At 39.1% G+C, this 144,179-nt stretch overlaps 1 protein-coding gene across 4 annotated transcripts; it reads right to left on the reverse strand.

Annotated features, from left to right (window-relative positions):
- Window positions 1–311: 311 nt before the first annotated feature.
- Window positions 312–81,045, reverse strand: CTDP1 (CTD phosphatase subunit 1). 4 transcript variants are annotated; one of them, XM_041427503.1, is made up of 12 exons: window positions 80,967–81,045; window positions 78,292–78,385; window positions 76,715–76,843; window positions 75,241–75,391; window positions 69,921–70,011; window positions 68,624–68,790; window positions 65,984–67,069; window positions 58,541–58,682; window positions 56,010–56,240; window positions 50,056–50,221; window positions 30,779–30,957; window positions 312–1,348 (listed from the first exon to the last, which is right to left on the reverse strand). In XM_041427503.1, exons 1-12 carry the CDS (start codon window positions 81,005–81,007, stop codon window positions 1,207–1,209), a joined length of 2,619 nt encoding a protein of 872 aa, XP_041283437.1. In that variant the 5' UTR covers window positions 81,008–81,045; the 3' UTR covers window positions 312–1,206. The 4 variants fall into 4 exon arrangements, with proteins under 4 accessions (XP_041283437.1, XP_041283439.1, XP_041283438.1 ...); XM_041427505.1 differs by lacking the exon at window positions 312–1,348 and adding an exon at window positions 43,993–44,068 and having other exon boundaries at window positions 30,852–30,957; XM_041427504.1 differs by lacking the exons at window positions 312–1,348; window positions 30,779–30,957 and adding exons at window positions 38,612–38,674; window positions 43,993–44,068.
- Window positions 81,046–144,179: the final 63,134 nt, after the last annotated feature.

A 144,179-nucleotide genomic window follows, 5' to 3' on the forward strand; every position in this document is an offset into this window, starting at 1 on the left:
ATTCAATCTCCAGCTGCTAACAATTGAGACTAAACCATGGTCCTAGCCACAGAAATTCAATACCAGAGTGACAACTCTTATGGTAATTTCAGAGGCCAGTCAAAGACACCTGAGAAAAGTCAGATGTTAAGAGTCCATGAATCTTCTGAGCCAGTGTTTCTCTTCTGTCCTTCAGCTACCTGCCTGAATCTACAAATTTGCATCCGCTTTCAACATTTTTCATTATTTTCATGCAGAGTAAGGAAAAAGATAATACAGAAAAGCACCTTATGTTTGATTGAAGGAAATGAACAGGAAAGAGAAACAAAGCATACAAAATGAACCTTTATTAAATGAAAGAAAATCTGTTTTGTGGGTCAAATATGAAATAGAATATACAAAAACTTTACATCAGATCTCTTGTCAAAGCAATTAAATTCTATCTAGAATGAAGTAGCACTTGTTCTTTCCAAGACAACACGAATGGGTGAATATGCATCTTGTGGCAGTACAGGACCACATAGACTGCTGTGCTAAATTTCTGGTTACAAAGAAGAAAAGTTAAAAATCTAAACGATGTCTCTAAAGAACTCAACTATTCAACAAAGTAACCTAAACATGTCCAATGCTGACCACTATGTATTCTCTTACAAGCAAATGACAGGTGGGTCAAGTGCAGAGTTCACAAAGCTTGCATATCATGCTCTCTGTTTCTATACAAATATAAATAGTTCCTTTTTATTTCAAAAGTCCTTTTATTTTTGATAGCTTTATTTGTGGAAAAGGATGACCAGTTCGTCAGGTTCCTGCTGTACTACCCAGACAATTCCATCTCCTTTATCTCCTCCTTTTTTTTAAGTTTGTAACCCATAAACCACAGCCTGCAATATTTTTAGAAACTTGATGTATGTTTAATCACAAGTCTTTGTACCACTGTCCTGTACATGAAGGTTCTGCAGAGCTCCTAACATCTTTGGCATAGCACACCATGTCCCATTTAATACTTTTTTTTTTTTTTTGCTTACAAAAGTAATTTTTGTTTAGTAAAACAACTTAAAAACATCTATTTCTGATTTTGTAAAATAACGTATCACCTCTTGAGATGCTTTGCAAAATATACACACACATTTTGGAAAAACACTGAGTACTGACATGAGGGACTCATCTGAAGTCCGATCTGTTTATGAGAAGTAAATATAATTAAAAATTCTGTCTTCTGCATGAATCTCACATGAAGTCGTTCAGTTCAGCTTCAAGTGCTGCTGCCATTTCATCCGCTTCAGAACTGCTTCCTTCCTCATCTTCATTGCTGGATTCTTTACTGGATTCACTGGCAGCACCATCTTCATCCAGTTTGCGCTTGTGACCCCTGGAAAGACAGACAGAGACAAGGCCCGTGAATGGAGGTGTCTCAGTGCTTACTGAGAGACTCCTATTCAACATCAGGAAATGTGAGGCTAAAGGACTCCTCTTTTTTCAGGCCTAGACAAAAAGTACAGCACTTGCTTTTACATGAACTAACAGTAGCCAGTTCACACAATTAAATTTTTAATTGCTGTTATGTTCTGTCAGCGGTAGGTGCAAAGAACAAAGTAGTGTTAATTTGTTTCTTCCATTCTTCTGAAGAAAGTATGAGACTGTTTGAAAATAATGAGCAGATTTACATTCCTCTTGCATCCCAAAAGAAAGAAGAAAGCCATTGTGTACAAGAGATATTACCAAAATACAAATGTTGTATGATTTTGAAATATTCAAGTTTCTGCTTTTTTTATGAAAATAAAACCATAACTGACAAACCAAATCTCGCTGCACCAGCATGTACACTTTCATGCTTCCAAACTTTGGGGTCCCATCCTTCCCTTTTGTGTCTCTTTGGATTAGTCCTGCCAGGTTGAACAACACATTTCTTTGCATCTCTGGAGAACGAACCAGTTTAAACAGGAAACTGATGTGCACCATACCCTGCTGAAAGAATCATGTTTTTGGTTCTGAAAGATCTCCAAGGAAAATCTAACGCTTCAACTGGGACATAGCCATAAGCAAAAGAATTTGGATTTGTGGAATCTTAAAATCTCTTTTCCTTGCCAAAGGGAATTATATATCAGACGTGTACTTCTAAGACAAAAATAAAGTTGAGATTTTTGCATTGCACAGAATTCATAATGAGATGTAGAAGCACCTTCAAAATCCTTCTGGATAATTTGTTCAAATTTCAAGCAGAAAAATACATGCAGAGGGGCAGGCATCTCTCAAATAACTTTCCTTGCTGGGTGGGGTTTCATTAAGAGAATGCACCCACTTGCAGTCATGAAAAACTCATAAAATGATCTATTTTAGCTAAAAGCGGTAATTTAACACTAATCCTGTTACTTCTGAGAGCGCAGAGAAATAGCATATAGCAAGAAAGAAAGACATTTGATAAATACTAACATGACTTATACATATCCAAAAGAAATAAAGGCAAAGATTAAGAGTCAAACTTGTGAGCTTGTAAACAATGCTGAAATCCAAAGCAAATTTTATTTACACAGACACTTTGATTGCTGTTTTCCAAGAAAGAGGGAAGCTCATTAGTCCAAACTGCTTGGTTTGTGGGCTGGTTGACTGACACCTGACCTGCCCTTTCACTTTTCAGAGAGATGGACAAGGTGTCATCAGGTGGGAAGTCAGAAGGGAAGTCCAAATCAAAATGGGAAGTGAGCAGTACTGTGTTCTACCTTCCCTTTTTGCTGCAGCTGTGGGCAAAAAGAGTCACTGCTGGCTGCTTTACAGAGCACTTCCTCCCACTGATGTCATGTGGGTTTTGCTACTGAGCATAGGGTGGTAGAAGTAATATTCCTGGGAGGCAAGGCATGAAACCCTGGGGTACACTCTGGGCTCTAAATCCCTAACAAGGAAAAATGGGATGAAGTACAACTGTTACCTGAATACTTTGCTACTGAAACTCAAATGTGGTGTGCTGAAGCAGTTTCAGGGTACTAAATGTAGCCTAATTCACAATAAAAAGAAGTTTCTCAGGCATAAGAGCGATTATTTCCACACAGCTTCTGTTAACATGCAGTTTGGACAAGGAAGCTCCCATGCTTAAAATGCCCAATTGAAGGAAATCTCAGTACATTTTCATTAAAAGCTACACAAATGTATGGAGCCTGAGCAACACCTGCTTAGTGATGATTTCAGCCTTGAGAGCTACAGCGCTATTTCAGGCACTAATGATACTATTAGCAAAGAAAAGCTAATTAGGAATTAAATAAACCTGAGTCTTACACAGCAAAAGAAGAAATGAGTAGTGCATCTTTAACAGGTAGAGGACAAGAAGTACACAAGCAGTGCTAACTGAGAAATAAATATAAAGTCATGAAGGGAATCTATACCACAATACTCACAGCTGAAAACATTTGTATTCATCTGTTTGTAAGACTGCATCCATGGAATCTGATGGTATTTACCCACAGAAAAATGACATTAGCAATCTGACAGCTGTCATTTACGCATATGAAAGGTACACACTACTGCAGATAAAAGGTTGTGTCAGGACAAGCAGGTTTTTAGAGACCAAATACTGTAATTTACTGGAACATAAATCAATAGCACAAATCTCATAGAAAAGAAAAAAAAGGGTCTATGAAGAAATACAAGAAAAAACAGCCCACTGAAATAATACCTCACTGCCAGTTCATTATTTCTTGAAAGTGCAGAACAGTTAATTTACTAAATAATTACAGCAAAGACTAGCAAAATTATTAATTTATTCAAGAAAATAACTTTTAAAATGTCAATGTACTTCACAGCAACTAGATTTTGGTGAGAACAATCAACTAAATACAGAGCTCTGAAATACTCAGTGTGACTAATTAATTAAAGAATGGAGCTCCAGCCCACAAAAAGACTTTCCAGAAACCTTAATGGATGCCTTTCCTATATTTCATCCCTCACTCAGTTGTATTAAACAGTATCTTTGGAAATCCAAAATCCTGACCATTACCTGTTTTGTCAGTTCTTGTTATTTCAGCAAGGCTAGAATGACAGCTCTGTTCAATCTCAATATGAAACATTAGTCACTTATGAGGATGAAAAAAACATGAAAAAAACAAAAAAGAAAACACCGCTAAGTATCTATAGAAAAACAAAAAAAATTCTCTCCTGAACGTTACCATTTCTTTATTTTATTTTCTTTATGATATAAAAATTTGTGTACTGTGATCTGCAGCTTCACAGGTATTCAAGAAACATTTAAATGAGTATTATGATATCAAATAAAAAGCTAACCCTGAGAGAAGTATAGAGGAAGGACACCAGGAACACAGAGCTGCATTTTTAATTTGCAAATTCAGAAAAGAGAGATATTATGCTGTTCATAATTTTTATCTTCAGAGAAAAAGCAGTATGTCCCCATGGTGGCTTATCTATTAGCATAACAAACAATTTAAAATGTATATTTTCCTCACTGTTCTGTGCCCATTCTTTGTCATTTTCAGTTTCAGAGCTGTAGTGTGTAGCACTTTTGAGTGGAAAAGTTAAGCTCATACAGAATTCCTTACTACTATTTAGAGAAAATGATTCAGCAGTGTTGCAGGCTTCCATGCCTAACTTGCATTTTTATAACAAATTTTGCTCGACTGCTATTAAAAGCCAAACACGTTGATAATAACTGAGTATCTTTAACCTCACATACGAACAACTGCCAAAACACTGAATGCAGAACTTTAAATATCTGACAACTCCGTGAAAGAACAATCCAGATTTCCTTTTCCTTTGCACTAAGTATTTTTCCTTTGTAATACCCAGTACTGGGAGGCCCACCAGTTCACGTGCTGGAAAAATCCTTTCAAAAGAGAACTACATTTCATAAAATCTCATATATTTAAATGAATTGTCAAGATATTTAAATAAACTACAAGTGCAATACACAATGACATTAAAAATAAAAAGAAAAAACTATTTGTAATTATATACATATATATATAATATATATATATACATTATATATATATTATATATATTATATACATATTATATACATATAAAAGTAGTTTTTAGGAAAATTTCATCCACAGAATACTAATAAGAAATAGAGATATTCCAAATGAAGAGACTGGTTTACAGAGTTGCAATAGCACAAGGTGCATACCTATAAAAATACCACAGAAAAAATTACTGAAAATGAAAATTTATTTAGATCTTGATCTGTTAAAATGACCACTAAAATCTGATTACAATGTACAGAGGTTGAATGAAAACTCCATTTTCATGAATTCACTTTAAACGTAGTTCACTACGAGAGCCAGAGGGAACAAAGTGAAAGAAGTCCAGTATTTCTTGCTTCTATTATCTTAATGTCTTAATTTATAATTGGCTGAAAATAGTGTTGGAAAAACATTCTTCTTTTCTTAACTGAAAAGCAGACTGTCTCTCTTTCTTTTGCATCCCAATAGCAGCCCTTTAAGAAATACAGTACTACATTAAAATATAAACATCTAATTAGCAAAGGAACTCAAAGGGCAATATAACCCTTGCTTTAAACAAAGCGAACTTAAATCTTAAATTCCAAACCTTACTTTAGACTTGTAAATGAAAACTACAGAAAGTATTTAAACACATGTTCACCTAGCCTTTAAACTCCAAATACCCACAATCCCCATCACTATTCTGATAATGAGTAAAACCTTTATTTTTTGCAAGTTGACCTGACTTTTTTCTACCTCCTAAAATCACTACAATAACAAAGCAGAGTCTGCAGACTAAATATGTTTAGTCTTTTACAAGCAATCAGCTTACAGCATTGACATTATAAATTAGGACTTCAAGTTGCTACCAAATACTTAACCAAGTTTCTCTCTAATGAGAACACACACACAGTAGCCACAAGTAGTTTGGAAAGGGCATTTTGGAACTGCGTGCTGCCTTCCAACATCATCACAGCCCTGCAACACAACCTACACTGCCACTGGCATGCCTCCAAAGCTCTGTGTGGAAGGTCTGTCCTGGATTCCATACACACCTAGACCACAGCATTCTGTAAACTCCTTCCACAATGGAAAGAGGGTGATGTGCCATTTGGTAATGCAAGTAGAATTTGACTGCCTTCCACAGGAATTTGACTGTGGGAACAATGTATTCAGACAAACTAGTTCTCTGGCAATATTCTTTAGTTATGATGAATTAGGGCTGGTTATCCAGTAAAACTCTTCTTCAACTCATTTTGAAGATGCCAGCCCAGTACCTGGCTAACAAGCTTCAATGCCTTGAGCTTAGAGAACACACAAACTGAAAATTAATGTTGTGAGCATTAGTATGTTACATGGGACAGACAGACAAGATGGTTACATTTTCAGAGAGGTTATGTTTTTTCAACATGGGATACACTGTCTTTAAGGTCCCTTCCAAGCCGAACCACTCTGATTCTATGCCCTTTTATGTACACTTGATACAAGGGTAAGCAATTGTCCACAGCCTGCCTGTAACTCAGGTGTCTACCCTCTGGCAATTTCCCTGGAACATCTGTGCAGGGACACTGGATTTTCTGTACCGGTGCTCCTCCCTGGCACTAGCACAGCACATTGCCAGGCACACAGCCGTGGGAGCCACGAACAGCACCACCCCAGCACTACTGGGAAGCTGCACTGTGTGTTTTCACTTTTTGCTCCTGCTGGGACAAACAGGATACTGTTTAGCGCCGCAGGAACAAATGCCAGACACCTCATATATTTCCTCAAGAACTCATCCAGTGCTGTCTGCAGGATTACAGGGTGATCCAGAAATCTAATATGCAGAAAAATTATGCACTGAGAATGTTCCTTGCACAGCCTCGGGGTGCAGAGAGAGCCCCTGCAGTTGGAGGAGCAGTGTGCTTTCAACACTCCTCATAAAAACCTCCTCCAGGCTCCCACCAATTCCAACTGACATCTCCGAAGAGTATTTTAACTAACACAACAGTAAAGTGAGAGCTAATTAAATTCTGTACAGCCCCAGTGCCTTTCTGCCTTAAAATTTAGCGCACCTGTGCACAATTCCAATGGTGAGAAACTATTCTGGAAACTGAAAACATCCTACAGCAGCTTCATAGGTAGTTCTCTGAACTAAACGCTCAATGCGTATCTAAATTTAGAGTATTTTAAGTCAGGAAGTCACAGAAAATTTAAAATAACATACGGTAGTAATTTCTGGATTTAACAAGGATAGTTGGTAAATTTTACTAAAACTGTCCCATTTATGAGCCTGTGTTTTCTTACTATTCAGATCAAGGGGAAAGTTTAATAACAAAAAAATCACCCCAACAGTGGTTTCTTAACAATATTAATGTTTTCTTTAAGAAAATGGTGATTTCTAGCTAAACACTGGGATATTCCAAAACCAGTGTAGGAATAAAACTTTAAAATTAAATGCTGTGTGATTTTATCTGTGCTGACCTAATTTAGATACAGATAACAATTAAATTGGATAATGGAAAACTGAACCTGCAATTTTGCTTCTGTAATTAAATCACAGAAACAGAAAATGTGTCCCTAAAATATTACTTGTTATTAACTTCAAGTTGATTAAAAATAATCCATGTAGTTATAAGACAAATACAACACACAATATTATTATTTCTTCAAAAGGTGAAGGTGATGGTGGCAGTTTTCTATCAGACAACAAATAATCTTGTCATTGACATATAGAAGACAGCAGAAAATTAAATATACTTTTCACTGTGTGGATAGCCAGACTGTTACCTGACACTTTCATAAGGGAAAACGCACAGATGCACTCTAGCATACCACTTCTTAATCCTATTTGAAAGCTAAACCAGGCCTTTGTTGTTTGCATCAATTCTCTTTCCAGCTTCTTCTAGATTACAAGTATTACCTATTCTGACAATAAAAGTTAGACAGTAGTTCCGTAGCTCTGTAGAGATTCTGGGTAACTCTGGGAGGCTGTAATACCAAGGGTCAGAAGTGAGCAAAGAAAGTTTCAAGCCTTTCTTCCCAGCACCTGGGTGGGCATTGTAAAGCAACTCTATTGGGATTTGGTTTGAAAAATGTCTTTTGAAAATGGACTAATTCCTCAAACTAATTTCTGTATAGGATAGCAATAGTCTCAAATAGTGATGAAGAATAATGCCCTCCTCAGAGATCCAAATATGAGTCATTGTTTTAAAGAATGGTTGTATGCAATAAAAAATTAAGAAGAAAAGTGGGCAAAAAACCTAGGATGTATGGGCAATTTAGAAAATTCAAAGCCATACATCAAGACAAGAAGTTGGGAAAGAATCTAATTTATCTGAGAAAAGTAAAACTGCCTTCATTTTTCTCACAGAAGCACAATGTGTATGTGGAGGTACCCCCATGCCAATATAAGGGAGAACCAACTCCAGTTTCAAGACCCCCAACACTGCAAAGTAAGGCTTGAAATCCTGACTGGCTTTGCCAGCATCACTTACAAGCACTGAGAATACTCTCCAAAATGCATTATTTGGCTTCCTAAATTGTAAGATGGAATTTAGCTGATAACACACTGACTGTGCAAATCAAGGAGGTTGGAAGTAGGATTTGGTATATGGTGGCTTTTTAAGTAAGATATCCATAGATTATCTTAATCTGTAGGTTATAGACAACACCAAGTTATATTGAAAGATGATTTTGTCAAAGCCTTCAACTCTGATTTTTCTTAACTCTTCTCTTATTTCCTCCTTGTTTTCAATAAATAATTGAGATTAAATTGCAAATAACTAAACCAAACATGCTTCTAGGATGTTCATTCACTGCTTTGCTCACAAGAATATTAACTAAGAATATCTCTGCTTCATTGCAAAATATTGAAAATAAGACAAAACACATCACTGACTCTATATGGATACTGGTAGTACTGTCATTGCCACTGAGGCATAAAAAACAGATCTTCAAATTCCTTTAAAATGTTGTGTTCTACGGACCAAAATACACACCCCCTTTCCACACAGGTATATTCTTTCATGAAATTCACTAGGTCACTCCTGCCAAAAACAGTCCAACCTTTATCCTCTTCACACTGCCGTGTGATTTAACTGGATAACCCGCAGTTTACTGACTCTGCTGCCTGCCTCACAGTCTGGTAAGTCAGTAGTCCATCACCTCTGTAATCAGCTTTCAATGAGTATTTACTGCACAGCAGTCGGGGAATTGGAGCTGTTGTGAGGCTGTGGGTTACACCATAGTACCTGGGACTGAGATTGCTCCATCTAGCAACAGGCTGCAAGATTTCTTCTCTGTATCATACAGATTCTTCCTGCAATATTACATTTCTCTACTACTTATTTCTTTATCCCAATGGCAAGACATGTTATCTTGGCAATCCTCACTTCTTCCTTCCCCAAATTCCTACCCCTGACAACTTAGATTTTTCTTTATTTATTTGCTGAAACAATGCACAATAAATAAATATTTTTTCAATACCTTTTCAGTACAATTTTTTCAAAACAATAAATATTTTTCATGCATTAAAACAGGTTTTGGAAGACTGTTTTGGAGACACAACTGCATCATAATAAAAAGCTACAGAGAACCTAGAAAATAATTTATCAGCATTAAAAGGTCAACACTTGACTTCAGACAGTCCATTTTTCTACAGGGTGTTTTAAAAAAGCTACTAAGTTACAAAATGAAATGACATCAAGACAGGAAGTCACTTCTCAGTAAAAGAAATTTTCAAAAATTTGTTAGACATTCGCTAGGCTTCAGTTAGAGCAAAGTAGTGACAAGGCTTGATTTACAAATAAGAAAAATCTGAATTGATGTTTTAAGAGTATCTGCTAGAACCACGCAACTTTTACATCAGTTTTATAAGGTTAGCATAAATGATATATACAGCATAAATACATGCAATACATTTGAAACAGAATGCCAGCCATCTTTTTTCATTGTGCAATTCCAACAAACTCCCTAAAAAGTGGGTCTGCATTCATTAAATTTGGATCTCTACAATACCAGGTCAGTGAGCATCACCAATTTAATCTGGATCAAAAGGCATGTGCCAACCCCCAGCCTATGTGCCAAATGGAATCACAGCGCTGAGAATTCCCCATACCTGTCGTTTTCACACCAGATATGATGTGACAAACGACCCAGTGCAGGAGATCACAGCTCTCCTGGCTCACAGTCTTGGTCTCCTCTACAGTCTGCTCTACAATTTCTTCTGTTGGTATTTCTGGAATAAATTTGAACTAGCAAAAGCAGTTTATACTTGATCTGTACCTTCTGATGCAAAACTGCAATTTTTTATGATAGTGCTGTCCAGGTATTGTTCAGCTGTAGTCTCTCCCATACCACTAATGAAGAAGTCATCTGAAGGAGAAGCAACTCATTATCTTTTATCAGTCCAGAGTAAAAGGCAGCTACTGAGCTCTGTCATGGAGAACTGCTTTTCTTTCCACTAGCCAGCACAGTGTGATGTTTTGAATTCAGTGTGAGACTGATGTTGATAACACACCGATGGCTCAGCTGTGCTCAGCAGTGCTTACCCTGAGCCAGGGGATTTTCAGGTTCCTGTGCTCTGCCAGTGAGGAGCTGCTCAAGGACCTGGGAGGGAGCATGGCCAGGACAGCTGACCTGAACTGGCCAAATGGATATTCCAGATCACAGAACGTCATGCCCAGCACATAAACTGGGGGGTCATTAGACAGGAGCAGCTGATTGCTACTGAGAGAGAAGTAGCAAGGTGGTGAGCAGTTGTATCATGCATCACCTGTTTCCCTTAGAGAAATTAAACATACCTCCTCATTAAAATTACTATGATGCTATTATAATATTTTAGTTTGTTTCTATTATTAAACTGTTCTTATTTCAATCCACAGGTTTACTTTTTTCCTGGTTCTCTGCCACACAGAGCAGGGGGAAGTGAGCGAGTGGCTGTGTGGTTCTTAGTATCTGGAGTTAAGCCACGACAGCCTGGTCTTATCCATGTAATGGTACTGGCCACAGGCTCTGATAAAGTACAATTATCAATTTGCGTGGATATATGGATGTGCACAAGAGGGAAACGTGGAAAGCTGTTTCTCCGGGTGCCAAATGACCAGACAGACACAGCACTTCAAACATGTAACAAAAACTGAGACTGCAACAAGTTGTTCTCCTTCTAATAGCTATCTGAGAAAGACATAGCCACATGGATGCAGGGGCAGGAGCAAGGTCTGAAATGCCAGGCAGAGGATGAGACACTTCTCTGTTTGACTTTAGCAATAAAAGCACTCTACAGGCTCTCTCACAGACTGCCAGAACACATCTCACAGCTGACCTCACTCAGATATCCCTGTCTCTTTCTCAGCCTGCACAGGTGACTCTCAGGGATGAGGAGCAGGGCCTATGTGCAGCTCTGGCACAGAGGAGAAGGCCTGCCACATACCAAGATCTTGCAGGCAGTTCTGGCCCACTGCTCAGAGGCTGTTTATCCACCCTTGCTAACACCTAAAATGACACTAAAAACTTTCTGGTATTACCACTCAATGGTCTGAAGCAAACAGCAACATCAGCTGAGTCACACCTTTTTTTGTGTTAATCTGCAAGCTTTACAGATTCTCTACCTAACAGGAACATACTTTGCAAGAACATTTAACATGATGTGGTTTGTCTGATGGGTTATTTCACTGCAACTGACAAAATATACTGTCATGTATTCAATTGTGTTTTCCAGTAAATATACACTGGGATAGCTAAAGGCACACTCCAGCCACAGTGACAGTCTGAGAAACAGCAAAAGGAGGCTCTGAACAGGAGACTTCCCTCAGCAAACAGGGACCTCTTCTGTGCAATGCAGTGGCAATATGCTTGGGTCACACAGTAAAGGACACGTTTGCTGCTTTGACATCTACAGTGGTGTGGGGAATCAAAACATCCCTATTCTGCTTTTCACGTGCATGGCTGACAACAACACAGGGACAGATCTCCATGACTGCCTTGATACAGATACAACAGTCTTCTGAAGAAACTCCAAGGTTTCCAAAATATCTTTGTTCTTCCAATGTAAGAACCTATTAGGAGTGATTAATAAACTACTTGGAAATGGGAATATCTACCCATTTTGATTCCTAGATTTCCCCCCCTTCCATTAAGAAGCAGTACTGCTTTTCTTCTACCGAGCTTTTTAAGCACATGCTTCAAGCTGGCATTTTAACTGAAGAAACACACTGCAGTTCAGTAGCCATTAAAGACTTGCAGTGATCAAGACTAATGCACATTAGTTATTATGTAGAATTTAAAGTACTTTTAGAATTCATTAGGGAAACTAGAGCTATTTTTCTTGATTGGAACAATGTTACCTTACAGTTTCCCACTAATGTCCTAGGTCTCAACACAATGAAGGATCAAAAACCTTCACTGACACATCTTAATGTACTTCGTAGTTTCCTTTTTCTCAAGAGATATTTAGATATCCACATATATTACTAAAGAAAAATATAAATTGTTTAATAGTTCATAAATTGCAGTGAAGAATTTGGCCTGACTAAAGGAAAAAATGCTGCCTAAATTACCTGAGGGGCAACCCCCTGCTATTCTACAGTTCCCAGTGCAGCTCTTTCACCAACACACAAAGCAAAGCAAAGCAAGCATGAGGCTTGCCTCACCCTGAACTTCTGCTTTACCTCTTTCTTATCCCACACCATTAGCCACAGATGCAGAACAACATTCATAACTACAGACTGCTGAAATGCGCGAGTGGTGCTGGGGGAACTGTTATGTCAGTGGAAGCACGATACTAGAACCTGGTGTAGTTAATTACTCCTGTGCAAGAACAGAAATACATCCAAAACAATCTGATGCTCCAGTTTCTTACTGGATCTCAGATTTCATCAGAGAAAGGAACTATCCCCTTTGTGTGTCACAGGTGCTCTGAAGTTGAAGACAGAATGAAATGGTTTTCCTACTCCTCCCTTTGTGAGTGAACACTAGGAGCTCAGGTTTTTAAATTCACTCAGGGTTCTAGTTCTCACCCTTTCGCCCTGGCAATCACATGAACCAAGCTGGGGCTGCTCATTCTTCAAGGTGGCAGACCATTAAGCAGATCAAGTCAGTAACTTCCAAATTCTTTTCCCATTATCCTAGTTTCTTGCAGCCTTCATTTATTCAAGGAAAATTTTGGCACGTTTTGGATCTAGGAATGCCAACATTAAATGTTTCACACAACAGCATCTCTCCCAACTGGGCTAGATGAACCTGGCAACTAATGAAATCTGTGTGTTGTTCTGAAAACTCTTCACTCCCACAACCTAGAAGCTCAAGGGGTAGCATTATATTATCAAGAGTTCTCCTTGTCTGGAAGCTTCTCATACAGGGTCAGACAGCTCCTAGTACCCTGGGTTAGGGTTAGACTGGAATCTCATCAATACAAGCTCTCTTCTTTCTTCACCACAAGCACCCAACTCTGCTGTAAGCTCTCAGGACTTGCTCAGGGTTATTCTGACTCCCAGGTAGTTAATCCATGCACTTTTTTTCAACTTTGATCTCAGAAATGTGGATTTTACAGAATTGTGATATACTAATTAATGCTACACTCATTCTTGATCCTGAGACAAACTCATCGCTAGCACAGAGCTAGATGAAAAGACAAACATGTTGGCCTATTTTCTTCTCACTAGTCTTGATCACTGCTTAAGCCTAAGTTTAGGGCCCTTGAAGGGTGCCAGGGTTGTTCCTGCCACATATGGCCTCTTCTCCAAGTTGAAGTGTTGTTTTTCATTGCTTTGTACTTTCTTCTTCTGCTGGCCTCACAGTTAAACAAGAATTCTCAGCTAGAAAGCACATCTCTTTTCTTTCTTTCTTTCTTTCCGATTATGTGAATGCCTCTCATCATTTTTCAGCCCTCACTCTTCCCAAAATGATTGTAACAAATGATTTCTGAAGTCTGCTTCTACAAAAATCTAGCTCTTGTAGACTGGTGCTTCTTGCAGATATATTACAGAAAATTATTTTCCCTGAGGCTCTAGTCACTCCATTGTCCCAGGATGGAAGCTATTAGTTAATGGCTCTGCAGTGATAAAAGGCAATGACTGCAGAAAGACTTCTACTTCAAATACATTGAGGCATTACTGAGAAATCAATCTCATTATTCACTCAGAACTCTTAAGTTACAGACAGAGTCATTGAATCATTATAGACAGCAAAAGTTAGAACAGGGACATGTAAGAATAACAGCAATTCCTGTAGGTACTTTAGCATTTATTAACACATTTAAGGAGACAAGGAGAACAAGAACAAATACTCTCCTGCTTGATCACCTTTATTATGATTCCAAATTTTTGCCCCTAGAAAAAATGGCAACTTAGATTCCCCAGTTCATTTTACAGATACCAGCACATGTCTATTGAAAAGCACAAGTGAAACCTATTTAGTCCTAAAGTGAATTGAGAAAAATAAGGATATATTTTAACAGCACTTTCCTAAGTCTTGTAACATATCAGTAACACAGGGACTTTTAATTGCTTGTGTATCCTCCCCGTGAAGTACCAGAACTGTTAGAACTTAATGTCATGGAGACTTGCACAGTTAATCTACATAGTATTGAAACAGGAAAACCCATGACCAAAAGTGGTATTGATGACTCAATCTATAGAGAATTTGATAAAAAACCTATTAATACAAACTAGCTTTCAAATCCAATACTGAAAGCAGTATAAGAGAGCTTTATGCTATTTTTCACTTTTCCAAAGACACTTCTTTTCCTGATCTCAACTGCATAATTGCTGTATTAACTAACAGGTATAACCATGGTATCAGTAGTAACAACTGCACACACAGACACAGATGGACTGAATAATATTGTATTATTGCACCTGAACAACTTCTAGGTATTTTCACAGTTATACAGTAAAACAGGCTAAAGGCAGATGTTCACTTAACCATGCTGTATTTCAAAGCATTTTCAAACTTCCCATCTGATGTGGTCCAACACAAGCACAAGTATTATAACCCATCACTTTGTGAGAAAAGTAGTCTTGTGCAGTTTGTATGCCTTTTGGCAATTTACAAATTGTGGAGGGAAACACGAAGACACCACAGAATTATGTTAAACTATCTTGCACAAAGTTCAAATCACCACTGTTCAGATTTTTGGTGAACAATGAAAAAATATCTTTTTAGAATGGTTGTAACAACTTACATTATTCTTAACATAAAGCTTAATAGATTTAGGTGACAGTTTAAGTGGTGAACTCCTCACTCACACAACAAAATGCTAAAGAAACCTGCCAAAAGCAGCAACATATATCCATAGAGAAAGGCTTTGGATAAAACCTCTTACGAAAAGGGAAGAAAGTTAAAAAATTCAACTGCTGCTAATATTTGAAAGGCTTGATGTGAAAAAAAATCTTATATTTTGTGGATATAAATGTTACTGAGAAACAATTTATTCAAGTTGTTTAGGAACACTGTACAAGAAAAATAGCTCAGATATTTTTTCCAAAAAAGACTCATCCTAGGAGAAACCAGCAGAAGTCATTCAGTCCTACTTAACTTCAGCTATGGCACCTGCTTTGTAAGACTTATGAAAAACCCCCTGGTATTTGTGATAATATTGTGATAATTATCAAGGACAAGATCAGCACCACTGACCAGGCAAAAAGCCAGCAGCACACTGGATGTGTTCCATTCTGCTGCTGCAGCAGTGAGAAGAGCCAGCTCTCTTAGGACAGCTGACATAGACATAATAGGCATACCTACAATAATGGTCATTTTAGGACTGTGGGAAAGGCCCAGCTACACCTTAAAGAGACACCTTGGGATCAACGCAGGCTCTCCCAGTGCACATTGATTCTGTGCCAAGATTTGCTTGGTTGGAGACTTGAGAACTTTTAGACTGTGCAGTTCACTTTCTAAAAGCCTTTAGGAGAATAAGAATCTCCATTTTAAAAAAGGAAAAAAAGCCTTGCAATGGAAATGTAGCAGCTTGACACTTTAAGCAAACATGCACAAGCTGTGCATTTGCTCCTTGTAGGAAATACTGAAAAATACAAGACCAAGATTGAAGTCTCATGATCGAAATGTGAACCAGCACTTTGGTTAATTTTAGCTGCAGTTAATAGTCTAGATGTGTGAAAGTTCACACTCTCAGTTCTCTCCTGTGATTTTTTTTCCCTTATCTAGTTAATGATCTGAGGCTTTCAAACTGCCTGTTCCTCTTTAACAGATATTATATTAGACCTTCACAGTAACTCCAAGTATTTCTGAACATGTCAGAAGCAGCAATGAAGTGAACAATGTCCTCCTGTGATTTTTCCTAAAGCAATTTCTTATAGCTTTAATTTCCCTCAGAGAATCATAAAGTTTCTAAAGAAACCTAAGGCTACAGGCTTTCAACATTGTTGTTTAATCTCATAAATGTCACCATCAAGAATGAAAATAAAGAAAACTAAAGCAGTGCAAGCTTCCCAAATGGAGCTGCAAGCATAAAACTTGCTTAATCACACAGCATACTTTCTTACATCTCCTGATTTTAATAATATTCATAATATTTTTCTAAAGCATTAGATAGGCGCACAAAAAATATACAACACTATTCCAGAGAAGCAAATGAAATATATTTTAACAAGAATACACAGTCATTTTCCTACAATGACTTTCATTGATGAGTCTTCAGGGCAAAACTGCCTAGGTTGAACTGCAGAGATCTTTGCATTGCACACAGGCTTATCCCTCAGAACTGATCCCTAGGTTTTGGGGAGAGTTGTCCATTTCCATCCCCTTTTAAATTTTTATAAGTAACTGTGTAAGATAAAAAGAAGCTATGAATATTTATATCATTAAAAGCTAATCTCTTTAGATCAATATATGTAACTTCCAATATGAAAACTATTGCTTTTAAAATGCTTTATTCAAAACATGAGACAGCAATCACAATTTCTTCTTACAGAGATTGTAATTTGATTTTTTTTGCTAGCTGAACACAGCTTTTTGTCCCTGCTGCCCAAGAAATGATGAGTTTCAGTATCTGTCTTATGGTATTTTATGATCCCCAGATAAGAAGGACAGCCAATATATAGGTAAACATACACATATGCCGTAAGAACTTTGATTTCTAAAAGGAAACCATCTGAAGGGCATAATAGACTTGACAGTCTCCTTTTAAAATCAAGACAGGGTTTTATCAATTGTCCTTTCAGAAATCTTAAGATTATTTAAAAGCTCTTATGTAATGGAAACCGATGACAACCTTCTGAAGCCTAAGGAAAAAAAGAAGACAGATGATGTTGAAGAGAGTGATGAGAGAAGGGAGATGATGTTGAATAAGCATTCAAGGGACTATAAAAGCCTCAGCCAGCCCGTGGGAATTATTCATTCACATTTTTATTTATAGAAAGATACTATGGCATATTCATTTAGAAGAACAGCTTCAGATAATGGGAAGACTAACCAATTATAGAGTTGTAAAACACTACCAGCAGGAGCAACTGACAGAATATCTATGACTGGCACTCCTGTACCCAAACTCTTAAGACATTCAAACAGTGTGATTCAGAAACTTCTCTTCCTCCAGACTGGAAGACACTGGAAGACATTGCAATCATTCCATTATCCCTGAAAGGGTTGTACCGTTGGCAGAAAGGGTGCACCACAGCAGCAAGAAACTCCAGCAATGACTTTGCCATGCAAGGTATGTGGTGCTTTACACCTAAAGCACCTAATTTTGATTTACAAAAACATATTTTCCTCTCTACTGTCTTCAGGATTTGATTTAGCTGGGTTGTCTTTCCTCTGATCCCCCAGAATTATCCAGTTCCTTATGTCAAGGTATCATCCCGGACATTTAACACCTTTTCTATTAGTTTCCCTAGAATTTCAACTTTCCTTAATTCAAATTCTCCCTCATCCTCACAAGAAAAACCTGCCTTCTTCCTAAGACACTCAGCCATGTAAAAATTGAAAAGTGGTGAAATGGAGAAGGGTTCCTCAACTCAAAAGAACTGCGAAGTGTTTTGCTGGAAAAAAAGACATTCCCTGGATAAGCAATAGAAATGTCATAGCTATTACACTTTAATTTCATCTTATACTTGTGTTCTAAGCTTCTGCTGTAAAGCATCACCTTCAAGCTCATATATTTTCCTTAATGAACAGTGAAGGAGGTTCAATCCATGAAGAGCTGAAAGGAGAACTTCACAAACACAGGCAATAGGAACAGTTTGAGGGGTTATTTTTTAAAGTAAAAAGATTTAGCAATGCTAAAACTCAGCAGGAGGTGACAGCAATTATCAAAACTGTTTTAATTGGTAAAGAAAAATTTTTAAGACTTGTTGGAGGTTATGTCACTGTTGTTGAGATCTTTTGGAAGATAAACCTTTCTTCTGAGAACATGGTATTTCTCCTTCTTTCTTCCATACTTTGATGCAATGCATCAATAGTATCTAGAGAAAGCTATTTTTAGTGAGAACAGCTTTTGATAGCTAGCTTTGTATCAGATATTGTTACAGAAAATTATCCTTACAAAAATGCTCCTTACTTTTCACACCTGCACAAAACTGGCAACAAGACTTTGTGGGGAGGATCAGTTCCCTCCCTTTCTTCCCAGCAAGATGTACAGATCAGGTCAGTATCACAGGATAAGCTGGGTTATTCTTGACAACAGAAAACTCACGTTATTTGAGTATTATCAGGTGCAAAATGAGCACATTGCAGGAGACTGCAAGCAAAATTTAGACCCACTGACAGAAGCTAGGGCACTGCAAGACCCAGATTTATGTACTGCAACTCCACATAATATTCCCAGATGGGTGCAAAAGCAGTGGAATAATGGAAAATACACTCAAAAGAAGCCCGTTAGAGATAGCACACTGGAAGCACCCCATCCTTAATTCTGGAGGGATTACAAGCTATTCAACAGAAGCTCCCAGTCTGGAAGTTGTGCTGCTCGGAGGTGCTGGACCTGAATTTGTACAAGCTCAACTCCAGCATTTCAGTGTCCAATTAGTATGTATCCAGCTCTTAATTACACTACTCAGATATCGCCTTGCCTCCAGTGCACAGTATGGCCTCAGCCTGTCACACCACTGCACAGGGCTGATCCCAATCAACAGAGAGGCCAGGGAGGACAGCTGCTCTGCTGGATCTCAGGCATAAATGAGGCAGAGGCCTGGGGGTGGGAAGGCTGAAGGCAGCCTTAGCTGCAATGACCATGAGATGCTGATCTTGTCAAAGACAACAGGAAGGTCTTGTACCGCAAGTATGAAATGGAAAAATGTGGAAATGGGAAAATATGAGCCTGCTGCTGAATGGGGCAGGGGAGCCAGTGACACAGACATGGAAAAGACTGAGGTAATAGTGCCTCCTTTGCCTCAGTCTTTCTTTACTAGCAAGATAAACCTTCAGGGGTCAGAGAAGATGGTGAAAGACTCCAGCAAGGAAGAGGTACCCTTGGTGGAAGAGGAACAGCACAGGTAAGGACTCTTAAGCAAATGGGTTATACCTGACTCCATGGTCTCTAATGGGATGCACCCACCAGTGCGAAGGGAGGAGGGTGATGTCATTGTGAGGCCACTCCCAGTCTTTATGAGATTAGGGTGGCTGAGAAATGCGCCTGATGACTGGAGGAATGCAAATATGACTCCTACCTTGAACAGGAGCTGGACTGAGTGAAGGACAGCTTCACCTCAGTCCCTGGGAAGCTGAAAGAGCAACTGATCCAAGAAAACATTTCTAGTCACATGAGGGACAAAGTGATTAGCAGTGCTGAACATAGGTTCATCAAGGGGAAACTGACTGACCAACCTGACACACTTCTGCAATGAAATGACTGGTTTGGTAAATAAGGGAAAAGCAGAGGGTACTTCACTAAGACCTTTGGTTATGTGTCTCAAGATCCTCAGAGACTCTTGACGGAGGAGTGGAGTGTGGATCTAATGAACATGTAAAAAATCCTGAATGGATAATGTAAAGAAAATGGAGCCAGGTTCTTCTCAGTGGTGTCCAGTGACAGGACAAGAGGCAACAGGCACAAACTGAAATACCTAAGTTCCCTCTAAACATCAGGGAATAGCTTCTCACTGTGATGGTGATTAAGCACCGGCACAGCTTATCCTGAGAAGTTGTTGAGGCTTCATGTTTGGAGATACTAAAACCTGCAGCACGATAGCTTTGCCTCTATAGCTCTTTTGAGAACTCCTGTCTTACACAAGTAGCACATGCTTCTCCAACACCAGAGAAGTCATCAAACATCAGAAACTTTGATCATGTGAAGAACCTGATGGAGAACAAATGATAGATTAGGCTTACAGTGATATGAAATTATTCATCTTCTCTGTTATGGCAGCGGCTTCCAGTGCTGAACACCTGAGCATCCATCTGAGGGCCAGAAGAACTTGAGGACATACATCTGGCACTCCATTACTCTTGCCTGTTCTCCCCATCTTTCACCTAAATATAATCCAAAACTTTTAGAAAAAACCCAGCAGCACGCTGGTCCTGCCTCCACCACCACAGCACCAGAACGCAGAGATGGGCAGACTTGCTATAATGAGACCTACTTTCCACTGTTTTCCTTCTCCATTGCCTCAAGCCCAATCCATTGCTTCCCAGGTGTTTTACTCCAGTGTTTTACATACTGATACATTAGCTCACAGGGAAAAAAGGGCCATAGCCAAACAAACCCAGGCTATACATGATAAAGACAAGACATTAAGTGACCTGTCTCTGCAAATCTGCTGAAAATTTGAATTCCTTCTCCCTGGACAACTCATGATACCAGAAAACAGTGGAAAAAACCAGAAAATAGGAACAGATTCCTGTGGATGGAAGACCTTCTAGAGTCATCTGTCTCATTATGAATTTGGGAAGGGGGTTTCTTGCAAAATTCTGCAAAAGGAATAACTTCTCAGGGGCTATACAAGGTATCTGGAAAAAAACGATAGAATCCCAGACGTTTGCTTTCTACAACTTCCTTCAATCCATCGGAATGTATCTGGTTTTGTGCCTACCTTTCTGTATGTGGATAAAACAATTTCAAGCAAGAACACACCACATGATCACTGAAAACACTGAGATTATGGAAATTCATGACTAAGACTCTACTAATAACAGAGTGAATACATGAATCACATACATTTTTCTGATTTTCTCAATGCAGCAGAAGCTCATGTGTCTAAAGCTGAAGGTGGTACCAAGTGTCTATTAGGCTTTTTCCTGAGTGTGTAAGAAAATGTTTGTACACATTACAGATAATTAAGCTGTTGGACTGTTTTCCTAGGTAAAGTCTTCCTAAGCAGAAGAAAGGATTTGTCACTTCTAAGTCTTGCAGGTTGCAAAGGCAATTTATATACATAGCCAAGAAGAGACTTTCCAATATAAATTGTATTTTTTCAGTGTAACTGGATGACAGTAGAGTGTTAACAGACAACATTACAGGAGTAAAGCTAACTGAAAGACTTCTCTGAAAAAAACAGGAGGCAAACTTTCCCCTACACGCTGAATATTCAGATTCCTTATCTCAAGTATTTTTCTTAGTCTTCTTGACAACTAGATGCACTCTGTTTACCAACAAGACTAATCAGCAGCTGGAAACACAACTGTAATTTAGTCTCCAACTTAACTGAAGCTGTAATAGTTATATTTTCAGTAACAGTTTGAAACTTCAGGCCATTAAAATCATTAACAAGCTTGAAGATATGAATGACTCATGTACTTAAGTGCTTTCATAAAGAAACTGAGCCATGCATTCATTTGCTTATACAGCTGTTTTTACCATTTATCAGTGTCATGCTTATAATTTAAGTAATTTAACCACTTGAAATTTTAAAATAGCAAATTGTAAAGTCCCAACCTTTAAATGATCAAGAAATAACTGCAAAATTGTGTTCACTGTCTAGATATATGACTATCAAGAGAGATAAAAAAAGGAATGGAACTCTGTAAGCATATAAAAGTTTAAACTGGAGTAATTCCAGTGACTTTTTAACTTTTGTCCTATTGACACGGTATGCACTGAGACAACACATTTGGCATTCATGCACGGGCCTTACAGCTGATTAAGGCACAAATACAGTCTTATTCTGGACAACCTCTCAGCTCATTCTCTGGATTGAAAGTGCATTAGCAGCTGGCTTACAGCAAGCTCTTGGAATGAAACCCCAGATTACACTGACCTAAAGGAAATGGTGAACCCTGAGATCCCTTTGGGAGCCACACCAAAACATTGCTTCAAAGGCACACTCCTCAGCTGGGCTGAAACACTGCAGGAGATACAACCTCAAAGTACCAAAGGCACCCTCACTGCTACCATTTGCTTCTTGGCTGAGTACTACTTATTTGTACACAGAAACTCCATTTCTCACAACTGCTTTCAAATATTTGCCACTAAATATCCTATAGTTTCCTCTCTGATTAACCTCTGAGGAAATCTGAAATAAATAATATATCTATTTACTTTATGCTTTTGCTGATTGTTTCTTGAACAGTTAGAACAGTTCTAACTATACTTTATGATTTATAAGCTTTTAGACTTGCCCACATGAATTTTTCTACATGAGATCATAAAGCTTAATTCATTTAAATAAAGAGTAAAATAAAAAGCTCCTCTACCACAGCAACAGAAGAAAACTAAATACAAAATCTAAAAGTAAAGGATACACAACCAGATGTGGAAGTTTAAGATATAAAGGGAGAGATAATTTCTCATCAAAAACCTAACAAATTCACATAGATTTTATCTCAAAAACCCCTCATGGAAACAGTCCACTCTATCAGACAGCACAGACTATCAAATGAAGAAGAAAAACATTTTTCACCAACTCTGAGGGTTTTTTTACTTGTATTTGAGAATTCCATTACATTTTTTAAGAAGTAGTGCCAACCTCCCTTTCTAACAGCGTTCCCTCTTGCAAGAGATCTCCCAGATACCCTTTTATTTGTAGAAATCAATTATTTTTTCTTTGTTTTAAAACAGAAATGTAATATTCTCCTAAACTATCAATTTAGTTAAGCATGTCAGATATTTTTGTCCTCTCTACTATCACTATAAAATAGTCTATTGAAAATAGCACCACACTTTTATTTTCCTTAGAGCATACCTACCTGCCAGTAACTTCCAGCATCTTTATACCCTACTGTGCATTTAGGCGTAGAACATCCCTCTGCATCTTCATCTTCTCCTGACACCAATGCCACAAAACCATGAAATAACTCTCATACATGCATTTTTCAACCCATATGATTTAAAGTTAGTCCTCCAGGCTTAACATGCCATAGATAAACCTCATGGCTTTGGAGAAGGAGGAAAAAACACAAGCCCTAATTTTACGGGGCATTCATTATAGCAGAATGCAGACTTAACTAAATTTAATATTGAGATAAAAGCTTGAAAATCACATTTTTGGCATAGAAAAACCTACAGAGACTCTTCCATTAGTAAAGACTTCCTAGGAAGCAGAGCAAATTCTGTATCATCCTTTCATAGCAATGGAATTTTGAATCCTTTGTGAAAAGCTATTTAAGAAGCATCCAACAACATGCATCTGAGCAAACTCCTGCAATGCATCCAACAAAGACATATCATCCAGTTCAGACACAGTAAATGAGTAGAATATTACTGCCATTTTCAAAATGCCATTATTTCAAATATTGTGTATAAAAGAGTAGAATATTTCAATCCTAAATTCAAAAATATTCTTTGAAATGTTAAGGAAAGACAATCAGTGCAGTAGCTTTGAAACAGAATGCAACATATTTAAAACCTTAGATAACCTGAAATGTAGACCTAAACAGAGAATCCCTTGTGACTTTGACGAAATCTGTGTGTTCCTTGTACTCTTTTCTGCTCACAGAAGAACAAACCTCCAGAACAAAAGCAGACTTTAAACAGAAGTGAACAACCCTCTAAATAGCTGAAGGCTGAATACTGTCTGACCACCTGGAAGGCACCTAAGGCGTTAGGGATCCTTCATACTGTTAACCCTGTTCAGTGAGCCTGGCAAACACCACTGGAGGGCAAATGTTAAGATAAACTGTTTCATAGCTGGTTTAGAAGGTAGGTATCTCCCCAGTGGAGAACACTGGCATACTAAGCTGAAAAAGAAAAGAATTCTGCCTTCCCCCTCCAAAGGACACACTCCTTTCCCCTCACTTGACAGTGACTTGCCCACAACAATTCTGCTCTTGAATACAAGATGACTGGTAACTTCTTATATGAGGAGACACTGAAGACCAGCAAGTGGCCAGCATAGTAAGTTGCTTTTTGAGCCACGAGTAAAAACAGGCCTCACAGTTCTTCTGGTTGCTGCAGACATAAAAAGTACTTTTCCTCTTAAAAAATTATTTCATGTGGTGGAAAAAAACCTGACTCTTTGCCCTGCCCTTTGGTCTGAGAAAACACACAGACAAGCACTGCCTGCAGCTGACAGCTTCCTCAGGGCAGAAGTCATGCTGGATCCCCCATCCTGCTCTAACAAGAAGAAAAGAAAAAAAGGAAGCAGTTTCTCTTATCAGAGAGCTTAAAAACAATACTCTGTAATAGTTTTAAATTAATTACTGAGTAACTCAGCATTTTATAAGAAAACCCAATGATGCTTAACTTCATTAGTGAGAAGAAAAATCTGTCTTCTAGTGGCACTGTTACAGGACTTGCACTGTCATAGCCATCTGAATGTTTGTGTTCTCTATTGTAAAAGCCTTCAAATACTCCTTCAAAAGAAAGACTGTCCTAGCAATCTACATTACTTCACTTGCAAATGAAGCACTATTCATTATATATAATATTTGAGAGGCCATAGTGTAAGAATGACGATTTTTAGAAGTGTTTACAGCCAAGTGATATGATTGGCATCTTTAAAAAAAAAGGGATCTAAAGATAATAACTGGGGTGATAAACAAAAACATGTTGGCATGCAGTTTGAATAGTAACATTTCCAGTTCCCAATTCCTCCTATTGCATTTTTAAATTTTCCACTGGTAATTATAAGTTGTATCCAATATGATATTGGAACAGACTAGTTTGTCAGTGACTTCTCTAGATATCTGCAATTACATTCTAATACTGTTGTACTTTTCTGATTTAAAAGCCCCTTAATTTTCAGGTTTTAGCTAAAGTTCCACATATCAATGGGTAAAGACACACTCAGAATAACTCCCCGGTATTTACTGAAGGTTTATGAAAAAGATTGCTATAGGGAAGGAATCACTTAAGAGCTTGGACACTATTTCACTTAAGTCTACTTTTCATTAAGAAAAGCTACTCAAATGAAACAAAGCATGGTCTGTAACTACACTTTTCAAGCACAAACATCCTTGGCACAGCTTGCTCTTAAAACCATCTTTTGTGCTTTGTAACGAAGACAAGAACCAAAGGGTGGGATTTAACTTAACAGATGCAGAAAGTTCAAGTCAGCAAAACAACCTATCTCCAAACTAATTTTTCTCCAAGGAGAGGAGGGGATGGAATGATTGGTTCAGAAATACAAATTAGGCAAGAGACAAGGACAAAAAAAAGCTGAGAATCAACCTAAACAGAACACAGAAAACAAAAGTACCAACTGTCAAAAAACCAATGTCCTAATAACCGAAAGAATGTGGTTAAAACTGGATGGGAAGCACCTCAGTTGCCTAAAGCAATCCTAATGAAGCTTTGGAGGTAGTCACTAATCAGATCTTAACCCTATCAGACAAAGAATACAGCTGAAGGACTCCTGGTTTTCAGGACATTTGGACAACTTTCAAGAGGGCCTGAAAAAGGCACACCCTTGATACAGAAACTATCAACTGAGATTCAGCAGTTGTTTCCATTTATTCAATCCTCTAGAACCAGGACCTACAATTTTCTAGCTGGCAAACTGAAAGTAAGTTGATTCAATGTAGCAGAGGGTAGAGTACTTGGGACTACACACACTTGAAAAAAAAAACCCCTACCTTTGGAGGAAAAAAAAAAGTTAATTAAAATAGCTTCAAATAGCTGTTATTACCTCAGTATTGATTTTCTCATGTGGAAATTTTGGGTAACAAGAGATCTTCCAAATAAAAACATTTCTATATGAAAACTTATATTTAATATATAAGTACAGATGCAAATTATGCTTTGCCTGCCCAGAATCCTCTTCCACTTTAGAGTCTTCATCAAAATCACTTCCAAACAGGAATGACATCTGAATTTTGTAGAACAGCTGGCTCATGTGAAAACAGCAAGATGTGCACAGAAGCACTTCTCTTTAGAAGCTGATCCTGGATTTCAGTCTGGAGTGTTTCACCATGGCTTCTGGGAAAAAAAGTCTCACTGAAACTGCAGTAATTTTTTATTTGCTTATGTGGACTACATCAAAGAGTCTGTTTACTTCCAAACTGTTAGAAATATAAGGGAATTCAGTCATTTAAACATACTCTCAACTTGCAGTAACTATAAGAACAATTGTTATGCCAAGGAAAAAAATGTATCAAAAGGAATCAAGTAAAATTTCTACTTTGGAGGTTGAATGCAATCAATAGTTTTGGGGAAAATGAAGGTGGTGAAAGTTTCAGCTCTTAACATAACATCCCTCTGAATAGCCATTTAATCACAAGAGTACTGTACAGACTTGGAACATGCTGGCCAATACAGGTGGTGTATTAACCATATAAGTTAAGCTTTAAACCCAAGAAAAAAGTACTTGTAACAACCTTGCAAAAAATCAGTCAGAATTTGGTTATGTATAAAAATATTAATTGCACTGTCTTATTACCTGAAGGATGCTTTCTTCTCCCAGATGTTTAATTTAGAATGCTGAACTTACAGGAAATTAATCAAGCGAGACAAATTCTGGTGGTTTTCTGTGAAACAGACTCAAACAAAATTTGCAACGTGTAATAATCTTTATTTTTGTACGTGTAATAATCTATAAAATTGGAGCCATCACATCATCTATGTTCAACTTAACTTGCTTCACCTTAGGAGAAGTATTTCCAGGGAAGCACCTATCACAGCAAATTCTTAAAGCGAATCAGTCTTTCTCACAACTGGGAGAGGATGTGGTTGCCTGTCAGGGATCTCTCATTTTGCAGAGTTTAGGGCTGTTTTTTTTTCCCTACTCAATGATTATACATTCTCTTTAATGGCTGAGTGGTTTCCTGCTTTGCTAAGGAGACATATTGGATCTCTCCAAAACAGAGTGAGATGCTCATTAAAACGCATTAAATACACTCAAGTAGGAAAACTGCATTTATTTACCAAATTACATTAAGGAACAACGAGCTGCTGCTCCTATCAAACATACTTCCACTGATTTGGGATTCATTATCTCATTGCCAAAACCAATAAATGGGCCGTATTTGCTTTCTGTAGTTTTCCAGCAATCTCAATTCTATGCAGAGATCTTAAACCCCCTGAACAAGCTGCAAGATGCAACCTCATTCATCAGCGCTTAACTGAAGTGCTGCCTCTGCAACACGAAGATAGATGGAATAAGCTTTGAGTGAACAGTCTTTAAAATGAGACATGTTCCTCTGCAATCCCACGGCCACTGACATGGCAGGCCCAGTGCAGTTTTAGAAATGAACTGATCCTCTAGTTCTGGCCAATTCCAATAATGAACTCTGGTTCTTACTGAGGGAGTCTGAACAAGAGATTTTCAAAAGGACCTCACTATTATTCATGGAAAAACTCTAATGGCTCCAGAAACATAAGTAGTTTAGAATAATGACACACTACAGAATTCAGATTAAAAGTTTGAAGCAATTATGTGGGAGAAGCCCTACCAATAAGGGCAAATGAATTTGAATTTTCTTCAGACAAACAACACTTTCCAATTACCCGCAAATGCAAGCAATTGTTCACTTTAGGATTTGCCCACTCTGGACTTAAGGCTAAATGTTTTCTTGAACATCCAAGCAGTGATTCACATACAGAAATTTTGATCCGCTTTCCTTTTGCAGTTAGATATCACTGAGTGTCCCCTTAAATAAAATCTATTCGAAGGAAAAGGAGATAATGAAAGATTTAGTTCTTAGAATTAATTTCAAAGCATATATTTTTTTCTAGGGTGACCCTACACAGAAGCTCTTTACCAGACAGATTGCTTGATTCATGCAACAAATGATCCAGGAGGCAGGAAATGATGACTTCAAATCACCAATATTTCTAAATTTAGACCTTCAGCTTTTCTATACTGTGAAAATCAAAACAGCATACTCACATCATCTAGAAAGGAATTTTGGAAGACTGTTCAGTGTAATAACATTATAACTTTTCTAGTGAAACAATGCAATTAATTGCCTGGGTAAGAAAACAGAGAAACCATCATTCTTTGGCAAAATGGTTGAATTTTCAATCTTATTTTGTCAGCCATGTTTGAAATGTGCTGCTGGCTATTAAGGGTACTTTCAAGAAGACTTTGACCACATACCAGATAGTTCCTTAATATGTTTTGAACGGTTTGTTACTGAAATTGTTTATAAAAAATATCTCAGACTATAACAAATCTGAGTCTGACAGCTTGGGAAGCACTGATCTGTAAAAAAACTTAGGTCCCAAGATTCTCAAAGTAGAGTGTCTCAAGACTGGGAACTGGAACAAAGTTACAGTGACATTGAAAATACTCATTCAACTGGGATAAAAGATGTCACCAACAACATTTTGCACCAGAGTTTGCAGCAGTCTTTTCTGTCAGTAAGAAAGGAAAACTGTAATTTCTGTCTTCTAGAAGAGGGGCTGTTGTAAGGAAGTACCATTATATTTGAAAGAAAACAGTTAGGAATCAAAATATCACTGTTCCTTTTAAAATTCTAGTAAATGGGCATAGAAAAGATAGTTGTGGGATTTCTGAGGCTCTGAGCTCAATTTTCCTTGATTATGAATTAGCAATGGATGTAAGAGAAAGCTCCTACAGGAGGGGAAATGCAGCCTATCAGTTTTCTCAAAGATTATTTTTTTTGTCCATGCTTGAGAATTTCAGAAGTGGCACCAATCAGAGAAATTATCATGGTATTCTGTAAGTTTCAAGACTGAAGACTAACATTAAATGTAAGCGCTAGATTTTTCTGTATGCGCTATGGCTCCAGTGTCAGTAACTACTGGAAAAGTGTAGAGGAGCAGCAGAAACCTGCAGTAGGCCTCATCTCCAATAGGAATGAGCTGAGCCAGATCATAGGAGTATTGGACTGTTTATTGTTCATCTGCTGTTTTTCAGAGACTGTTCTTGCATTTCCCCTCTTATACAGTACTTTTTTAGCACATAAAACACTTACTGAACATGAAAATGTCAATTTAAAGCTTCAAACTTAAAATGTAATTGGAATGATAGGCTCTTTTCTTATCAAGCAGAATTTCCTGCCTAGTAGACACTGGGTCAGCATCTGAACCAGCACTTTGTGAGTATGTTTTCCAGCACGCCTATCAAGCTCAATAGTGAATACAATTTCGCAAACTGACAAGAAAACTCCTAAGAGGTGAAAAGTTACTTAAGAAGCTGCTCAAAGACTTGATCCCAGAAAGAACAGTACTATGTCTATATAGTTCCTGAGTGAAGAAGTACTGCCAAGCTTATTTAAAAACCTTTCTGTACATGGAATAAAAATTAATTACAAATGCACTTGCTCTATCTTTTTACACCATACTTGGAGAATAGTTATTTAGCAATATTCCTTAATGTGACTCTTTCTTCCTTTTGGTTTCCAAAAACTGGTATGTCTTCCACGCAATGAAACATCACAGTATTAGGATGACTTAACAGTGACATGCCTTGCTGCTTCAAACTGTGTTCTAAAACATTCATTATTTGCTTGTCTTTCCTCTTTCAAACTTCATTTGGGAGAAAATTTTTCTTCTATCCATTTGAGACAAATCAAATTCTCATAACTTGGAGACTTTTTTCAGAAGAAGTTCAATGATCAGAAATACTCATATAAACTAAAAAGCCACGCAAGCTTCTCCTCTAGCTCTTTCTACAATAAAGCCAACACACAGCAACATTACTATCCCAATAAAAATCTCTCCATAAACATTTATATATCACATCCTGTGGCTGTTTTTGCAGTTTCTCTCATACCTTTTTTGTGTGCTAGAACAAAGCTCAGAAAAGTTAAAAAAATGTAAGTCACTTGCTTAAGACCTACTACTTATCCTCATTAAGGAAATAGTGTTAGAGCTTAAAGTCTTACAGTTGGGAATTGAGTTTGATTAGAAAGGAACTACAATACACACCTCAGTAATCTGAGTCATGTTTTCATTTTCAGCACCCTGTAGTACAGGATGATGACCCCTGTAATTCTAAATTAAAATCTTACATTGCTTGCTCTAAATTGTTAAGCTTAAAAAGGTATTAACAGGCTGCAAATTGAGAACCATTAATTAACATATTTAACATAAGCACTTAGTTTATTAAGTTCTAGTTTATTAAGTTCTAATACTAGAACTTGGTTGACAGTCATTATCCAGCAGTCAGTGGTGGGACACTAAAATAAATTCTGAAGAAGAGACTAGCAAATTAAAATTTCTAAGTAGAAAAGCATCTAACAACCTCATTGTTATGAATGAACAACATAAAACTATCTCAAAAATTCAGGACAAAAAAAGCGTAACTTTACAGACCATGCTTTATTTTACTTACAGTAACACTGCAGAGGACATGGGTATGTATCTGACACAGGATTGAGACAACTTTAAAAGAAGTGCAGTTCAGTTGCCTTCAGTTCTTTCTGAACAGGTAATACCCTGGTTCTCAATACGACATTTACTACGACCACTTCCTTAAATAAATCCCAAAACATTGCAGAGATAAGCACGACAACTTCACAGACTTACAAGAAAACATTGCATACATAGAGTTTAACATCAGATGGCAAATACCAGATTGTAAGAAAGCACAAATGCAGTGAAACATCATGAACACTTCTTACATTTGAAAAATTCATACCTGGGTACACTGCCTGTTAAACTTCTTTCACTTGATGACGATGATGATGATCCAGGTCTCTGATCTGCCTTCCTCCCTAGAGTCTCTGTTGCACTAGTCTGAGGTTTTTTACCTTCCTCTTCTGGCTTTTTTTTTTCAGTATCACTTTCGTCACTGCCTTCTCCTAAGATGTCATCCACCTGCCAAAGAGTGGAGGAGCCAGTTTATCTTCCAGCAGACTGCTCTGTATTAATCTTTCATAATCATTGAATCACTCTTAAATCATCATTAAGAATATGCTTCAAGTTTCCTTGCCTTCTCTGTCAAAATCTAAATTAAACACCAGTGTCTTCAACACAGCTTCTGTAACAATTCTAGCAATATTTTATTCCAATAAAGCATATTTATTCTATGATTAGCTTAAGGCAGATAGACATATACTCACATACAAGATAGTCACACAAGAAACTACTATAAAAAGCGTGCTGTCTTCTGAAATTAAAGGGATAGATGATTTATACTATTGTAACATACTGATGCATACTTTCTACTGGATACATTTTATATTATTATAACATATAGAATCCCTTGGGCAAGGCATATGAAAATCTCTAGTAAGAACTCTTATATTTACAGGTATTCCTTGATACATATATAATGGTGAAGAAGTCAACTTCTAAATAATACAGTATGAATGAAACAGCGTACAAACCGCATTTTAACCCAACTACCTGATTGTGCTGATTAATAAGGACAAATCTATCAAAAGGCTTACATATTTTGTTAAATAATGGTTTGTCTTTTACTTTTGAGCAAGGAAAGGTTCATCAAGAGAGGGACAGAGGAACTGATATTTGTGCAATTAACTTGGAAAATTTAACTGCTCGACACAAAAGAAGCACAATTTGGCAAGGAAGAGTAAAAGGCCACGACAGGACTGACAGAGCCCCTGCATGAGCAGGAGGCAGAAAGCGAAGTGCTGGTTCACTTAACTTTTATGGACAGTCTCTTAATTTCAAATCCCACTGGGCTCTGTGCTAAACAGCACAATACAGATGTTACCCATAGGTCAAACTTAAGCAAGATCAGGTGTTAATTATGCAACTTTACAGGTCAGAGTAAAGTTTCTGTGAGAGCTGCCTATTTTAATGCTATCTTCTACTGAACACCGCATTAATCTAGTTTTTACGAGTGTGTTCCATTGTACCCTTGATAAAAACAATAAAAGCAATATATCTATAAAATAGCCTTAATTTTTAGTGAAGCCGAAGAGCAAAAAAGCAAAACCAAAGTGTAAAGAAATATAGTAGTACTTAAAGACAGAGTTCAATTGAAATTCCAAAACAGAACAATCCTTTCCTAGAATAAGAAAAAATACCTGAAGTAAATTTGTATTAATGATCATAGATCAGCAGCTATTTACTCTGTGAATAAATTCAACAAAGAATCTGATTTTAATGGTGTAAAATGGTTTTATGACAAGCTTTCAGAATATCCAAATAGTTTCAAAGTAAGGGAATGGGGAATGTGTTTTTCTTCATAATTTTTTATCACTTAGTGTATTTATATTCATAATAATTTCTGTGGCTACCTTTCAACAAAAAGACACCCCAATGATATTTACCAGTAGCTTCTTCATTTGCAATTTAAGAAACACTGCAACATTTTACTGTCTTTTTGCAATAGAAAAGTAAGACATTACTGCCTTTTTTCCTCAGCAATTGAAGTGCCAGAATAAGCGATCTTCATGCTCAAAAAGTATAATTTAAAATATTTTGCTTTTCTAAATACTTTATGGTATATTTTTGAGTGGGAGGTGATTGCCTTTTTCCTCTATGAATGGGTACTAACCACGAGTAGCTTTTTTTATTTTAGGCAGTAAACAGATTTCTCAGTTATATTCAAAGTCAGGCCTTAAAAATGAGAGCAAAACCAAACCCGTAACTTGTGCTTCCTAGCACTTGTGGTCTGGAATTATTTTCACCTACTGTTATCAAACTGCACATAGAAATATTAGCAGCTGCTGGTAATAACCTTCCAGTTTCAGGATGAAAGGCAATTATGTGAGAAGAAAAAGCTTTGGCTTGATGCTGAGCACAGTTGCTATGCTCAAACTTGAAAACCAGCAATTTAAAAACACCATGTGCAATTTACTTACAAGGAGTCCCATGGCAATCCCTGGAGGCTGCTCAGGGACCCTGATGGGAAATTAAGTGGCAGTGCAGCCCCAATAGCTGGAGTTCCCAATGCTGCTGACAGCAATGGTTACAATGCCATCACAAGTTTTAATTGCAGCCCTGGGCAATAGACTGTGCTCCTAAAAGGCAGATCTGAAGGGACAAAACCAAAACCCACTGCCTCTGATAATTTGACCACTTAACCTCTGCGAATGAAAAGGCAAGGTAACTGCAACCACAGCTGCACAATTCACTATATTTGGGCTTTACTACTGCAATTAATACTTTGACTAGAATGAAATAAAATGTCACTTAGAGATTGCATACCAATATTGTAATTAAAAAGCACTAATAACAATCCTGTATCCTTGCTTATGATTGAATGGGATTAATTCTTCAAAGAATGCCATTTAAAACTCTGAATTTCCTACCTGGAGAGCAATGTCTAGATTTGAATGGAAACCTCGTAAACATTCTTAAGATGCCTAGAACAAATACGTGAAACTGCTAAAAGAAGCACAAGGTGCAATCCTTCCTTGATAATTAGGGTGCTTTGAGTGCTGACTTAAGGATTCCAAAGTTTTTCTAAAACATAAACTTTACTATGGAACAAGGGGAATGGCTTTCAGCTGAAAGAGGACAGATTTATATTAGATATCAGGAGGAATTCTTCCCTGTGAGGATGGTGAATCACTGAGCAGCCCAGAGAAGCAGTGGATGCCATATCCCTGGAAGTGTTCAAGGCCAGGTTGGATGGGGCTCAGCACAACCTGATCTAGAGGAAGGTGCTCCTGGCCATGGCAGGGAAATTGGAACAAGATGATGTAAATCCCTTCTAATCCAAACCTTTATATGATTCTCTGATTAATAGTATAATGAAAATTGCTTTCTTTCATTAAATTGGTAACACTTCACTGGTGCTGGAAAGAGGAAAATGCCCATTCCTAACTCCTAATTTGTGAAATTTAAATTAAACTCACATGAACTAGAAGTTACTGATTTTAATATTAACAATTTTTTAATTCAAAGACTCTAAAGAGAAAATGTCTCAAGGGAGATAATACAATCATTTATCTAAAACCTGAGCCAGGGACATCACTGGAGCCTGGAAGCTATGGCTTTTTCTGATTATAAAGCCATCCATAACTCTAATCTTCCTTTCCTTTATTCTGTTTTCAAAAGAAATCCTCTGCCAGAAGACTGTTAAATAGCAATAGGCCTGCAAATCTTCATTGTAATTTTTTTCAAAGGGTGAAGTCTAATATACAAAAAAATTAGTAATACCTGTGTGGACAGAATACAGTTATTCACCTATCCAGGAGGACAGACTCAATGGGAACCACTTGAAAACAAGAACAGCATTTCAACTCCACCTTCCCTGCCCATCAGCTGATGGCTGGGATGGACAGGAGACAGCCTGAGCCCACTGGAGGCAGCAAGTGTGGAACCCTCTGTGCCTTTGGTTGCAGCATTTCTAAAACAATGACACCCTAGCATACATAAGAGCTCCACGGCTGCTAAATGCAATGATTCTTCAATTTAGACTGCTGAAAATATCCATGCCAAAATTCCAGAAAAGGCTCCAACAACGTCAGCTAAGGGCCAGTGAGTAAGAGCATGATCTACAGCTACGCTTCAGAGAAAGAATGTGTTTTTAGTCTGTTACTGACCATTATTTATGAAAAGTTCTGGCCTTAGGTAAGGCAAAAAAGCAAGTAGTTGGAAGAGGTTTGTCCTGGGGTTCTTTGCAGGGAAGCAATCCTCTGCTGACGTGGGGAACAGAACACTGCCTCCTCAGCAGCAAATGACTTTTCAGGTCACTCTCTTAGCTATAAGCAACTGCGGATTGCACCATGACTTTATTGCACAGAAGAGAATCCACTTAATTTTTAAGTGGTTTTTAATTTTTTCCAAATTTGGAAAAATCTAATAATTTTTAACTTGGTGACTTAACTTTTTGATCTTAATTTTTTCTTCTGTATATGAAAACCTTTCATTTCACTTTTTCCCTCAACGAACTGAAAAGCAAGATATTATCATCCATGTCTTCAAAAAGCTAGCAAGTATTTCAGTATGCTTTTGAGAGGTGATATTAGGGCAAAATACATGTGAACAATTAAACTTTCCTACAATAGACACAGTCTGTATTAAGAGATTTGGGCTGAATTTAAGTCACTTCGAAACAAAAAATTTTCTTATTACAAAGATGTCACTGGAAGGACAAGCTGCCTGAATTAGGTTAAGTTGTCCCTCAGTACATAAAATTTAAGGGAGAATCTGTGATGTAACTCAGTCCCATTTCTCCTGTGTAACCTCAGAAGAACTTGTCTTTCACATTCTGTCTCATCCACTTTTTTTTTTCTTTAGCATTAGAGCACTTTTTTCTCATTTCAAATTTCTGACTCAGTTTTTAGTAACACAATGCATTTATTCAAATGTCCAATACCCCTTTGTCTCAACACTTCCAAGGCAGATTTCACTGTTCTCTACCACAATTACCACTGGCTCACTGAAGCAGGTGATGGATCAGAAATAACTAGTCTTGTTCATGATTAAACAGAAGCAGCACTCTTCCTCTATTTAAATCTCCATACACTGAGAACTACCTTTGTCCTATCTTGATCTTGATAAAGGCATACTTCAGGTTACAATATCAAAGCTGGCAGTATTATTATATTTACTTTGGTAGGCTGAGAGACAGTTGCTCTAAACAGTTTAAGGCATATTAGAAAAAAGCTTTTATGAGATTTCTTTCCCATATAATTAATTTAGAGATTGACTTGTATGTCCTGGATGACTACATGTAAATTAAAATGCATCCTGCTGAAACCAAAGCTGGTCAGAAAAACCTATACATTTATCTCCTTGCTCATTGTGTGACATCTCAGAGACAGCAGCAGCTTAGTGACCTTCAACTGCTTTTTTAAGCTGGGTTGCTGCTTAGCTACACCACTTCCCTGTCCCGCCTCATTTCATTTCTACACTAACACACAAGCAGTAACAGTACATCAAAGCAGGAAAAAGCAGCTGCAAAGAGACACTGGAGAAGGATCTCTATTAAATGTGTAGCCACATCCCGAGTAGCAGAAGACTGCAACAGACCAGTGGCCTGGAGAAGTTATGTTAAAGTATTACCATATGCTCTTTTGTGACCAATACAGAATTTCATAACCTGATGAACTGAACCATGCACTGCTACTGCAGCCTATTGGTACTATCAGCAAATTCTCTTCTGAAGAGTAAAATTTGTGTCACTGGGCCATCTTTCAAGTTTACCTCTACCTACAGTCTTAAAAAAAAAAAAAAAAACACCCATGCAACAGAACAGAAACTCAAGCTGCATGCTCAAGTTCAAGGGCCACATATTACTAAGTATCCTGATTTCACTTTAGACAAAACTTCACCTTAAAGAAATGAGGCAGTGAGTGAGTCCCCAGGTGATAGTCTGTCGCACTCAAATTCTGTTTGAGTCTTTTTGTAGAAATAAGCACTATCTAAATATCCAGAGACTGGAATACCTAGAGAGTCTGTTGATACTATACAAACGGAATACTAATGGTACAGAAACTCCTAGAGGGAAGAGAAAGGAACAAGGAGAAAATTCTTATAAAAATACATCATTGGTATACTTTAATTCACAGAAACTATCAAGTGTGCATGATGAACAAAGACTAACATCACTGTAGTATTTTCCCAACCGACAAAGGCCTGGTAAAGACTAGAAGCATCCATACCTGTTCCCTTTTTATTTAACACAGGTGGACATTTCAGGGATTTCAGATTGCTGCATGCATGCGTCCCTACAGCTCTTATCTTCCAAAACTTTAGAGCAACAGGTTAAAAAGCTGTAGCAGCCTACACCTGTACTGCTCACCTGTCTTAAAACTAGACAGTATCACACTTTTTGTTCTCAAAGCCACCCTTTCTTTTAAGTAGAAAGTATGCTTTGCTGACACACAGCAAAGAACAGCTTTGCCTTATAATTTTGCAAGACTTCAAGAACTGTCAGTCTGGCTATTAACTGAAGAACAGTTTTGCCAGAAGTTGTCATAAATTTTTTCTTGTTCCTAGAGATTTAGTAAGAGATATGCACAATCTAGGTTTCTTTAAAAAGAAATTAATCTAATTTGCTAATGAAAGAACACTTGCACAAGTTGTTTAAACACAGTCACAAAATACCACTGACATATTAGGTTAGAAATCCTAACATTCTATTAAAAATGGCACATGGCAATTTAAGAGGGCACAGAGCCTAGACTCTGAGTGATCTTTTCTGACACTTCAGTGCCAACGGGAAGCATCAGTAGGAAGCTGCTAATGAAGTGCTGAGGGCAGCAGTATGTTACTATCAAGGAATTATACAATTTCCAAGCTCCTAACCTGGTTTTATACTATGTAGGTTATATAAAGACACAAATTTGAGTAAATACTATTTAGCACAAAAATACTTAGTCCACTTGTACTGCTTCTAATCAGTCCCTCAGAGCAAGCTTTTTTGGACATAAACTTCATTTTACAACTATTTTTTGAACACCAAAATACCACCAAGGGACCTCTTGACAGTACCAGCTCTCACGTAGTTTCACTTAAAAGCACAAAAGAATCTATGGATGCTAAACACATCTACTGCAGTGATCCCTCCATGAGCATTTTGTAGATGACAGCATACTGATGGCCCAAACGCAGTAAGCAATGGGACTCCTAGGTACCTAGCTAGGATGAAGTGTCATCTACTGCTAAAACTCACCTGCACTCTGGCCCAGCTGATAAGTTTCTGACACAGAGAGGCAGCTCTGAATAGGTATGGACAAGTTTCCTCCATCAATGCAACTTGATGACTGCCCAAATGGTTTTTGAAAGAGAATGGGAGAGTTCTTATCATATATTCCCCATTTTATCTGGAAATACCTGCTGAACTGGTGGATGGAGTTTAAAATGGTATTTTTTTTCCTACTATGAGCTGTGATCCGGGTTTTTGCAGCCTGAATTTCTAAACAGAAAATCTCAGCTTTTATGAAAGAAGTACTAGGACACTAATCTACATATTCTCTTTCAAGTCATCCTCAAAGGCATTACTTAATAGTGTAGCCAACCTGCAAATACACTTGGTACATTATCCTTGAAAACTGCTGAGAAGCATTTAAGGCTTAACCCATTTGGTTATTCCATTATAATGAGAAAACAAAGAGTGGAGGAAACTTGATTCGAACAAATTTCCAAACACTTCAACCTGAATTACAGATTATTTAAACTACCTTTGAGGCGCAAATGTGCTTTAGCTCAGAGGCAAATGCTAAACTTGTGAAATGCTGCAACCAGAAATGCACTCTTATTGCACAGTCATGATCAGAAAATGTTGAAGAACAACAGCCATAAATATGGACTTTATTTCAGAAATGAAAAGAACCCAAGCAATCCTCACTCCAAAAAGAAGATACATAAAAGCATAAAGAGATCCTGATATAAAGTGCACGCCACCTTCCCATTTTTTGCATCTCAATTTTCAAAGCTTTTTCCCAATGAATCCTTGTTATCACATGTTTTAACAATATTCTGTCTTAGCACAGTGTCGGGTTTCACCATCCCAAGGTTAACCGAAAGCATACCTTTTGCTTAGAGTGACTGAATATTCATCACTACATACATATTTCAGAGAAAAATCAGGGGTTTTTTCCTTTTCAGAGGTTGAACTCCTTTACTTATTTTTCAGCAGGAGATAAAGCTGTTCAGAAGTCACAGTCTAAGTGAAATTGAAAACATTATGGTGAGAACAAAAGACAGACAAAAAACTGCTTTCATTTACCTGCATGCACAAGCTTTCTGCAGTTATCACAGCTACAAAGGAACTCAAACTATTGATTTGTAGAGCAACTGGGATGCAGTAGGGTTTACTAGCTCAAAACCATTGCTATAAAAACACTAATATGCTGTGTTCAGTACAGATTTAGTCACACAGACTATGAACAAACCCACCCCTAAGATGGGTAAGCCAGCTTGGATCTGCCTTGACTTGCTAATTTTAACTTAGCATTGGCAGACATCAGCTGGCTGCATGAAGTATTATTTATCAGTGAACTTCCCTCTTCAATAAGTCTGATTAGCTTGGTTTATTATAAGAACCAAGAGATAGTTATCAATGTGCTCAAGGTAACAAAACCACCTCAAATAATAAGCACTGGAGAAAATTATTTCTGGTTTTATAAGAAATTTAAGGATTACAGTGAAGACAGAGCAGTTTTGAAACAGTTTCTACTGAACTGGGCAACTGGATTGCTTGACTCTGTACAGACAAGCATGTAGCTTTTAACTGAAGCGGCGCTGAAATATGAGCACTGTGTATGCGGAAGCATCCTCCATAGCAAGCCTACTCAGTAGCAAGAATTAGGCATGGAGTAAGTTAAGGAAAAAAACCCAGAAGCAATCCATAATACAGTGAAAGATAAGCCCAGCAGCTGAAGAGTAGTCTGTTTCTACAACAAGCTCAATATTAAGGTGATTGAATACCATACAGGTTCTGATATGATCTCTGTATCATGGTATGATAGCTATACCCAATCCTCAATACCTCCAGGATGAAGCAAGTTTGACGTTGGAGCATTGAAGTATCTGGGATAGGCAGCTGTCTGCGTTCATCTCAGAGAAAGCAGTATCATCATATTTACTACAAGGAGTGACAGGGAATATTGTCCAGAGCTGACTGTGACCCATGGCAATTAGAAAGTGCAAGCTCATATACAAACCCTACAAGAATACAGAGTAACAATGGTGTTCTCTCAAGATCTCAAATTAATGCCACTGCTGTAGCCATGAAAAAATTACTGCAGCACAGCCATTCGGGTAATTATTTGTTTCGCAACTCATTGCTGCAGAGAGTTTTGTACATCAACAGGGGCTCTAGTTTTGCAGCTTTTCCTAACCTCTGTTAAAGTTGCACATGGCATGGAAATAGTGGTGCTGACACAGGAGCTAGAACACTCAGAGCTGAAGGACTACCACGCAGAGTAGCTGTATTCAGTGTGCCTGAAGATGGTACCTAAAAGAAAAAAGACTACCAAAGCAGAGATGTTTTCCCTTGAAAATGTCTCTGAAGCAAGCAAATGAAATTATGCATAAGTTAAATTTAACAGTAAGTCACCTTATGATAACTGATCAAGATCAGCTGATCAAAAAGTAACGGTACAAACAGGACTGTCCTTCAATCCTATATATAGAAATAACCCTGCCTTTGTGCTACCAAAACGGACTTGTATTTCTATCACCCCAGAATTTCAACAACAAATTAAGTTTGCTAGCAGACTAGCATTATACAAATGTTTGCAAAGATTCTTCACAGCATTTAACATACATTATTCTATACTGCATACCTCTATTTCTTTGTACATTGAAATACAAGTATCAGAAGATCTTGATAAAACAAAAAAAAAAACAGCTATGAAAAAAACAGTTCAGACTTAGACTTGAGCAGACGCCTTTAAATATCCTTCATGGAGAGTAACAGCTCAAATTTAAATGTAAAATCATGTCAGACTTGTGATGAGGCTCAATCAGGCCCTCTATGCAGCTGCTCAGAATTATGAGGGATCAGCTTGCAAATTGTTTAACATGGCTCACACAACTCGTTTTTATCTGTGGCCAATTAGTGTTGACAGCCTAGCTGCATTTCATTTAGCATATGCAGGTAGATGTATATGTCAAAATAAGGTTATTGAACTCTATTTAAAGAGGTTTTGCGCCATTTTATTGAGTAAACAAACAGCTGAAAAAAGGCTTTCAGCTTCTCCTTACTAAGGCCGGGCAGAGACATTATGTACTACCAGAGTCGGTTGAAAAACCTTCACAGAATGTATGAAAACGCATTCTTCCCTGCAGAATAAACCAACACCTTGTATATACATTCTAGAGGTGGAAGTTTTATAGAACTACTTTCCATTTCATATGGAGTAACATTAGAATAACATTTGCAATAAAATCTGGCATAGTTTAAAAGCCAGAAGCTGTTCATATCTTTCATATCTGCAGACTCACAGAGCTCAGGATTTATCCTTATTTGCACAATAATTTTTATTTTATGCTTAACAGAATGATAGCAACATGGAAAAAGAAGCAACTCTCCTGAAAACCCAAGCTTACAATGAAACAATGCTGTGAACACCTTTGGGAGAATGGCCGAGGATCTGAATCAACTGTTGACTGAATCAGGAAAGTATGAAGACTATGTAAGATGGCAGAGGCATCAGACCAATCTTGGACTAAGTTTCCCCTGTTTTTATACTGACAATCCATCAATCTGATTGAGTTTTATCATATTCTTCAAAAAGAAGTTAGTGCTGAAGCAAGCATGGCTACTTCTTTAGTTGATGTCCACTTGGTGCAGCCCGTTACTAATATCTATTGTAGCACAAATATTTGTACTTAGCTTATGAATAAAGTAGGCATAATAGAAGTGAAGTCTCAATAAAAAGGAGGTAATGGCCTGAAGTCATGCCAGGGGAGGTTTGGGTTGGATATCAGAAAAGGGTTCTTCACCCAAAAGGGAGGCTGGGCACTGGAACAGTTTCTCCAGGGAAGTGGTCAGAGCACCAAGCTTGATAGAGCTCAAGGAGTGCTTGGACAACATTCTTGAGTACATGGTGTGACTCATGGGGATGGTGCCGTGCAGGGCCAGGAGCTGGACTTGATTATCCTTGTGGGTCCTTTTCCACTCAGCTTATTCTGTGATATGTTTTCTGTTATTTTTCCCCTAACAGCCTCACCAGCCAAGAACTTGACTGATCATGTTCATTTTGCTCTGAAGTCTTATATTTTAATTAACAACTTGTCATGACTGCCATTAAGCTAATTCTTACATATACAGGTAGTATCCATTTTTATCTACAAAATGCAGCTATTTATACCGTGTGTCATCTGAATGCCAAAAGGTTACAGTATGTTTTCCATATTTTCTCATGACACACAAATTCAAAAAAATAACTCTAAAATGAAAATAAGACATCCAAGTACATAAAAAAATTGTGTTTAAATAGTATTTTCTAAGCAACCTGTGCAGAAAAACAGAAGTGATCCACAATTGATTGCCTACTCGAGATAATATCAACTTCGATAAAAATCCTTTTCCTATTTAGGTAATGACTTGTCTCCATGTAAAACATGGTATTACATAAAAAGCCTCTTTCCAAACACTTCTAGAAAGTGCTAAGCAAGCTTGAACCATGATGCCCTCTTAAAACTAGCATCCCATCAGCTCTGTGCAATTAGTCCATAAACTAATGGTTGGTAGAGAAATATCAGATCGAAAAAAATAGGCAAATATATGTTTCACATTTTGATAATCCATTTTAATCTCACTAGCCTTATCTACACTACATATATTTTAGTGTTCTTTCTATTAGGTGAATAACAATCAGAGCGTCAATGTTTCTGGTCAGGATGATTTACAATTTAAGCATGACCAATACCACTTTCCTAAAAAAAAAAAAAAAAAAAAAAAAAAAAAAAAAAAAAAAAAGGTGTTGACATCTTCTGCATAGCTGCTTTTCAGAGTAGTTCACATTTTCTGGTAGAAAATGAATTCTTCAAAGCAAAAAATAGGCAGAAACAAACTACTGATGGCCAGCTTCTTTTAGGTGCTCATCTTCTTTCTCTCCAATGCACTGTACCTGTATCTTGACTCTATCCTGCTGATTCTCACTGTCAAACTATTAAAAATAGTATTGGAAAACTACTCAGTTTTCTCTACTAATCCGAGATATGGGTGAAATAATTGCTTTAACATTAATGCTCAATTACTTCCGTATTATTTAACCATATTAGAGAACAGTGAATGTCAAAATTGTAAAACAGGGGAGCAGCAGTAAATATACTTTCCTTCTTATGCAACTGCTTTAAGCTATGTTCTTTAAAAAACCACATCACATTTCTTGATCCATCAGCCAGCCATCACTTGTTCATGAAGACAAACCAGCAACCTGATTCCCAGCATTGCACCCTCACCATTTCCCTCCAGAAAATTAATCTGCCAGTGAAAGAATGTAAGCAGCACATGTAGTCTTGCTGGGTTAAGCCATTTGGTAATAAGCACTCCACAGAGAAAACAAAAATCTGTTGAACATGGGGGCTAGCAGGGATGTGAGAGTCAGCATGTGCAGGAAGGTGACAATAGGGCTGTCATTAAGGAAACAACATGAGGAAGCACCAATGGACTGAGACCAGTCAATCTGAGTCTCCTCAGGTCTGCAGATATCAGAAGATGCTTTAGCAAATCCTTTTCACAACAGTCTCTTACTGTCTCAATGAAGAGCAGCACTAATACTTTCACTAATAGTTTTTAATTGTTTTTACAAGTCCAGTTAGAGTGAAAGCTGTCTGACAACTGCAAAGCAAGACCTCATCACTTCCAAGGGTCAAGGGACTTGGATGATAATCACTAACAATAGCAAGCATACACACAGGCTTTTTTTTTCCCCTTCAAAAAAGGGTACAATTTATAAGAAGCTAACCAAATTTAGCATCTGTACAATTTATGACACAGTACATGCTAAGGTGTCAAACAAGAAAATCTGCATGAGAAACGTAGTTGTGGAAATTCAAAGAACCATTAATGTGGAAGATAATTTTCCAAGGGAGCCTAGGCAGCTATTATTTGCTCTAGAGACCACATCCTCCACATTAAATTAGTACTTTTTAACTAACCAAGAGGCTAACCACTTACTGAGATAATAGTTTTCAACAATCTGAAGAAGAAAAACACTCCTTCCTAATTTACTGCATGGTACAGTTACTAATTTGAAATAAAAACCAGAAATTAAGGGATAAATTTGCTTAGATAAAAGCAAAATGCAAAGTGACAAAATGTAAGAGCATAAGTGGCCTTATGTAAGAGCAGAATGTTGCAATTTCAGTCTTTGTATATGACATATAAATTACAATTCAGTTAAAGGAAAAGAATGCGCAGAATACGTCCCGAATCAACAGAACCATGTTAATGAGAAAGTAGCTCATTAGGCAATTCCCACTCAAGAAAAATCTTTATACTTAAATGCACTTGTGCACAGAACATACCTTTGCAATGTGGTCACTTTGCAGCTGCTGACCACATGTCCCAATCAGATGGTAGAAATCTCTGCAGCTCCACTAACTGAAGTGAGAGATGGGAAAACTAGAGGTCGGACTGGTATCAGATTCACTCCCTCTCTTTCCCCTGTCCCAAGTCCCAAACTGAGAGGAATTTAAACCAGCAAAATATTTTACCTTAGATGGCAGAGACGATGACACTTGACAAGACACAGATGCTATTCTCAAACACCACGACCAAACCACAGCAACAAACACAAAAGCTTAAGCATCGTACAGCTAGTAAACTATGCGTGCACAGCTGTTCCAGGACGTTAGTAATCCTGGGCCATCCTGGATGGGAAGGTACTGCAAAACAGACAGAAATCTTTCTGCCTTACAGAACTTGTTTCATTTTACTGCCTACTGGAAATTCCTTTTCAACTTTCTTCCCACTGGTGAAACCCCTACTGTCATCTGTCGAGGACTGGTCCTGAAAGCACTGACACATACGAAGACTTATGGCTATCTGCCTTCTACTGTTACCATGGTTGTAGCAGCAGCTGAGATAAGAGCAATTGAGAGCAGGATCTTGAGCTCAGCTCAGGGTAATTTCTTTTTTCTTCAACACTGACATTTTACTAATGGAGCATCTTAGATTCTTGCTATGCATTTCTACTATTTACATGGACTGGTGAATTAGAAAGGACCTGAAAAATAACAGAAGGGAACTGTACTGACAGCCATTGCTCTAGAAGGAACAGATGAAAATAATTTGTAGCCAAAAGGAAGAGAGGAATGAAAATTCTTGACCTTGTTTACTTATTTCATGGTCAAGTCATTTATCATACACAAGAACGTCAATGTAACTATGAAAGGGACATTTATTAAAAAAGGGGAAATCTTTAAGACTATATAAAGCTGACTCCATTTTTAAAAGAAGCTAGCATGATGCATGAGGCTAAAAATCACCTTTTGAGTCTGCAACAAATACTCATGAAGAAAGAATGCATTTTCCAAAAAAGCAAAGTCAACGTCCATCAGGAAGCAAGGGTATGTAAAAACAAACAGCTTATTTATAACACATAGGACACAACACTGTTTGGATTAGATCAACTTCACTAAGTAACTGTACATAATGCTATCCCAGTCGTAATGTTCTCTCCAAATATAATTTAGTTATACAAATTTCAAAGAAAATGATCCCTAATGAAAAGGAACTAGCAATCAGCTCTGAAGAAATAAGCTCACAAGATGATCCATGAGTAAGCTCTGGGAATGAGAGCTGCATGGCATCCTGTTATGAATGGAAAGACACGTGTACGCCTTCATGTGGTTTGCATGTCATTCCCTTCCTTTGCGCAACTTGGTTTAGCTAATACATCTTATTTCTGGAAACAAATAAGAGTCATTTGAAGCCTGGATTCCACTTTCTTTTTTTTTTTTTTTTTCTTAGTAAACTACAGCAGATCCACACAACATTGTAGTGACTGGTAGGTCAGGAGCTTCCAACTATCCCTGGCCAAGGATGACAATGACACACAGTCTCCCCACCCCAAGCAAGTCACAAAGGCTCCTGCAGGTGAGTGAATCCATTCCTGCTGAAATGGGGAAAAAGAAGACCTGCAGACAACCCAGTTTCTTCTCCCTACAGGACAGGCTTCTGCTACAGAACTGAAAGCACCTTAGCTATCTACCTTTGCTACTGAAAGCAAAGGTAGACAACTTTACAGGAAAGTGATAGAATTGATCCTGAGAAAACAAAAATCATCCTGGAACAACTATTAGGGACAAGAGGCTTCTAGTTAGTTACTGACTGCATTTAATTGAATGGAAACCATTTCTTTAAAGATTTTTCTTTGGTGAAGATTACAGCATACTAGATACAATTCTATATAAATAGCATTTTTATGGAATGATCTTTTGCAGGTTATATAGAAGATAGCCAGTTATTTAGAAGTAAAAAATTATCCAGTCCTGTATAAGTGACTATAAACAAGCTAATCTGACTGGCAGCTTTTAATTTTGCTGCCTTTACCATCCCATAATGGAGACAAACAGCAGCATTCAGTTGGAAAGCACCTTTGTCAGGCTAGTACAGAAAAAGGGGAAAACATTCTCTCGACTGTGAGGCAGCAGCACCAGGAGGCTGCACATTTCCCAAGTAGGGATACATTCATTATGCATGTACTCTGATTTGGCAATTGACCTTTGAATGGCAATTCTATTACACTGAACACTTTTGTGCTTCCATTTTTCTAAAATTCTAACAGTCCTTCATGTCAGAGGGAAAGGAAGCTACCATTGGACCTGAGCTCCCAGATCTTTGGCACTGAAAAAGATACAAAAGGCTAAGTGACCTTCAACTGCAACCCAACAGCTGAAATGCTATTAATTTCCTTTGATTTACTTGGTATGCACAGCACAACTGCAACTGAAAAAATAGGAGAAGATAAAAAAAATTTATGTAAGACCAAATTTTAAGAGATGCTTATCCACAGTGGTTCTTCCCAATGGAACAGTAGAAGAGCTACAGCTTTTTTACTAGGAAAAGTGACAAACACACTTTCAAATGGTTAAGGAAAGAGAGGGATTTAATTTGGGAATATATAATAATTAAATTCTCTTTATCAGCTTCCATTTTGATACTTTCAACAAAACTCTCCCACATATAAACTACCTGGGGTTGTATGGCCTTTCACAGATTTTTGCAGAGAAAAAGCAAGATTTTCTTCAGATGTTAACTGCAAAGGAGTTATTTATTGCTAGTTATACCCATAGAAACAGTACATATGAATGCCTGCATTTCCTATTTAATAAAAAAAAAAATCCCAGTCCCTAAAGCTAAAAGACTGCTTTTGATCTTATCTGAATTTGTCAGAAAATTCAGTAAAAATACTGAGGATGCAGTTTTAAAGCATCAGCCTTCCCTCTTATTCCCAGCTCTTCCCATCATCTGCCTGCTCCTGGCACTAGCATTCATGCAGCAGCAATAGCGGGTTATTTCTGGAAGCTGGAAATGGTCTTTCTTGTCCCAACCAGCTCCCTGAGCTGGCTTGCCATAGGGTCCCATGTAGCCATAATATTATGGAAAATCCTTTGCTGGGATTTTTCCTCTCCTGAGAAGCTGAGGAGCCTCAGGAGAGAAATGTAAACAATTACTATCTGCTGCTGTGGAATGCAACAGGTGCATCTGTGATTGGTGCATGTGGATTGTTTTCCATTGATGACCAATCACAGCCACCTGTGCCAAGGCTGTGAGCAGTCACAGGATTTTTGTTATTCTAGTCTATTCTGTTCTTGTTGAGCCTTCTGATCTCTCTGTTCTTTTAGTATAGTCTTAATGTAGCATTTTAATATAATATCTAACATAATAAATCAGCCTTCTGAAATGGAGTCAAGCCTCGTGTCTCCACACATGGAGAGGAATCATCAACAGTCCCATGATTACCAACAGTGGCTAAGGGCAGAGACAGCTGAGCCTGGAGTGGCTTACACTGCAACAAAGTCCCACTGCAACTTGCTTTCCCTCTCCTTGGACCACATACTCCTGACCCAAACAGCCTCAGCATGAGCACCCGAGAAGTGGAGCAAGAAATTACTGCTGTGACAGGAACAGACTCCCTTGCTCTGTCCAGGTAGTCTGCAGTCAGCTGCAGCTCTTGTGGCTGCCATAGCCACTTGAATACATACAAACGAAGCAAAAGCATTTCTGTGGCAAAAGCAGAAATTTCACATCTCCTAGTGACAATCTGATTCCAGAAAGGTTCTTACCTTTTAACATGTTTTGATAAAGAATGAGGTGGGGGCAAACACCTTTCTCTGGAAGTTAAAGCAGTCACAGTGTGACCAAAGTGAACTGGGTCCCCATTAGCAAGGCTTATTAAGTTTATTTTCACTTTATTCGATAATGTTCCTGACAGCAGACTCTACTGTGTACACTCCACTAAACTTTTATATTCTATAGACTACATTACCACACTTCATCTGTTTCCTAAGTGTACTCCCACACAACGCCATAAAATCCTGCTTAATTACTTGTGTTACATTTCTTCTATGTGAACACAACACCTTTGCTAAGGTGATGCTAGCAGTCCCAAGTTTTCCTTGCCTTTTATAGTCAGCTTCCAGGAGACAATGATCTGCTGGCACTACCATGTACAGTTCAACTTGCCTGATATATGCTCTATGTGCACCCTTCCTCCATGTCTCAGTGCTAATATTTATTCCCTGATAAAAATCATACTGGGAAGCTAAAATACCAGAAAAATCCCATCCTGCTTCTGCAACAAACAAATCCCAAACGTACCCCCCTACTGGTTCAGCAGCCCAAGGAACAGAGACTTGGCACAAGGGAAAGCTTTTGGCAGCAACTTTTACCTCAAATTGTACTCCTGGAACCAAAGCTAATCCAACAATGAAAAAAAGAGTCACTGGAATTTGGGCTTTATTTTTCCTGAAGTTCATGTAGTCTAGTTTCCAAGCACAATATGTTGCTTAAGCAAAAGCATAATTTAAGAACAAATCATTGTAATTTAAGATGTTTATATTTGTAGGAGAAGCAGAAAAACTTTGATTTCTTTAGTCATAAACGTAGCAGCAGAGAACAATCAACCAAAAAACCAATGGTGCCAAAAGATTCAGACTTTTTAGAAGGTTCCTAAATAGTATCTTTAAAAGCAGAAAAATAAATACTTTATGCATTGATCTGAAAAACATGCACACTTCCTTTTGACTCAGTGCACACACTGCATCAGTACTTCATTAATATTTTTCAAAAGCCACATGATTAGTAAAAAATGTTAGTACATAAAATCATAAAGGTGACCCATAATATCAATTGTCTTTAAGTATTATTGACAATAGAGATGGAAGGCACAGATGGATTCAGAGACTGGGTATCATGACAAGGAGAAATACTGTTTCTGTGAAAGTCTGAGATAAACTGGGCAAAATACTTCAGAACAAAAAGCAACAGAAATCAAAAGTTGTCAACTCCAAGGTAAGTTTCCCAGGTAAAGTTAAAAGCCTGAAGTCATCTGAAATTCAAAGGAGATCATCCCCGCAGTTGAAAGTTATGGGACATTTCCCCAGAATACCAGCTTAAAGTTCTTTCCAAAGTCCATCTCAAATTTACCCTGTACTGTATATATAAAGTCTCTCTCTTTTGTTGGTGAAATATGCAGTTCCCTTCTCATACTTTTATTAAATTTTCTGAAGATAGCTCAAAGCCTTTTACAGCTAGAACCTTGGAATGAACTTACTGCCAAGAACATGGCAAGTTATATGCTCCTATCCCCACCCCAGTGAACTATCTAAGCCTGAAGACGAATTCAAGCTCCAGGCTCACTAGATTTTATACTAAAGTCACATAAAGGATAAATTCATGAAAATATGGTGCACAGTGATAGGTAATTTTTCTTCTATGTATCATTTAATATTATGTACGATGGTGGCTCATTTGAAAAAAGTACATAGAATGTTAAGTGAAAAGGAGATTCACAATGAATTTCAAATAATGTGCTTTTGTATGAAAGACATGCAGCTCACTCTGTAACAGAAAGCTCCCTTCACCTGCAAAACAATTATAGCTCTGACTTAACAACACTGCAATTACATGTCTGTAGATAATGAGGCCCCATGCTCTCATTTGTCTCCCCAATCTTCCATACAGTTTGTGCATTTTCCATCTGCAGACCCCTTCTCTCCCATCCCACCACTGATTTTTGTCCACATTGTTTTTTGAGATTTATTGTAAAAACAAAGCAAAGCAAAACAACTCTAAAGTGACACATGGCAAAGCTACTCACAGAGCAAATTCAATAACATGTTTAACATGAAAAAGCCATTCTTAAATGAAGTTCTACTGTAAAGGTGTACTTACACACCACAGTATTCTGATTTGCTTTGTAGAACATAACTGCATTTTAGCCTGAGCTGCACTTCTGTCTGCTGTGGCTTTTATTTAAATTTACTGTAGTGGCATACAAGGTCAGTTCACATACATGCATAATTTAATGAAAGTCAGAACTTATGTCATGTTAAAAATTTGTCAGAATTAGTTAAGCTTACCTCTTTATCCATACTCTCTAAATCCTCTTTACACAGAGTGTACAGGGGCATTGTTTCAGACATACTTGGCTGGCGTTTCCTCTTAGATGGACCAGGCTGCTCTTCATTTTCACCTGCTGGTAGGTCATCTTCTTCAAACATCTGCTGTTGATGTGGCTGAACAACTCTGAAAAAATTTAGGGGTCTCACATCAGATAGATTTACTTGGTTCACAGCTACAAATAAAATCCTATAAACAATTTATGACTGCCATGTATCTACAACTTCCCTTAATAAAGCTCTGCATTCATCAACAGGTCAGTCAAGTCTCCTGATTAATGCTTTTATTTCCAGTCTGACAGCTAAAGATTTCATTTTACCTTTGACAAGGCACTCACTCTTTTGCCTTCGCATTGTTCTTTTACATAACCACCGAACCTTTCTTGTTGCCAAGAGCTCCAGTAGTTGCAGATGCGTTGTCCTTAAAATACATTAATATTTCTGCACAAGTGGAGTTTTTGCACCACTTGACAAATTTATTATTACAAAGCAATGCTGACATTCTATTTCTCAACCCGACAGACAAGAGTTCTGCATGTAGAAAGCACTTCTGCAGTGCCAGTCTTCAGACATTTCCCACATGCTAAGCCTGGATAAGATGCAAACAACCAATATTTCTTTTTGGCTAGTGTATTGAAATATGGTAGCTTTTTCTTTTAGTCTGTATTCTGTTACATTGTTAATTACTGTACTTAATTAAAACAAAAAGGAATATCAAAATCTTCATTAAATGGATAAAATAATCATAGCTTCATGGAAATTGCTTTATGATAGTAATAAAAAGAGAGACTACATGTACAACAACAGCAGGAGACTTCTACCCTCCTTGGGTAAATTTTTCTGTGACTATTATTTTAAGTACTAAAGACTTCTAGAAGCTAAAATTACTATACAATAAAGATTAACTACAGTACCGGTCTGTTGTATTAGCCTCCTGGAACAAATTACAGCAGCTCAGTACCACCCAGCATCCAATTCAAAGGTCATAAAGCTCATGGGCCACAAAATATTTATGTTAGCCATAAGACTGTGTATTTGGAGAATGACTACGAAAAGCAGGTATAAAAGCAACTGTATTTGAAATCACAGTTTCAAGATGCAACTATCAGGTAAGAGACCATCAATGTGTTTTTGAGAATGACTGTGACTGAAAAAAGGTACAGTGTAGTCTCTGCAGACAAGAGTTTTTATGCAGAATGGCTAATTTTCATCAAGCCAGGATTTACAAGAATCAGCTTTATACCAACAGTCCCCATTAAAAAAGCAACTACTAACTTATGCAAATCCAGTCAGCCATAGGTAATGTCCTACAAAATTGTTTCTCCTTTGGTGAACTTGACAACTTCATAAGAAGGTTATCTAAATATCAAGTGTTTTTTTTTATCTCAGTACTTAAATTCCAGAATGCATGAAATCTGAAAGCCCTACAAAGCTGTCAATTTTCCTCATTTTGACAGCTTGTATTTAGGAAATACACATCTCTCTTCTCAGATCCAAAGGACAGGTGCAGGAAATTTGAAATCTTGTTTTGAATGGGAGGTTGCGAGGGAAAAGAGCCGAGCCACTGCTACGATACCCAGACCTGCACTATCTGCTGCAGAAGACCCCCAGCAGCACAGCACAACTTAGCAGTACAGTTGACATGTGCCCCTTTGTAGTCTTTTATTCTTGTACAGAAGAATTTCTTGTGAAGCTTAAACAATTTGGATGCTGTGAAAATGAACTAAGCAAAGTGGCTTTTTGCTGTTTTCTCACCACTGCTAACAGCTTTTGGGTTGGGTTTTTTCTCCCCTCTACTATGTTTTCTATTTTAAAGATCACTCTATTTTCTTTTGCTAATTAATTGCTCTCAGACAGTAATTTTCATAGGTAAATGACAAAAATAATATGGCATTGCACTATATTTTCCAAAAGGTTATTTTAAAGTTATATAAATATATATATATTGTATATATATATAAAATATATATAACTATATATATATATATATATTTTTTTTTTTTTAAAGGTTAATATATAACCTAGGCAGGAAAGGTGGCGATGCCATTCACAGTCTTAGCAAAACAGAGATTGGTAAAACAAAAGCTATAGACATCTTACACAACTTTAATAAAAACATGACAAGCTTGACCAGTCCAAGAATTGCCGAGAAGTTATATGTAGCATGACAGCCAAGCAGATTTTCTTAGACTAGAAATAAATCCAGCATATTTTTTAAGAACACATTGTCACATGGTTGATGAGAACATCTCCTTTTGTAGAATAGAGTGTGAGATCATACTTGACTACATTACACACAAGTATTAGCTGGAAAATAATTGTATAAATAACTTTTAAAGGTTTCTGTCAGATGTTTTTTCCAGTATTTTCCCACTGCTACTAGATAAGAAACACTGGGCCTTCTCATGAAAGCATTCCAAAAGCAGTGTGAAATAAATTCTTCTTAAAGGTTTGTAAGCCATTCTTATTTTGTCAAAAACATTTTTTAGGCTTTTACATTTTCAGCTGTCTAAGTTGAATAAAAATTAAAGACATGAAAATGCTGGAATTTACATTTATTTCTAATTAAATGTGATTCATAAATACTTTTAAAAAAATAACACCATCTTCAACCTTGCAGAGGTTTGTTGGTGCTTGCCAGTCTTAGATGCCCAAGGATGTATACGCAGGGTAGGTCCAACACTTCTAGAAGCAACATGCACCTTCCTTGATACATCAGGGTAAAAGCTAAAATAACATTATCATCATGGAAGCGTTAAAAATATTTAAATACCAGTCACATGTTCAATTTGGCACTTCATATTTTTGCTGTCATAATAACATTGATAACACTAAGTAGGAAAAATAGTAATTATGAGCACATAAATTGGGACAAAAATGTTGTAAGTGAAATTAATTTATACAGATCTTCAAGTATGGCTTAAGCCAACAACGTCTGCTTGACACACCTCTTCGAACTGAGCATTTGGTGCATCTTAGCATTATTTTAAACCAGGGTGCCACTTTTATCTTCTCACATGTAAATGACACCCATATTTTAAGCCTTGCCTCATCTGTTAGCACATTACTAGTGTACACTAAAATGTAATTTTTCTTTATTCTAGTCCAAGCTGCCATTAGCTTTTACATTACTTTGAACAACACTACGTGCCGCATGATCCATTACAACTTTAGTGTTTACTGCAGTGTTTGTAGAATACTGTTTCTGTATGAAAATGCAAATCCTTGAGATACATAAGGCATGTCAAAGTTCTGACACGTAGGTTATTTTTAGAGAGGAATCCTTCCTGTTCTCAGACAAAGAAGAGCTGCTGGCCACCAGCAGCCCCTGAGCAGAGTTGCATTCCCTTTCCTTCTACTACAGCTGCCAACTTTTTGCACTCTTCTGCAACAGCCATGATAAAAAGCGGGTACTCAAGTCTCAGAGCTGCGCACAATGGCAAGACCCGTTACTTGAAATGTTAACTACATTAACTGAACCATCTGTAACTCACTGGTGACAGTTTCACTGCAAATTGCATGTAAAAATTTAAACTAATTGTATCCAATTTTAAATCATGTTTCAAGCTAAATCCCAGAAAGAAACAAAAAATGTTGAAACCCAAGACACAGATAACTTGAAGCCCTTTGCAATAACCAGTCCTGCAAGGAAGAGGTTCTCTCCTAAGCACAAGGAGGTCTCCTCTTAGACTAAGACACCAACAACCATTGCTATGCCATGTGCAGCTACCACATCCCCAAGGGCTTTCACTCACAGCAGTGCAATTCTGTTTCCCACTATCTGAAATTCAGAATCAGATGAAGATTTGAGAAACTATCAAAGAAAATTATTGGAGGCTTTGACTACACCCACCCACAAGAGGAGCAGTTGTGAGTGTCAACAACTTTAACTCTTTTAAAAATCAGTGGTTTAGTTACAAATATTCCCCTCCTTCTGTAGAATGTGAACAAGGCAGCACATTAAGTCTGTCAGGACAAAAAAAACTATAGTCCTCCACCAATATATTGCTGCACTAATGCATTTTTTTCTTAAGACAGGTATTAAATCAAATTTTAAAGCAGATGTGAAGCTTTTCTACAAAGCTCTCATTGACGTATGCATTAAGATAAAGCTCACAGTATTGTCTCAGCTCTTCCTCAGTGAAGACATAGCAGAGCTGCTTCTATTCAGCTTTTTGTTACTTCTTCACAGCCTTCCTGCTCTGTCTGCACTGTGGTATTTAAACAGCCTTGCTTTTCTCCTACATTTTGCCAAAACGCTCCTCAGGATCTTAAGCTGGAACTGCCCTGAGGAATAGAGATGTGTCCCAATTAAGAGATTAGCATTTACAGGTCACCAACTTCACCACTAGAATAAAATCAACAGGAAACATGAATGAAAATAATTTTTCTCAGCATAGACCTTATGCTCATCTCTTTTCTTACAGCTGCTTAGTTGTGGGGTAAAGTTGCAGCATGGAGTAATTGGATTCACAGTCAGATTAAAACATCTCAATTCTGAGCACTGAGTCAGAAAAAAACCCCACTGAATTGAAATAAAAGATAGGAGTAGAAAGGACACACAGCCTCACTCCACCCTCAAAACCTGTCAGAAGCTCTATGAAACTCAACTAAGGGGACACCTAAAGTATAATTTTTCCTTTTCAATAAGATACTCAAGTGAAGAAGCAGCTCAGTATTATGGAAAAATAGGCTTAGGCGTGAACAAACTCTTAATCAAGTTGTTGACAAAGGTAGGGGAACCCTTCAAACCTCTTCTTTTGAAAGCATTCAATAATGTCTTAATATCAACATAACCCATCACACTGAAGCACCTTACAAGTGTCACAACAATTACATACAGGTAAAGCCTTCCCAGCTTTATTTCTAGAAAAATTCCTTTCCACAATAACTGACCAAAAAACCAAAAACTTTTTCCAGCTCCTTTCTGGATACATGCTGTGTTGATTATTTAAAGATTCTAATGCTCATTTACCATGTCACAGTAAACTAAAACAGACTTTGAAAGACACAGTTAAAAAGGAACTGAAAACAGACCATCTTCACAAACAAGAGAGACTCAAAAAACCTGTGTTGAGAACAAGAGGAAAGCTGAAGTAAGAAAAAGGCTACAAACAGACAGCACTTCACAAAGAAAAGCTTTGCCTTTAACTGGATGCTTCTTTACCAGTGGAATGAACAAGCCTTGCTGAGCTTGTTAGAATTCCAGAAAGTCAGATCTTTTATTTAGATAACTGGGGATTAATTCTAGATATTTCAAACATCCTTAAGAGACAAGGGGTGTTTCTGCAGCTTAACACAAATTCTGACAAAATTCAGATAGATACTAGCCTTTGTACTTCAAAAAGCAGACTGCCTCTTTCTCCTCCACAATTAGTGTCTTGCCTTAGTGGTCTAAGGATCAGTAATGAGCACTCAGCCATATGGCTTTATTTCACAATGCTCAGTTAGCTACACACCTCTTCCATCACTTCTGATATTCCTCAAAAACAAACTCAATGACCCATTTGAAGGAATTAGGTGAAAAGGAAAATTTTATAAACAAGAACTAAATGCTATCAGGTATATTTTATTAACAAAAAAGATCCAGTATTCTAAGACTCATTAAGAAACATCAAGCTGCCTCACTTAACCAATCAGTTACTGTAACATTCTTTAGACTACACAAACTACACACTGAATTTATTTGGTCTGAGGTTTCCAGTTCCACTTCAGTGAGGCACAAAGCAACTGAAGTTGTAGCATCCTGACTTCACTTCAGCTGATTATTCACTTTTGCTTATTTTCTTGACTTTTTATAAAGCAAGCAAAGTAAAGCAAAAATACCAATTTAATAAAATGAAAGGTAATAACAGTAAGTTTACTACAGAATTTAAAAATGTAGACCATGTGACTCTTGGCTATGCTTTAGGTACCTGAAGGATGAGTGTTCACCGTGGACTGGCAAAGTGATGGGAGGAGCTGGAGACTGGATGTACATTGACTGCCCAGATGTTTGCGTGCCTTTCCTGATCAGTTTTCCAGTGTTAGGATCATAAATTCGAACTTCAGGACCAGGTTGAGACTTCGGATGGATGGGTGTTGGGTGAAACAGAGCAGTTTGAAATGTGCTGGGTGTATCAGGAAACGTGGCAGGGCTATTTTCTCTATTAGATGGAGTTCAGAAAAAAAAAAAAAAAAAAAACTGCATTAGAAATTTAAATGAACTATCTAACCAGAACAACATTCCCTTTTCTTCTAAAGCAGAAGAGGGAAATGGTTTGGAAATTCTTGAAAGAAACATTTCTTCTCCTCCACCTCATTAAAGTCCACTGAATTTAAAACAGAAAACTGCAAATACAAGATCATGTCATGTTTAAATTACTAAAATATTAATAAGCGTGCCTTAGAATCTGTCTAAACACAAAGTTACTGAAATTATTTCCAGGTAGTAACAACAGCACAATTAGCAAAGCATGATAATCTGCATATATGCAACAAAGAGAAAAGCAGCCTATTGTACCAATCTTTCTATTTGCTCTGAGAGAAGATAAACACGTAGTATTAACTTGCAAGCCATCCTAACTAATTTTTTAAAATACTAAACTGCCTATGATCACCCTGCTGCATTTTAAAAACATAACTTTAGAAGTGCCAGCAGAAACATTCAAAAATCAGTCTGCAGGAATCACCATTATAGCATACTATATAATTGTGATGAAGTTCCACAAAAAAAAAAGACAACCAAATTGAATAATTAAAAAAAATTGTCAACTAAACCAGCATGTTATGCCCCATGAAAGCAATGCTATGTTAAAAAAAATTCAACTAATTTTTAACAAATACTAGAAGTGACACAAAACTGGAGTTTTTACCAGATGTTTTTAAGGACGTTTCTGAAGTAGTCCTGTAGCAATAACATGGTAAACCAATTCCAAGTTTACCTATTCTCTTCTTGGTATCTTAAGTTCATTTTACATGCAAATGCTTTCTCAGGTTTCTCCCCTCCCCTAGTTTGTATGTGCTTTGGACCTGTAATCACTATTTCAAGCGGCTTCATTAAAGAGAAAATCTCTTCCAAAGTAGCTATACATATTGGGTAAAAGTAAAGGTACTTGCATCAAGATAGAGATCTTACTGACTGAAGCTTGTGAGGGGGGGAAGTATGAAATTAAGAGGTATTGTATTTGAAACACAGAAGAAGGAAAAATTATCATCATGTTTCAGTAAAATGGAACAGTAAATTAAGAGAGGGAGGAAGACTAACACTCATGCAGACCTCAAAAAAAAAATCATTCACAAGCTACTGCCCAGCTTTCTACTGCAAACTTAGCAGTGTCAATTTAATCATCCCACACAAATATTCCAAAGTTTGATTTAAAACGCAAATATTCCTAAGTTTGATTTAAAACCATTTGACAGTACTTTTTAAATACTAAGTATCCTAGTCAAGCCATAAGCAGGCTACATGTCATTTCTCAACTTACAGGATCCTGTGTCTCAACCTAATGTCAGATTTGATAAATGACCTCACTTCCACATGTTTCTTCCTTCTGGTATCTTCAAAGCCTAACACACCCATGTTCTGCTCTCAAAGGGCATCTTGTAAGTAGAAAGTAAATCTCTAAATAGTCAGTCATACCAGTATCACTTTAATACAGAAATCCCATTATGCTATGCTGCTTCCTGTCTAATCATGGAAGGGAAGATCCTCTGTTAGGCTTGCAAGATGTGGGTGTATCCAAACAGATAAGTCAAGAAGCAGAAGCTGGGTTGAGAGTAGCTTGTCATGAGTCACTTTAGCCAGCCCACTATCCTGCAGGGGACTGTTGTCCAACAGTCCAACTTCCTCTTTACTGATAATGTTTTTGGCTGCCTCTTCTATTTACTGTCACCATATAGTGCACTTATTTTTTACCTTTTCTCTTTCAGCACTTTCTTATCATCCCAAAACCACCTCTCACTAGTTCCTTTCTTCCAGTTTTTGCTCCTGTCTCCATGCCTTCCAATTCTTCTTGGAATTTTCTATGGTATTTTTCTGTTTCTCTCTTTCCCATCACTACCAAATTTTACCAAAAACGCCCTACTTTACTAGTTCTTCATGCAGTCAAAGTATGTAATTTTTTTGGCAGCATGATTGATCCTGTGCTTTGGTGGCATTCCCTCCATTTGGAGGCTTATGGATGAACCGAAAAGGGCAACTTCTCCAAAGTAAAAGAGTAACTGCTAAAGAAACAGTAACTGCTAAAAAAAGTAATGTTACCACAAGTTTTCTCCTGACTGTGCTAGTTACTGAACTGCCTCCTGACCCCTTGATAGTCTTCAGTTTAAGCAAAAGAGAAATGGAAAAAAACAAGGAGTTCTTCCATAGAAACTATAAGCATCTGAACTGGTCAGAAACCAATTTATAAACAAATCAGAATAACCTGTTTTCATAGCCCCTATTCTTTCAAGGGATAGCAGTTACCTGTGTGTTTTGATGTAGTCATCCTTTAAGGGAAAGAGCTGTTCCTCAACCTTGTCCCAGCGCTCCAGGCAGCTCCACAGCCAATCAGGGTTTACAACATGGAGATCCTTGCAGTCCTGAGCTTGCCGTACTTTCTCTGTGCCTATTACAAAGCCAAACACAACACAACAGTGTTCCCAGAAACACAGAAGATAAACCAGTGTATAGTTAAAACTAAGAACATTTTATCATCAATTGTACAGAAAAAAAAAGCTCCTCCCCAGCCCAACAAAACAATCACATCTAATAAAAGGGAGTATCTGAATAAGATGCAGTACCTCAGACTCAAGCTGGAAGAAAGTAACTTTCTGAAAAACTGGCACCATGGAAGTAGCCCACTAAGATTTGTACAAAAAAATCTCTGCATCTTCTCTACATGTTAGCCCCACAAACAACACAAGCGCACTTTTGCATAACATCTCCTTCACTGGTATTTGTTAGTAGTCCAAGAAGAAGCCCAAGCATTTTCAATGCTGTTGAAGACTGACTAACTTATCATACTAACTTTTTTACACATGGCCCTCTGTTCTACCTTTTAACAGGTTGTCACCCACCCAGCCTCCATCTACCAAAGATGGAGGCAAAGGGGATAGAATTCCTTTGTGCTGAAACAGGAACAAAGAATGTGAAGTTAAACACGGCAGGCTAGCATGCAGTCCAGATGAAACCAGTAACAGTGCAGCTTGCAACAGCTGATCTCCAGTTCTGTTCTCTGATATCTCTCTCATATCCTAATAATATGAGCCCTTGTCTGTTTTCACAAATGTGAGAACAATGAAGCAATGAAGCCTCCAGAAGAAAAAAAAAAAAAATCAAGCTTCAGAAAAATTCTGACAAGCAAGCAAGAACAGTAAATTAATTTGATGTTTTCATCACAGTTCCCTGGAGTTTCATCTTCATGATTGTCATTTAACAATATGATTTTACTTGTTTCAATTTAGATTAAAATCTTGAAGTACCCATGCTTCTTCCCATAATTTGAAGATGAGACAAAGCAGCTAATCTCAAATATTTAATACCCTTTGTACAACCTGAACTACAATCCACTGGGATAGACAGATGAACTGAAATGCACTTGAGGACTGACCTAACTACTTGGTTAAACAGCTCAGTTTAAGTAATCTGTAAGATTAAATGACTAAATAAACAGAAAGGGCAGGAGATAATTGTCCTTTATGAAACTCTTGAAAGCCTCTGTTTCCCTACCTTTTGTACCCCAAACCAAATAGATACAGGAGTAGGGCTACATTTTTCTCTAGATACACATACGCTTTTCCCTTCGATTTAGATTAGCAGAAAACAATGTTATGCGGACAAATATATCTCTTCTTTTTTCAGGTATAAATGCAACCAGTTGCATAGTTCAGGATGTAAGAGCTGTACATAAAAAGCTTTACTCCACACTAGTAAAATTAAAAAAAAAAAAAAAAGTTAAGAACTCAAGATAAACACAAACAGAAAAAAAAAATACTTCAAGATACAGTCCTGTCCAAACCTCTAATGATTTGAACGTCATATTTTAATTTATGCCACGTAATAAAAATAAAACCACTGTCCAACAAAGATTCAGTGAAAACAATTTTAGAACTGCAACTGTGTTAAACCCAGCACACCTCTGCAGTTCAAGAGGTTTTAACTGGCTAAAACATAAAACCCTAATAAAGGAGGTCAATGTACTTCCGGAAATCATACATGCCCTGATTTAAGTAATCTGTTTTCCAATTAATTATCAGTTACAAAAGCAACTGAGAGGAATTTCATGCAACAGTTGCTGGAAATGAGCCAGTTTACAGTGCCAGAAGGAGCTTTGACTGGAGATATTAATATTTAATTAACCTCAAAAGGAATTGCAGAAATACCTCCAGTTAGAAATAGTAATGTACAATCCTGTATTTAAGTTATACACAGGGTATATTTCAGAAGAAATAAAGCAAAGGTTCTGAAAGAGAATCAGTTTAGGAGATCTGGGAGAAAAAGGATTGAAGAAGTTTAAGGCTTAGCTTGGACATTGCTTTCTTTTGAGAATAAAGGAGAAAAGGAATGAAAACATCAGAAAAACAAATCAGCAAGAAGACAGCTGTTATAAACAGGATGCTAAAATCAGGTTCATAAGCATAAGAGTTTCAGAGCAAAAAAAAAGCAACAAGAACAAGAAGTCTGACAGAAGTTTAGTTATCTGTGCCTGTTATTAAATACTGAATCAGATATCAGACACAGCTGGCAATACTGTGCTGCACATAACAGCTCTGGAGCTGACTGAATGCCACATGCAATAGCAGTGGTTTCACTAGTAAGCACACAAAACACTTAACCAGAGGTAGTGATGCTGTTGGATAGATGGGACTGTGCTTCTCCTTTTGGACTTCATCAGGGGGAAACATGGACAAAACTGTAAAATTGCACCTTCACCTCATGTTAAATCTGTGAAGTTACATGAGGAGATGACTTTCTCCAACTGTTTTTCAAACTCATGTTTCTGCACTGATGTCAGGTGTTTCATCTTGCTGCCACTTCCTCCCCATCCCCACATTCTGCATTCACACATACTTGATTGTTTCATACTGGATGTATGCTGAGGAGCTATATAAATTCTTCTATAGTCGACAGGATTGTGACAGGAAACTTAAACATGAAAGCCAAAATAGCACAATTTTGTATGAAATTGCTACTGGAACTAGATGGTTTTTAAGGTCCCTAACAACCTAAATGTTCTAGGATTCTGTGAAAGCTGGTGACACAGACTTGTGTGTAACCAAACCCACCTCCAAGAGTCAAAAGTCTTACCTTTCTCACCTCCACAACAACAAGGCTTTCTGCCTCCTCCCCATTTCTAAAGTGCAGTGGCCTATGGCACACTCCAGCATACTGAAAACTGCATGAGCAAACACAAGTGTGTCCCTACTGGGGAAATGTTGTATTCCATTTTATGTAAATGGTATGCTCTGTCTCACCCCTCCAAAAGGTATGGTATATTCTAAGCCTGTGGTCCTGCTCTGAACCATCCTGTACCTGTAATCCCATTGGCCCAAGTCTGACTCCACGCCCACTTCAATTCCCCTCTTAAGCTGTGCTAGGGGATCAGTCTGGCTCTTAGCCCGTCCTCTCTCTCAGCCTCTTCCCCCCTCTTGCCCCTTCCCTCCCCGAGGCTCCCCCTCCCTCCCCCTTCCCCCCTTTTCCCTCAGTAGCCATGCTGTACCCGGGGTTGAGACCCCAAATAAACCTTCATCTGATCAGAAGCCATGTGGAGTCTCCTTGCCTGCCTGCTGCTGCCAGCCAACTCACAGCCTAGGGGGCCCTCCGGGGACATCCCCGGGGTGCCCCACCTCAAAACGCACCGCAACAAGGAGAGCTTTCTATTTCTAGCTGACATCTTCACAAATCAAGATTTCACATGTATAATCTACTTAAAGCAACATTTGGTGAAACACAGATTTAACTGGGAGGAGAAATAGCACTGTGATAATATGTTTGCAACCTCCTCCCCCTTTCCCCAGTGTAACTTCTTTTTGAATTACACTTATTAAGACAAAACAGCAAAAAGATTTTAATCCATCCAAGCAATAGTACTTCTGATGCAGCTAAAAACACCTGAATTACCCAGCTGAGCTGAAAATCACTTAGAGAAAAACTGATCTTCCAGACTACTTTTTTGCATTGTTCTCATCTAATCACCTTCCCCTACTTCAAATTCTAAAATTGTTCCAAAAAGTTAAAAAGGCACAGAAGTTTTTCCACATGAAGCAACTGGGGGCCAAATTTATCACATCTGTTCTCTGATGGATACTGTCTGAAGCAAATAATATCAGAAAATGTTATTTCAAAGTTGGGGAAGGTGTTCATCAATTCTACTTCTGAACTTGCTGAAAACAGTGCTCAGCCGACTGTGGCCTCTCATTCAACCTCACCCATGCAGAACTCAGTGTGAGTGCTCAAGGCTGTGTCACGACTAACGAAAGCACACGATGGGAAGAGATCACCAGCAGCACTTGCAGAACTTTCTCCTAATTCCAACACACCAAAATCAACATATCCTTATGGCAGTTTGCAACCAGGCTCCCAGACACTGCTTGGAAAATCTGATCACTAAAAGTTTATTTCTCTTCAGGTAATTTTTATATATAGATCTTGATTTATAATCAAATCCTGTTCTTCAAGAACACTGACCTAAGATAAGTGACAGATGTGTTGTTCTGAAGCTATGCCTGAAGTTCAGGTTTAATTCTGCACAACAGGCTTACCTGGAGAGTGGCCAAGTTTAGAGCAATGCTTAACCCAATTTTTTTTTTAAAGACACAGCCCCTGAACATATTTTTCAGGAAAAATGGCTGTTGACACATCACAGGAGTAGGAAATAGCAAGGACTCAAATATATTTTGAAAAATAAAAGAAAAACTCATCGCCTAAACTGATGTATTTCCATTCCTACCACACTACAATAGTTTTTGAGAGATCTGAACAGCTTTATCTGCTCCACCAGCAAAAACTCAATACAAGAATCAACCACAGTGTCTTTCATCTGTTCAGGAAGGAACATAACAAGGTTTATGAAACAGCATGATAGCCAAGTGTGTACACAGCTATAAAAACTCAATTCTACAGTGGTTTACTGATGCTTAAAGCAAACAGCAGATGTTTCAAAAACTGAAGCAAGATTTATGCAGCCCATAGATAAGTGGAAATTACTATGGGACAGTCTTCTCAGTCTCTCAGATTTATGAAAGCTGATTAGATGATGAAAAGATCCTGTATTTACAGTAATTCAGGCAGTAATTTCTGCCCTATGTAATGAAATAAGCCCTAACTTTGTCCAGAAACAAGGATTTATTTAATTTCAGAAATCAGAGTACCTGTCTCTATAGGGAAACAAATGGCCTATCTGCAGAGAAAGAGACAAGTATATATAAAGAAGAAAAAAATTAAATTAGTTACCCTAATAGGCTGGGAAGAATGCCATAAAAACAAACTAAAACATTTTTCAGTAGCTGTTCATTTCAATGCACCAAGTTATGATGAGGTCACTTCGCAGGGGAAACCCCATCACTTCAAGACCTCAGGGGTAACTGTTTCACACGGACTTCTTCCCTTTTATGTCCTCTGCCAAATTCTTGCATTGCCTTCAAAATGAGAAAGCTAATAGTATTTACCCCTAAACACTGCTGCAGATTAAGTATGTGTCTTTCTTTACATCTCAGCTAGTAAAAAGTAAACATACACATTCAGCTGCTTGTCAGAGCCCCAAGTCTGCCGCTGTTAGCGGCGTCACCCAGAAGACTGAACGAAAGGTATTTTACAATCACTTTTCACAAACATGCTAAAAAAAGAAAAAAAAGATAAAAGTACAGATAACAATGTTACCTGGTCTCACATCATTGAGTTCTGAAAAAAACTCAAGAAGGGACATGCTTTTGTTTCCCCTTTTCACCAGCAATTGTATGTCAAGCAGTGCTTCAGGTGTTTGCCACAGGAGCCAAAGATGCAATATTTGTATGGTTTACTGTCAGCAAGAGGCTTGTAACAATTTGCTCTCTAACCATAAAAGAATCACTATGAAAATCACATTGACAGATGAATTACCACAAATCCAGCTGTGACAGGACAGAATTTATATCCTTAAAATCTCTGATTAAGAAGTTCCCTTCATGAAATTAGAACGATGCAGCCTAAATACTCCCACCTTCCTGGAGAGAATAATAGTCTCCAGTTGAAAAAAAACCCAAAACCCCATCACAAAACCAGAACCAGTCAATCCAGAAGGATCTTGCAAAGGGTTATTGGATAATACTGTTTTATTCACTCTAAATCCCTCTATTTCATTGCCATTGTTACAGAAATAATTATTAAGTGATGATGAAAGATGACAACAGTATTTCCCATTAGGCAGAAATGACTGCCAATTTACCTCAAGTAGAACTAGCGCAATACGCAATTTAATCAAAAAACAAAGTCAAAATAGTTTTTCTTATTCAGATGTACTTTAGTATGATTCACTAGGAATGTACAGGTGGCAAATTATTTATAAAAATAGAATATAAGGATGCATACATGCATCTACAGAAACACACAACCCTCAAACAGTACATTAAAAAAAATCCAAATAAAAAGTCAACTGCTTCTCACTATCACATGATGTCTACCTTAATGTATTTTTCAACACTTCACTCTAGAGAAATGTGTATGTTTGGGAGAGTCTCATTTACATTTATCCTATCAATTTTACCCCATCACAACAGATGCATCTGATGTGTAACTACATTCAGAAGTCATCTAGTTTAAGATAAACAAAGCAACTTTGAAATGAAACATTTTAAGATTTAAAATTGGAAAATCATCCCTTATACTGATGGCTATTATGTCTCCAATGAAGTATGATGAACTTGCATAATTCCTTGCTGAAATAATTATTCCTATTTATGAAGTTTTGAAACAGCTGTTCAGCAACAGTAGTAAAACAATGGAGTCCCAAACTGATGCATTCATTGATTTCAAAACTTCACCTTCACTGCTGCAATTATCACATCTTCACAACCCAGAATCCCAGCTAATCTCAATGCATCTAATTCCATCTCCTGAGTTTTAGGTTGTTTTTATTATTAAAGTCTATCTCAATTTATCATATGCTTTTACTACTTAAATGCCTCTTGACATACAGAATTTTGAGGAAAGAACCCTCTCTTTAAAATACAAGCCAATGAAACCAAGCTGCTACTAAAACCCCAAACGAACAGTAGTTGAAAAAAAAATCCAGCAGGTGGCAGATAATGTGTTTCTTCACTTATGTCATCCAAGTGTGCCCTAAAAGTATCTGTGAGTTTTAGGTAATATAAAACATGCATTTCATGGATTTGACTATCAGATATTTAGATTCCATGTAATTTCAAAAATCCAGCAATAAGGGAACCAAGCCCCAGGCTGCACCCATAAAAAGCTAGAAGCTAGAGCTGCTGACTGGTAGCTCCTCTATGGCAGCTACCAATGGTACATTGTTATCCATTACAGCTACAAAAAAAACCAGGCAGCTTTGTCAAAGACAACCAAAAAGTTATGCTAAACTCTTACATTCTCTTTGACAAAACTAGCAAGATGATAATAAACTTTTCTTTGACACAAATATTAAGGGTTTCTATTCAACAACTCTGAGTCTTTGACCATTAGTATCACCAATTCTTAACAAAAAACTGAGACATGACACATTGCATCAGAGGGTATTTAGTCAGTCTACTTTTAACAATTAAAGGTCACTTTTGAGCAAAGGAAGAGAAAGAATCCTTTTTAAAAGGTTGCTAAATTGTTTTAGGAAGAATCCTTTGATTTTGATTCTAATCTCAGTTACATTAAAGTCTGTAAATTATACAAAAAACTTCAAGGCATGAACTCTAACAGACTAAAAGCTGCTTAAATACCTACCTGTCCTTGCTGCAATGAGATGTGTTGCTTTATCAGGATCATCAGCACTAAGTACGAGATTCTTCACAATTTTAGCTCCAAGTGCTGTGGCGTGATAATGTTCCCGTGTCTTTTCAATAGGGAAGTTTGTTGGGTAAAGTCCACTAAATATTATGGTTACGTCTGCCAAGACTTTACTTTTTAGTTCTGGTACTATTTTTCTGATGTCTGGAATTTCCTCAATCTCTTTTTTCAGATATTTATCATACTTTGTGTAATAATCAGTGTGAACTCGCACAAGGATCTCCTCAAGGTATATTAAATGGTCGTCGTCGTCTGTATCATCTTCCTCCTCTTCCTCCTCCATACTCTGGTCTAAGGACTCACCCATTGTAATTCCAGACTGCTCACTAATCTGAGATTCTGTTTCAGCTTCTTTCTTATCTCCAGACCCATTTCCTAAATCACAAAGGCTTTCCTGTTCACTTTCCTCTTGTGCTTCATGATCAATTTTGTCCTGGATATTTTCACTAGGTAAAGACTGTGTGTCCCCAGAATGGTTCACCAGACCATCTTTTTTCTCACTTACATCAGTGCAACTCTCTTGCTGCAAATTTTCATCCTGCAGAGGTTGTTTGGATTTCTTCCAACTTCTCTTTTCCTCATTCTCACTGTCTGATACAGAAGTGGATGACTTTTTGGTATCCAATCCATCATCGCTTTCACTGTCACTAGACAGTTCAAAGTCCAAGTCATTTGTTACCTTCTCTTGGGTTTGCTGCTTCTCTGTAACTGTTGTATCAACTTGTTCTGAAGAAATCTGATATTCTTTTGCATTTGCCAAATCATCAGTGACCTCACTGTCCATTTTGTGACCAGTGCTATCATTTAAGGAGTCCTGGGCATTAACTTCGTTATGAGAGTTCACATCCCCATCAGATGTTTCACTGCTTACAGAAGTACTCCCATTTGCAGTGCAAGTGTCCTTTGCAGTTTTCTTGAGACCATTACTGTACTCTTCTACACATATAACGTTCTTTATTTCTTCAACATCTTTTGCTGAAATCACTGCTGAATCCAATGCCTCAGGTTTAGAAGAGTGGTTTGCTAAGACATGGGCAAGAAAGAAAACATATTTTCCCTTTTTTCTTCTTTTCAGATTAAGCAAAATTTAATTTTCATTGACCTTAAACACAGTTTACATATGGACTTAGATTTAATTATGCTTGGAAGTGATCACTAGGCTTTTTAAAGTCGTTAAAATTCTCTAGATCTCAATGATTACTAGAAAGGACTCTCAAACATAATAAACATTACTTTTGTAAAGAAGTTACATAAGCAGCTTTTTTTCTTTAAATCACAGGTCATAAGTAATTATTTGTTAATTCTGCAAGCATTAAAGGATTTATCTTGTACTGTAAGTTTTATGATTACAACTTAGAGCAATAAAAATAAACAAATTGGGGGCAGATGGGCAGAATTTGCTTCATGAAGCCCTAATCCAGAACTACAGTACAAGAACTTTATTTATAAACAGCCATGTCTTTCATATTATCTAATTTTCATAACAAAACATCTGAACTTTAGTCCTTGAAAAGATATATTTTAGCAACACAAAGATGCCATTCAAGCTCAATTTAAGACTGATGGAATGCAAATAAAAGGGTAATATAGTCAAAACCAGAAGAATCATTTTAGGATGTGTCCACAGATGTTCACAGGAGTAGAGAGACAATTAAAGAAACTGCAGACTCCCAAACTGTTGCACACAAACACTCACTAGGAACACTGTATGAAATCATACTATTTTATCGTCCTTTTGTATGCATGTTCCTGCCCTGCAAGTACTGACAGTAGTCAAGTGTAGAGGTCCCACATCACAGTGACCCGATTCAGGCTGATCATACTATTTCTATTGTTGTATTGGACACTTTATCAGCAAGGGAAAGCGAGCAATGTCACAAGTCTTAAACTAAAAAAAACCCCAAACCCTTGGGTGAACTGGAAAAAGCCAGACAATTCTTTCTTATGGCATTATGTTGCAAATATATTTTGCCCCCAAATAATTATCAATCCAGTAATAAGTTCGTTCTAAATCCATTATGTGTATTACACTGCTGAGCCTGTTGAACATAGGGTTCTTGTGTCAAATGCTAAAACACCATGTTCACTAGGTGCTAAAAATTCACACTAATTTTATTAGCACGATTTAGACTGGGAGGCAAGCAGATTTCAACATTCACTATCAGCAGTGTGTTGAGGCCAGAGTTTATTACCTATTCCTCCAAGTCCCACGGGCAAGTAAAGGGACGGAAGAGGTAAAACCTACAGAGAAGAAAAAGTCAGCATGTTTTACATGGGGGTGTGAGGGAGAAAGTGTCCCCCTCTACACAGTCTTGAAGAGTTTGGTGTATTTCCACCTCTCAGCCACAACACTTATTACTGCTTCACTTCTGCTCTGGCTGATGCCAGAAGTAATGCTCTCAGTAAGAACAGTCCAGTTTTACCAAGCTAATCACATCTGTACTGTCAACTTCAATAGTCTGGGATTGCCCATCTGAGCACAACTGCAGTATTACTAAGACCATCTCAATGACGTACATCTATCATGTTTGAACAGTGGACAAAGTTATACACATGTTTTAAAAACAACCTAATTACCTTTCTTCTTCATTTGCATTTCTCTTGATCCAGGAGGTGCATTAATATCTCCTATCCCCTGAAAGTATACATATTTCTTCACAGTTATCAAATTAGGTGCAAACTTCCAAACATCCTCTCTGTCATCAATGATGCAAACCATGGAATCTCCACAAGGAAAGAGATCTCTAAGAGACAAATAGTTGATAAATTAAGCCAGTTTTAGAAATTTATATAGAAGTGAAATAATTTCTATTGATGCTCTTGTTTATTATGAGCATATCTGCAGAACATGGAACTTACAAAAGAAACTTACAAAAAGCCAGCAATATTAAAATTATGGAATTCAAAATACAAGCTTTGAACAAATTAACGTTAGTGGATAAAAAGGAAACAGCTTTTTTAAAATCTGTGTTCCAAAGGCTAAAAGCAGAAAACAAGAAACATCCGTAAGAACAAACCATTACATTTTAATCTGGTTTTCTTTGGTTTTTGTCAACCAATAGCCCAAAGTCAACTTTCACAAGGTTAATACACTACCTATATATAGATAGGTAAAAGACACAAGGAGAGTTTTTAAAGAGTAGATTCATTCAAACCAAGATAAAGGAAACAGAATTACTAATATCACCTAGGAGGAAGAAGAGGTAGAGTAATTAAGATGCATATAAAAAAACATCAAGAAAAGAAAAAAAGCTTCTCATTTGCTACAGTCAGGTGTAGACGGGCAATAAATTTTAATATTTCATAAAGCTGCATTAAACAGATCTGTCTTAGAAAAAAATCTTCGCTTTATACTCTGAAAAAAGAAGGAATACTCTGAAAAAGATCAGAATGTGAATTTAGACTAGAATATGAATTCGAGGCTCTAGATGACCTAATTTCAAGAAACACTAGGAACAGAAGGTGCTTTTAGCACATTTGAAAGCCAGAATACTAGGTATTCAATTATGAATTGAACTCTAACTGAGAATTTCAGTTTAATTAAAAACCCCACAACGTAAAAGTCACTATACAAAAATCACAAGACAAAGTGGAAATATGGTTGTTATTACAAGAATAAGAAGTGTAAGTGAAAATATGATGCCATAGCATCACACTCTTACTGTTCTGCTACCACAGAACCCATTAAGTAGAGGAAATGCTGCAATGCCCAACACCTCAGTTTTACTGAGATGGTGTTTAAAATGATATTTAAGAGGCAGACAAAGAAGGATATGAACATGTTAAATGCAGAGGGAGTAATTTTTATTTTATTTAGCCTATTTTCTCTGTTAGTTGTCATGTTTTGTATAATGCCTAAGACCCACATACATACCTAAGGTTCCCAGTTTTAGAAAATGGATCGATACATTCATCCCTTGACAATATCCGATGGGAAAAAAGCTTCTTTTCAGGGTCCAAAAATCCTTTTGGAAAAAGAAATTAAGAAGTTAATGTTCAAGATGTTTGTTCCTTGTTTATATTTTATATACTACTGGTATTTTAATTTGTGCAACAGCAGTTTAACAAACAATTTAAAGGCATGAGATCATATGGGAGAAAGTACTGTGGATGAAGTATTAGTAGCTAATTCAGGGAGACTAATTTTAAAAATTCCACCTAATTTTCTTTCAAGATGGCAACAAAACTGAATTTGTGACAGCCAAATAAATAAGGCTGAAAGAGATACAGCAGGTGATAGACACACGATTTTTGCAACTTACATTTATCTCTATAATTGGTTCTTTAAAGCTAAATGCTCTCCTTAGCTCATTATGCCTAGGGACTGCAGAGAAGTCTCACAAGAGTCGGCAATGTGCTGCAATATTTAAGCACAGTAGGAAGTTAAGAGACAGTTCCAGCCGGAGCTCTTGCATTTGTAGGTTTTAAGTTGTACCTCTAACAACTACTTCAATACATTTACACATAATGAATATATCCTGGGACTTCTAGAAATATCCAGGCCCAGTTTTAGTAACTTTTCTGACTGCACTCTTTAAAAAAAACAAATGAACAAACAAAAAAAAAAAAAAAACCCAAAAACAAAACAGAAGCTGTGCTAGCTAATCTCCAAGCAAGATAAAGTTCTATTATTTAGGCAAATGATGACTTGAGTGTACAAACACACATGCACATGCTTCTGAACCTAGTCTCTAGTAATAAAGTTCACCTTCATGAGCAGATCACAGCCACATAATTGCTTAGAAAGAAAATGGCATATTACATGCTAACCTGTATTTTTTGTTTTACTGAATTCATACTGAAACTAGTATCAACTTCTCATTATTTTTACGAATAATACAAAGCAGTCAATACTTACTTGGGAACCATCTTTTCAAGTTTTTCTGCATTTTACTTTAAATGATGGCCATATTAAAAACAGAAACAGAATCCAAAATGTTGTTCTATGGACCAACTTTAATTTTCTTTCAAGGAGCTCAGATTTGCGCAGAACATATGTTCAACTTCTTTTAACAGTCTAGCTCCCAAGAGTACCTTAAATTAGGACTTCAAAAACAAAGTTTAAAAAAACCCTAAAAATCAGTCATCACTTGTGAAGGTGATCCTATATGTAATTAATATTGATGTGTAATTTGAATAACTTAAAACCCATAAAAGCAAGAAAATTCTGAGTTAAGGACAGAGGTTCAACCTTAACTCACCCGACTATGCTTAAGAATTGCTGCAAACTCGTAGAATCATCCCCTGTAGTGAGACCCTTGCAGTACCTAGGCATAATGAATTGAGAGAATTAGCTACAAAGATTTATTGCTGTACACACATATACTTTGACAAACTACAAAAGCTGTCAAACAAGTTGCTATTCTCCCCAACAAAATTCTCTTCTGCTAATTGTCTGAATACACAGGAACTCTCTACACTGAATTAGACAGAAGTGCACTGATTACATGGCAAAACTTCAGTGAGGCACTCAGCTGCAATGTTGCCGAGCTAAAACTGTAAGAAAAACTGAACTAAATTAAACTTCAATTGAAGTTGAACTAAAAAAGTCCAAATGCAGAAAGCCTGGCTGCCAGAGACTAGAGATACGGTAGCATTCCTCAAGCTTCACAGTAATACTTCACCACTAAACTAAAAATACACTGAGGATAGAGCTCATCAAAGATCCATCTGCAAAGATACAAGCCCACCTTAGGAGAGTCCAAGGGTAAGCTACCTGAGTAACAACACAGAAAACAGCACTGGTCTCTTTTTAAAAAGTTCTTTCCAGGTCAGACTGGTTTCTTTTAGATGTTCCCTAGTCAACTAAATCAACATAAACCATTTGATGTTTTCACATCTCAGGGAAAGGGCAGGTAACATTTCACTAATTTCATCACTTGTTTTCTTCAACACACCAAGCACCCACCACAGCCACTCTCTCACTCTCCTCTGCAGCTGGACAGAGGAGAGAAAATATAATGAAGAGTTTGTGGGTTGAGATAGGGACCAAGAGAGACTGGGACCAACTGAGCTGACAAACTGAGCTTCCATTTAGTCCCATAAATTAGACACTGTGCTAGGTATGCCCCCAAGTTTCTTGAACAAACTGAAGACACTATAATTATCCTTTGCCACATTAGGAAGGACTATCCAGTAGACTCGCGCAGCAGAGACTATTGCCCCAATTGCTTGTTTCCCATCTCAGACTGGCTCTTTGCACACGGACTTACCAAATTGTATTGCCTGCTCTTATATAGACTCTCTTAAAAAATAAAATTCATAAATAAATAAAAACTAAGTTAAAATCATCAGAAGAATGTTGAGAACTAACTCATATTTGGGATGTCTCAAATCTTAGAGAAAGATTGAGTTAAATAGCAGTTCCCAGGAGAAGTTATATAACAGTTGGAAACAACATGAATTTAAATAAGTCCTTTTATAAATAAAACTAAAATTGAATTTCTGAAGAATCAGGTTACCTTCAGTTCCACTTGAGATTCTACTTTGTAACCTGGAAAGAGCTGTTGACCGAATCTTTCAAAAGCTGGGACAATTTCAGACACTGGTGATTATACATACACACTGCATACATTCTGTAATATACTTGCTATAACAAACCATATATATGAATGCTATCAACTCGGTCCTACTTTCTAAATTTCATTGTAAATCTGCAGTGATTTCACATTGCTTTATTGTTGCTTAATAGCTCCTGAACTTAAAATTCTGCAGCATTTTACAACTAGCTTTTAAGCTGACATCTGTTTTAAATATACCAAACTTCTCTTATAGGGAGCAGAAAAAGAAATTAAGTAACAATTGCTCAAAATAATTATTTCGTAGAGAAATACTCCAGGGAGCTCTAGGTAATAAAATCCAAAGCTCATCTTCATAAACATACTACCAGATATCACTTTGTAAACATGCCAAACGAAAAAAGGGTTTAATATAAATTATTTCAGCAGATATAAATGGTGTTTACAAATATCAGCTAATCCAACTTAACAGCTAACAGGAATCAGCTGAGATGAGAGAAAAGGACTGACAAGATGTCATCTCTTTTCAAAAGCCTTCTAGGACATGAAAGGAGCAGCTCAGAGTTCAGAATTCACAAAGCTATACAGGATGTCTACAGAGGACTTAAGCAAACAACGTTTTTCTTATCAAAAAGGGTGAAAAAACCTTTTTCTTATCCCCAGCATTTTATTACAAGTTCTTTCTTTACATAACATAGGGATAACAAAGTATCAAACTGACAGCTCTGCGAGAACCCATTTAAGCAATACTGCCATCAAGTGTTCTCCACACGTATCAGCTACGCATTTCCCTAGTACTGCATCTTGGCTGCACAGGTGGACCAGGCTGCAGCCAGTGCCTGTCCACAGACTTCAGCTGAAATGATCACCAGCACTGCACAAATAACCCACTTGCAGTTTGAATGCTTCTGATGAGGTTAAACAGCTTCAGGCAGAAATCCAGAGGTCTGTCGGTGACAGGAAGCAGCAATACCCTAATAGGTGGCCATTCCCTCTACAGAATAAACAGGGTAGCTTGAGCATGATGACCTCAATAAGTGCTGCTTGTGGCAGCACAGGCACTACACAGTAATCCACACTGGGGCTCAGAGACTAAAATGGGCAGAGGACAAATCACACATTGAGAGAAGACAGGGAAAGCACTTCAACATCATGAGTTAACTACCTCTGCAACTCCTCCCTGGCTCTGAAGGCCATTTGCTATACAGCTTCTGACCTTAGGCCAGATCATGGCACACAGATCCAAGCGAGGAAGACTATCCCCTCACTTGTATTTAAACCTAGTGATAAGAAAACTATTCCTCTTTTGCCACAGAGAATAAAAATGCATTCTAAGAAGGACAGAAAGACACAGAATTGCTCATGCACTAGCAGTACACAACACTTAATCCAACAGCAAGACTGACAAAGCTTTAGGAAGATTCTTCAAACTATGATCAAAGACTAAGCAACACTTAGTCTTCACATTGGCTTGGATTGGCAGGACAGGACATGCCTTAAATCTTTCAACGAGTATTAGCCGGAGACAACAAATAAACATCACATTTTGATTACAGAAATATTGTATGTTGTCATTCAGAAATCTCTTGCCATCTCTTCTGTGGCATTGAACATGTATAAAGAATTGTTTGATTAATTTTTTTTTTTCTAAAGTGTTTTAGAGCTAACTAGGATAGCTAGCTCTAACTATTTTGGGATCATCCTTTCTTGCCAAGAAGTGGGATTACTGGGACATTGTTGTTCAAAACACTCCTGGCAATATGGCACAAAAAAAAGCAAATGTGAAAGACAACTTAAAAAAAGCTAGGAGACATGGAACAGCAGTACGGATAGTTTGACAGAGTCACAACCTAAAATATTGTTAATTATATTATCTTAGACCAACAGACTTGATAAAGGCAAGTTTGAGGAGAAAATGCTCTTCCAACAGAGAAAACTAAAATTGGCTTTTACCCCATCTTGATAGTTTAAACTCATGGTGTCCTTCCTAACATTATTCAGACCCATACACTCACATATCCAGGGCAGGTTTCTTTTATTCTTCTCACAAGAAAGAAAACATTTCAACCAGTGACCCACACAACAGTCTACTACTGTTATAATTCAAATAAAAGTATTTTCTCCAAGTGAAAACTTGTAAGTTCTTGAGAAAAAGACGTGAAAATATTGCTAGATTTCTGTTTTTCATGAATTAAGTGTATCTCAGCTCCAGGACACAAAACTGCTGTAAACAGATTTAAAGCAGCAGAACTTCCTTTGGTGAAAGGAAACCATAAGGGGGCGGTGTTCCTCACAGGATGAGATGATGTCACATTACTGAATTTTACACAACACTTACATCAGATTTGTAAGACAAGTGAAGTTGCAGATCATTGTTAGGGTCCATCAACATAATTTCTTACTTAATAAGAAGGCACTAGTTAACAATGTGATTCTCTAACCATCAGTGAAACAAAGCAGATCTGATGGGGGAAAAAAAAGGATTGTATCTAAAATTACAGGCCATACAGGCACTGCCTAGTCAACAAGCTAAGAATTCTACCCACAGGACTATTTAGGAGGTGGCTTTGCACAAAACAAAGAACAAATACTTGAAAACAACTGCATAAAGAAAATTAGTTATATGAGTATGAAGGCAAGGTAGGTAAATATTGTTAAATGCAACACACTACTCACCTGCAATTGTATGTGCATACAGTCTGCTGCCAAAAGTAAAAACATGTAATTCATAGAGCTTGGCAATTTTTTCCAGGAATTCCTTACAATGAGGACGCAAACGCGTGTGCAACATAGGCTCACCTCGACCTAACTGGAAATGAAATATTCCCTAGAAGAAAAACCATGTTGAGTATTATCAAAATAGCAAACAAAAAAGTGAGCATTCCAGAGCTACCTTCTTCCCTCACTTCAACTTTATTTGGTCCTACTAGAACAAAGTGGGTTTTGGCCACAAGATTATATGGATGGATAAAATCCAAAGTACATTTTTGCTCTGCACCAGGCAATCCAACAATAATGCTTTAAAATGCAGGAAGCTGTATTGTTGAAAAATTTATGATGCAGGTGGCTTTCATTCCAATCTTTACTTATGGCAAACCAATCTGAGAAACTTCTCAATGTGCTTGTTTCAGACAAGGTCAGGATCTCACTACAATCAATACCTCACAGTGAACTTTTGACAGACTCATTTCAATATGCATTGAGCTCAGAGGAAGTATTTTCTTCATCCAACAAAGTCTGCCTATGGAAACATAACAACAGAGAGCAAACCAGGAAGGAAGCTTACAGATAAAGATCCCAGTTAAAAACCTCACAATACCTAATTTTTTTTTTTTTTTAAACCATGAATTTGTACTGATAGAGGCATAGCCTTTCAGACACTCAAGATTTTTTAATCCTTAAGTTGAATATTCGTGGTTCCCTTTCCTCTTAATTGCAATGTACATTTCTAGATTGCTTTTTCCTAGCAATTGTGAACATATGCTTAGCCTACTGGACATGCAAGAATGGCAAGAGGAAAGAAAAGAACTAAGCAATCACAGTTTGCATGATATTGATCTTTGAGTTTGCATTTTCTTGCTCCAGACACTGTACACATTTCAACAAGTTTTAGAGCTTCCAAATTAGAAATGTTACAAGTCAATGCACCTTGTCAGTTCAATATCAAGTGTTTCATGAAGAATTAAACCACAAAACACAAGCTCTCCCCTCCTCACTCCCCCAAAAAAGATTTTAGAAAAATCCCTACACATACTCATGGAATGACAGACATAGGAACACACAGGATTGCTCAAAAAGTGACTTTGAACAGTAATTCACTGTATCTGCCTCAAGACTTGGTAGTCACATTACTGAGTACTCAGCTTGAGAATTGCAGAGGAAGGAAAGCAGAGATTAAAATTAGCTACCTGAAACCTCTCTCAAAATGATTATAAGGGAAAAGTGCATGAAGGCATGAATGGAAGAAAGAAAAACATCCATTTAAATGTAGAGAAAAAGGACCATATTACAGAAGACTTGTTTCTGATTTTCTCTTATTCTTCAACTATAATTTTACCTAACCACAGAGTGTTTTGTTAGAGAACCATCATTTAAATATTGTTAGAAACATTTCTGTTGTTATATTGGATTGAAAGGTAACCCCAAATACCTTATTGGACATTTGCTGGCAGTGCTGTTCTGTAGTATGGATCAATGTCTGGTCCAAATCTACCATGAGCACCAGTTTTCTGTTTCGATGTAGTCGCTGTTGATCTTCTCTTCCCAGCTGCTCAGCTTGCTGTAACAGAATATTCACTGCTAAGCTTATCTTCACAGAAATACATTAGGTTTATTACCTTTTGTGTACACCTGACAAGCCCTTCTGCTACAAACTAACAGCACAAGAAATGATGCCTCAACATAACTGTAGCAATGCCAGCTGTGGAACAATTTCTTTAAAAAAAAAAAAAAGCTCTCGAAGTCTATTCTCAGATCTTTGTGACACTATTAACTTTTAAAATACAAAAACTCAACACAAAACTTTCAAATGTAACAAGTAACCACTAATTTAAGGCCCAATGTCCTGATAGGAAATAGCAGTAGCTTTGAACACAAAGAAAAACTCATCAGTAGGCGTGAGAACTTTTCACTGCCATGTGCAGCAATTTTGCATTATTAAGTACAATATGTCTGAAAACCCCACACTAAGTATAAAGCTGACGCTCTTGGTGACCAAAATGACACCTGTGAACTTCAAATTACAGAATGTATGCCTTCAGACATAAAAAGCTAAGATTATGCAGCGCCACACGGGCACTAACGTTAAGACTTCATAATCCAGTAAATATTTACTCCTCCTGCACATATTTACAAACTTTTTACAAAGTACCACATGAAGCTCTGTGCTCACCTGATTAACTTCTGATAGCAAGTTGCAGCATTACCCGCAAGAGAGCTGAACTTAAAAGTAAAGTTAGAGCACTACAGAGCAGCAAGGATCAAGTGCAAACTGCCCTTTGAAACACTCCTCTATGATGGGGACACCTCTATCTGCTTACATCTTCACAGTTCCCCTCACTGGTGTTCTTTGACGAATTACCAGGAAAAAAAAATCCAGTAGTAACATAAAAAAGTAAAAAGAGACCAGGTTGATAAAGAAGAAAAACAGAATGTTCATCTTCAAAATAAACACGCTCCTGCCCCCTACACAAACTGAGGGATAAACAAGCCTATTTTGATAACTCAGACAAATGCTTTAACTATTAATGGATTTGGAATACTTGGGAGAATTTGAAAAATAATGAAGTAAGTTTACCATCCAGGTAAGTTGCAGCAAACTTAGCTTCGCTATATCTAGTGGGTCAGTTTCAAGGTGAAGGTTACAGCTAGGTTTCAGAGACATTGCAAGTTTTGAACAGATTCCAGCTAATGGAACTTTTCACTAACTGTTCACTCTTGGTGTCAAAAATGTCAAACTGTTAAGTTTACAGGCTGCTGTCAAATTGACATCTTCGCAGTATACAGCTCTAAAAAAACACCAGTAAAAACTATGAGAAAAATCAATCTACACTAAGATAAACTCACAAAATCCTGGGGCCACTGATGTTCAACCCCAAATTCCTCTTCAAAGGGACACCAAACTTCCTGTATCAAGTACATACAACATTTACAAAACTACTGTAATTAAGTTTCTCAACTGTGGAGCTACTGTGAAAGGTATGAACAAAGAAAGCATGAGGTACTTACCTCAGAGCTAACTTTCAGTTCTGGGACACTGTGAACCATTGATACAGTTGCTGTGGATAACGGCACACTCTGTTTTCCATTCTTGCTTCGTATCCTAATCACATAGGGAAAAGAAACATCACATGAGCGAATAATAGTTTAGTGAAATGTTAAACAGACTAAAATGTGTAGCCTCAAACTAATCACCACCAAAAAAATTATTAAAAAGAGCTATTTTAACTAACACAATCTTTTAAAATTCATGCTAATGCAAGTGACTAGACAAAATGGATTGAGATCAAAGAAGCTCACCAGAAAAAACTGTGCAAAAGTCACTGTAGTAAGTTATACTTCGATACAATTGTTTCGTAACACATTTTCACTAAGGTGAAACACATCTATGTATTGATTTGCATCAAAAAACAAGCTATAAACTAGGGAAAACTACCAAACCACTCAAATATAAAACTAATCAGGTTTTTTTTTTTCCCAATCACTCATATTTACTTGTTTTCCAAGCCAGAGTATGAAAAATATAAGGAAAGGATAGGCAAAGTTACTCTCTGCACACAGAATGACTTACAGGTGACTGCTGCTTCAAAAATACCATTGGAAAAAAATGATGTGTGCATATACAGGTATCAACACAGAATAGGTGTGACCCTTGTGTGCATACATATGTGAGACAGAGTGTGTGTGACTGCACACACAAGTACAAAATTCCTTGAAAACTGAGCAAATAAGGTATAGGGTTCCTTTCACTAGCTTACATCAATCAATTTATTGGGAATTTTGACATCTCATCGATCAACAATATTAAAAAAACCTGCCATACAAATTCTGACCTAGGTGACACATGCACATCTTTTAATTCTCCCATGTTCCAGTCCCATCAAGGACAAGATTTGGTATCAGATCTACAACAAGAGTTAAACCAGATTTCACTTTGTGACAAGCAAACTAGTGAAGATCAACTGTACTGAGCTGAGTTGAGGCAGACACAACCACAGAGAGGTATCTTTCCCCACACCATAATGTATGGCAGCATTGATGTCCAAGTACAAAAGTATTTATTTGGTCTGAAGTCTGTACATTTTATCGTCTTGCATCCTTTGCTTCAGAGTTCAGAAAAAATAATCTTTAACCCTAAATGGCATTTTAAATGAGCCTTTAAAAATTATTGACCGTTTTCAGACCATTAGTTGTATGACTACTAAGAACACTGTACTTGCTTTTCTCCAAGCAAGAAAAGCATCAATGCTTTTGAATTGTCTTCTGATGCAGGCTCAGCAGTCATAACACAGTATTTCTGATGCATAAGCCATTTTGTGTAAAATTAAGACATAGACATAAGACATAGTAAAAAGTATTAAGTAAATAAAACTTAATTTGCTGGATAGCTTGGATTTGTCTGGATTTATTATATGAAACGGTAACAGTAGAGCAATATTTAGGTGTGACTGTATTCAAACCTCAAATCAAGTATTCATTCTGGACAGACAAAGCCCTATTCATGATTATCCTAACTTTGCTAGGTTTGCCAAATAATGCTTGTTTACAAAATATTAATATTTAACTTTAAATAAAAAGTTATATCCAAACATTAACCAGGCTACATCTTGCACTCTCAATATTCAGTTCACTTGCACTGGTTTGTGGGATAATGTTCACAAAATAATTCTTAACAATGAGCATGAATTAAAATGAAACCAAAGTATTTCCAGTCAAATTAAATAAGTATGCAACATTAATTTATAAAACCCAGGCAACTATTCAGCTTGTTTTGGAACAGCTGTTGAATTAGTAATTTGCTATGCATAAGAAATATACTCTTTACCAAGCAATGAGACACAGCAAAAGAGAAATACAATCATCTTTTGAATTTGCTTTTTCTTGCCTAAGGCTTAAATTCCTTTAGTTCTGTGGCAGAGTATTTCACAAAAATTGAAAACAGTTAAGAAGCCTTAAACTGAAAGAACTGGAGACAGCTAGCTCCCATTCAACCACAGTACAAATGAAGCAAGGTCATACGAATGAGACTGCTATTACCTCTCAGCTATTTGCACCTGCAGAGATAAAGCTCTCAGGCTTACTAAGCACGCCACTGTTGATACACCATACAACTCTCAGTCTCTGGTGAGTACATGGAAAAACAGTGGGATGAGAATTTACCTCTCTACACATGCTCCTTATATTTTCTACCTAAGTTACCCTACATTACCTCAATGAAAAAAGAGCATGCACAGTTCTTAAATCCTCAATGAGCAGAGACCTCAGAGCAGCCTTCTCTTTACAACCTTTAGCAACATGAAGGGCCTAAGAGAGACCTGGAGAGGAACTATTTACAAGGATGTGTAGAAGCAGGACAAGGGGGACAAGGCTTTAAACAAAAAAGGGTACGTTTCATTAGCTGTAAGAATGAGATTGTTCTCTGTGAGGGTGATGAGGCACAGGAACAGCTTGCCCAGAGAAGCTGCAGATGTCCCATCCCTGTTTAAGGCCAGACTGGATAGGACCCTGAGCAACTCTGTTGAGTGGAAGGCATCCCTCCTCATGGCAAGGGGGTTGGAAGCAGATGACCTCCAAGTCCCTTCCAGCCCAGGATATTTTATGACTCTATTAGATGAGAGAAGGAAGAGCTTGAATTCCTAATGAGAAGCAAGGAGAAGTTGGAAAAAAAAGCTGACAATACTTACTGAGTTAAATCCTGGCCACATTCTGCACACAAGCCTTTCATAACAACAGGATGGCTGCAACCTTCCAGTCTCACCAAGACAGTCCTGAAAAAGACGTAGGCATTCCATTTACAGAAGGCAGATTACAGACACGTAGATTAGTAACGCACAGATTGAATTAATTCAAGGAATAAATTCTGGCTATGACTTGAATGTCAGCCCCTTAAGATATACGCTTTTGCCACAACATGGCGCAAAAGACAATCTATTTTCAAATTATTAATTTTCAAAACTTTAGAAGTCACTGAATCACCTACTAAGGTCAGTTTCTAACCATGGTTTAGCAAGGAAGTTCAATGAGAACAAGTATTGCTGGTCCAGAAACAGTTTACATTCACTTACATACAACGCCCCACTAATACCCTACTGAGCTACACAGTAATGAAAACCAAATGCGGAAACTTCAACATCACCCAACAGCTCAGGCTGTCTTTTAAAATCACTGAGTCCAACCATTAACCTAACACTGCCAAGCCCATTAAATTCACCCAGGGATGGTATCTTGACCCCTTCCCTGGGCAGCCCATTCCATTGCTTGAGAACCCTTCCTGTGAAGACATTTTTCCTCATATCCAGTATAAACCAACCCTAGCACAACTTGAGGTAATTTCCTCTCCTTCTATTGCTTGGTGCTTGGAGGAAGCAACTCCCATCTGGCTACAGCCTCCTTTCAGGCAGTTGCAGACAGTGAAAAGGTCCTCCCTTGAACCTACTTTTCTCCAGACTAAACACCCCCAGCTCCCTCACATGCTCCTCATCAGACATGTGCTCTAGATTCCTTACCAGCTTTACTGCCCTTCTCTGGACATGCTCCAGGACTTCAACGTCCTTTTTGTACTGAGAAGACCAAAATTTAACGTAGGATTTGAGGGGTAGCCTCACCAGTGCCGAACACAGGGGCAGACAAGTTCTGTACCAACTACCAACTTAATCTGAAGTTTATTATTTTCATGGCAGACATATATTGCTTCAATCTTCTCATAAAAATATTTTCATTTCTGATCCTTAAGCCTTGAGTCACCACATCTTAATATAAAGGCATAGGAACTGATATTTTATTTTATTATTTCTTTTAAACAATGGCTAAACCAAACCAGAAATTAGAGCTGGAAACAGAGAAGTGTGACATTCACTATTCCAAACTCTTTAGAAGACAAACTCTATTTTTCAGCTGAATAGTCCAACTAAAATATTCCTCACCCAGTTATCAAAATTCCCAGTCTTGAAAATATTGTTATTTATTTCTCTCAAACACTTAGCAATCACTGTAAGAGACTTGTTTCCTTCATTACAGATGGAGAAACTGATCTTTCAGACTTCCTATTTTAAAAAAATTCTAAGAAGTAAATAGCAGTAGTTCAGCTACTACAAAATTTCACCAACTCTGTGATAATGAACTACAGCATCTCCCCTAATATTGTAAAAAAATTTAAAATCAGCTAAAAAAAACCAAAAAAACTCAACCAAAAAGCAAAAAACCCATAAAAATCTGAGCTCTTTCATAAACTGACTGTAGTGTTTGAAGTGCGGCTTGAAACCTGTACTGCAATAAGCAGACTGCAACACGAAGAAAACTGTTTTGCATGCCCAAATCTCTCATCTCTCATTCATATATCTGACTACTAAGCATTTGGTAATTCTAAGCAGAAATTCAATTTCTAAATAATGACTACAACTCCTTACTTGTAGTGTGTCCCTTGTTCTTCAGAACCAGAAGAATGATGACTCTACTAACAAAACTGCAGTTCATGCCCACAGTGAGGATTATTTTCCTCTTTGTGAGCAAAAGCTAGATTCAGGTCAGGTTTATTTCAAAAGAAGTCTTCACAAGCCATCATACTATCAGTATTCCCATTTACAAACATGCAGGTCTACGCCCTTCTCACTGGCAGCCATTTTCTGCTTGGAAATTACACCTCCTCTTCCTGTGTAGTCATCTTAGATCTCCTTTTTTTTTTTAAACATGGTATGTATTTCACAGAAAACAAATTGCCAGAAAACAAAGCCAAGACTCTTGGCTTTTTAAAAGAACTGCACAAAACAAAGTATTTTAGTGGCAATACACTGTGTGATTATTTCACAAATTTCACAGAATTCTGGTCTCCTCTCATCCCCCTATGTTTGCATTATTTCATTGGACTCTTCTCCCCACTCCCTTTGACAATATCTCTATCTTTCTGTCTTTTACCTTGATTCACTGCTAAGCTCATTTTTAGGCTACCAATGCACACTAATGACCATGTCACAATTTTTCATTCTCACCATGTCTTCCATGTATAAATCAGAAATTACAGACACACCTAAAAGGCCAAAAAACGTGCCCCACGGTACAAGGTACAGAAACAAGCTTAAGAGATTACAGTGCCTGAGTTTATACCCCAAATGAATTGGTTTTCAATAGTTCAGAAGAAAAAAAGCCTTTCAATACCATCTTAGAAGCCACAATATCTCTAGACTTTCTCTACTTCGCAGTCAAGGTAACCTCACGCTCCAGGTATGCAACAGGTAAAGCTGGCATACTCCTGGGCCAAGATGTGATTCAAAACTGGACAGGCAAGAGCAATGATTTTTGTAAGAAAATTAAGAGTTCTAATTTACTCATTGATAGTGTTCCTAAACAGCACTTCTGTACCTTATCTCATATCAAGCATGACCACTAAATAGCAGTTTTGCCCCTGCAAAATCTAAACATAAACAGAACTCCTGGATATGTTTAGATCATCCCCAGCACTTACATGTGCTGGAGATAAAACAAAAAGCACATGATAGCACAAGACAAAGTTCTCTGTCTTGTTCTCTGTGATGCTTAACCCAAAGGACAGAGGAAGAACTCCAGAGCCCTGATAAACTTCTGAGCAACAAACAACCAAAGGGTCAAATTTCAATTACAAGTGTCAGGACCTTAGGCAGACTTCTCTCAGGAAAAAAGTCCAACACTACTTAATGCTGCAGAACGAAAGCCTGAACTCTGCTAAGGCCTAGGCATACTTTAATTTTAGCACACGTGTTTTAATTACTAAAAAGGAACAAACACAGACCTCAAGTAGAATGACTTTTTTAAATTTCACACATGGAAGCTCTCCTTTTATTGTTGAAGTGAGGGATTTTCAAAATGGCCAAGATGGAAGCCAATTATCAGACAAAAGTGAGCTGAATCAAAGTGTGCCTGTCTGGTTTTAAATGGCTGCATACACCAAACAAAGGTTCAGGTTTCTGCCTGTTCTCTTCTCCAGGTTGTAAGTGAAACCCACTTAGAACAGAACCCTTTCCTACTCCATTCCTACAAAGAATAAACAGATTTTCCCTCCCACCCCCTCCAAATAAGAGGAAGTAGGGCACACTTTACTGCTGGCAACATTAACAGCATCTTCGTCTTCTCCAGGATCCCCAAGGTGATAAGCAGAGCTAATTGGCTACTTCAACAATAGCATTCCAAGGAAACCACCACAAAACATGCCAAATCTTTTTCTAGTTTTACAAACTTTCCCAACTGCGCAGATGAGCCGGGTGAAGCAAATGGGTAAGAACCAAAGCGCTATGACAAGCAAACTCTTTTTTCTGAGCAACCATTGGGGTGGTAGATCATTCCAATACCCAGTCTGATAGCTAAATGACTGCAACAGAACCACGAACTACCCATGTTGTTTCTTTAGTACAATGAAACTTGAACTAGTAAATAAGGAAACCCACTCTGGGCCCTTACTCACATTCCTTCCAGATGTACTTGCAAACAACATAGAAATTAGGTGTGCCATTAAGGTAAAATTTTTACTTTTTGTGGCCACAATCATGAATAGATATTTACCAACAGCCTCAGGATGCAGCTGATCATAAGCACATCAGTGTTCTCCCAATACTTACACACACCCTATTCTAAACCAAGTCTTTTAATAATATCTGCTTTAAGTAAGCAGCATGGTAAAGAAAAAAACACCAAGGGGGAAAGCTTTCATGAAATCCAACGTAAATGTTTTGCTTTTATTAACAAAGGAAGTCAATCCCTGTGCTAATCCTAAGGTCTGGTCATTACTTTTGACTCCAAATGGAAGAACTTTGTATTACGCATAACCATGGCACTGGTTCCTGGTAACTGAATTACACTGGAAAGCCAAAACAGAGTTCTTCTATTTGTGCTACACCTCAGTTGTAGCAACCAGTTTACTGGCTAAAGGAAACCCAATGCAAACAAAAAGCATTCCCCTAAACATTTTATTATTGCTTAAATTTTTTTGTTGGTTGGTTGGTTTTTTTCACCATGATCTAACACTTCCAGCAGCAAGTGCAGGAGTTACAGAAGAACAGAAACAGGAACTTCTTGAGATTTTTTCCATAATAAGTTTACTACCTGTACTAGGAGGGACTAGCCAGCAGCAGCACACAAGTACAATGGCCACAAGATGTCTTCACAGTTGTCTTCAGTAAAGCTCTGTATCCTAAGGATACTCAACACAACACAGGAAGAGAGAGGCTCCCTCAGTTACTCAGAACAAGTCTAACTTGACTGTACATTAACCATGGCATTCTATTACAGCTTGGCTTCACTTCCAGAGGCAACAGTTCCAATGTCATACTGCTAGAGAAAGGCAATAGCCTACTCTCTTTACTCCCCACCCTCGTGTTTCCTCTGAAAGCCCACCCCCGCCTCTGGCACTACCAGAAAAGACGATTTCAGTACCCTGCAAGGTAGAACTCATCAGTCCTAACCAGGTTTTCTGCTGGTTTTAGAGTCAAGCAGCTGGTATGACCAGTCCAGCAAGGGTGACAGATCAAAGCTGCAAATGTTTTACAAACATGGCTAAGACTGGCGAAAGACAAGACTCACATTTTAACTCCACAGTAACCAGGCCACTTCTTTTAGCATTTATCTTGCCTACCTCTAAAGACTAGCTTTGACAACTCCAAGTCATGGAAACATAAGTTTTATTTATTATCTTGAAGTCTGCTTCAAGGTACCATGCATTGGCATTGAAAATATAGAGCAAATTTACAAGATGAAGGCACTGCCGTGCACTGACTGGCATCTCATGTGAGTGTTGGCTCGGTGGATTTCTTCAGGTCTCTTTGGTATAAAGAGAGATGTCAAATACCACAAGAAACACAGAGACCAAGTTGTCACTGTGATCCCTTAAAGCTGCTGCCCTCAATCTGACACCATATGCCCTTCCAATTTGCATTAGAAGGTGTCCAAGAGTACTAGCGCAGCAAAAGGAGATGGTGGTGTGCAAGTGAATGGAAGTCTCTGCCCTGGTTTGGCAGAATGCCCAAGGGGGTGTTACTGGCAAACTGTCAAGGGGTAAAAATACCAAATGAACACATCTTCAGATCAATGATTATTAATATCAACCATTACTGAATCAACCAACTGATCTACAACAAATATGAGCACAAAATCCTTTTAGTTGTCAGATGAAGTTAAAATCAACCTAAAGCCTGCTTCTACAGTTTCGTTAGTCAGATTTGGAAACACTGACATTTTTGTTTGCTTATACCAGAACAGTATTTTGTGGTGTGTCTGCAGTATTTAGAACCCCTACTAAAGGCCCTTATGACCAATTTACATCAAACCACAGCCTTCGTTACATAGGACTCCAGTTTTGTAGCAAGGATATTTCCAAAGCCTGAATCACCTTAGTCTCACCATGTAACAGTATTTAAAAACTGGATTTACATGTTTAACTCTCATTAATACCTGTGAAGAAGCAAAAAGAGTCCTTGGATAATTGATTAAAAATACCAAGGATTCACAAAGACACATGGCCCTTGTTACTCCAGGCAACACATGGCCTACAGCTTCTTCAAGCTGTTGGAGGAAATGTCCACTACAGCAGCCACTTGACTTACACTCAAGGACAGTACACAGAGCTGCATTTCAAATATGCATGCTCCAAACGCCTCACCAAAACAAGTCAGGCCTTTTGATAAAATCCCCCAAAACCTAAACAAATACCCTATACCCAAATCCCCCACACCCTAGCCTAGACAACTAGGCTGTGAGGAGTACAACTGCTGTAAGCAGCAGCTCACAGAAAGCACAGCTCACACTTGAAGGCATCATCTCAGTTCTCCAAAGATAATGGGGAAATTACTGGTCTTGAGATTATTTTTCCTCTGTTAAATACAGACTACTCACAACTAGGAGTTAACGTGTTGTGGACTTTTTTCCTTCTACTTTTCAGGCAAAATACCTATTCAGGTCGAGACTAAGGTCATAAATGCCAAGAGAAACATGGGCCTGGAGTTTCTGGGTGTTATTTATAATCCAAAAAACATCTTAACAGCTAGAAGTAAGTCTACTTCCATGATTTGCAAGGCTTTAAGTATTTCCATTTACTTCTGGAGAAGAGTTTGCATTACAAGCAAGGAGGTAACCCCTCTTTTACCTTCTATGGAGACATCTGTGAGCAGCTTCTTGTACATTTCAAAAAGCTACTTCTATGACTTAGCAATGAATAATAGAAAGTACAAAAAACCCAAACAAATGGGCTTGCAGTGCCCTTTACATAAGATCTAGTAAAAAGATTATTTACAATGTGTTTTTTATTTAGAACATTTTAAACCAGAAGTATTATTACTTATGAGAATTCAAGGCTAATTTTTTTAAAGGGAGCTGTAACTCTGTAACTTGCATCACTAGCAATAAGTACTTCGAATAATGACAGAAGAAAACAGGATGTCATATCTCACCAATTCATTTAAGCAATAAACATTTCTGCAGCCCACTCTCCCCATTATTGTTGTCAAATGCTGACACTACCTTTATGAATTTGCTTTTCTATTGCCACTTCTCTCTGACTGCAGTATTAGTCATGCAGCAGTTCTCAAATACCTGCTGCAAAACTCCACCTGGGAGTTGAGGAACATCCATCTGACAGCAGGATCAATCCAAATCTATGCGATGAACCCTGGCAATCTAAGTGGCACTTATTCAAAAATTTGAACTGACTGAGTAGTGACTGAATAGCCTTCTAATTGGCAGAACAACAATTAATCTAAACCTACAGTTTTCTCAAACCACACTTGAACTTTCACATCAGTTACTAAAGAATGGTACTCACAGAAGAACTGCTACAAATCCAGACAACAGTCTTGGACTAATTCCAATGCTGACTAATTTTTGGGTTTTTTTTCAGGCACACACCTCTCTCTCAGATAAAGGAACTAATTTCCCCTATCTCAGACCAACTTACCACTGCATTCCTCCTACGCCCAGTCAAGATCACCTGCAATTACCAGAACAAATCTGGTTTGCCTCCTGCACCTGTATGTTCACATCTAGACAAACAGCAACAGATGAACACCAACACAGCCTGGACACCAAAGCAGAGAAACTCCGACTGAGAGTTTCAAACACAAACACACACACACAGAGCTGACATCAAAGCTACAAACATGGGCTTTACTTCTTCCTGTGCAAAGAAAGGTCTGGGAAGATCCTGTGATCTCTCCCCCTCTGCCTTGGAAAGCTGCATCTATTAACAGAGTATTACACCTTCTCCAAGCATTTTATCACTTTTCCCACTAAAACCACGCACTTCGACAATCACAGTCCCTTTGTCTGTTAATTCCAAACAGCAAATAAGATAGGAAAAGGCTTACTGCAGGATGCACAATCCTCAAGTATAAAAGCTTCCTCCTATCCTTTTCCTTAGTAGATACTGTGGCAAACTGAGCTGGACGCTACATCCTGCATGCTCTCCTCTGGGGACTTGCTGTTAAGCCAGATGAACACAGTTACACAGGAAAAATTAACAACTCTTAACACCCTAAGAGCAATTATGAACCAAACTGTCCTAAGTTACACCACAGTGCTCAAACAAGGAGCAGCAGCTCCACATTTGACAACAACATCTCTTGAGCCCAGAAATCCAACACACTCTGAAAGCAGAGGACAACAGCTTAGAAAGCTGCTCAGCTTACAGAAGGTAAGTGTGATAAATAGTTGTAAAGTTGATGAAGTTCTCTCCTTGAGCAATTCTTTCCTTGGTTAAGGCTACTTGCCCCCCCTCGGCCCTTCTGTAAATGAGAATCCACAGCATTCACTCCACTAATCTTGGACCAAGACCATTTGCCTTTCACACCTTTTCAAATACTGCCAAGTCTGAGATGCCATTTTCAAACTAGAAAACACTAGAAAGCAAACAAATAGGCATTATTCAATTCTACTGTATCAAAATCACTGCCTTATGCTACTCTGTTTCTTAGAACAGTTGTAGAAAAGCCATTTGGGTTTTTTTTTTAAAAGATATTAGTGCAATAGTGACCTGGCAATATCCCATCTCTTGTCTTAAAGTAAGCATTTCCTCTAACACAGCAACACTGTGTTAAAGAAAACCAGGGGAGCCTTTCCATCTTCCAAAGACTTTCTAAGACCAACGGCCTCTCCTGCTGATGAGAGACTGCCATTCCCTCTCCTGCTGGTGAGAGACTATCCTTGCACTATTTCCAATTCCATAGGTCTAACTTCAGCATAACCAAACTTAGACAAAATGTATAATCAAGATCCTTAAACTGTATCCTGTAATGCATTAGCTGCTCTCCAGGAAGTCATTTCATGCTCCCCTATTTGCTTTAAAATGCAACTACTGCCAATTCGGCCATCCATACATAGCAAAAGACCTTAAATTAACCTTTGATTTTAACTACACAAAATAGATAACCATAAGAATATTTTATAAATGACAACTTGCAATGAATTGCCTATTATCATTTTCCGAAAGAGGACCCAAAAATTAACGGCTGGCCACTCTTTACTGAACCTTGAGGCTAGTATGTCAAGACAAACTTTCAGAACAATTCAAAGCTGAAGTCTTGTTGCTCTCTTCCTTCCTCAAACTCTTCCAACCCTTTCCAGGATAAACATTATGTATTTTCCAATATAAAAATTAAAGGTCTCATTGCAGTCTCCCTGTGAGAATTTTTATCCATACATTTTCTCTTCAGAAGAGAAAAACTACAGAAAACCACATCACAGTTGCTGAGAAGAAACAACATGCACACTTGCCTTTGAAAAAGACTGGTTTTCTACACAACTCTAGTATTAAAGCTCAAAAATACCCTAAAGAAACTAGACAGAAATAACTCAGAAAGAAAATCTATTACCATTTGGGTAAAAATACAATCTATTTCCAGCACAGACATCTACAAACCAAAATTTTTTAAAAACTGCTATAACCCGCTTGTAGTTCTACAATGGGATGCATAAAACAGTACCATGAGCTTTCTCATTCTGTCTGCTGGCCCATACACTCACACACAGCATAAAGTCCTTGAGCTTAAGTAAGATGAGCAACTCACAGTGCAAACTAAGAGAGCAGACAATTCCCTCGTTTGGGAGAAACCTTTGAAAGATAAGAATGTTACTAAAGACTATCATACAAAATGCCAAATGGAACATACACAATCTCAAAAATGTTATCCCCCAGTGCTGACATGCCATTTATTCCCTTGCTGACTCTACTCTTGTGGCACTTGCACAATCACTTTGATCTGACCCATCTACCGGCTACTGCTGCAAGGATAAATTACTCTCTTTCCCTATACCACACTCCTGTTGAAGCAACTGAACAAAACAAGGGAATTGATTACTATGGACCATTTTACAGGAGACTGGGTAGGAAGGATGAAAAACCAAGCCATCTTTCACTACATGTTTTCCAACACCCTACTCAATGCAAGCTGAAGGCACTCAAGTTTGAGCATCCCTTCCAGCCAACTCTCCTATTAGCATGAAGCAATCAGGAAAGCATGGTCTAAGAAAGCCACACTGAGAGAAACTGCATACACAAGGCTGCTACAACCACACTACTGGTAAATTCCAAGCCTGATGCCTGTTTCCAACCAAACCTGACTGAGAAGCTTGATTCTCTTAGATAAAGAAGCTCCTACAAGTTTTGTGAAACATGGCCATGTAAAGAAAAGGAACTTCATCCTCTACCATTCAGTACAATGAACTATCTTGTGAGCTTCCAACTTGTTGTGGTGCCTAGGAACAGGCAAAAGAGAAGGCAATGAAAGACAAAAGCCCTCATTTAGAACTTGCATCTTTTTCACTATCCAGTTCAACCAAACACCAGAGAGAAAGCCTTCTTTTAATGTTTCTTGGTATCACAGTATAAGGCAGAAAGGAGAAGAGGAAAACTTAAAAAAAAAGACTCAAGTCAGAAAGATGCATGCTGAAACTTACTATAAAAATAATGGGATGAATTCAGGCATAAAAAGGAATTAGACAAAACATATAGTAAGTTAGGACTGTTAAGTATTATTCAACAATCCTCAATGTTTGGCACTGAGGGGTTTTTAAGACTCAAACTTATTAAATATTTGCCAGGATATTATGAAAACATCTGTGTCTAACAAATAGTAAGGTGCTTTTCCCTGTAGTTTGTTATAAGTGTCACCACTTGAAAATAAACTGCAATTCATTAGCATTTTTTCCCCCTTGGAAGACTGTAAGATACATGGTATGGGGGTCTGGCCTTAAGTGGACAGTAAACTAGGCCCTGAGCCTATGTGACATTAGATAACCAAAAGAAGATATTATTTCAAAAATATATAATCAAGTTTCTGGCACAAAAAAAAAGTACCAATCAATGACATAAAAATCTATAGTTTTAGAGAACAAATCCCCGCCTCTTTCCTGCTATCTTCTCTAAAATCAAAAAACGTCAAGTTTTGCTTCATTAGGATCCAGATAGTTTAAACAAGGTTCTTATTACAACACAAATATACTCTGTAGAAGAATGTGAATTTTTGCTATTAAAGGTATGTGGGGTAAGACACAAAGATACTCCGGTTAAATATACAGGTAATAAATATTTCAGAATACTATTCTAATGTGAACCAAACAAGACCCTTGCAATAGTCTGTCCCATCAGTAGGGCAATCATTTTATATTAGAAATACTTATGTAAATATTTGCATAAAGCATTAATACTGACCCAACCCAGAATCCTGCCATACCTGTAGCACCTTCAGAATGACTAACTCTGATGGGTAACTGGCACCAGCAGTGCAGGATTTTTGGCATTTTATATGTTGCTCCTGCTACCCATCAAAATTATGCTTCATTAACATCAAAGGCCTTTCATTAACTGCTTCCTGTACTCCCTGTTATTTACAGTCCTAAAAGGTTAGACACCTTTCTCTCTCAAGTTCCAGTCTGACATGTGGTGCAAGCCAACCTCTGCAAGAATAAGCAAAAGCTACCTACTGCCTGCATGCCTTAGGCTCTTCCCTGGGGAAAGCTTCCATCCCTGTCAGTGATATAAAGTGGGTAATAACACTACAAAAAATTAAGCGCTGTAAATGTGCAAAATTACTTTCACGCAGCAAAAGATTCCATCTCATGCTTGATATGAAAAAAAAAAAGTTAGAAATGTGTCTTCTTAATTGGGAGAGACTTCTGCTAAATGATGTCTTTATTTCCAGAAATGTTAAGACCTGACAAAGAAGAAAATTCAGCCACTCATATTGTTTATCCTCAAATGAAAAGGTTTGATCAACTTATGTTCTCATGAAAAGGAAAAATATTTCGAATAGAAACAGTACTTCTACAGTTTTTTAGGGTCTGACAAATACTTGCAAGTATCTTTGGTTCAAAGAGAATTCAGTGCTAAATCGGTCAAGTTCATTTTTCTGAGGGCAGCATGGCACCTACCATTCTGGATAGTTTGGATTACAAAAGGGGCATCTGCAGATGATGACTAAATTTCAGCTGTTATTTACTTTAATCACACCTGTGTTTTAATAATGCAAAATCTTAACATATATTGAAATATTGTTAGTGAAAGATTATTTCAATGCCACAAAATGGGAAGCCACAGGCAAGAGATTAAATGTTTGCTAAAAAATAATATTTTTAAGTGACCAAAGAAATGCAGTTACTTCTTCAACTGCTGAACAGCTCTACTACCCTGAGGTCATGCTTATTCTACCTCTTCACTTGAACTTTTCCCTTGCACTCACCCAGTAAATACCACTGCAACAAGCAACAGAGGAACCTGACTAAAAAGTCAGATTTCCAGAAGCATAACGCCTAGCAATGGTCAATATCAACTACAATCTTTCAGTTGTGTCAGATACAAATATTCCAGAAGCCAAGAACAACGGTAATAAAGAATACCATTTATTTTCTAATTGTCTCAAAGCAAGGAATTACTAATTATAATCAAGTGACTCATGACTAGACAAATCCAGTAAGAACAACGTATAAAAACTGGTGCATTCCAGCCCATGAAGTTAACATTGAACAAAGCTAAAACTAAAATGCTGCTAAATCAGCAGCAGACCCAGACTACTTTAAATCGACCATATTTTTCACTTAGTGAAAATATTTTGAGTTTGGTTTTCCTTCCAAGTGCTTAGCTAACACAACGAAAAAAAGCAGATAAAGTTATCTCCCCTTTTATTCAGTGCTAGCAACATGAATTTCATCATGCATATGGCATTTTAAAATTTCAGTCTGTACTTCTAAGATCTTTTTTAGTCTGACCTAGCATTCACAGTACCTTTGTTCTACATCAGGTATTAAAGATCGCCCATGCTGCACCAGATGCAATAGCAAAATGCTGATGGAGCACAAAAGGAAAGCCATCATCTTATCTCAGAAAGAGTTATCTCTATAGCAAGAAACACACAGCTTGCATGTCCTCAGTAGCACATTATATGACTGACTGATATAAAAATGCATTAGACTGGCTTTTTCTTGAACCTTTCAGAGCACCCCCATACACAGATATTTTGCATATACTAGTGAATTTCAATCAAAAAAGTTTAGGCCTGGCTGCTCCAACCTAAAAATCAAGAGAACAGCAACCAAAGTAAATAGCTTGCTGTCATAAAACAGAAGAAGTAGATTGTTTAACTAGTTTCCTGCTGAGAAAGAATAAATCTGCTTAAAGTACAGGGTAGCAGGCTATTCACCCAACTTAACCTAGAAATCTGAGCGCCCCACTATAGGGCATTTAAGAATTTAGAAGTCAACAAACATTCAGCTTTATCAAGACAAACCCATTGCTAAACTATAGGAAAAATAAGTCTTTTTTAGTCCCTTACACTTCTGAAAGATAAAATCTTGGTTGTATTTGTGAAGTCTTATACCTTAAAACAGCGACAGTATTAAAAACATTTAGACTGCCAATATTATATGTAAGTTACTTAATAATTTTAAAATGCCTTGCCGCACTGTTGGTTCCCATTAAAACTCCTTCTGTGGAGCACAAAATGATCTGTTTGCTCCCCGAGTTTTGCATCAACCTAACTGCCAAACGAAGAAGACTACATTAGGAGAAGAGGCAGTAGGCAGAAACTGATGCACAGGAAGTTCCACATGAACACGAGGAACAACACCTTTATTGTGCTGGTGACTGCACACTAGAAGAGGTTCCCCAGACTGTGGAGCCTCCCTCACTGCAGACATCCCAGAACCAACTGGATGCAATCCCGTTCAACATGCCGTAGGGCGACCCTGCATGAGCAACGAGGTTGGACCGGATGACCCACTGTGGTCCCTTTCAACCTGACTCATTCTGTGATTTTGTGATTTCCAAGTAGTGGTTCCAGTAAGCGCAGCGTTTAGAGAACCCCGATGCAGCAGGAGGGACGAACCGCTGAGACAGAGCTCACAGCAATGGGCTCAGCTCCGAAACACGGGAGCGGAGCACGATCCCCCGCCACCTTCCTCCTCCTCCTCCTCCTCCTCGCACGGCAGGGTCCCTGCGCACGGCCCCGGAGGAAGGGCCTTTGTGAGCAGGGCCCGGCCCGGCCCCCTCAGTGGGGCACAGAGCGCCAGCACCGACCCGATCTGCACCGCCGCCCCCACCGACACCTTCCACTCCAGTAGACGCAGCGGACGCGGGCCGGGAGCGCGGATCTCCGCCACCGACGCCGGGCCCTCCGCGCCGGGTCCGCCACCCCGCTCCGGCCGCTCCTCCATCGCCCCGGCCGGCGGCGGAGGGTGGGTCGGGGGTGCGCCGCAGAAGGGCCGGACCTGGCGCTACGGCCGCCGTGGGGGGTTCGGGGCGCCCAGATAGTCAGCGGCGGCGCCGACGGCGGCGGGGTCACGACAGCTCTGCGCAGGCGCCGCGCCGTGCATCCGGCCGCGCTTAAAGGCACAGGCGCGGGCGGCCCAGCCCGCGGGGCGGCGCGGAGCGGAGAGGAACTACTGCTCCCGGCAGCCCCCGCGACCCCGCCCGCCGGCCCTCAGTGGCGTCACAGAACCGGAATTGGGGAATATCCCGAGTTCGGACCCGAGGGGATTCCGACTCGTGGCCCTGCACAGTACATCCCCAGAATTACGTCGTGTGCTTGAGAGAGTTGTCCGTGTCTTTCTTGAACTCTGTCAGGCTTGGTGCTGTGACGACTTCCCTAGGGAGCCTGTTCCAGTGCCCAACCACCCTCTGGGTGAAGAACCTTTTATTTTCCTATTATCCGACTGTCTTGGTTTAGCCTCAGTCAGCAGCCACACGCTAGACAGCCACTGTTCTACCGGCACAACTGGGGAGAGACTTGGAAGGGTAAAAGCTGAAAAACTGATGGGTTAAAATGAAGACAGTTTAATAGGAAAATGAAAAGCGATACACACAAACAAAGCAAAACAAGTGATTCAGTGCTTCCCATGGGCAGGCAGGTGTTTAGCCATCCCCAGGAGAGCAGAGCCCCATCACATGTAACAAGTTGGGAATACAAACACCATCACTCCAAATGTCCCCCCCTTCCTCCCTCCACTTTATTTACTGACCATGATGTTGTGTGGTCTGGAATATCCCTCTGGTCAGTTGGGGTCACTTTACCTTTCCTGGCTGTGTCTCCTCCCAAGCAGCCCACATTCATTGCCGGCATGGCAGTGTGGAAAGCAGAAGAGGTCTTGGCTCTGTGCAAGTCCTGCTCAGCAATAACAAAACCAAGTTTTCAGTCCTGTGCTCAGCACAAATCTAAAACACAGTCCCATTCAGCCACTGTGAATGAAGTTAATTCTACCCTAGCAAAATCCAGAGCACCAATCTAAACCTCCCCTGACACAGCTTCAGGCCATTCCCTTGGGTCCTGTCACTGGTCACCACAGAGAAGAGATCAATGCCTGCCCCTCCTTTTCATGTTGTGAGGAAACTATGGACTGAGTTCCCCCTCAGTCTCCTCTAGGCTGAACAGACCAAGTGACCTCAGCTTCTCCTCATACAGCTGCCCCTCAAGACCCTCCACCATCTTCATGGACTTCCTTTGGGCAATCCCAAAGAGCTTTATATATTTTTTATATTGTGGTGCCCAAAACTGCACAAAGCACACGAGGTGAGGCTGCACCTTTGCAGCACTTGGACAGTCACCTCACTCTGCTCTGTGCTGGTGCTGCCCAAGGCCTGGACCCTGAGGAACCTGTGGAAGCTCTGCAGCACTCTCCAGGTCTCCCCTGGGTCAGAGGGCAGGTGGAAAAGGAAAGCAGCCTTGCCTGGCAGAGCAGCCACCTCCCTGTGGCGCTGGCCGCACACCACAGTACACTGGCAGGGCAGGGAGGAGGATTAGGGATGTCCGGCAGAGAGGAGCTTGGATGTGGATGTATCCACAGAGGAGCTTGAACATGGACGTGGCCCAGCAGAGACACAGCCTAACAAGGCCAGCAGGGCTGACTGGAGCAGAGGTCAGAGATGTCCCTAAGGGCATGTGTTCTCCACCAAAAGATGTCATGGACATGCTTCCCACTCATGGCAGCCACGTGGCAGGGTACTTTTATCTCTTCAGCCACATGCCAAGGATGGAGGCCTCGTGCCATGTGCCAAATTTTGTGCAGCCTGCTGTGGAGCAATGAGATCATCTGAGCTTCCATGGGAATGCTCAACTACCTCAGCATCTCTAGTGCTTGTGTAGCAGGTGCACCAGGAAACACCTTTTTACCTCATTGGTGTTTCCTGAATGAATGTCTTAACCTAAGAGCTCAGAGCAACAGATCCCAGGGGCTTCCACAAGAAGTCTTTTCCAGAGAATGACAGGCTTGCTAGTGGATAGAATTTTGATAGGGATGTTGAAAAATACGTGTAGTGCCCATAGATCAGTATGCAGGTGCAGTGTGAGCTGCAGGTGGAGCACTGGAGGGTCAGGAACCTGAACCTGAGCCCAAGGCGAGAGCCATGACCTGCCAACCCTTTGCATAACAAAGGGCAGGGGGACCTGTGGCCCACCCAGGGGACCTGGGCAACCCAGAGACGCAGGAGGAGCTGGTGACTCCAGACTTATCCATACTTGAACTTTGAGGGTATAAAAGCCCAGGGTTTTCTTTGTCGCCCCTTAGAGACACCCACCTCAAGCTCAAGTTATTTTGATATTGCACCATGATTAAATAATTTTAAGGATCAGGATGTCTGAGATTCTGCTAAGGGAAACCTGGGGTTGAGCCCATAAGGAAACCTGGTCTCACTGGGAGTATGGAGGATGTAGCTGCCAAAGGGGCCTCGGTCCCAGATTAAGTGATGCCGGAGTGGCTCCTGGATGGTCAGAAAGGGAAGTTTCCTTAACAAGGAGAAGCCTGTCAGCATACAGTCTACAGGCAGTCTCCAAACAGTAGATACTCCTGAGTTGTTCCCTCTTAACATTAGTTAGTAGAGACCTTAAAACAAGACCAGTGTGGACTGTTTGGGAACTGGACCTTCAAGACATTGCTATGGTCAGTTGAGCTTGGGTTGTGAGGTAGCCACCATCACCAACAACCAGAAACTGGAAATTCTGGAGTGAAAGTTGCTGTGCTTCTATTATCAGCTCCTTGTACACAGGCACAATAGTATATTGTATTGTGTATTATTCTTAATGTCCTTTCCATGCTGTCCTGCACGTGTGGTAAAGCTACTTCATAAAAGGTGAGTACTTTTTGCATAAGATTCCATCTCTCTATTACTTGTGTTGCTTTATTTGCTCTTTCATAATCTGAAATAAATAAAATCTGAAATGAAAATAAAAATAATCAGCACTGAAGCAATATGCCCTTGTCCTCTTGCACATAAAAACTGAACTTTGAATTCCCAGTGATCGCTGATGAGGCCAACTTCAAACTCTACCAGGAAGTGCTGACTTGCAGCATTTCTCCTCAACTCTCATCTCAGTGTTTTTAGCTCACACCCAGCCTTCTTTCTTTTGTAGAGTGGATTGGTACTGTTTAGCTCAGAGACAGACTACCTTGAGAGTGCAAAGAAAAAAGATAGCCTCAAGGATCAGGAGAATTCGTCAGGAATTCCACTATTAAAACATTTAGACTTCCAAATCTAGCAAAATCTGGTTCCATCAAGACTGGTACTCATAACAGTCAATGAAAGGCTGAAGTAATAGCTGAGGTGGGAAGGGACCTTTGGAGATCATCTAGTCCTAGCTCCCCATCTCAAAGCAGGGGCAACTAGCAGGTTGCTCAGGGTCACGTACAGTTGGGTTTTGACTGTCTCCGAGGATGGAGACTCTAGAGCCTCTCTGAGCAACCTGTGCCACTGTACAAACAACCTTACAGTGAAAAAAACTTTTTCTTGTGTTTAAGTGGAATTTTGCATGCTTTGGTTCATGTCAGTTGCCTCTTGTCCTTTTACAGGGCACCATTGACAAGAGCCTGTCTTTGTGTTCTTTATCAACCCTCCCCCATCTCTATCAAATGTTTATACACATTGGTAAGATCCCTCTGGAGCCTTCTGTTCTCCAGGCTGAACCATCCCAGCTCTCTCAACCTCTTCTCACATGACTGATGCTCCAAACATTTTAGTAGTGTTGTGCTCCTTTGTTCCTATTGTTCCAGTATGTCCATGCCTCTCTTGCACTGGATCCAGCACACTCTTGCACTGGATCCAGTGTGGAGTGACCAGTGCTGAGTGTAGGAGAAGGATCACCTCCCTTAAACCTATTGGCAGTGCTCTTCCTAGTGCAGCATGGAATGCTGTTGTCTTCTTTGCTGCAAAGTTTACCTTTGTTGGTTCAAGGGAAGTCCATCAGGGTCCTCAGGCCTTCACTGCAGAGCTGCTTTCCAGACACTTGGCCTCCAGCCTGTCCAGGTGCCTGGGGTTGTTCCTCCCCACAGGCAGGACATGGCATTTCCTTTTCTTGAATTTCATGAGGTTCCTCTCTGCCCATTTCTCCAGGGTGTCAAAGTCCCTCTGGATGGCAGCACAGCCATTTAGCATGTCACCCACTCCTCCCAGCTTGGTATGACCTGCAGACTTGCTGAATGTGCACTCTGCACCATGGTCAAGGTCATTAATGAAGACGTTAAAGAGTATTGTTACCGGTGTTGTCCCCTGGGCAAAACACCAGTGAGTGGGAAACTAATGACAGGGCATTCCTAGCACAGCATGAAGCACCAGGGACAAGATTCATATTCATAGGCATCTTTGTTTTTTGTTTTCTATTTTTCCATTTCTGCCCTAGAGAATAACCTCTTTAAGAAAACCAGGAAAGACTGTCAATTTTATCCAGATTCCGTAAGTATAATCTTGCCTTGTGTTTGAAGATTAGCTCAGGTAAACAAACTTTGTTGGTGCTGAATGTCCCATTATTGTATGTGGAGAAGATAATCTTGGCAGCAGAGCAGAATCATGGCACAAAAATGGTCTGGCTTTGTTTGCCCTACACATACCTCAAACTGATGGTTACTCTGTTTTCCTTTTGCCTGCTAATCCCCCTCACTCAAAGACACACATTTAAGGTCATGCAGCTTTAACACCTGTCATTTTCTTGAAAGCTGGCCTACCACACAGCTTCTATATATTCCAATGTCATATCTGTCTTACCAGACCTCCTTGGAGGAGTAAGGATAGACAATATTTGATCCCTCACTGGTGGGTTTGATGGAGTGACTGAATTCTGACACTTCAAGTAAGGGATGAAGTAAAAAGAGCTCACCTCCCCTAACCAATTCTGATATGTTAACTCTTATCTCTGGAACAAACTAAAGATGTGTTGCAGCTTCTGCAGTACTGCTGACCTCAGGAAGCCTCTGCATCCCCTCCTTCACAGTAACTATTTTGTGATTTTCTCTGCACCTGTAATTGTGCAGATGAACAGCTCAGATGGGAGAATTAACCAAAAAATCTACATAATAATTATTATTGTTGTTTCTTGTTATTTTGGTTGCCCTGAGACAAAAGGTTACAAAATAATTGCACCAATCAATTCTAGGTAGGTGCAAGGGAAAATCCCTGAGATGGCATGTGATGAGAGCATTAGGGGAAGAATCTGTAATTCTATTAAGCTAGTAGAATCCTAAGGAGTGCACCGTGTTAGAATGCTTGACTTCATGTCTGGTTATACCAGATGGCTTCCATCAAAAGGCAGATGTTTTTCCCAGTCTTCCCCTCAAAAAGGACACCAGAATTTAACTATGCCTTTGTATTTGAATACATAAGCATGAACAAAAGCATATGGTGTAGATATCAGCTTCACAGAACTGTTGGGTAAACGCACTGGGGTGGTAGATATAGCCTTGTGGCAAAGCACTTCTTGAAAATGATTGATTTTTAAAAATACATACATTGTAAAAATACAGCTGACTTCTAAGAAGATAAACAAGATAATCTGCAGTGTAGTTACTTAAGGTTAAGCATGTTAAAAACATGCTTAGCTAATACTTCTTTTAAAATAAAAGACGCATTATTCTGCTTTATGTGTTGTAGCTTTAATGAAAATTCAAAATGTATTATATAACGCCTCTTAAAGATGACTTGGCTGAGTGTTTTCCTATTCAGACTGATGACTGATGCTGTAAGCCTGTCACAGCATACCTAATCCTCATTAATACCTGTTCCATAGTAATTCTTGGGAGTGTGTAGAGTACAAGGTGGTCATCCTCCCAAAATCTCCAAGTGGCTTACAGAGCTCTGCAGTGGGGGAGAGGCATGAGGCTCTCGCTCTATACCTCAGCCCTCCCAGAGAGCTGTGGGTGGTTTGCAGGCAGGCCGTGACAGTAGCTCAGCAGTGGCCCATGGACCCTGCTCCAGCCTGAAGCGCAGGTGTGCAGCTGCAGCGCAGGGTGCCTGGGCAAAGTCACTCTTGGCTTCTCCTGTGCTTGGGGATTTGAATAGACCAACTGCCCTGGTGCTAAACAGCTCCATTGCCAATTACATGATATAATGTTATTATGGGAGCTGTTGCTGAGCTACTCGGAAGCGATGCAGAAGTTGTTTAGGAGTCACAGACTGGACAGTCCCTGTGGCAGGGAGTTTATAGCTGTTTATATATAATTCCACAGTACAAGAAGTCTGCAAGGTGGTATCACTTTTAAATATTATGATAAAATATGAACGCATTCAAAAGGCCTCACAGCTCTTCTGTGCCTAGACACCTTATTGTATTCCCTGTGACAACCAGTGACAGATTCCAGTTAGGGAAGCTAAATAACCTCATCCTGTATTTTGAGCAATTCCAGTAGGAAGGGTAGCTTTACCCTCCTCAAAAGCTGGCAGGGCTTACTACCAGAAACTAAGGCAGCTTGTGCTGGATGTGAGCACCCTGTGTGAAAGAGGTTTGGGTAGTTTCCATTGTGGCAATCCTTTTCTGACTCTAGATTCTTGAATTCTTAGCCAAGGACCTTCTGCCAGGGTTTCTCCTGGCTTTTACAGAAGCAACCCAGGGAATGACTTTAACACACAGAATACAATAAAATGCATATCTGAAGCTTGATCCTACTCCCACTGAACTATCAGAAATGTCAATTGCCTTCAAAAGGAGATAATGCAAATTCTTAGCCTTGCAATAATCAATTAGCAGGGAGTTTAAATTACACTGTCACTGACAGCTTTTCCATCAGCTGTCTCTTAGTGTCTGAAAATGTGATCTTCATACTCTGTTAACAGAGCATATTTTTTTTTTTCCAGAAAATATCTTTGGCAAAGCTCTGTGCTCCTCAGTGGAAATACAGCAGAGACTAATTTAGCTTCTCAATTTTTGTTTTTCTTGGGCAACCTGAAAGAAAAAGATATAAAAAATGAACGATTTGTGAATGTTAGTGTTACATTTTCCCTACAGTTCTTTTTCTGTGAGTGGGGTTAGTATTGCACTGATGTATCTGCACAGGTGTATGTTCAGCAGTGCAAATATTTGTGCTTGGAAGTTTTTCTGTACAGTAGCATCAAGAGTGGCTCATGCCAGATCAGCTATACAGGAGATTACTGCATGCACGTCATCAGGTATGTGGCTGTCTACCCGCACACACCCCAGCACAGACATGTCCTTTTGGACCTGCCCTTGAAAACCCTAGAGGTTGCTGTCTTTAGTCATAAAGTAAACCATTATTTACTTAGGTTAGGGCTACTCCCACAATGCCTTCACAGTCATGCTTCACATCTTGAAGCCCACATAATTTTGAAATGCATGACTTGGAAGCATGAATGAACACTTCTCCCTTTCCTTAGCTGGGATGCATACAGCTTAACGTCCCTTCCTCCTCTGCAGAAGAGAGACATGTCTAAACATTTTCATTTCAGAAGAGAAGCTGATGACAGAGTTTCCTGTGCCATCACAACAGAAGTTCATTCAAGTGCTAGACTGGGCCATCGACTAGACAGGATGGGGAATTTTTATAACCTAGGCTGTTTGTGACTGCAAAATGTTAGAGCAGTGATTTCCAGCCTGTACTGTGTAGGCTTTTGGGACTGGTGAGCCCATGGATGGTGATTAAGAGAGACACTTTGCTGTCTAGTAGTCTACAGCTGGGAAAATTTCTTTTCCCCTCACATCCCCTGGAAAATGTATAGAGATGAAAACCAGCCAAAAACCTTGCCATAATGAAACATCTGCTCTTCTTATCAGACTTGTGTGAAAGGTTTATTGAGTCCAAATTTTTCAACTTTCACCCTGCCCCTCTCTTTATGGCAGGCCAAAATTGGGAAAAAAAAAAAAAAAAAAAAAAAGAGAAAGAAAAAGGGAGGGAAAGGAGAAAGTGGGAAGAGGAAGGGAAGGAAAAAAAAAAAGAGAAAAAGAGGAAAAAAAAAAGAGTAAAGTTTTTATCAGATCTCAGTTTTTGCACTATCCCTGGCAGGTGGTGGGACTGAAGTGATCCCCCAGCCCAGAAGGACTTGCCTTTCTCCACTGTCTTTTTCTAGCAGAGTGCCATAGGATGGTTCTTAAGAAAAAACAAATATTGAAAATACTGAGTAAGATAACTCTTAAACAAGAAAAAAAATGTTTATTTAGAGCAATGGAGAAAAAGGATCTATTAAAATGGGAAAAAAAAAAGTCATACTGTTTCTTCTATACAGGCAAAATGGGACAGATAAATTCAAAGTTCAGAACAGGATTGAAGGTAATACTTCCCTGTTTATTGTGTATCAGGAAAAGTTCAGAAAACTAAGCAGTTATGTGGGGGGGGGGGGCAAGAATGAAGCTGACAATTGTGATTTTTAAGCAAAGAAAAAAGTCATAGCACTGCAAAGAAGATAAACAGACTCAAAAGTGATCAATCAGGAAGCTGCTGATTGAAGGGACAACAAAAAAGTAATTTGGTCTGGTGGCTTGCTGAAGAAGGACATGCTGGAGACAGAAGTCATTACCAGGTGAGGAGAGTGAGGTAAGCACCATTTTCTTTTATTCAAAGCAGGGATGAAAAGAAGAACATCTGAAGAAGAAGGGGGAAGACAGGACAATAAATGATCAAAGAAGACATAGCATATACTATGTAAGAGACAAGCATGGAAGCTTCATAAGCTCATCTTAAAAACCATAAATTATGGCAGTAGCATTAGTTGTGAGCCTCTGAACTGGGAAAAGTTGGGTCTGTACACATTACTAATAAACCCATAATCATATATTGAAACATGTAGAAGCCATGTGGGTGTCTGCACATGCTGAGAGGTAAATCTTTTTCCCCCCTCTTACTTCATCTGAAAATTTGGATGGTATGTATGGTACTGAGGGTTTTTTTTTTTTTTTCCTCATTCAGGGATATTTTGCAGGACACATTTTTATAATCTGTTCTCAGGAAGGCAAAGTTTGGACTCCCCCTGATCTTGTCCCTGATGGGCACTTTTAAAACAGAGGAGAGAAACCTTTATCAATGATCTTCAGTCAGGATCTTCTCTGCTCCAGGTGCCAGCTTTTTATAGCTTTTGATGCATCACACAGGTGGAGAGGCCAGCTCTTGTTGTGCACAGTCCTAGACTATGGAAATGTTTATGAGGTTAGTCCCCTGATGGAGATATACATGAAGCCACAGTGTACTGATGAACCACCCGATCACTGGTTCTTGGAGAAATATATGTGTTCTATTCTTCTTGGTTTGACAAAAATGCTCCTGTCTTAGAAAAGCAAGCGAACAGGGTATGCATCTGGGGCAATGTTCAGTATACTAAATGCACATTTTTATAGGCGCAAAATCATAGTCTAGTAGAAAAACTAGCATCAGGTGCAATAGCACAAATCAGTACTATCCTCACACAGAATTCAATTGTGGTCAAGATCTGGTAAACATTTTACTTTTCAACTGCATACTTTGCACGCTATTTGTATGACATCTCCTTTTCTCTCTTTCCCTTGTTGGCTGACTTTGTGCCCTTTTGGCTTGTCCCACCCCCCCCCCCCTTTTTTTTTTTTCTTCTTAAGCTTAGTGGTGATTCACTGGAAAAAAATTCATTTAGCCAGTGAGTAGGAATTTCTGACCTATTTACAAGTGAACTTCACTATACTTTTCTTAGGTCAAAGTCAAGCCCAAAGTACTCCCAGACTGCCAGTTAAAGCCCTGTCAAGTTCTCAGGGACTTCTGATGTTTCCTCTCCAGCCCATCTGTGCTTACTTCACCTGGCCTACTGTGTCATAGGTGCTGTTCACTGCTAATCCAGAATACTTTCCTTTAAAAGTACCTGTATTCTTGGGGGTGGGTTGTGTGTCTTCCAAAAGGTCTCTAGAAGATACTGCATCGCTGGAGGAACAATGAGAAATAATGGCATTGGAGATTCTACTCTGCTTTCCGGGGTAACACGGAGCTAACTCTTGGTGCTTGAGCTGTTGCTGTCTCTGCTGTGCAGCCTCCGCGTTTCCGAGAGGATCATCCGCGTTTCTATGGGCAGAGCAACCTCCTGTTTTACTGCCATTCACCACAGGATGGCAGTGCAAGATTTTCATTGTCAGTCTGTTTCACTAGTATGTGGATGTGCCTTGTGCGTGTGACAGCATAGTTAGATAGAAAATTAAAACCAGTACTGCTTTTTTTCAGTTTTAAAAACAAAGATATACTGGTTTCCTTTGAAATAGAGTGGATTGTGAAAACACAGAACCAATAAGGAAACAATGCTGCTGCTGCACGTGAGGTGCTGCCACATTTCAGAAATGTACCTCAGCTTTCTTTGTATGCTGACTTTGCATTTAATTAATTCACACCTCCTCCCTCAGAGTAAAACCTGTATTGCAAAGGTATATGATGTACTCTAAGTGGCTTTTGAATTTACGAAGCTTTTGTCCTGACATTGCATCTTTGGCCTGAGTGCTAAGGCACATTCCCTGCCAGTGTGGTCCCAGAGCACATCCTGCCAACAGAGCTGCAAATGATGTTCAGAAGGTCAGTTCAGCCTTCCTTCTCTCTCTCCAGTTTCACCTTCCCATTTTCTTTTTGCAGGTCGAATCAGGAAAAGTTTCATCTGAAAATGTACCTGACAAAACCAAACAGTTGTTACTTAGGTCCCGTCTGGCTTGCAGCTTGGATGCCAGCACAGGCAAGAGGAGGCAGCAGGGAGCCTGGGATCATCATTCTGGCTGCACCTCACGCCCGAGATGTTTCAGGTGGTGGCAGAGTTGAAGAAACCTCTCAGGCCTAGGCTCTGCTGGTTGTTGATTCAACTGGCTTGCCATCACTGGTGCTATTTTCTGGTTTGGTCTTCACAGTGAGATGCTGATGGTGTTTCTTGCTCCATGGCATTTTTGTCAGGATGCAATACAGTAAAGTCTTAGCAGGTCTATATCATTGCCACATGCAATTCAAGTTTTCAACAACATATCCTGCTTTGAACTGCTGCTCACTCTCTCTCTCTCACACACACACACTGATAATTTCTATGCTAGGGCAGTGACTGCATGGCTAAATCTGTACAAAGAGTGTAGCTCTTGCTGGAGACAGTTTGATAAACAAAAGCTAAAGGATTCTTTAAGCAGTATCTATCAGTTAGTGATGCCACTTTTTAAAAGCTTATGTACATGGGTTTAGTAGTCCCAGTAGTCCACTGACAGATAAACAAAGAGTAGAGTTCAGCAGTGCTGCTGGAGGTGTGATAAAGTCTCCAGAGCAGCAGTTCTGTTTTCTCCCCTTCCCAATAAAGGGCAGTTTTATGTTTCAGGAGGTTTCTGGAATGACTAATATGATCTGATGCAGAATCAGCCTCCACTAGAAGACTTAATGGAGGAAAAATGCATTTCTATAGTTAGCACCCAGCACTCTTAGCTGTTTCTGAGAGAAATAGCCTCTTACACTGAGTGTTAGACTTCAGCCTATATCTGCAACATTTCTGAAACCTGGTATTTTTCTTTGCGGTGTAATATCAGGAAAATATCCATTTTATCTGAAGAGAAGATTATTTTAATTCTGACAGAACATACCTCTCTCTGTCAGTTCTAGTGATATAGTGGTAACTGAAAAGTGGACAGAAACACCTATTTAGTAGGAGATGTAGCTACATTGTCTAAATCAAACTGAGAAAAAACATCTACCTCTTCACTCAGAACTATACAAAAGTTCTTTAATCTTTTCCAGATGTATAATCTGGGTTTTCTTCTTGCACAGATAGAAACAGTAATACATATTGAATGTGTCTGTCTAACTGCAGTAACAAACTGCAGAACAAGAACAAACCCCTTCAAGAACAAACCTTGCAGCTAATATTCAGGTAATATTCTCATATGTTTCCAGATGTAATCAGAGATACTGCAAGTTCACAACTGCATAGACCCTGAGCATGTCACAAACGCACATTCCTCATTAAGGAATTAAACTTTGCCAAACCCCTGTGGCACAGGGATGGTGATAATCTCTATTTCCATGGCAGGAAGTGGTTGGGTCCAACTGCAGCCTTGGTATGACCTGTGGGCTGGTGTGATGTGCTGTGTGGCAGGGGAATTAGGGACAGAAGGGGAAGGGGACAGCATCCCTGTAGGCTTGTTGTCCTACAAGGCCATGTAAGAGCAGTCATTTTTTCTTCAGGAGGGTTTGCAATATGACGAGATCTGGCCAGTAGCACAGCTGCAGCACAGTTATCAGAGCACAGATCCTGTACTCCTGTGTTCATCCATATGCATGCACTTCACAGTGCCACACTCTGAATGCATTCCTGTGGCAGGGGCATTTTTGGGGATGGAGAAGGGAAGGGAAGAGATGGTCAAAACCAGAACTGAAAATGTGCTAAGGGAAGAGGAGTATGGGAAGGAGGAAGAAAAAAGGGAGGAGGGCAGGAAACACAGAGGGCATTGAGAGACTTAAGGTAGCAGCTGAGAACCTACAATGGTGGGAGAGATTATTAAGAGCAACAGTAATAAGAGAGCAACAGACAAAGTGGTATTGTTTGTATACAAACACATGCTTACACATATGTCAGAATTGACATAAAATTTGTGTTAGGAGGAGAGGAACTGTCTCATACAGAAAAAGGCAGGGTTTAGACATCTGTGGCTGTCCTGGTTACAAGGAGTCCCCAAACGCCTCCTGCTCTGCATGCAGCGGAGCTGCTGTGGAAACCCTGAGGCTGTGGAGGTGCCCACAGCTGCTCTCCCAGGGCATGTCTCTGAGGGCAGCCTTCAGCCCAGCAGCAGGGCAGGTGTGCAGACGGCAGCAGGGCTCTCCCTGTGTGCTGGCAAGCAGACGGGTCAAGCTGTGCATCTGCAGGAGCTGGGCAGAGCTGAGAATAAACCCCAGATTTCCTGCGCCTCGGCTCCATCCATAAGGCCGCTGCTTCCCCACGCACTAATCTGACATTACAGAATGTATGGCGATGCAAAGCCACAAAGAAACTAAATTAGGAGAGTAGTAGGCGTATGACTTGCATGCAATGTTTCCCTTTCACTGCAAATTCCTCGTTTACTGTTATTTTTGCATCGGCCCGTGTGACTGAATTCCCATAAAGTGGTCTCCCACTCCTCAGGCAGTTGATAGAGCAGGAGGCAGTCACTGGGCTGATCGGTGCCTGAAAATTAGAGAGACACAGATCAGGCATCTGAGAAAGAGACGCTGGTGTGGGAAGGGATGTACGAACCGCTCTGGCACAATTCATTTATTAGGCAAATGATTAAAGCTAAAATGGAGAAAAAATTAACTGCTTCCCTGGTTGTATATATAAGCTGGACATTTGTGGGGAGTGAGCAAGTGGTTATCAACAATAAAAGAGTAATAAAAAGATAAGATCTTTGCATTCCAATTAAAAGAAAAATCATTGCAACATGATGAGATGTTTTCCCTGGCAAAGAGGCAAAGAATTTCTCTCCAGGCAGGAGACAAATACCTACCTCTTTCCTTTTATCAAGTATTAACCCATAGGCCTCTGACAGGAAAAGGCAGAGAACTAGTACAGGGATTTCTATTGGAAATGAGAAAATACTTTTTTTTTTCTTTCTCTTTGTTGAAATTTGAAGAAAGATTGGACCAATGAATCAATGGGGTGGAGGAAAACCAAGCTATTAGGAGATTAAAATCAGGGAAACCTTTGAGCAAGATGGCTTCTCTGATGGAACTGGGTAAGAAATGAAAGAAACAAATATCAGCTTTGCTTCCCTTTCCTGTCGCCTGCACATTAGCCACACGTTTGCAAAACACACCATGCAGCATATGCTGATCCAATGGCAAGGCACTCTTCTGCCAGAAAGCTTTTTCTTACTGAGACTTTCAGCTCCAACCAATGAAAAACAAGTATCAGATGAAGTGATCTAATGATAAATTCACAATATTCAGTGCTGAGGTAGCATACGTGCAAATGCTTGAGTCAATGGAACAAGTAGGTTTGCCTTTTCTGTACTGTTTTTTCAAGATTGTTCCAAAGTGGCTGGAGTGATGCCTAAGGTTTAAGTACATGATTTACTGAAGGCATTCAGAGGCCACATTCTGGCTTGTCTTCTTTCTGTCAGTGCCAGGCAGGTAGATAGATAATCAAGGAGAAAGTTGGTTTCACTGATTAACCTTAAGGATCCATGGTGGAGATTGCAGTTTTTTACAAAGTCAAGAAATGTCATTGATTCAACTGCCCAAGAAGCCTGCTACCTCTGTAAACAAAATTTTAGAAATTATTTCAAAAATTGAAGTGCTTAATTATTTACTATTGAGTATAGTTTTAAAATCTGGTTCTTGCTTGTTTTATTTTTAAAAATTTCTTTGCAGTGGAAGACAGAGGTTTTTTTGTTTTGTGCATGTGCAGTGTAGACCTGAGAAGAATATCTGTTTATTACTATGGAAAATGCTGACTGTAAAGAATGCCTGAAAAAAATAAGAAAATATATCTGAAAACATAAGGGAATACAACATTTCAGCCAGTATATTCCAGAAAAAATCATTTGAATGCGGCACAGTGGTATCTCTTAGAAAATGTAATGCAGTGACTTGGTTTCCCTGTTCTACGAGCAAGTTTCTCATCCTGGCTTCAGCTCCCACAGTGCTGGAGGAGCCCTGTTCATGTGAGGGGCAGCTGTACTGTGCCATAGGAGGTGGAGGGTGATGGGGAGACTTCCTCAGGGAGAGGGACTTCTGGCCCAAAATGAGATACTGAAGTCATATTTATACATCACAGTTTTGAAGCTATTGCTCTTCTATTGAAAGATGTCAGTTTTCCAGTGGGAAATCTATCCTCCAGATTTTCTGACCAGAACTTATGTTTATCAGTCTCCTAATTCCAAAACCTCTTCTCCAGCACTTCCTTTTCTTTGACAATCCACTAACAGCTTCATTCCCTTCCCTATCATTGGCTCATCTTTCTTCTTATGTGGAAGTGTAGATCAGTTGAAACATGTATATTTCTTGTCTCCTTCCAATAGCAATTTGATTCTTCACATTAACCTTAAATTTCAAACACATTGAGGAGAAAGATAGGAGTCTTCTGTACCTATCATTTGTTTCAGTATTGGGATCTAAAAATAACTTCATTACATCCCCCACTTTTGTGCTTTACATACATTATAGAAAATGTTTTAACAGCATTTGGCAGGACACAATTAACCAGTGAGCAGACCTTCCTGATAAATATTCACAGGTTCAAATCTGCATGTTGTAGGCTGAATTAATATCTACACCTACTGCATATGCTAAGTATGATGTCATGGAAGGACTTCAGTGAGTTTCTAATTCTTAGTGGATGTATATATCTATATAGATATATATATCTATATAGATGCATATATCTATCTCAAGCTGCAGTTCCAGATAAAGATTCCTCATATGGGTACCCGAGTGGTATCTATGGTCAGGGAGTACAATGGATACATCCTTAGTGGCAAGATGATAGTTACTTCCTCATGCCAGGGGAATACCCAGAACAGCATTAATAGGTGTCAGCTGCAGGAAAATTGTCTGACCCATTGAACTTTTATTTTTTGCAGAGTTAGAGAATTTCTATTTATTTAAGCATTTTTAATGTTGCAATATTTAATGAAATATATGTTTTAAAAAGTGGGTTTCTAGAACTGCACAATTTGTTTAAGTAACATTTTCCTAGTTAACAATTGTTTAGGAAAACACTAAGATCCATCTTAATATAAGCCAACAGATGAACTTCTTAAGGGTACCTTCTAACCTAGGTTTTTCTAATTTAGCCATAACTCAGGACTTATACTTAGTCTCTTGTATTCTAGGTGACTGCCTGAGTGACCAGTCTACTGGCTAATATGGGAAGAATCTCTCATTCTCTCTTCTGAGGGCTTAATATCAGAAATTAAATACTTATTTGAGAAGGTCTTTGGACTCTGAACTTTGCTGTGTTTCCTGATTAGTGGGCTAGAGATTCAAAGTCTTTTCTCTCCCTGCTATCTTCCCTTTGCTTTGATTTCCAGACCAGTAGTAGCTAATAATTTATAGGAAACTGAACATTTCCAAAAGTAAATAAAGATGGAAAGAAACCAACCCCTTGGTAACTATATCATCCCCAAGTTATGCCACTAAGGAGTGATTTGGGAGAAAGTGTTTGGATGAAAGAACTATCTTTAGACAGACAAGAGTTTTGATCAAACACAATTTTTGTGATTGAGTTGAACTTAATACATTTTGGGTTTAATCTTTATCTGTCAGCACCCTTATACTGCCCTGACTCTTCCCCATATGCTGAATTTGGGAGAAAATGAGAGAGACTGAGCCATAAGAAAAACTATTAAAAATATTTTAAAAAAATGCAGTACTGAGATACATACTGCAACTCCATTGACTTTACAGTGTCTTTGAAAGATATTACTAAATCCACTTTCTTTAGTTAATTCTAAATGTTATATTCCCCTGGTTATTTCTGTTAGCTGTGTTTCCCTAGTTTTGCTTTTAAAATACAGAATTAAATATTAAAAGGTTAAGGTTTCTTTTTTATGCTTTCCTCCCCCCACCTCTTCTGGTCTAGTCTAAATGCCAGGAGGAGAAAATGCATTCTCAGACTTAACTCAGCTGCTAGCTTTAAATATTCTGTACTAAATTAGGTACAGAAACATGGTAAGATACATGGTACTCTGGAAATATGGCTTTGAGCAACAGAATTGTGATAGCTCAGGAAACTGCACTGACAATCAGCAAGAGCTCTATCCTGATGAGTAATGGGGGAGATTTGTCATTGTCTTCTCACACCACATATTTACATATGAACTCTAATTTCAGAACCAATTAGGTGTCATATACTTTTGCACATGGGCACATTTTCCTGAACAATATGGGAAGAACAAACTTTGAATTAAAAAAAAAAAAAAAAAGAGAGAAGTTCAGATCAATCATACTCTTATTTTAATCTTGCTTTAAAGTGCTGTTTCCTTTTTTTCCCCTAAATAGTTTTTTATGTGGTTGCTGAAACATCTGTGTAAGAAAAGCTACAATACTCATACAAGGAAAGTCCCTGTTGGTTTTTCAACACCATTTTTATTAAGATTTTTTAATTTTAAAAGGGAGGATCTAATAAGCACACCAGCCATAGAAACCCCTTATCATCATGACTACTGTTTAAGTTTTATGAAGAGTAACAAAAATGACATCTATGCCATGGGTTGTCTGTGGAGGTATCTAAAGTGGTTTGGGAAGGTACATTCTGAAGGAAACATTTTTATATGCAGAAAAATTAGGTCTGAAAGTGTATTGATTGAGCAAGGAGATCAGCCATACAGATGAGCATTTAGGTGTGTTTGAATTGTTTAACGTCCACAGTTATCACAGGAAATGAAGATACACACATTCAAACAACACCAGCAAATTAATTGATTAGCTGCAAGAAACATAGGCCTTTCTTTCAAATGTTTTCTCCTTCCTTTCTTCCAAATGTTTTCTCCTTGTACATCAGTTTTCTATAAATAATCTTCTAATGATTAAAGCTCACGGCTCTGAAGACTTAGATTTAGTCCATGCCCAGTATACCTATACAAAGTACAACACTGATTACAAGATTTGATGATCTTTCTATACCACCATGTATTATTCTCAAGAATTTTTGGCAGATCCTTGAAAAGAACTTTGGAAGAACCAGAAAAACTATTTTTTCTGACCAAATGCAGTCACAGTACTGTACCAAACCCTCCATAATATTGGGAAGGACCTCAAGATGTTGGTCATAGTAGAAAAGGCTCTGACAGAGCAGACACACTCATTAAAGATCATGTTACACATCTTTACAAAATCTCTAATGTTCATTTTGCAAATTTAAATGCATCTTCCGGTGGGTGAATTCCATCAAGCCATGTTTCCTCCAGATAAGACAGGAGGTCAGATTATCCAAACTGTGACACTGCTTACTGTACAAATCACGACCAGGTTCACAGGTGCTAACTCTGGATTGCTTTTTCAATCAGGAAGCAGAAGGCATATATGGTATTGGAGCAAGTCCAAGGAAGAACATTGGAGGTAGGGAAGGGCACAAGTCTGATAAGGAGTGGCAGAGGGAGCTGGGGTTATTTAGCCTGGAGAAAAGGAGGCTCAGGAGGGACCTTATTGCTCTCTACAATTACCTGAAAGGAGGCTGTAGCCAGGTGTGGGTTGGTCTCTTCTCCAATTAACAAGCAATAAGACAAAAGGAAGTTACCTCAAATTGTGACAGTGGAGGTTTAGACTGGGTATGAGGAAAAATTTATTCACAGGAAAGGTTGTCAAGCATTGGAACAGGCTTCCCAGGCAAGTGGTGGAATCACTGTCCCTGAAACTGTTCAAAAAATGTGCGGGTGTGATGCTTAGGGACATGGTTTAGTGGGGTACCTGGCAGTGCTGAGTTAGTATTTGGACTCAGTGGTCTTAAACGTCTTTTCAAGCCTAAACCATTCCATCATTCAATGAATTCCCATAGGTGTGTGAACAAAAGAGAGTGTGTCTTGTGGGCTTCTTTGTTACCAGATTAGAGTCTAGCAGAGAAAAACTAATGACTGGAATGACTTTGAGACCCAATATGTGTTACATAGCTTTTGATGGCTATGAGATATGGATGACCTGACTGCATTAATTAGCCAGGCTGTGCAGGATCAGTTCCTCTCTGTAGTGTTCTGCCACTTGCTTGGCATCCAGCAGTGGGCATCAAGCAGCTGAAGTCAATAAGAAGAATCTGAGGAATATAGCTAAAACATTTCTAAAGGCTGTCACCTGTACAATGGCATCCATCCTGTTGCAACTGGTTTTAGGCAAGGGAGTTTCCGGGATTTGAAAAAGTTGTCTTTGTCTTCCTTCCCCTATCAATCAATAGAATTTGGGAACAAATTTAATGTATGGTCAGAAATTTCATCTTGAAAATGTTGGAAGATATGGCCTTCACATCTCATTACAGGTGTTCACATCTAGCATTTCTGTAAATCATAGAATCATGGAATCATAGAATGCTTTGGGTTGGAGGGGTCCTTAAACATCATTTACTTCCAACCCCCTGCCATAATCAGGGATGTCACCCACTAGATGAGGTTGCTCAGGGCCCCATCCAACCTGACTTGAACACTTCCAAGGATGGGGCATCCATAACTTCTCCGGGCAACCAGTAGACTGCTGTTGTGCCCCGCACGTGGGGCTGCCATGAGGAGTGCGGGTTGTGCCTAGCATGGCAAGAGGACAGCGTGCAGCACTCTGGCTGTGAATCAGCAGTGCCACACTGCTTGCAAAGCTGTGCTCACTACTTGCCTCTGATGGGGCTGACAGCAAACACAGAACCATTGTAGCATGCAAAGCCAAAAAGGCATCAGGCAAATCTGTGGTGTTGCCTGTTGACCTACCTGTTACTGTGGTGACTAAGATCAGATGAGTTGAAAGAAGATTCAACACTGGCCTGGTGTCACCCAGAAAAGATGGGTGTTGACTTCCAGTGATTTTTAACTGTTTCCACATACATGTGAAATTTTTCCACATACATGTGCAAGCAGCCCAGACTCCTTTCTCCTGACATATGAACTGCTTGGAGCTAGTGGCCAAGCATATTTAAGTGTGTGCTGGGTTGCTAGGTGCTTACTTTAAGTATATTCAGATACTCTGGAAAGGTTCTATCTTCCCAGACAGGATAAATTTGTGATTATTCTGCTTACTGGACAAGGATGGGTTTTTTTCCTTTAAACTCTTGTTTTTAATTATATTTGAGCTAAGCGCTCAGAGGCCTTAAGGCAGGAATCCCTTCTTTACTAACTTGTTATTAGCCTTGATTGTTCCTTTTCATGTCTATTATGAGAAGGAAGCAAAGAAACTCAGAACATGTATTGCTATGTGATGACTATTCAACATCTTTCCAGTGCTGGGGAAAATGCAGTCTCCTTATAGGACAGCTCTTTCAAATGTACAGTGTTATGCCACCAGAGGAAGTACTCTTACTTATTATTAAAAGGCAGCCATGAGTCTGTCTAGGTATTAATTTCATATTCCTCATAATTACCAAGTGTTCACCTTTGCTTGTGGAAAAGGTAGTGAGTCACCTTCCAAACTTTCCTCTTCCTGTCATTTAGGCCCTGTGCTACATCACCCTCAGTTCAACAAGAGAAAAAATCACCAGGCAAAGCTGGCTTTCAGCAGTGACTTTTTAGGCTTCATTTACAATGAAGCTGTGAAATGAAATCAGTGTTTTTTTCTTGAGGTTTCCTCAGTCCATTCTCAGTGGCCTCCTTCAGTGTGCAAATTAAGCATGGCTCTTGTGGTGTAGCCTCTTTCCAGCATGGCTGTAGTTAGCAGTTGACTGAACACCCAGCATTGTCACTTTGTTTTGAGGCTTTGCCATCAGAAAATGACAATTATAAACCACCTTTTTCATCTTGCTCTTCAGGTGCTTGCCCAAGACTGGAAAACCAGTATTTGAATAAGTAAGATTTTTTTTTTTCCTAAATTAGCATCCCTTAAAAAACCCAAGCTCCAAAACCTCGGCCACAGAACACAAAGTTTCTGAGCCTGGCTGTCCCACCTCATGTGCTCCATTAGGACAGAGGCATGAGCTGAGCTATCAAGATATGGCAGCAACAAGAGGTGCAGGTTACTTCACATGCGTTAGGCAGAGTCTTCACAAGTCAGTCTCCTAAAGCATTTCTAGGGTCACAAACATTTCACAGTTAACACATTTTTGAAGGGTAAATGGAACAAGTATCATCATCTCATGTGGCCTCTAAGCCACAGTTTTCACCTATATTCTGTGTTGGACCTTGCTACTGAAGCTGTACTTCAGTGTTTGTTCAAACTGCTGGGACTTTGTCTGTAGCACTTCAAGTCTACAGGTATCTGCTGGAGGAGGCAGGAGTACTCAGCTGCTGCCTCTGTGCCATCACCACCTTAAACATTAAAGTCCCAGACTGAAACTTCTCTCATGTATGAGCAGCCCTTGGACTGGGAGATCGATTTCAGTGGGGTGTATGCTAACCATGTGCTAAGCATGTGCTAAGCTAGCTTCATGTGGCAAGGACCCCTCCTCCATGCAGTGGAACTGGGTGTGCATCACCCACAAAGCTGGTGCAGTTTAAGTTGATCTCTACTCTCAGCTTAACTGGTTTGTTACTGCTCCTTATCTGAGTATTGTCACTGACAATATGAGGACTCTGTGTCTGCTTCAGTGCAAAAGAGAAAACCACCAAGGCTGAACAGGATCAGAATACCAATAATAATTTCCAGACAGTGCCTTCCAGTGACATAACTCACCCTCTGGTGAGTTATCATCAAAGGAACCTGAAGAGGTTAGATTAAAAGAATAAAATGAAAACATAAGAAGGGTAGTATCAGCATTAGGGGGATTTGTTAGATTGTGATTGTGGAATTAATGAAATACTTAATTTCCTGAACTGATGAATGAAGGGACACACTACAACAACAACAGAAAAAAAAGCCTGACTCTTCTACTCTACGAAATCTCTGCACAAAGTACTCTTCCTCTGAGGTATCTGTGGAGTCTGGGAAGGGGAAATGTTCAACTTGCTCTTCCTTTAAGTCCTAGTACAGCTAGATAAGAGATTTTATAAAGAAAATAAAAGAAGGCAAAGCCCACAGCACATTTAAGCACTCCATTTAAGCACTCCAACAATGCTAGGAAATGTAGATGCCTGTTTAGAATGTTAACATCTCATATTTCCTCCCTGCAGCTTCTACACACAGAATGGGCACAGACCACGCTCCTGTTGGTGCTCCTCCTGCCTTCTTTTTCCTGGAGAAGCCCTGTCCTCTGACACAGGGCAACACCAGGGCTTTTCTCCTGGGCCTGTCTGTACAGATTGACCTGCTGCCTCTCTCCTATTTTTCTTAACATCAGCAAACAAATTGCTCTGTCCTCATCTTCGTCTTCCTGGTGTTTTTCCAATATACTCGATTTCACTGTTCCAGACAGTACTTAATATCGTGAAATTTCAGAGTGGATGAGGATAGCAGTTCTTTAATATGTCTTTCTGAGTGTCCTTGCACTGAAAAAGTGAATCTCATTTGCGAGTGTTGGTGTAAGGAACATGAATGCAATTTCCTGAAGTTTTGCATGAGACGTGTGGGAGCAACAACACGCCTTTCATATCCTGCCAACTTGATTTCATTAGGTCTTGGAGAATGTTGACCCTAGGGACAGTTGATAGCCAACTTGTTATTTTGTATAGCTGATAGTTTTTATGAGACCTTTACATAAGCAGGTCTTACCGTATATACAACAGCATATGTGTGTGTGTATATATATATATGTATATTTTACATGTGTGTGCCTCTCCCTCTGCCCATAGTCTATGTACTGAATCCTTCATAAAGACAAATGGACACCATGTCCATCCTTTAAAGACAGTCAATTCTGCAGCACTGTCCAGCAGAATAAAAAGACTAATTCTTAAATTAATTACCTCTCACTTAGACAACATAATAAGTTTAACCAGGACGCTTCCCCTTCACTCCATATCAGAAAACATAAATTACTGGATACTAGATGGAAAAGCAGCTGCTAGCATGCTTAGAAGGAATGAAAAAAAGTAGATTAAAATCATAAGTGCTATTTATTGTGTGTTCCTTCATCTTTTCTTCAAATCCTCAGCGCTTTACCATTTATAGAACATAATTTTTTACAGCATCCTTGTTAGGCAGCGGGGGAGACAAACATTATTATCCTTGTATTACAGAATGAATGAAGTGAGGCAGAGAGGTCTCGGAGGACATGTCTATACTAATCATCCTATTAGGACAGACATAGAATAATTAGTATACAATAACTCTATATTAATATAAAATGATAATAAAATGGGCTATTTCAAATTTCCTGACACCAACATGATTGATGCAACACATTTCGTGTCCATATGATGGTGAAATACTTCAGTCAAATCAGTCTGGCTACTTTCAAATTGCCTACCAGGAATGATTCCTAGTCTGTGTTTAGGGCTGAAAAACATACCTGCAAGTCTAAAAGAGACTTGCTCAGGTCAAAATATGCTACAGATAATTTCCCAGTGTGCTCTGGCCCATGGTTTGTGAGTACAGACCTAACCAAAGGATTTTACCTAGTGCCATGCAATAGCTATATTGTTGTACTTAATTTTGGCATAATCTTCTGCCTCTGTGAAATCTGACTTTTGCCTCTGCCTCCGTTGCTCTCTACCTCTTCCAGCCTGGCTAGGGTGTGTTGCCACTGGGGGGCAGGTCTCCAGAGCAAACAAGCATGCTTCTTTCTTACAGGCTTACCTCTAACAAGGCAGAGAGCCTTAGCAACAGTTTGGCATTTTGCAGATGTTTCTATCAATATTTAAGTTATTGGTATGGAGTTCCTATGTAAGGACTGGATTCTGTCATATGTACAGTCTTGAAGCAGCACCTTTGTGGAATCATCTGTTGAAAGCAATAAGGAAAGATACTGCTCATTGTTAGGAAGGATAGGATGTAGCCATAATGTGTTATGTTATAGAGGAAAATAAAACCACAGGCAAAATTCAATACAAAGCAAAAGTAACACACCAACTCTGCTACTGTCTCTGTCAAAGTCTGTTTTGGGTAAATGGAAACTGGTGCAACTACTATAACACTGCATTATAAGGGAGCTTAATATCCTTTGTTGCACAAAGTATGTGCAATGTGGACCAAATTAATCTCTGGCTCAGCTCTATCCAATGCATTAAAATCCCTTGGTTTATTAATTAGTCCCAGACCTACATATTTTTTCCACCATTCTGTCTACCACTATTGGAGCAGCAAGATTTTCATTAATTTTCATGCAACACAGCAAATTACTTCCTAGGATTTAAATCCTCATTTATCTTGCAACAATCAGGGACTTTGATGAATATGTGAATTGAGCCAGAATTAGTGGGACATTATATTCCAAAAAACTTCATGTCACCTAAGGTGCCCCTTTCTATATACAACTTATCTACTGCTGTGGCCAACATATATGTCTGTTAGCATAAAATATCTTTTTCTGAGTATCTGTTCTAACTGGCTGGAACAATAGCAGCAATCTCCTATCAAGACCAAACCAAATCTCTCTGCATCCATCTTGCAAACAGTAGAGATGAAACAGAACATTGACTTCCAGTCCAGGGCAGAAATCAGAATCCCTTGGACAGTGTGAAGGTACATAAGGGCAGTCAGAGCACACTCCTAGTAGTTGTAGAAAAATGAAATGCTACTCATTCCATCCCCAGACTACCTAACATCAAATCACTTCAATGTGCTTAGCAGCCGTAGCTCACATGTGCTGCAGTTCAGAATAAGCATTTTAATTTCCATTTCACAATTTTTGATCTACCTGGAATAACAAAAAATTCCTCTAAATGGAGCTTGCTATGCCTGTTCACAGTCTTTTCACCTCAAGATTAGCCTCCTGTAATATGCTTTCCTTTTGGCTATTGCTTGAGATTGTTCAGAGCCTGAAGGAAGTCAGGAATGCAGCAGTCACATATTAATCAGATCCTAAATTTGCAGCACGTCACACCAGCGCTCTCTGAGCTGCCTTGGCTGCCAGCAGGATTCAAAGTATTGGTGCTGACCTTTAAAACTCTGGATGCAGGCTCTCTCCTCAAAGCACACAACTAGACAGTCATCAGTGGAGGCATTTGGGAGGCAGCTCTGCTTGACAGCAAGGACTGCCAGCAGGGCAATATTTGCCAAAGCCACCTTGGGTCTTCAACTGCACTAAACAGCCACACATGCTGCTTTAGTTCTTTTTTTTTTTTTTTTTTTTTTTTTTTTTTTTTTTTAATTTTAACAATTTAGAAAAAGATAATCTAAGGGATGGACAGTCTTTTCTCTCTTATGAGATAATTCCAAAGCGTAGTATGGGTGTACATTATAAATAACCCTTAAACAGATTAAAATGCACTTGCAGTTAGCACCTGAGCTGCAGGCCTACTGTACTTGCAGGCTTGACATACCTATCCAACAGGAACCTCTGTTTTACCTTACAAAATACTAAAGAGCAAATCTAATTGCTGTGCTTCAATGAGAAATGTCTGTATCACATCAATGGGACACAAGAGACAGATGTTGAGTGCTGGTTCCAAACCTGGCCTGTGGAAAAACAGCACCTAAGCTAGTTAATGTAAAGTCCAGTTATAGCACCATGTTTTCTCTTGGGTGCTAGAAACAGCTGAACATTCAAGCATCTCTATGTTGGCAGTAAATGAATTGTGTAAGTGACCCTGGCTACAACACCAGATTTTACCATCTACAGTGCTAATAGAAAATGCACTGATGCATATTACTGAAGGAGAGTCCAGAATATGAAGTAGCAATAGAGTTAGAACCAATCCTCAGGCCATTGTACAAAGCAATGAAGAAGGAACTGATAGCAATAATGGAGGCTTCTGCTCCCTGGAAGGGGCTTCTTTTAAGTGACAAGCGAAGTGCAGTGGCAGTAGTGTGCCAAAGCACGCACAGGGACTGATTATGATGATGCAGCTGTAACAAAATCCCATTTGTAATGAAGCAGAACTGAACTGTGAAATTATTTCATAAGCTCTTTGGATGGTTTGGAGGAGATGGTTCCCATCATCTCAGGCTGTCTTTTGTGAAGGCTCAGGAAGTATGCAGGTCTACCCTAAGCGACCATCACAGCTGTGAGAAAGTAATTGTGGGTTCTCTCTACAGGAGGCTCACTGATTTTCTTTGTAGTGCTCTGGGGCTTCATGAAGGTGCAGTTATTTGATAGCTTCTGTGCCTCTTACCCATTCATAGAAGGACACATTGCTATGTTTAAGACAAAATTTAAAACACTGGAATGTAGTAATAATTTTTAAAATTATTGCTCTATAAGTAGTTATGTATTCCCACATAAGTGTTCATTCAGGAAGCTGTATTTTTTAGAGACAGTGGATAAGTATGATATTTGAAAACATTTGAAAATAAAGCCACACAGGGGTAATTTTTTCAATCTACTATTAGAAGTTTTGTCATTTTAAACAAATTGGTGGCAGTGACGCTGGTGTCTGACAGATCTCCTTCTACTTTGCTATATTGATCTACTTAGTATTTTTCCACATTATACATACCCAGACTTGAAGATTGTGTGTAAATAGCCTCTCCATTACAGAAAATAATAAGCAGGAATCTGTGACTGCATCCCCTGGTCCTTAGTGCTTGTCCGAGTGGCTTTCCTATTCACAGTTATCACTATGTCAAAAGTAAAAGAAACATTACCACAGCTTTTACTGCCTTATCTGGTTGCCCTATGGGATTATTCAAGTAGGTAAGGAATGCAGCAGCAAGTCCATAACCTAGCTCTTTCTGATACAAAAGAACAAAAAATGTTTAAAAAAAGTGTTCTGTGTGACTGCTGGGAACTGAGAGCTCTCTGCACCTTGCAGGATTAGGTCCTGTGATAGAGAGTGCTTCTGCAGTAAGAGGAACGTGTGTGAGAACCCCCCACCTACACATCTCAAACCTGATCAAGAGGAAAACACATCTGTCAAACTGCAGTGTTTTACTGCAAACAGAACAAGGTTCTCTATTTGCAGATGGAATTACTATGCCACTATGGACAAAATTGTGAAATTTCTCAGTTCTAGACTGCAGCCTAATTTTTTACAGAGATGTTTCCCTATTTTTGTAGCTATGGAAACAAGCTTTTGTTTCTTTAGAAATAAGCCAAGAATTAGGGGCCAGGCCACAAAATATTCTGTTTTATTACAAAACCACCAAAACGTGATTTCTCACCAATTTAACTGGCAGCAAGAATATTTCACACAGCAGTACCATGTACTGATGCTCTCCTGGGGAAGCTCAGCAGCAGTAACTTTGGCTGAGAGTTAGGACTATTTTTGGAAGCTTCAAATGTATCCAGGGAAAGTACTTTTCACTTTTATTCATATAAACAGTATCTCTATTTATTAAAAAAGTGAGAAATGGCTTCTCCTCAACTTCAAATGGCTTTGACAATAAAATTCTGCTTATATCAAGGTCTTGGGAGACACATGAAGCTTTGTGACAAATGGGGTGTTTGGATGATGAAGAGATGACTTGAAGACTGAGGAAGAGACACTTCAGACTCCTGCCCCTGGAGCACAGTGAAATAAAGGTGAGTGTACTTAGATGCCAGCTCTGTGTCGCCTACCCATTTAATGTCGTGTGCCTGCATTAGGGATGGACTATGATGAACTATAGAGTCTTTTCCATCTTAAAAGGCTAAGTAAGTCATTCCTGCTGTGAAAAGAAGGAAAAAAAACCCCTATGTAAATGTTTAGGTTCCTAAGTACAGGCTTAAATCTTATTGAAGTCCATAGAATTTAAAGTGCTTAATTGTTCTGCTGAATAGGGGTACATTGCTGAATCACAGCCAAGACTTTTTAAGTTGATGTACTGTTACCTGTGAAATTACTAATATGCTCAATATGAACCCTGTACTTAAATGCATTGTTAAAGGAATAGACTTTTTCAGGGCTTCTTGTTCATCCTCTGAAAGGACCTCTGGCGGAATCAGGGATTCAGAATAAAGTCAATGAGTAAAAACGTAGGGAGAAAATGTAAAGCCTAACCAGAGCAGGAAATTGTGGAATGAGCCAGGGCAAGAATTTTCTAGGCAACTACACTGCTATTGACAACTTTAAATTCAGTACTCTCTGCTGTGGTGTTACCACTCATTCTGAAATTTGCTTTCCATTGAACAGAAAGCAACACTGGGAATTTTATTGGCAGTATATCATTTTCATTGGTATAAACTGTCTGATTTTCATCCCTTTGTGTCCATCACCTAAAGATGTTTCCATTACAGGCAAGCTAAATCTCACGGTATGAACAGGAAATAAAGTAGATTAACACTGTCTGTCGCTGCATATTAATTTCCAGTACCCTTTTCTAACTTTCTTTTTCTGTCTTCCACCACTTCTGCAATAAACTCTTTGATCTACCAACATATTAAACCTGCAATGCAATCAGATGCTCTTTCTGCAAGATGTGGGTTGGTGTATTAATTTCCACTTAGGCACACATACAATGAGAGTATTTACTGGTTACGGCTGGGGTGATCAGCAATGATGAGATTAAATCAAAAATTTTGAACACATGAATATATCAATGAGGCTTTAGATGTCAAAGATGGTCTTGAGCACATTGCCTGTAAATGTCAGAAAAGACCAGGCTTGAGGTCAAACATTGTAACCTAGGGCTGTTCAAAAGAAAACCTTCATTGAGGTGTTGCGTCTGTCACTCCTTATCAGAAGAACCAGTTTCAGCTGTGTGGCAGTACATTTTCCCATTCTGTCAGGTGATGCACTACTCTTTGCCCTCAATTTCTCTCCTTTTTGGTGCTGATGACCTTCTGGAGGTGAGACCTCACAAAAAATTGTTGCGAGTTGATTTCTGAATCTAGATCGTTCAGAGAGCAAGCCCACATGTTAAAGCATTAAGAAAATAACATGCATTTGGTGTGCTGGGGGGGATGTTGCTGCCACCAGCCACTCTCTCCCACCAAGTGTCCTTGCTACCAGGGTCCCCACTCACGCCCCAGCCTGGAGTGGCCACTGCACCCACGCCTGGCTCCTTGACAAGATGTGCTTTTGAAAAAGAGCTATGGGAAAAAATGCCTCACTTCAAATGACTGTAAGCCATTGTCCGTGGAGTGGAAACAAGAGGCTCCATCAAATCTCTCTTTTCACTGCATGCTTCTCTGCTCTGGAGCACTTTTTGTTGCTCTTTCAGTAGCTTTCCTTTGCCAACAAATAATAGGCATTAAGGATAGAAAAACAATAAAATTACATGAGGAGAGAGCAACAATCAGTACAAAAAGATAAACATCAGCAATAAACACTTGCAGCTGCCAGCTCTACAGCATATATAAATGGCACAGGGGCGCATGTGAGGGAAAGGAACAGAAGTGGCATGTGCAGATCCAGGAAGGGATGGTGCAATGGCTCCTGACAGAAGCTTGGGAAAGCCCATGTGGTTCAAGAATGCTGGAACCACAAATAGCCTGTGCACAAGAGCTCACTGTGCCCGAATGCCACATCACTGTGAGTCCCTTTGGCTTCTTGGAGCTGAAAATTGAGCTTCAGGATTAATAGTGTGTGTCAAACATCTAAGAAGGAAACGTGGCACAAATGCCATTAAACTGACTCTCTGAGGGCAGAAGAGGGAAAAAAGATTTTTTTTTTCTCTTCTGTATGATATTGTAGTCTACAAATAGAACTAAATGCTTCATGTTTATGGGGAAGGAGGAGCTTTGCCTTGTACTTGCTAGAGATATTTTTCATTGTTTAGTATCCACTTCTAGATGGCAGGTCTTAGCTTTGCCATTCTTCTCCCAGTATCAATAATGTCCCGCTCAACTCTCAAGTTGCTATTATTTTGAAAAGGAAGATTTTGAATCTGGTAAAAGAACAACATTTCTTGCAACAGAATGATTGGAGGAAAAAAGAACTTGCTGTTTGCTGCTGTTTTGAAGTCTGGATGTTTCAGCAGAAGAGGAATGTGATGGGCTTAATGCGTGTGACGTGGTGAGTAGCACATGCTGAATTCAGTGTGCCCAGAGCTGGCAGCTCAGATGGCCCCTACAGCCAGAACCAGAATTTCTGGGCCAGCCATTTTTCATTACTTTGGTGTTTGACATTTGTTTCTTTTCATCTTGTTTTACCTGTTGACGCTAACACACAGTTTCACAGCTGTGGACAGTTTCAGCTTAACTTTCTACATGTGGGAAGTGATGACTGACAACAGATATTCTCTGGGGTACAAAACCCCTACAACAACTGCCCCCGGAAGAAAAGGTCTGGTGTTTTAACTGCTTCCCTGCTGTTAAAACTGCTGGACACTCAGCTTAACAGCACTCTCCATCACTTTGCTCCAGAGTTACAGCCCAGACACTACCATTTTGTAAGTGACAAAGATAATTTTGGAATTAGTAATGTATTAACGGGATTAAGGGAAGTACCTATTACATTGAAGAGTGGTTTGACTTGGTGTCCAAAGATCTCCTTTCCAGACAGATACAGGCCCACTGTCAGTGGAGTGATACTATTGCTGAACAGATCAGGTGTGCTCAGCTGTGAGGACCACTGCAGATGATAGGGCAGACATGGAGATCCTGTTGCCCTCAAACACTCCAAATAGATAAATCCTATTTCCCCAGCATCTGGAAACTCAGAGGGAGAACGGAACCGTCATGCATATGACAGGAGATTTGTCATGCACAGACTTAAGGTACAACTTTCATGGAACAACAGGAAGATTTAATCTGATTCAAGGCATCACATGCTATGGAAAAGCATTATAGCTTGTCCAAGACTGAACAGTCCATCTTTAGCTTTGTTCAAACAATTTGAACAAACCCTGCCATCTACTTTAAGGGAATGGTAATATGAAATAGAAGAACTAACTCCTGATGAAATTCAAGGACTGTCATAACGAGGAAATATTTTCACCTTTGATCAAATAGAAATGGTACTTTTCAGTGCTTGAGACAGACACAACCAAACTTGCACAGCAGAAAAGTGGACAGCAGTTTTAAAATACTTCAAGCACATTATCATTGTTTGCTATAGAGTTCCTTTAAATGTGTTTCCTTATCTCTGAAATGAGGCTTTATCAATTTTTTCAAGCTGTTAGCTCAGAGATGTGACTCTTGTAAGGTCACACAACAGATTAGTGGCAAAGATAGACAGTAGAAACAGCATCCCAGTTCACTTAAGTGTCCTAAACCACCTTTCCTGTTCAATTTCTGTGATCTTACAGCCCCCTAGTTAGTGCATTTTGCTCATTTTCTCCAACATTATACTAAGCATTGAGAGACAAAACCAGAAGTTACTTCACATGCTGATTTGTCTCTTTAAGCTGGAAGTTGTTTTAGTCAACTCTTCAGAGTGTCTATTGTTTGGGTCTTTTTTTGCCTGTTGGCAGGGTTTTTCAACTAATCCAGTGTCCCAGTTTTAGCAGAAACCAGTGGCAAAAGCAATACCGATGTTAAATGGAGTGTTATAGACTACAGGGTGCAGTTCCAGTCCTGCATGAAAAACTGCCAGTCACTTAATCTCTCTGTGGGTGTCTGGTGTAGCACAGCAACACCTGAACTAGCTTTAAATTAGCTGAGTGTGACAGCATTAGCACATGCACTGCAGCAGCACAGGGCTCAGCACTGGCTGGGAAGCTTATGTTTGGTAAGGAGTGGAGCTCTCAATACATGTAGTGAAAGGAACATGCAGTTAATATCTCTGTTTTATAAAACACTGTTCTTAAGATCTCATTATACTTAGTAGGCTAGATAAAACTGGATGCATGTCACGTGCACTTCCTTTTTGAGTCTGGAAATGGAGAATTTAGTACAGTGAAAAACTGGCCAAGGAAGTGATGGTCTGATGCTTCAGAAAGCCAGCAAACACCACCTTACCCTTCCTTTCAGGTCATGATTGGTACACAACTCCAGGACAAGCCATTGCTGGGCAATGTGCACGTAAGGAAGTTGGAAATATTCATCTCTGCCTCATCATTTGCTGTGCACCCAGTGTTACTCAGCTTGACCACGTAGAGCCTAGCCTGGAGCACGTTATTGCCAGGCATCAGGAATGGCTCACGCACCAGGAATATGATTAAACTTTTCAAACATCAGGTTAACATGCATTTTGACACTTCTTGGCTGCATTTTGTAGTTTGTTTTCTTCTTTAGAAAGAGGCAAAATGCTCATAAGTGAGCACAGTTCACCTTCAAGAATCACGAGAAACCAACACCAGGTTTATCAACCACCTCAAGAAGAAAGACCAAGAGTAGCCAATATTTGATAGTCTCCTTGCACACTCTAGTGTGTCATTTATGGCATATTAGGATGAGTAATGAAATTTAAACCTGGTCAGTTTTCAATGGACCATCTGTAAACAAATTACGATAGTTCCAATTTTCCCAAGTGAACTCTTTAATAAATGTTTCCTCCTCCCAGTGAAAAAGTAAATAAACAAACTGAGGTTACAATAGATGTTTTTTAGAAACACAGACAGTAAAAGAGAATTACATTTTGTCAGATACACTTTTTGCCGCAGGGACAAAAGGCAGAATCTCTGTCTTTCACTCACTCTCTGACAAAATGTCCTGCTTAAATGCTGTTGAGATACACAATACAAAAAAGTTGTTTTATCCCCATCAGGGAAAACTCTTATCTGTTCTGGAGGTCATAGCCACTCCTTGAAAGAAAAATAGGTACTATGTTTCCAAGCTGCGAGAAAACACATCTAGTAATTTTTTAGTAGCTCATCAGGATAGTTAAATATTGAAGTGATAATGAAATGATCTCATAACTCTTTGCTCTTGGGTTATGACAGGCCAGTCAATAAAGTTAAATAGTTCTACTATCACATGGGAAACAATTCCTGCTTTATACTAAATGGAAAGAAGCACTATTATTAACTGTTCACAAAGCTGCAGTTCTACAGCAAGGAGCGTATCTCCAGCAGTAATGCTTTCCAGCAGAAGACAGCTGTGCTGAGTCTCTCTCTCTGGCCTTCTAGGTGGTCTTTCCCTCAGATCTAATGATAGGCCTGTCAGAGTGATTTATGGCACTTATCCATGCCTCTGTGTTTTCCTCCTTGGCTTGGGGTCAGCTCCGGTCTCCAGCACTCTGTGGTTGTTCTTAACACATATTCAGTAATCGCACAGACCTAGACTTTGTTTTTCTACATTTGTGTTTTCTTTCATTCTGCCTGTCTTAGAGTTTTCAATAACACTCATCACCACGGGACACTACTTCCATATTTAATCCGTCGGTAATGCTTGCGTTAATCTTGTGCCACTTGCAGCCCTCTCTGCTGGCTCGTGTTTACCCGTGTGCACTCAATCAAAGGAAAAATGTATCATTGCCTTACTGTTGGTTCCCCATCCTGGTGGCTCTGTGCTTGATCCACATCCCAGTAAAGCCAGTCAGAAATTTACCATAAATGTTAACAGGAATTTTAATAAGCCCACTTTAGCTTATATATAGGATATATATAATGAGATGGACTGAGTTCTGCTGTGTAGTGCACACATGGAAGTAAGCTGAGGCCACTTCCATGCTTCTCATGGCATGCACTTGTACAACATGGAGGGCTGGTTACCTCTTTCTGAGAGAAAAACAGCCTGAGCAGGGCTGTGGCAGGAAGAAATTCTCTGCTCCACATTACTGGGGCACTCTGGTCACTTCATCATAGCGTAAGCAAAATTCCTCCAGGACTTAGATTGCACATCCCTCCAGAAAGTGGGAGCAGCAGCAAATAAAACTCGTGACAGAGCCCGTAGCCTGGGACTCCTTCATATGATAATCTTCTCTTATACTTGGCTCACTAACAATAAATCACACATCACTTGCTGCATAGATGCCAAATAGGGTACCACCCATTCTTTTTTATTTAGCAACAGTTTCTGAACAATGCTGCTTTATCTGATCATAGTTCTAAAACCAAAAACATCTCTGAGATAGATATTTTTTTATAGGAATGGTAAAATATTAGAGGTCTGTGTAGGGTAGTCTAAAGCATTTCCATTGAAAAATGTGTAAAATTCTAGATTCAAGTGAACGAACAGGCAGATAAAAGGAATTCAGACCACTGTTTTAGCTTTAATTAAATGGGAAGAAGAAAGGCCTGCCATATGTGTTTTACAGACAAACTAAAACCCTACAGCTTCTTTGAAGGTAAAAAATTCATCTCAGGTCAATGTGAATTTTGCCCTAATTGCAGAATCATGCTGGTATTTACATTTCTTTGCACATCTGAGACTGTATTTCATAATTAAATAAAATTTCACTGAATGGGAGCTCTGTCCAAATAAGAAGCTTCCTATTCTCAGTGGTTACCCAAAGTGTCATTTCTCCCCATAATTTTAGAAGAATATTCATTTTGGAAAGCAGCAGCCATGAAAAGAAGCAAACAAAGAAACAGTTAAAATAGATGAGAATAAACTGTCATGGTGCTTTATTCAAGATGTTTCACCACCACTTGAGTGCCACGGTCTGCAAGAAATAACATTGAAGTAGCCAGTGGAGAGCAAAGTGCAACTCAGAACAAATGATGAGCTAGGAATTTCCAGGAAGTGTCTAAGATTTGTTTCATATTTTAACTTGGGTTGCAGGAGAGGTAACAGGAAGTTTAACTAATTTGCAACAACAGAAAAGTAAAGAACATAGAAGATACCGTATTTCTGAAAATTCTGAAATGTCATAAGAGATAAGGAACAAACAAAGGGTAGACACCCCATGCCGTGGTGAGAGGGGTCATTGTAGCTGACGGAGGCAGCTCAATGTTGATTTGTGAGCACACAGATGACAGGGTTTTTATCTTAGTCTGAACTGAGTGACAACAGAGAAGAAACCCTTTTACTGTGCAATCCTACTTCAGTTTGGGCCTTTTCCTTATTTAGTTCTATTCTTGTCCTAAAGATTGGAACTGTAAATCTTTCCCTTCTATGAGATCAGCCGTCTCACTCTTCATATAGATGTGAAACAAGAGAATCCTAATAAATATCTCCTAATAAATATCTTCTGGCTGGACCCAGGAAGGAAGAAAATCATGGAAGTAGGAGGTTCCTCTGATTAGGACTAGCCAAGTGTGTGTCTGTGTGCTAACAGCTGGGGAAACATTTTAAGAGGCACTGAGTTTTTTTGGTAGACTTTCACAGGTGGCATACTAAGCCCTGAGGCGTAACTCCAGTTTTCTTCCATCAAGGGTAGGTAAGAGAGAGCAGTTGCTTTCAGGCAGGGGTAGCAGACTGAAAAATCAAAGACATTTATCTCAGAATTTCTGTAAGGTTTTCTCTTCAGGAGATGCAACAGGTTTGGAGGTTCCAAAGGTGCGACCTTGCTGAAATAATGTGCTTAGCATTGTGGTGAACCTCTGTTTACTAACCTTTGCTAGTGTTTTGGAGCTGAGACAGTGTCTTGGCACTGGTAGGGTTAAAGGCTTCTGTAGGATGGCAGGAAGCAGCAAAACACATTCTCTCCTCAGCATCTTCTTGGTTTACAGAAGTATTCTTGTAGCTGATGATGCCAGTTATCCAGCTCAGATGTTGACCTTGAACGTCAGGAATGACAGATTGCTGCCCTGATCCTATGATCAGGGCTTTGGCTCAGCCCTTCTGAAAACAACCACAGGGGAAACCCAAACAGAATAACCCTACTGGACTAAGCAGTACTTAGTGTACTACCAAGAAGCCATAATGTCTAAACTGTGATGGACTCAAAGTAGCATTACTTGACTTCAGACTTTCTGTCCCTGCCTTTTTGAAATCTACTCCAGTTAAATAATAATTAATTGGTTGGGAGAGCTCATGTGATTTAAACAAATCACAAGTGACATCCAGCTGTTTCAGATAGGGACAGACTACAGCGGCAGAATACAGGATTTCCAATGTTAAAGTGGCTGAAACACTTGAGTGACATCTATTCTGCTGCCAGTGAACCAGTGTGGAAAGTATTTGGTGGTTCCACACTTCAGCAATGCATGTTGCCAAGCCTGCCAGATGGGAGGGACTAAAATGGGCATCAGTAAACAGAAGTCAAGAAAGCTGTGCTGGTCCCTTCCAGCAGTCATCACAGTGGTAACAACTGACTCCAAGCAGGCTCAGGGAGGGTAAAAAAAGGCAGGCAACAACAGGAATGAATAGCCACGTACAAGAAAGGCCAAGAGGTTTGGAGGTGGTTTTGGAGAAGATCGTCTGCAACTGTAAATGGATGGTCCAGCTGTATTTGTCCATAGTGAGGTATTCAATCACACATCCCCAGTGACATTACTAAAACCACGGGCCCTTTTCAGCACACCTCGTTTTCAGACACAGTGGCCCAGACAGGCACGTGATGCTGCTTAAATCCTTTTAGCTGGCTGCTGTTTTGGGGAGCTATGCCACATGAGAGAGACCCACACTACTAGGCTGGGTGCTCTGGGCCTCGCTGTAGTTCACAAGTGTGAAAATAAACTCAGACCAAGCATTTTTCAGGTGACAGACCACTACCAAACCCTGATAATGTTGCTGAGTAGAGTAAAAGCAGAATGTGATTTGCAAATATGGGACCTGCTCACTTTCCTTGTACATCACTGTCAAAACTGCCCTAAACTTTCCTATTTGTAGTATCTGAACCTCTACAATCTGCTGAACTTTGAGTAATCAGTTCATGGCAATGAAAGTCTTACTCAGCACATCTGGAAAACACTTCACTGGAATAGTTTGGTAGCACTCCATAATTTCATTGAGCCCTATTGCCTGCATTTGCACAACTGTGGTCAGTTGGAAAACCTCAAATGTAGGGAAAAAGGTAGTTTTTCCTTTTCGTCTGTCTAATACACCATTGCATTAAACTTATCACCTTATTTTAAGGGGAACTGTGCTCCAGATGAAAATGGCTCTTGGGACTTGCAGTCTCTACATAGTGGCTGAGGAGGCTCTTATAACTCCCCTGGAGGCTAAATTGTCAGAGAAGCAGGTGCTTCTATGCACAAGAGGTAGAGGTTACTGAGAGGACAACTAAGAATAATGGAGCTACTTGTGGACTGCATCTGGCGTAGGTAACTACACGTGTGAGGTTTTTCTCCTATGCCTTTCTGATTTTCAGGCAGCGCTAATGTTTTCTCCTCTCCAAGCAAATAGTAGTTAAAAAGAACAAAAAATTAAAAGTTTTCAGTACAACAGAGATCTCAGTTTTCTGTTTTTACAATAGACAGAGCTCTGGATATGTGAAGTATAGCAGATCAGGAGTAAACAAGCTGCATGTGCACAAAAGAGCTGTCTACCATGGTCTGAGAGAAAACTGCCAAGTACTTATCTTTCTTCAAGTGACTCTTCTTTCCAAGAAAAGACTAATAAGCATACAACACTTTGAGTGGAATGAGGAAAGGAAATGCATGGCTGTGAAACATGTTCAAATGAAAAGGAGCTTCCATAGCTTGTAAGGAATTATCAGATTTTCATTGAACTTACAGGCTCTGAATAAATGTTTGAGGATGTACAGAGCTATGGCTTCAGAAGAATTTTAATTCATCTGGAACACCAAACTCTCATTAGGAACTAGAAGACCCAGCAAGTTCCTTGTTGTGGTATCTGCTGGGTTGGGTAGTCCATTCCAAAACTGCTGAGTCGAGACCATGATTTAAGGAGACTGTGTGGAAACACAAGTCACCCCTGGCTGTGTTCCTATTCAGGATGGAAGAAAGGAAAGCTGCACAAGCCCAAGAGATTGAATAACGGCTTCCCTCTAATGTGCATTTTTGCAGTGTGTCAGGGGTCTGAGTGACTCATACCATTTAGCATTTGCCATGCCACTAGATAAGCTGGGCTGTTCTTATCACGACCTTAAACATGAACTGCAGGGGTCCTAAAGGTGTTTGTGTGTCTTGCATGAGCATTTCCATGGGTCAGAAAACACCAAACTTAGCCTGATCTCATTGAATACTGAATTGATGCAACAGTACATGTGAGCAAATCTATCCATCCACTGAAGTTTCCTGGAATAAGTGCTGGTTGAGAACACAACTGCCTTTCTAGAATTACTTTAGCAATAAATCTTCTTTGTCATGCATCGCTGTTTATGGTTGAGTTAATGGTCATATGAACAATTAAATAAGATTAAAAAAAAAGTAAGGTCAAGCGAGGATGTGAAAAGGAGGTTCCAACCGAGGAGGGGGGAACTATTGATTTTTGTGACTTGTCACAACGTGAGGATGGCTCACAGTCACCTCATCTATGGACAGTTATGAGTGTAATAGGAAAACAATCCTGGGAGAATACCCCAAGAGACAGTAAGAAAAAAAGAGAAGACATTAAAATCAAAGGCAGGCATGATAGCAAAATGGAGATGGAGGAATGTGGAAACATTAGAAATAAGGAAGAAAGGGGGAAAATTAAATGGAAGCACTGCAGAAGCAGTAAACTAAGGATTTTCAAAAGTTCCTCACTGTCCTAAAAAGTTGTAATTACTTTTCCACTGATGCTTGCAAGAAAAATGAATAGTGGTGGCAATGTCAGGTTAGCAATGAGCACTTTAAAAAAACCTCAGCTTAGAATTTCATTGCCTTCTTACAACGTCTGCCTGCAACAATGGCATCAAGCAATACTCATGGCTACTAAATTACAGCTAATGTCCTCTTAGATAGTCTGGGAAATTTCAGATGTCTGTGGCATTAAGACACCCAGCAGCAATTAACACACAAGAACTTCTTAAGGCCCTCAGAGGCTGGTTGGAAAACTCACTTTAAATAATGTAAAAATATTCATTGTTGTGGAGCACAGAAAAATCTGTTTCTCAGGATAATTAAAATGAAACCCCTGAAAGTCAAATTGCATTTACAAACAGCTTAAGCTTCTATGCGCCCTTTCATTATTGGTGTTTCTGAAGTGTAGCGCTCAGGAAAAGTGCCAAGTTGATGTCTCTGTGGACTGGGCTTCTCCCTGTTTATCAGGGGTTGATCAGAGAGGAGGGAGCGGCGCTGTGCGCTTCCCGGTGCTGCCCTGCCAGCAAGCCCCAGCCTTGACGTGCAGGGGCCATCACTGGGCGTGAGAAGGCAGCTCAGGCTCCACACCTTTGAAACCTTTGGCATCTGTGCTGAGCCTCATGAGAAAGCAGACAGTCCTGCCGGTGATGTCTGTGGTGTGTCCTTGTATCCCGAGGAGATTGTTGCAGTCCATTTCTTCTCACGTTTTCCTTTGGTGGTTGAGTAACTTGCTAATAGTGACTGTTTTGGTCACTACTACCTTGAACTTGGTTCATCCCTTGCTTTAGTATCTCAGTTTTAATCTCTAGACTCAAATGAGCACCAAAGAATTTAGGGTCCTGAGACATAACTCTTTTGCATTTCCATAGGGGTCAAACTTTTAAGTCTAACAAATGACATGTTGTACCACTAGAACATCTTGGAAAGCTCAGATCCTTATGTTTATTAGTTCAGAGTGCAATAATTATTAGCTAGAGAGAAGCACAACTGCAATCAAAAGAAAGCCAAATAAAACCCACCTACACAGATTTCTCACACTGGGCCCTGGTCATGACTCACTGGTTATGTATTAGGCGTTGTGGGTGGGTACTCTAATTTGTATTTGTTCCATTGTTTAGATGTGTTTTGCACACGCTAATTCTGACTTTCTGTTTTGGCAAAATCTTACAAAAAACCCAAACTCACCACCACCCTCTTGGGTCACAGTCATGAAAGGCAGCTGCATTACCTCACCCACCTATCTTGGGATCAGGGTGGGCTTTGAAGAGAAAAGGGATCAGTGCTTGCTCGAGATGCTGGGAGGAAGCACGTCATGTGTAGGCACACATGCTGGCTGGCTGTGGAGGAGTTTTAGCAGCATCTTACCCACTGTGATGAGAGTCGCTTTGCATTCTCTTCAGGACACATTTCCAAGACCAGAAAATTATTTTGGTGCTTTAAAACATTCACAGGAGAAATAACTTGGACCTGTAGTTTGCAATGCATTTTTGTGCTGTAACATGCCAGCAGACAAGAATATATTAAATGTTAAGTGGAGAGGACTTTTAACACTGAAGGAAAAGTGCATCCTTTTAAAATATTGTAATGCTTGTGTGTGTCTAAGCATAAGAAACATTATCAAAAAATGTCATGAGAAAATTATTTGAACTGAAAGTATTTTCTTGGCTTAGATCATCAATAACCATCTTCATTTGTGGAGCATGAACTAGAAAAAGGGATCCAAATGGTAATTCAAATTATTTAAATCATACAACATATGAATCATAAAGGTATATAAATATAATACATTACGTTTATTAGTAATAGGATTGTTTATGTGGCACTTGTCACCATGAAGCGAGAGAGGCAAATAGGAAAGCTTGAAGAATGAAGTCTGATGACTAGAAAAACATGATGATACATCTGGGAAGCTGAATAGAGCTGCTAATCATTTTGATCACCCAGGAAAACTGTAAGGCTCTCTACCTTTCTCCTTACCACGTGTCTGTGACAGCCCAATGCATGTGTCCAAATGCATTCTCAGGAAAACTCTAATGGCTATGCTGTGAAGTTTGGCAGGAGCCATGAGCTGTGTAAATTGCTGTGACTGTCACTGTTGAGGAGTAACCCTGCAGTGAGCACAGCAGACGCTGTGACACTGTGGTGGCTATCACACCACCCGTCGCTGGGTGACAGCCACAGAGAGGTCTGCCTTCTGAGCGTTCATGCACTTTCTGCTGATGGATGCCCTATTGAAGGGATGCAGGGAGACCAGAGGAGCCAAAAATCTCTCACAGAACAGAGGGAGATGGCAAAGCCCCACAAATACAAATCTGTGCCCTCACAGAACATTAAAAGACCCAAGTGCTCTGACCCATGTGCACTTTGACTTCTCTGGGCTTCCCACACCTCTGCATCCTGGCATCACCCTGGATGCCTCAAACTTTCAGGAGACCCCAGAGCTGCCTCTGACCTCATTGTCATCCCTGACAATACTGATGTCAAACTTTGCAGGAGACAGAGGCTAGATCAAAATCATAAGTCTCGACAGTCCACAACTACTAAAAGGAGGTGCTCAATGCATCAACATTTGCTGGCCTTGTTTACTTCACTCACAAAATATGCAACTTCTTGACCTTAAGTACACTCCTTAGGAGTGTTCAGGCTGAAAGGGGCTCCACATCTGCCAAAAATAAGCATGGATGACCTTAATAACTACTTTCCTTCAATCACAAGGGAAGCACCAATGCTACACCGTGTGCATCACTTTTCCTTTAACACCTACGTGTGCAGTGAAAGAACTGCACAAGTTAACCCTTTCACCGCTGCTGCCAATGCAAAAGCTTACAGGTGTGAGCAGGGTCCTTAGCAGCCTCTCAGGTTTGTTTTCAAGGGGTTAATTGTGGGATAATGCAAGTTACTCAAATTTTCCACTACATCACAAAATGACACTCATGCCTGTTCCCACTATTTGTTTAAATATAAACCAGCACTCAACTTTCCAGCAGCAGCTTCCTGTTTAACAAGTGTTTAAATGAATGGCTGAGTAGGTTTTACCAAGCACACTTGGCAGACCTAGAGGTGCACTGATCGTTGTCTAAACAGCAAACAGGGCTTGCAGGTGCTGTTGAGGCAAACAGCAGGTAGATGGGGCAGAGTGACAATGCTGTCCCATGTGTCCTGCAGGCAGGGCTGGCTGGCAGGTTGTCTGCAAGGAAACGGGAAATCACAGAAGCAGAAGGCCAGGGAGGCTAAATGGCCCAAAATGAATCTAGAAGAGGAACAGCGGACTTCCTCACAGAACCACAGAATATTCTGAGTTGGAAGGGACCCACAAGGGTCATCTAGTCCAATTTTTTAGTGAATATTCCATACAGGCATTGAACCCATGACCTTGCCATGTTCTGACCAACTGAACTGATCTCCTCAGCTGATTTGAAACACACAGCCAAAGAAAGAAGGTGCCTCATTGCTCAGACACCCCAAAGTAGCTGAGTGGGAATATAATGTGGCCCTTTATATTGCTGCTCCTTATTAACAGGGGGCATTGGCTTCCGAACCAGGCTCTGAACAGCGCTAAATAGGCAGGGGAACGAGGACATTTGGCCAAAAAGGGACAGTACATTTTGGCTTGACAGGGTGTGAGTTTTCTGTATTTCTCACTTTTATATCCAGTGTGATTTCTGTGAAGTGTACGAAATTATACCAGAATTAAAGAGGTGCAATGCATAGCAGAATTTCATCTTTACGATTTAATACTGATTCTTCTTAATTAATTCATTATGCCAAGACCAGAAGCATGCTAGGTGCTTGTAACATTCTCATTTACCTCTCTATTTCTTATAATTTTATTTCATACTGCAAAAACATTTCCTGTAATTGGACCTCCGGATACCTATTGACTTTCCATAAAACTGGCTGAAAACTACCACTCCGTTCTTAAATTTTCACTGATATTTATTCAACTGTAGGTTCCTTAATGTCTTAATTGGTTGCAGAAGCTCATATATATATGAACGGCTCTCAGGCAGAAAACATTCTTCCAATGAAATTTCATATCAAGGCAGTTACTGCACTGGGATGAGATCAGCAGCCTTGTTAGAGGTATATGAAATTCAATTAAATGCAAAATATATACCACTGTACTAATTGACAAAATTGCAGGGACAGAGCATAGCATTCCCTTGATGTAAATAATAGTAGTGAATTGGCAAACAAAGACCAGTCCAAATTAAGATGAAGTGGCAGAATTTCTGGAACCAAAATGAGATGCAGCACAATACTAACATTAAGAAGCTTGGGCAATTATTGCATTTGTCACTATAGAGTCTTGCAACAAATGATTTGCTATTCAACACCCCAGAAGGCAGAGCGACAATTTTATTCCATATCACTATGAGGAAACTTACGTCGCTGAGAAAGGAAGGGCTGTATTTGGGAAAGCAGCCATTTATTCAGGTTGCTTCTGGGGTGGTTTGATGTTTTTTTGGCCTCATATTAGCAGTTTTGGATTCTAAGAATTCCTGTATTAGTTTCTGGAAGGAACTCACAAGAGATACCCAAATGAGACTCCAGAGCTCCTGACCACATGGTTTGAACTTGCAGGATAGCAGAGACTGAGTGGACTTGTGTTTAGCTCATTTTGCAGTCAGAGAGGACTGAGGTCTGTTTAAAATCAAGCTGCAGTAAGTTCCTTACCACTGGTCGCACAGACCTAGAAATAAATTTCTGCTTGCCTGCAGCCCTACCCTGCCATTCAAAATTTTGTTAAGCTAGCTAAAGCATCTGTGTAACTGTCTCATTAAAATACATTAAAACCTCTGTGAAGGAAAAAACGAAAAAAACCCCCCAATCTTTAAAGGCATATTTTTAAAATTAGTCGTACCTTCTCTTTTAAGGGTTCATGGGCTAAAGCATCGTTGCCCCTAGCCTGGCTGGTCATGGGCTATTCAGTTGCCCCTCTGCAGAAGAGATGCTGGGGAGAGGAGAGTTAGGGTCAGGTTGCTGTTTGAAAAGATTTGCTGCCTGTGGTTAGAAAAACAGCAATAATGTTTGCTTTTGGAGTTCTGGCAATGACTGCCAAGTTATACCTTCTTTTAGTTATTAAGTCTTAATCAATAAATGATCACAGATACTGAAAAAAGAGGAATGGAAACCACACACGACAATCTTGATAATGAACCCTTCTCTCTCATTCTCGGATGAGCTCTTTTGGAAACTGTGTTACGAAGTTTCTGGCTACCCATTCAAACCCACCATTTTTAACAAAGCCATTTCCTCACACAAGGCACAGCAGCTCCTACCAGGAGCCATTCAACCAGTAACTTGAGGCTATGATTAAGAAACCCTTGGTGGCAGCTCCTGGGCTAACTGCAGCTCTTGTCCTTCCTGTCTTCCAGCTGCATCTGCTCAGACCTTGAGCTGTAGCTGCTCCCTTGAGGTGGTGTCAGGCACAGCTTGTACCCTTTCTCACTTTTTGTGACTGTCTCAACAGCCTGACTTGCCTTCAGCATCTGTGGGTTTAGGTCCTGTGACAATGGCAGTCAGGAGATCACACTGACTTTTTACAAACCACAGATTTTAGAAAACAAAAACATTAGAGAGAAGAGCAGTGTGTTACAAGTCTCTCTGCAAGATGTTCCTCCAAAGCTCCTCAGCAGCTCTCTTAATCACCGTCTCATAGAATCATAGAATAATTAATTTTGGAAAATACCTCTGAGATCACTGAATCCAACTCTTAACCCAGCTCCACTGTGTTCACCACTAAACCATGTCCCCAAGTACCACATCCACATGACCTCTAAACATTTCCAGGGATGGTGATTCCACCACTTCCCTGGGAAGCCTCTCCTAATGCTTGCCCACACTTTCAGTAAAGAAATTTTTCCAAAGATGTGGTATAAACCTCTCTTGGTCCAGCTTGAGGCTGTTTCTTGTTCTATCACTTGTTACCTGGAAGACCAATCTTTACCTGGCTATAGCCTCGTTTCAAGCAGTTGTAGAGAGTGATGAGGTCTCCCCTGAGCCTCCTTTTCTCCAGACTAAATACCCCAGCTCTCTAAGCTGCTCCTCAACAGGCTTGTGCTCATAGAAGAGGTTTTATAAGTATCCAGTGATCTTCCAAAATCTAGGTTAGCAATACATGTAATGTTTTTTTACTAGAGTCAAAAATTGCTGATCTCCAGCTTAGCTTGCTATCCTCTCAAGCCTAACACAAGTCTAAGCCCATTTGTGCTTTTGGAGATATTGCATTCATTTATAGCCTCTAGGATACCCTAAATGCAGTTAGTGGATAAATCACATAAATTATTATCATCCATAATGTTGATTATTACAAATCAGCTTTACATTAGCTGAAAAACCTCTTTGGATAATGCATATATGAGACCCTAAGAAGATACTAAGATTAATGAAGATATTAAAGACCATATGTCATCATAGAGAGTAAAAGAATATCAAAAAAGCATGTGTAACCAGTGTAAGCAGGAGAGTTACTCACAGAAGGAATTTGAAGTTTAACTCCATCACTTTCAATAACACTGTATTACACTGAAAATGTATTGACTTGTATGAATAGACACAAAAATGTTTCTATTGCTATTTCAGAACAATAAAATGTTAGATTGCTTCATTTTTTCCTCAGTAAATCAGAAGGTTATGATTTACTACCAACAAGCTTAAGCTGATTTTGCCTGCCATATGAAAGAGATCACCTGTCTTAATGAACTAAAAGCAATGTAGATAAAATCTTGAAAATGCCAGCGGCAACAGCAGCAGTGTGTCCTTGCATGTTGTTAAATGAATGAAGACATCATCCGCTTGAGCAGACAGATTGCAAATAAGCCCATTTAATAGCTTTATGTAGAAGCCCTGGCTACCTGTGCACCCTGCTGCTCTGGCAGACTCTGTGGGTTTTAGCATGGGGCCCCATTAGATGACCCCTGGCTAATTAGAGATTCTGCCAAACGGAAAGGGAACATTTTCTGAAATTCCACCTATACCAACTGCCTTTTCCATTTTTCTGCATAATATTCACAATATTACAGCTTTATAAATGGTTCTCTCTCATTTACTGCACCAGAAATCCAAGCAACAGAGAGAACCAAGAGACCTGGCTGCAGAAAAAGGGTTGAGAAGGAAAGGAAGCCAAGGTAAAATACACAAGGCTTTCCCTAGATCATTCAGTTTGGCAATACCAGCACCAGAGGTAAAGCATATTCAGAAAGTAATTCCATTTGTGAGTTGGCTGCTTCCCTTTCCATTTTCCTCCTGTGATATTCCTAATATCGGTCAGAAGGCTTTAGTGAAATGTTTTCGTTTTTACAAAGGCATTTATATTTTGCTCACTGGTACAGTACCTTCTGGCATGCCTGCTCCTGGTAAGCCCACAGGTTTCCTTTGTGCATGACAAAGGTGGGAAGGAGCCTGCCCGGGGAACAGGCTTTCCCGCTGACCTGCTGGTGCTACCAGCAACACAAACCCTTTTCCTGGTGAGCTGGCTTCCAGAGATCTGCTCTCTGCCAAGCCATTTTCTTTGGCCACATGCTGCCACTGGAGTTTAATTACACCCTTCATCACACAAAAGCAGTTAATTCAGCCTATAAATCATATCCCGACATGCAAAACTTCTGGTGTCTTATTTTGTTTGTCTGAAATTTTTTAATGCAATTGACTTTGAGGTGAGGAACTCTTTTATGTTGTTGATGCTTAGAGAAAGATTAATAGATTATTTGTTACTGGTTTAATAAATGCACTCCACAAACTACAATCAACTGTCTCCTGTTCATTTCACTGCTCCTAATTGGCTCAGGGTACAGGTTCCACTTCCAGTCTGAAGTGCCAAGCTTATGTTTATTGAAACATAATTACTTTACTTTAATTGTTTTGGGTTATTACATCTCCATTAAGTAGGACATAGTTAAATAAAACCATTCCTTGATCAGAGCTGGTTTTCTAACCAGTTATGGAAATGACCACAGGATAAAAACTCAAAAACAAACTCCATACTTCAAATGATGCTTTCCTCATGTTAACTAATCACAGTCTTTGTACAGCCCCTCCCATTGGGGCTGTACTTAAAAAGAATTCTTTCACCTATAGTTTCTGTGTCACTTCACAAACTTCAAAATATACAAACTTAGTAATTTTAGGGGCATGAGGGTCTGCCCATTGCTCAAAAGGCTTAAACAGCAAAGACTGAATTAAGGTCTCTTTTTTTTTTTTTTTTTGTGTCACCAAACTCCAGACTCAAACCAACATCAGAAACCTCAAGTTCCTGAAGAGTACTTAGCAAGGCAAGTTTAAGTATTTCAGCACATTGGGGGTTTCCAGAATCCCAAACAGGTTCCAAATATGCATTTTGCAGTTTTCGTCTATCTTTATAATGTACATGCAGAAGCCAAGTCCTTAATGGATGGCAGGAAGAGGGAAGAAAAGATAATCAACTAGACCAGAGTCCGAACTATTTAAAAACTGGCTTGTAATGGTGCAGTTTGAGCTCATTTCTAATTTCCAGGAAAGTTGTCCAACCAAATTCAGACGCTTTACACAAATTCCACCTTCCAATTAAGCTATATTTGAAGGCCTGGTTGAAATTTCACTTGCACAAAACTGGAGGAGTAAGGCTCACAAGCCAGCCCATTTTATGCTGTAACAAATCCATATCACTGAGACTTCAGTGCTTTCAGTTTCTCTGGGTAGAGACATCCATCCAAAGAGAAGGGGGAATCTTCCTTTAAAATTTTTTCCTTCGTTTTGCTACATTTCCTCTTTTCTGCCCCCAAAGCCACAGAAGCAAATAGATTTTTCCTGTCCCATAGCCTATTTAGAATAAGCTCTCCTAGGATCACAGCTGTGTTTATGGCATTTTAGATAGCGGGTGGTTTCTTCACATAGTAGAGACAATAAGTATTGTGCCAGAAAATTAGACTTGCCAGCATCACGTTCAGGGTATCTAGGAGCAGTGTGATATGACTTCCCCTCTTCAACAAGGACATCAAGCAAAAGTCCCAGTTACAGCCTAGCTTTCTTTTCCCAGGTGCTCTGCTCACACTGAAGATGGCACTAGGTAGCAATGCTGTGAAGCTGGGGTTTGTGAAGCAATGTAAATTGTTATGATTTCAAGGCTGATGGTGCTCCCAGTATTCAATTTCTTAATTAAAACTCCTGGATTTACTTCTGCTTGCTGACCTCATGGATATGGAGAAGACCTTTGAACATTGATCTGACAGCCACCTAAAAGTATAAAAGTATAATAATTTTTAAAACAAGTAGAAAGAAACCTGTGTTTATTTTTATTAAATCTCATGATCATTAGGCGAGTTCCATGATTTTTCAAGACCTGATTCATGTGTTTTGAACATAAGGGTGTAGCCCAAGAGCCACTATGAATTAGGTCTTCCAGGCTGTGCAGTCCATGGGCTGTGTAGCTAGCTCAGCTTCACAGTCTCTGTGTACAGCGGAGAAGACGAGGGCTGACTCAGTGTTACTTAAAACTGAGCCATGACAGTTTTCCAGAGACAGAAAAGGAAAGGCAGCAGACGAGGGAACAGTGCTTAAACCAAGTTGGAAGGGCAGTGTCTTTTGGGCAGGGAAGGCTGGTCCCAGCATGGATGGCTCCCAGCATGGGAGAGAGAGGTGGGCCCTGGGCCTGCCACACTGTTTAGTGCTCATATTTTCAGGAAGCTCTTCAAAGCTTTTAAGGAAGATTTAGTGCACTGCCAGAATGGAATTTCTAATGTCATTACCAGTCCAATCATTCACACCATCTTATTTTCCTTTTCTCTCTGAAGGGAGGTGGAGGAGGCTGACAGGCGCAGGCAGCAGTGGCTGGCAGCTGGAAGGAGCCCCACGGCCAGTGGGGCAATGGAGTTACCCCTTGCAGGGAGCAGCAAAAAGGGGTTGAAATGTTCAGGAAAGACCTGTTGGCTTCCTGCTGGTTACAGTGCAAGGGCTGTGGTAAGGCATGGAGGGAGGCAGGAGGTGATGTGGAGTGAAAGCAGTCCTGGGATCTGGAGAATCTGAGGAGCTGCCTGTGAACACAGCTGGCTTTGGTAATGTGACCAGTGAGCACCCAGCAAAAGACTTTTCCTCATGGATAAAAACCCCACAGTGATATATATTGGGTAGATATCTACCAATCTACCTAGATATGCACAAAAATGCCAGTTACTAAACAGGCTGTAAAGCTCTTGGCTCAGCTGGAGCTTTCTGTACGCTTCTTGTATGGTCACCAGTGATACCTGAAGCAACAGCGAACTTGTACCTGCGATTTGCAATCAACATGGAGAGCTGCACTTCCCAGGTGTCAAATGCTGTAACTGCAGGACGCTCAGAACTTGCTGGGAAGGTACATAGTTCTCACTGACTGCCTGGCCAAACCAATCAAAATGAATGTTTAGGAGAAAGCAGATGCTTTGGTCATTTTGTCTTCAGAGCCCATGGCATCTGAGTGACTTACTGCAAGTGGGATGGTGAGGACTGCTCTGAAGAGCTGCAGCTGCTGAACAGCCAAAGCAGCAAAATTTTGTGTAAATTCCACTTAGGATGAAAAAGACAAAAATTGTGATCTCAGACAAATTCCTTGTTTAGCTGCAAGGCTGGGTGACTCTTGGAGGGGAATACATAGAAACCCTGGCTGAAGTGAGTCTTGGAACAGTGTTTTCTTCTTTTTGTAAAAAATGGATCAGCAACAAACCTGAGGAGCTGAAACAGCAGATATTTTTCAATGTCAATGTAACTAAAACATAACATGTTGAAGTGTAGGGAAAATTCTAGGGGACTTAGATGAAAAATAAAAGTTTCAGACTTGTGGGGATATGACAACTGATTATCAGGTTTCAGTGCAGCAGCAAGAAGTTCCCTCCAAATGAGGGCAAAACAGTTACAGGTAGCTATTATTTCCCACCAACCATTGATACAAGAAAAATTGGAATAAACTCTAAATCAAAGGATATAGCTGTTCAAAGGAACAGGAGTGGTCTGTATTCTTACATGTGTTGCCCAAAATTTCTGTAGTGAGACAAGAAACACCATTTAGGCAATCCAAAGAACACAGGCATTTGTTCCCTTGCAGAAAACAGAAGAAAGAAGAAAAATATGGGATATACCAACTTGAGCAGCTTTAGTTCAATTTTCTGTAATTAAAATTTCAGAAGGGGGGCAGCTGAGGTTGAAATCAGCTTAGCGGTTTACGTTGCTATTTGGTGATGTTACAGGCAACCATTTCAACAGCAGCGGTGGGGTACTTGACACTGGTTATATTTATTTTTTCAGAGAGGGACCTTTAAGAGTTTTGG

The sequence above is a fragment of the Onychostruthus taczanowskii genome, unplaced genomic scaffold (assembly GCF_017590055.1).
Source record: "Onychostruthus taczanowskii isolate IOZ18803 unplaced genomic scaffold, ASM1759005v1 scaffold115, whole genome shotgun sequence".
Classification (NCBI taxonomy): domain Eukaryota; kingdom Metazoa; phylum Chordata; class Aves; order Passeriformes; family Passeridae; genus Onychostruthus; species Onychostruthus taczanowskii.

What these genes read in the sequence shown, in the direction of transcription:
- CTDP1 (XM_041427503.1), bottom strand. Translation starts at nt 81,007, where the DNA reads ATGAAAGGCTTGTGTGCAGAATGTGGCCAGGATTTAACTCA. An exon ending in TGTGGCCAGGATTTAACTCA is followed by an intron (nt 78,386 to 80,966) that starts GTAAGTATTGTC and finishes CTATGTGATTAG; the next exon opens with GATACGAAGCAAGAATGGAA. An exon ending in TTAACAGGCAGTGTACCCAG is followed by an intron (nt 1,349 to 30,778) that starts GTATGAATTTTT and finishes CTGTCTTTCCAG; the next exon opens with GGGTCACAAGCGCAAACTGG.